Here is a 144,179-nt window from a genome sequence, read left to right as displayed (position 1 = left end):
TAAAACAAAATATACATTGTCTCACAGTTTCTGTGGGTCAGAATCCTGGGAGAGGCTTTGCTGGCTGGGTCAAGTTCAGAGTTTCCCAGGATGTTATATTCGGGGGCCTTATCTGGAGCTGAGGATCAATCCAAGTTCACATACCAATAGATGGTACTAGCTATTGGGAGATCCTGGTCTCAGCTGTCATAGTTGAGTTTAATGTCAACTCGCTATAAATTAGAATCATCTGAATAGGAATCCTCAATTAAAGAATTGTCCTTTTTGCCCTAATTAATATGGGGAGACCCACCCAAGTGTAGGTGGTAGTCCAGATCAAGAAGGACCAAAGAGGAAGGTGACCTCTTTTGCTTACTTGACCTTTCCTTTCTCATTCTTTCAATGACAGAAGAAGGCTCGCACTATTAGCTGAGAACCAGTGGCTCTCCGGAAGCCCTCCAGGCTTTCAGCTGCCAGACTGGGACTACTGAGCTACCCAGGTCCACAGACTAAGCCATTAGCAGGCTCTTAGCAGCCAGGAAAACCTCCCCATAGGGTTGCTAAGATGACATCTGTCATCCTGAGGGGCACTGCACTTCCCAGAGACAATAATCTAGAAGAGCAGAGGAAGCCACAAAACCATAATGGCCAAGTGCCTAACATTTTCCTCTACCGCTTTCTATTTTCTTTTAGATTTCTTTACTTTTATTTTCTGCATGTGGGTATTATGCGTGCATGCATATAAGTGTACTAGGTGACCTTCTAAACCTACTGAAGTTTTCTCTAACACCAAGCTTGGTATAAATGTAGCACTTCTCTGCTATGCATAACTGCAACAAAATCTGGCCAGCAAGATGTGAACATCAAACTATGATGGCTCATGGAAATGAAGATGCTGATGCCAGCAGTTCCCCATCTTAGCAGTTACCATGGAGACAAGTGGCATCAACAGCTGTTTAAAGGAGCTGCCTTTGAAATATCACATCTCATTAGCCACATGACATTAAACATATAGAGATCATGAAGTTATTTAAAATTTTTAATGAATAAAGTGATTAAGCTAGCAATAGTATAATTAAAAATTAATAAAGTAACTATTAAGATCTAACACTTTTTCTGGTTTTTTTCCTTGTGTGGTCACATCTAACTATTTTTAGGAACAATATTCAGTCTTTACACTTATTTGTAGGAGACGTGAGAGGGTACATCCATGCCACTGTGCAAGTGTGGAGGAAGAGGAGTTAGTTCTCCTCCGTCATGTGAGTCTGGGGGTCAAAATCAGATCAGGTGGTCAGGCATGGCGGCAGGTGCCTGCAACCACTGAGCCATCTCTCTGACCTTCGTGTTGCATTCCTTTTTTTTTTTTTTAGTTTTATTTATTTATTATGTATACAGTGTTCTGCTTGCATGTGTGCCTGCAAGCCAGAAGAGAACACCAGATCTCATTATAGATGGTTGTGAGCCACCATGTGGTTGCCAGGAATTGAACTCAGGATCTCTGGAAGGGTGGCCAGTGTTCTTAATCTCTGAGTCATCTCTCCAGCCCCCCACATTGAATTGGTAACAAACTACTATGAGCTACCTATGATTGTTCCCCTCTGCGCGATTGAGATCCAAGAGGTTAGCAATCTGCTAAGGGCCACACAGCTTGCATGTAGATAACCTGCGATCAGGGGCTCTTAGATAAGTAAGATCCATCCCTTTTATTTCTCCCCAGGCTCTCTTGATGATAACGTGTGATGCTGAGTGAAGTTGATTATTAACTATATCAAACCCTTACTAGACTTGACCCAAGGCACTCCAATGTCACACCCACAATGCTTTGCTTCTCCACAGCACTGATTACAGCCTGAGATTATAGTTCAGAGAGAACACGCCCCCCCCATCTGCCATGCTCTCCAGCACACATCAGTCAGTACCTAGAACACTGCCTCCCATGGGGCAGGTATCAGTTAATATTTGCTGAGTTAAAGGAAAAGAAATATCAAAAGAGGAAAAGCACTGAACAAGTGTTCATATAAACACCACAGTCTAAAATAAAGAAGCTGACAAGCCCAAGATGGAACTTCAAAAGTAAGTAAATGTGGCCAGGCATGGTGGTGCACCCCGTTAATCCCAGCACTCCTGAAGCAGAGGCAAGCAAATCTCTGTGGGTTCAAGGTCAGCCTGGTCTACATAATGACGCCCTGTCTCAAAAACCAAAGCAAAACAGAAATAACCTAGTGCTTTGGAGCACGATGTGCTTGTTTTCCCACGCATCCATTCACGAGCTCTCCAGACGAGCAGTTAGCAGAGATGCAGGACTGCAGGGATGACCACGTCCTTCCACGGCCCTCAAGTCTTCTGCCATCCTGTTCATGCTCATATGCCAGTTTAAAGTTTTGTATAATTCTTTTCTAGAGAATATTCATGGTTGCTTATTTAACCAAAGGAGGGTGTTTGGCAAGGTGAAGCTACCAGATGTGAGCCAAAGTTGGGCCAGTTAATGTCAGAATTTGCAGAACAACAGCCATGCTGATTTCCTCTGTCAGTCTCACCTGCAATCCCCTGTCCCATGCCACTGTAGAAGTAGGGCAGGAGTGCTGTAGGAAATCCTACAGCCAGTAGGCTTTAAGTTACCGGCCCACTCGAGTGTGGCCTCTTATACTATAAATGCCGATGTAAAGCATGCGTTCCCTCTCTTCCGGCTGCTGGATTCGGTTCCTGTTCCCTGTTTGTGCAGAGGACTGTAATCTGCGAGTCTACCCCTAAATAAATAACCCTTTATGATACTCAATTCTGACCTAGTGTGGGATTTCTTTTTAGCGTCCATCTTCACAAGAGAATGTACGCTAGACAAGCAAGAATACTTACTTCTGTCAGCACAGTTGACTCAACACAGGTAAGTGTCCCAACGGGTCCTAACAATCAGTAGCAGACTACTCAAGAGAAGAATCTAGAACATCTCACCATGAATATACTACTAAAACCTCCCAACATGGTTTTTCTTCAAAGTAAGTTTATTTTAAGCCTAGGGTAGAGTGTAGCTCAGTGGTAAAGTATTCACCTTTAATCCCAGTACTGAGGAGGCAGAGGCAGGTGGATCTCTGTGAGTTCGAGGCCAGCCTGGTGTACAGAGTGAGTTCCAGGACACCCAAAGTTACACAGAGAAAACCTGTTCTGAAAAACAAAAAACAAACAAATAAATGAAAGCTGACATTCCAGAAGCAGCAGTGAGTGGTGCAGAGAGAACAGACCCCCAGAAGAAGGAAGGCCATGCCTCCTCCTCAGTGCTCCTTCCATCAAGCTGATTCAAGCAGTACCAGACACTGGAAAAGAAAAAAGAAAGCACAGAAGTAACAGGACAGCAGAGATGGAGAGTGGAGAGAGTCTATTCAATGAAAACCCGAGAAGCACAAACACAGTCGAATGACCACAGTGGGATGAACAAGGGTGGCTTCCCCACCTCCGGACTGAGGACTGATTCCCTCTGTGTAAGCAGCACCAACAAACACAAAGGAAATAACACAATAATCTGCAGGAAAATGTGCAGATTTGGCAAACGGACAAGTCACAGAAAACACAAATGGCTCTTCAACACACACTATCTTCAACTCACTTTTAATATGGCCTATCAGATTATCACGTTGCTCTACCCAGCAGATGGCAAAGAGGCCGACAGTTGGCTACACCATGCTCAGTTTGGTGATGGTGCAAGGAAGCTCCCCTCTCATGCCATGCTAGCAGCGTGTATGGCACGGGGCCGATGCTGGGCTCTGGCCGTTATCTGTGAAGTGTGCAGCACCTCTACCCTCGACACGGCAGTCCCACCCATCTGTTCCCTCTTCCCAGCAAAATGAATGAAGGGTTCACAAACAGGACAGAAGATGAACTTCTTTTCCTGAGTTATTTTTGAACATGCAGAATTTACAAACTATAATTTTATGATATGTCTTGCAATTTTTATAAAAGAACTTAAAAAAAAAAAAACAACTAGCAGGAAACAGGGTCTCACCATGTAGCCCAGGCCAGTCTTGAACTTAATGAATCTCCTGCCTGAGCCTCCAGAGTAGTTGGGATTATAAGCCTGTGCCCACAGCACCCGGCAAATAAAAGCATTTAACTACTCTCCCTACTGTCCAGACAATACAAAGGAGAATCACTATTAAGGGGAGAATGGCCTCCAGTCTATCAACAGATTAGATCTCCAAGGACAAGACGAAATCGACAAGCTGGGAGCCAGTTCCCTAAATCCTCAGCAGGTTACAGATTTCTCTAAACAAGGACAGGCAAGAAACATTGTGTTCTGTGTCCCCCCATCTCCTACTGAAAAAAAAAAAGTTAAAACAGAATAACTACGTGAGGTGGTCTGAATAAGAATGACCTCATGGGTTCATATATTTGAACACTTAGTCATCAGGGAATGGCACTACTTGAGAAGGATTAGGAGGTGTAGCCTCATTGGAGTAGATGAGGTCTTATTAGAGGAAGTGTATCGCTGGGAATGGGCTTTGAGTTTTAAAAGCCCAAGTCAGGCCCACTGTCAGTCTCTCTCTCAACCTTCACATCAGGATGTAGAACTCTCAGCTACTTCTCCATCACCACACTTGCCTGCCGCCATGCTCCCCGCCATGATGATAATGGACTAAACCTCAGAAACTGCAAGCAAGCTCCCAATAAAATGCTTTCTTTTGTAAGAGCTGCCCTGGGTGTGCTGTCTCTTCACAGCAGCAGAACACTAAGACACTAAGGGCTGGAGAGATGACTCCTTTAGTAAAAAGGGCCTGACATCAGTCACCAGCAGGCACATAAAAGCCAGGGATAACCTCAAACATTTGTAACCCCAGTGCTCGGGGTGAGGTGCAAGTGAGACATACTGACCCCTGTTGCTCAGTTTTGCTGAACTGGTGAGCTCCAGATTCAATAAGAGACTGTGTTTCAAAAAATAAGGAGCAGGGGCAGGAAAAATGGCTCAGCAATTAAGAGTACTTGCCACTGGTACAGCGGGCCCAGATTCAGTTCCCAGCACCAACACAGTGGCTTACTACCACCCATACATAACTCTAGTTCCAGGAAATACAGCACCGTCTTCGAGCCTCTGCAGGAGCCACATGTAGTAACAGACATTCATATAGGCAAAACACTCATACATATAAAATGTGAACAAGTCTTAAAATTATAAATAAACAATAAAGTGGACAGCAGCCAAAGTGATACCTAATGCCATCTGGCCTCCAGATGCTTGCACACACATGTACACACACTATTTCACACACACATACAAGTACATATAACGCACATACACACAAAGAAGAAAGACAGAAGAGCTAAGAGACAGAGATAGAGGACAGTAGCACCATCACGTCACCAGGAGAGAAACTTTAAAAAGGAACACTCAATTATTTATGTACAGCTCTGACAGGTATGACAGAGAGGAAGACTCAGTGCTTAGCGAAGGGACAAAAGAGAGCTATAGTGTGATGGTCTGAGGCGAGGAATTCTCAACATGTTAACCTGTTAAGGGAACATCCCCAAATATCCTAATATCATCTAAATAGCCCTAATCCCTAAGTATCCTCTCCGTGATCCTCCTGGAGCACTCCCGCTGCCAGGGCACACATATGGCCAGACGCAGACACAGTGATGTGTGCAGCGGTGGTGTTTATAATGGCAACAAAAGGAGAAATGGGTGTTCTTCAATAGGACACTGGCAAATGAGAAACGAACAAGAGAATTCAATCATCAAAAGCAGGCAGAGTCAGGTGTGGTGGTTCATGCCTCTAATCCCAGCACTTGGGAGCAGAGGCAGGCAGATCTTTGAGAGTTCCAGAGCTATGAAGAGAAACCCTGTCTCAAAAAAAAAAAAGAAAAGAAAAAGAAATGAAAACCGGCCAGAGCTTGGCATCTCAGCTAAGGACTAAGAAAGGGGGACTGAGCCTTAGCAGTATGTAGCCAGCCAGAGGCACGTTGTGAGGGTCTGACTCAGAAAGTCAGAAAGAGAGAGGAAAAGTCCAGCATGTGTGAGGCCCTGCATCTGATCACCAGTAATACAGTATTTTTATGTGTTAATTTTTTGTTTTGTTTGTTTGTTCATTTGTTTTGAGATAGGTCTCACTATGCAGCTCTGGCTGTCCACATACTGACCCCAAAACTTATGATTATGCAGTTTTTCTATAAAAAGAATTCTAGAGCATGCACAAAAAGAGACCTGAAAGAAGAGAAATAATGGGCTAATGAGATAGCCCAGTAGGTAAAGGCACTTGTTACCCAGCCAGAGGACGTGAGTTCAATCCTCAGAGTCTACATAGAGGAAGGAAAGAAACAACTCCACAAGCTCTCCTCCAACCTCTGCACACGTGCTGTGACATGAATGTGTACCCACAGACACATACAGAAGCAATAAATAAATAAATGTAAAAAAAAGAATAAAAACAAAACAGAGAAATATGGGGAGGAGTTTGTGATTTTTACCCAAAAGCGAGAATTACTTTCTTTTTCTCTTGAAACAGGGTCTTCCCTAGACAGCTTTCAAGTTTCTAGGCCTAAATGATCCTCCTGCCTCAATCTCCCAAGTCACTTCAAATTAGAGGTGAAATCACCATTCCTTGCAAAGAAATACATTTTGTGGACAGAGGGTGCTGGGATGGACATGGAGCCCAGGTTCTTGCAATAGCCTCCCCAGCACTCTGACCTCATCCCTCTGAGAGTTACTTCTCTTTTTGTTTGTGTTTTGTTTTGTTTTCTGTTGCTTTTTTGAGACAGGGTTTCTCTCTATGTAGCACTGGCAGTCCTGGAACTTGCTTTGTAGACCAGGCTAGCCTCAAACTCACAGATATTCGCCTTCCTCTGCCTCTCAAGTGTTGGGATTAAAGATATATGCCACCTTGCCTAGCTCCTTTTTTGTTATTTTAAGCCAATATGTAAAAAAAAAAAAAACAAAGGTGTACATATTAATGGTGTACCATGCAACATTCCACCTGTCGAAACGGTGAAGGGTCTCACCATAGCTCACTATGTCTTGGAATGGTTTGTTTGGGATACTATCACACTCTCGCAAGAGAAAAATGCAGAAAAGAAACTGAATGAGAGATTTTCTTGGAATCATAAAGCAGCAAGAGAAAAACCACAGGTCTCTAGTGAGGAGGCTAAATGCCATTTCTTACCATGCATCACTAAGGTGAGCCAAAGGCTTTGAAAGCCGCCCTAACAAGCATGCAAAACACAGACAAGAATTATGGGTTAATTTAAGTTGTAAGAGCTAGTTAATAATAAACCTAAGCTAATAGGCCAAAAAGTTTATAATTGCTATAAGCCTCTGTATATTTCTTTGGGACTGAATGACTGCAGGACCGGGCGGGACAGAAATTCCATTTACAATCCAGCATCCAAAACAGTTTCTAGGTTGCTGACAGTGATGACCCAGCCTCACAGAATACTACAGCCTAGTAGAGTTAACAATTATCTTAAAGTTTTCAGAGTTCCCCAAAGATTACCAGCACTCCCCTAATCTGCAGGAAGTAGTCTAGAAAATTATGCCCACATTCCCCCAAAATGGGTTATGGATATTTATTATCATTTAAGGGGGAGTTAGTTACAAGTTGTTATGGATAATGGTCAGGAAAAAAGCTAAAGAAAGGATATTAGACTCAAGGATCTCTTTCTGAAAAGAAAAAGGGGGATACAATAATGATAGAGTAAAAGGGTAGATTATTGAATCTACTTTAATTCAAAAAACAACTATTAGTCTTAAATATTTTACATTGGCATGGATTTTAGTTTACTGATACAAAAAGTTAAAGTTAATTTTATACTATATGTATATTTCTACTCTTATTTAAGGTATTGTGTTTCTATAGCTCATTTAAAAATGTAATGTATAATTAAGAAATACAGACTAATAATCGCTCATAACTATCAAACTTATAGTCATGTTAATTAGGTTTTCAAGGACTTACAGAGATATATTTCAGATAGACAGGTAATCTTCAAACACTTCAAAGACCTATAGAATATGGCATTTAAAAGGTTTAATAACCTAAGGCTTTTTATGACAGTGAGACACATCTGCTCCTGGCAGCATCAATCTACTTCAACAAAGATAATGGGCATCGAAAAAAATTTCATGTGGAGTTTCTTGCCTTTATGGCAAAAGCTAGCCATGTGGGCGAAGAAACTGCCCTTGCCTCAATTGCTGACAGTTACATTCCAAACTAGACTAGCAGGACACAAAAAAAGCGACTGATGAACTAGATAGTCATAGGGGTTTTTTTTTAGTTATGATAAAAGATAAATTTATTTATGTGTATGCATGCATTATATGCGTGTATTATGTGTGCATGTGTATGTGTGTGGACATGTGTGTGTGGATGTGTGTGTACATATATGCATATGTATGTACACATGCACACATACTTATGCCTGTGCCAGAGTGTCCAGTAGATATCAGTGAACAACTTCTAACATTGAGTTCTCTCCCTCCACCATGTGGGATCAGGGGATTGAACTCAGGCTGTAAGGTTTTGCAGTAAGGACCTTTATCCACTGAGCCACTGAAATTACCAGCCCTTGAATTACTACTTAAATTCAATTTTTAAAATGCCCACTCTTTTCTCTCAGATATTTAAAGTTTAAAACCATTGCTTTCTAAAAGGAATCAGGGCTCACTTGTAGGGGCCGAACCAATATAACATATGCAAAAAAAGAAAAAAAAAATCATTGACATCTTGGGGTATACTGAAACCACTGACATCTTGGGATGTCCTGAAATCACTGACATCTTGGGGTATACTGAAATCACTGACATCTTGGGGTGTCCTGGGAGGAAGGAAATCATCAAAGATTTAGAGTGGTAACACTGGATGAACTTGGTAGTTAAACTGAAGCAACTTGAGACAATCTCAACAAAATAAATACAATGATGATAAATTACAAAACATTGTCTAAATACATACTGATAATAACAAAAGAATAAAAGTTCAGGAGGGGATGTCTTACCTACAGAATACTTGTTGACAAATGTAAAGAAAAAATAGAATTAGGAAGAAATAATCACCATTTTGCAACCTTAACATAGTTGCTAAGACATGCTAAATCCACTGAAGGATAGTTGTGGAAAGGCACACTCATGTACTATCAAAGTTTCGCCCCACAGATGAAGTTACCAACTGTACAGGGGAAGCCACGGTCAAGTGATCCTCTGCATCATTGGGCCGCCTGTCATTCTGGGCTTCCAGGCATGATGAAGACAGATATGAATCACTCCTGAAACCTCTTGCCAGTTCAGAACACTGAGAGGGGAGATGTGGGGCATTCATTCTACTGAAAAACTTGCCTGGCCTCTTAAAGAAAAATTCATTCATTCTCAAACTATCCAGCTTTCAAAGGACAAAAGTATATGCCAAGGTCCAGAAAGATCCAGACTGAGGGAGAGCGACAATCAATAAACAGCAACACTGAGAACAGAGCTAAGGGCATCTGACAGATTCTAAAGCCACAGATGAGGCGTGGTGATGCACACCTCTAATCCCAGCACTTTGGAAGCAGGGGGATATCTTTGAGTGAGTTCCACCCCAGGAAAAGCTTCATGGTGAGACTCTGTATCCAAAAAAAAAGGCCTCATAGTTACAAATGTAACTCAAACAAACAAAAAAGAGTCTGAGCAAAGAAATGGAAGGCATGTATTTTAAAATGTAAATTTTATAATTGTTTTATAATTGAAGAATGCAGGAGGCAAATTCTAAGGATGTTCTACATACAGAATGAAGGAGCCACAGGGAACCATCAGTGAACTTGAACACAAGTCCCTTATGCCACCATGAGTACAGAGGCTGAGGAAGAAGTGTGCTGTGGGACAATGGTCTGTGCCCTGTCACTTGTATTTTAAATAAACACTGATTGTCCAGTAGCCAAGCAGGAAGTACAGGCACGGCAACCAGGCAGGAAGTAGAGGAAGGGCAACGAGAATTCTGGAAAGAGGGAAGTTTCAGTCTGCAGTTGACACCCAGACACAGAGGAAGCGAGATGTGATGCCTCACCAAAAAAGGTACCAAGCCATGTGATTAACACAGACAAGTATTATGGGCTGATGTAAGTTATAAGAATTAATTACAGGGCTGGAGAGATGGCTCAGTGATTAAGAGCATTGCCTGCTCTTCCAAAGGTCCTGAGTTCAATTCCTCTGAGTTCAATTCCCAGCAACCACATGGTGGCTCACAACCATCTGTAATGAGGTCTGGTGCCCTCTTCTGGCCTGCAGGCATATACACAGACAGAATATTGTATACATAATAAATAAATAAATAAATAAATAAATAAATAAATAAATAAATATTTTTTTAAAAAGACATAACAAAAAAAGAATCAATTAATAAGAAGCCTGAGCTACTGGGCCAATCCATGTATAATTAATGTAGGCCTCCGTGTGTTTCTTTGGGACTGAACAGCTGCAGGACTGGGCAGGACAGAAACCTCAGTCAACAGAAGCGGGACAAGGAGGTGGGAAAGAGCAGCCTCAAGGACAGGTGACAGGTGGGACCAGACTTAGGCTCTAACACTTGACATCAAGAGCCCAGAAAGAGGAGACAAAGAGGGCAGAGCCCTTAAAAACTCAGAACACAGTAACTGAAAACATCCCCAGTTTGGCAAAAGAGATAAACCTATACATCAAAATGCCGAAACACAAGGCAAAAGCCCAAAGAGGTCCATGGCAAGATAGATCAGAGACAACTAAAACAGAAAAGACAAAAATGGAAGCAGCGAAGAAAAGCCCTGCTTTACCCACGGGGAAACACAATGCTTTAGTGGCAGCCGGTCAGCAGAAACTGCAGGCTGGAAGGAAGAAACACATTTCTCAAGAGCTGAAAGAAAAGGTCTGTCAAGCCAGAGCCCTCAGAGCTTGTGAAAATATCCCCTAGAACTCAAAGTCTCAGAAAAGGGAAAAACAAGAGAGCAGGCTGCCAGCACACCTGCCCTAAAAGAATGGGAAAGGCTCTGGGGAGGCCATAAATCTTGTAGTGTGCTTATGTAGCATGTGGGGGACCCATGCACCCAAAAAATAAATAAATAAAAAACCTGCAACAGAAAATTGCTCAGTGGGAAGGAAACACTGAGGAGCAGATGGGAAGAAGAAGAGACAGAAAACAAAGTATATTCACAATACACATATTCTCTAACCTCATGATTTCTAAATGGCATTTAATTCTTGAAGGAAAAAATTACAACCCCATCTGATGTGTTTCCAAATGTATGTATAGGTTTATAAATGGGGAAAGCAAAGAGAGGTGAAGTTCCAGCACCTCCTTGAGTAACAAAATAATGACACAAGGAAAGATAAATTATGTACAAAGGTTATACACACAGCAGCTACTAATAATGCTGTGCAATGAATCCATCAACAAAAACTCCCATACAGGCTGGTGAGTGTCTCAGATGGTTACAAACACTAACTGCTTCTCCAGAGGATCCAGGTTAGATTCCCAGCAACCATATGGTGGCTTACACCCTTCTGTAACTCTAGGACCAGGGGATTCATTGCCCTCCTCTGACCTCCGTAGGCTCTGCATACACAGTGCACAGATATTCATAGGCAAAACACCCATACACATAAAATTTAAAAGATCTTGAAGGACCAGGCAGCTTTAATCCCAGCACTCAGTACGCAGAAGCAGGAGGATCTTTGAGTCTGAGACCAGCCTGATATACATAGTGAGTTCCAGGCCAGCCAGGGCTACAAAGTGATACAAACAAACAAAAACCCAAATAGTTCATAGGAAAAGAAAATAGACGTAAGACAGAAATCCAAAAGCAAATATTTAAATTTAAAGAAATGGGAGAATCAAGCTCTAAACTGTCAGTTTATGTACATGGAAATGACCTAAAAAAACAGCGATTGACAAAGTGGATTTAAAAACATGTTTTAATAAACATCATGTTTTCTCTCATACATGGAAATTGAGTTTAAATTCTGTATATGAGTGTGTGTGTGTGTGTGTGTGTGCGCGCACGCGCACAAAGCATGAACAAGATCAGGAGAGAAGGAAGATCCCTTAAGGTTGGTACAGAAGCAAATGGCAAGGGTAATGGGCTATGTGTAGCAAGAAAGCAGAAAGGGAAGCAGCTGGTGGGGCAGGGAGCACACTGGGAAAGCGGGGAATGGCGCAAATAAAGCGTGGTGGCACATACCAGTGAAGGCGCTGGGGGAGACTGCCTGCTGACCTAAGCGGTTTAAAAAAGAAAAGAAAAAAGGGTATATAAGAAACTCAGTTTAACCATCCTCTGCTATGTTCTTTAAAAATAAATTAATTAATTAAATAAATTTAAAAAAAAAGAAACTCAGTTTAAACATCAGTCAGAGGCTGAATGGAAATAAAGAATGGTTAGTTATATCTTACGTTATTTATGAAGAAAGTGGGGTAGCTAAGTTGATAACAAAATAGACTTCAAAGAAAACTTCCAGATACCACATATCAGTGTGTGGGACACAGTCAAAGCAACACAGAGACATGCAATACAGTATGCTTGCATTAGAAAAGATGGCTTCTCAAACAGTAACCCCAGCCCTCACTTGAAGAACCTAGAAGAAAAAAAAAGAGCTAAATAAACCCAAAGCAAATAAAAGAAAATACTAAAATAAATAAATGAAATTGAAGAACAGAAAATCAATGAGCTAAAGTGTTCATTCTTTGAGTATCAATAAAATTGAAAAACCTCTAGAAGAGAAAAAAGATAAGGGCTACCGCTACAATAAAAACACATCCTAGAGCCAGGTGGTGGTGGCGCACGCCTTTAATCCCAGCACTTGGGAGGCAGAGGCAGGCGGATCTCTGTGAGTTCGAGACCAGCCTGGTCTACAAGAGCTAGTTCCAGGACAGGCTCCTAAACCACAGAGAAACCCTGTCTCGAAAAACCAAAAAAAAAAAAAAAAAAAGTAAATAATAATAAATAAAAATAAAAAAACCACATCCTAAGTCCTCTATACCAGAAGATAACACAGCAAGCCACTTGGCATGTCTCAATTTGATGACTTGGATAGTCCTGTAACTATATAAGACATTGAGAGTATAATTTAAATGCTCAAAAATAGGAACACTAACCTTAAATTCTTACAAATGACACATAAGGTAATTATGCCTTTCCCTAACAAATAAAATAACAACAAAGGCCGGGCGGTGGTGGCGCACGCCTTTAATCCCAGCACTTGGGAGGCAGAGGCAGGTGAATCTCTGTGAGTTCGAGACCAGCCTGGTCTACAAGAGCTAGTTCCAGGACAGGCTCCAAAACCACAGAGAAACCCTGTCTTGAAAAACAAAACAAAACAAACAAAAACAAAAAAAACAAAAAAAAACCAACAACAACAAATGATTTTGTTACTACATCAAGGTGCTTTGTATTCTGTGAAAAAAAAAAGTGTTCAGAAAACAAGAGTTTTATTAGAACACTAAACTCTTTTTTTAAACGTTTTTTGTTTTTATTTATTTATTTATTATGTGTACAACATTCTGCTTCCCACACACCAGAAGAGGGCGCCAGATCTCATTACAGATGGTTGTGAGCCACCATGTGGTTGCTGGGAATTGAACTCAGGACCTCTGGAAGAGCAGTCAATGCTCTTAACCTCGGAGCCATCTCTCCAGCCCAGAACACTAAACTCTTGAAACAGTTTAAACCCCATTCAAGAAATCTCTGAGCCAAGAGTTTCACTGAGAAATTCTACCACATTTAAGGGAGAATTCCCTGTCTGCTGACATGCCTTGAGACAACAGAAGAGAAGGGAGGATGCAATTCATTTTATGCAACTAGCGTCCCATGCTGCTAGAATTGGATACGAACCGTACAAAAATGAAAACATCCATTGACCTCACACATATGATACGGAACTACAAATCCCATAACAGAATATCAGCCAATGCAAGCAATACATAAAACAATTACATATCATAATGTAACAGGGTTTATTGTAGAAATGTAGAGTTGGGTCAGTATTTAAAAATCAATAAGTATAATCAACCATATAAACGTGTTAAACATGGTAATATATATGATCACCTCAACTAATGCCAGAAAAATCACTTGACAGACCACAAGGGTGCAGTTCAGGGTAAGGAATGCATTTGGTGTGAACAAAGTCCTGGTTGAACCCCCTACCCCCAACCCAGCACACACACTAATAAGACAGTACACTTGACAAAAATCCAACACCCATTCATGATAAACATTTTGAGAAAAAGAGCAATAAAGGGGCCTTTTCTCAATTTGATAAAGGACATTTATCTGAGAGCACACACCTCAAAGCGGAGTCTCTCAAAGGAGTTGAAAAGTTTATAGCTTAGGCTGAGCATGGCCCATGTGCCTGTAACCTCAGTATTCAACAGGCAGAGAAGAACAGGAGTTCAAGGCCAGCCTTGGCTTCATGAGCTTGAGGCTAGCCTGAGTTATATAAGAATCCATCTTTTAAAAAAAGAAATAAAGAGGCTGGAGAGATAGCTTAGTGGTTGAGAGCGTTGTTGCTCTTACTGAGGACCAGGGTTCTGATCCCAGCACCCAGTAGAGGCTCACAGCCATCTGTAACTCCAGTTCCAGGGCATCTGATGCCCTCTTCTGGCCGCCTAGGGTACTGTGTACATCCAGTGCATTTACATGTAGGCAAAACACCCATGCATGTAAAATAAAAATAAATACTTTTTTTAAAAAAGGAAAGAAAGAAAACAAAATGATTATAACATTTAGCCTGTGGTGGGGTATGCAGTTTCTTTTTTTTTTAAGATTTATTTATTATGTATACAACATTCCTCCATGTATGCCGACACACCAGAAGAGGGCACCAGATCTCATTACAGATGGTTGTGAGCCACCATGTGGTTGCTGGGAATTGAACTCACGACCTGTGGAAGAACAGCCAGTCCTCTTAACCACTGAGCCATCTCTCCAGCCCCCGGGTCTGCAGTTTCTGAGAGCCTAGGTAGGTGCAGCAATTCTTTAGCAAATAAGGGAGGAAGGGAAAGAACAGCAAACCACAAGGCACTGCAGAATTGCACACCCTCCAGGACAGCAAGAAATGTCGGATCATACCCATGTAGGCAGGGAAAAGGAAAAAGCAGAGCCATCATTCACTACTAATGGGACTGCGAAACGATACAGCCACATTGAAAATGTGCCCGGCCAGTCTTCAAATAATTAAAAAGAGTTCCCATCTGACCCAGGCCCTCCACTTCCAGGTAGAAACTCAGAAACGTGAGAATCCGTGTATACCTGAGAACATGAGCGCTGACCGTGGTAATATTAATGCCTGCCAACTGGTGATGGACGAACATGTGTTGTATCCACACGCAAGGGCTGGGGCTGCAGCTCAGGGGAAGACGTTAGACTATTACCTTTCCATACGAAGCAATGGCATGCTGCTATATGCTACAGCACGGGTAAACCCTGAAATTATTCAACCAAGTGAAGAAACCCGTCAGATGAGAACGCAAGCATGATTCCATTTATAGGAACTGTCCAGAGAAAAGAAATCTACAGGGATGGGACAATGAGTGGCTGAGCGGTGAGGGACGTGGACGCATCCATTTGGTGGGCTGCCATAGCAAAGTCCCTAATCCTAGGGGCTAGGGTTATGAAAATGCCTTTCTCTCAGCGCTAGAAGCCAGAAGTCTGACATGAAGGCTGCTGCTGGCTCCTTCTGCGAGCCATGAGGGAATTTCCAGGCCCCTTTTCATTGCTTGCATGTATGTAAGTCACATGTATACACACATACACACACAGAGAGAAGAAAAAGAAGAGAAGGGGGACCAGTGAGTGGGTACAACTACAGTCATTTTAATGCCTGTTTTCCTGTGAATAGCATCTTCTCCCTCACCACTTCATCATCTCACTGTACATGTCTGTGTCCACATTTGGACTGACTCATCCTGGCCAATTCCCACGCCCAAAGTAAAGTCTACTGAGAGAGAGAGACAGGCAGACAGACAGACAGACAGACAGACAGACGGACAGACGGACAGATGGACAGAACTGAGGAGATAATTCGGACAGTAAAATGCTCACTGTGCAAGCATGAAGACATGAGTTTGGTTCTCAAACCTCCACAAAAAGTCAAAAACATGGGGTTGGAGAGATGGCTCAGGGGTTGAGAGAACATATTGCTCTTGCCGAGGGCCCAGCAATGGTGGCTCGCAATCATAACTCCAGTCCCAGGGGGATCCGACGCCTTCTTCTGACCTCTGCAGGCACCAGGCATGCACATGGTATGCATATATACACACACAGGCGAAACATCTATCCACATAAAAGAAATTAAGTCTAAAACAGATTCTTTCTAATGTCAGGCACAGTGGCACATGTTTGTTATTTCTAGGGTTGGGGAGATGGAGACAGGAGGATTCCCAGCACTTACTAGTCAGTCAGCCTAGTCTAATCAAAAAGCCTCGGGCCAGGGAGAGACCTTGTCTAGGACAGTTGGGGTGGAGGGCAGGTAATAAGGTAGACAGCATTCAAGGAATGACACATGAGGTTGAACTCTAGTCTCTCTCTCTCTCTCTCTCTCTCTCTCTCTCTCTCTTTCTCTGTGTGTGTGTGTGTGTGTATTTACATATACATCCATATATGTATGCACATAAAGAAGAAGCCGCCGCCCTGAATGGACACAAAGCATAGTCATTCCAATGTCTGTTTTTCCCATGAGAGTGTGAGTACAGATGGAGGGGCTTTGATGACAGCAGGCAACATCCAGTGCTGTCCTCTTGAGCACCATCCAGCAGGCAACATCCAGTGCTGTCCTCTTGAGCACCATCCAGCAGGCAACATCCAGTGCTGTCCTCTTGAGCACCATCCAGCAGGCAACATCCAGTGCTGTCCTCTTGAGCACCATCCAGCAGGCAACATCCAGTGCTGTCCTCTTGAGCACCATCCAGCAGGCAACATCCAGTGCTGCCCTCTTGAGCACCATCCAGCAGAAGCAGTTTAGTAGAGGGAACTTAACACAGTGACTAATCTCAAGGTTGGGGAAGGGCTGAGAAGACCAGCAGCACGGTGAGCCAGCCCAGAGACTTGTCACAGCAGGATCCCTCTACCATCTGTATGTCCAGAGGGCAAAGTTAAAAGGCAAGAGGACCGGGTGTGACAGCCCATATATGAAGGAGGCAGAAGCAGGTTCTGGGCAGCCCGGCCTAAACAGTGAATGCCAGGCCAGCTGGGACTTAGTGAGACCCTGTTTCAAAGAAAAAGGGGGTGGGGAGATGATGCCAGGGTCCAACAGCTGCAGCTGGGACCACCCCAGCACCACTGTCCAAAGCAAATATTAGGAAAGAAGTGTTCTGGTCTCTCCCTCCCACTGCCTGGCCAAAGGCAGCTGACAAAGGAGGCTACAGAATGATGTTTGTGGGAAAGAGAGAGAGAGGGGTAGTCGGGAGGGAAGAGGATGGGAGGAAGAAAAAAAAGGAAGAGAGTGAGAGAGGACCAGAGAAAGTGAGGAGGAGAAGGGGAAAGGGAGAGTGGGGGAGAGAGAAACGGGTAGGAGGGAGACTCGGCGGGTGCAGAACTGGTGCATTGTCTATCTTCTCTGTGTCCCCAGGACCTGCCGCGGGGCTGAGCTGTTACGGAGGGAAGACGCTGGGCGCTGAGCTAACTGAAACTCTGTATGGAAACACCAGAACACAGCACTGCCAGACCTGGGGGATGAGAAGAACTTAGCCCACACGGAGGCAATGGGAACAATGCACAAGGACAGAGAATGCAATGTTACGGAAATAATGAGAAATGAAAGGTAAGAAGGCAGGGAACACTCCAAGCTGATGCCTCGAATGAGAAGAACAAGTTCTCCCCAGCACCTTCCAGCACCTCCGGAGATAATTACGAAATTTCCCCCTTTATTAGGACACTGTAGTAAACTAATAAGCATCCTAACATTAAGATATTCTGGCATTCCTACAATTTATGTTGTCCGGGCTTCTTACCCTTTGACAGCCTGATGAACCCATTTTGCTGTTTGTTATTCAGGATCCGGGTGTACACAGAGTATGGAAAGTTTGCCTGCGCCTTACTTTTGTGGGCTTCTGTTCTTCCTCCCACGGTTACGTTTTATTGTGAATGAGTTGCGATGCTTGAGTGTTTTCTTATGCTCTGACACATTTTAGTAGCAAAGGAGCCGTCATCCCCAGGCTCAGATGTGTAAGGATCAGGTGCCCGAGTCAGGGCTGTCCGTCACACTCCCGCTTCCTGACAATTTACTGTCCCTGTTGCATCTTATCCCAATCCTTCTCAAGACCATAAACCCCTGAGACACCGAGCTCACCATCCAGCTGGGCCTTTGGGGGCGGGGGGAGTACAAAAAAGGCCTGGCTTTGTCCCCACAAGCTCCTCCCCACACTCAGAAGTGTTGTCTGGCACGCCCAGCTCACAGTGCCTACCTTTCTAGCCTTGTGGTCCCCCGTCCTGGTTTGCCATCCTCTTTGTAACTAACTGTTCTCTCATCTGTCTCCTGACCCAGACATTAAGCTTAAGAGTATTTGTGTTTTATCTTTCACGTTCATCTCAGCACCTACCACATAGTGGAGAATTTATTATGTATTCATTAGCAGAATATCATAGAGTTTAAACTCCTAATACAAACCTTAAAAATCCAGACATTTTACTTCTTTTTATGTTGTTTTATGGTTGTTGTTTGTTTGTTTTTTGAGTTTTTTGTTGTTGGTGGTGGTGGTAGGTTTTGGGGTTTTGTGTGTGTGTGTGTGTGTGTGTGTGTGTGTGTGTGTGTGTGTGTGTGTGTTGTTTTGACACAGGGTTTTTCTGTGCTCTGGCTGTTCTCTAACTCACTCTGTAGACCCGGCTGGCCTCAAACTCACAGATTCGCCTGCTTCTACATTCAAGTGCTGGGATTAAAGATGTGTGCTACCAACACCCAGCATCAAACTTTTTTTTTTTTTTGAGTGCTGACATGATGCTACACATGGGAAATCCCAAGCCTGAGGATCTTGCATGGCACATCACAGTCAAAACACAGACGCCTTAAGAATGTAGAAAACTACCTTCAGACGGTAAATAAATGGTACACATGAAACATAAATGAATTTCAAGACTTTGTTTCTGCCGCCAAGATAACTCCTATATATGCAAATACTTCAACATCAAAAGCAGTGTATGTGTGTGTGCATGTGTGTATGTATGCATGTATGTATGTTTGTATGTATGTATATAACCCTGACCTTAGCAGCAAGAAAAGAGGAGGAAAAATCCAAGTGTGCTTTGGGGGGGTAGATAACATGGCGAGGGCCATCTGGAGAACAAGGTGTCAGAACTGGGGGACAGGTAGCATGGTGCAGGCCATCTGGAGAACAAGGTGTCAGAACTGGGGGGCGGACAGCATGGTGCAGGCCATCTGGAGAACAAGGTGTCAGAACTGGCTACATTAACACAGTCATCCCTTAGTCACCACAGGGGACCCTCCCTTCCTCACCTGTCCCACCACACACATGCCAAGATTCACAGATGCTCAAGTCCTCATGTAAAATTATGTCAGACTGCTGATCACCCCTGGCATAACGCAATGCTGTGGAAACATTATTCTGTTTAGGGAATAATGCCAAGGAAGAACAACTACACAGATAGGATGTCTTAGGGGTTTGTTGTTGTTGTTGATAATATTTGGGGGTGTTGTTTGTTTGTTTGTTTGGGTTTGGGTTTTGTCTTTCATCTACAGTTGGTTGAGCCTCTGAATGCAGAATCTATGGACACACAAGAGTACACTGCAGATACCACGACAAGGCAACACAGCTCTTTCCCAAAGCAGTTCCCACGCAGATCCCTAAGGGGACAGTGTAAGTTTCACTCAGCATCCTCTGTGGTACCTGGGAGTAGGAATCGATCTGAATGTCCATCCACAGTGATGGATACAGAGACCAGGCAATCCCAAAGCCACAGGGTGAGTGGGGAGTGACACCAGACATGGTGGGGAATGCTAGAAGAACTGGGAAAGAGTCTTCAGCATTATACCTGTAATCCTGGGCCTTGAATGCTGAGGCAGAAAGATTAAAGTCAAGGCATGCCTGGGAGACATACTTCAATTTCAGATCAACTTGAGCTATGAGCTACATAGTAAGATCTTGCGTGTGTGTGTGTGCATGAAAATAAATAAAAACATGTGCACATAAATATTACTTATTTTAAACCAGGTGGTGGTGGCGCACACCTTTAATCCCAGCACTCAGGAGGCAGAGGCAGACAGAGCTCTGTAAATTCGAGGCCAACCTGGTCTACAGAGCAAGCTCAAGGACAGCCAGGAGTTTGCAGAGAAAACCTGTCTCAACCCCCCCCCCCAAAAAAAAACTTATTTTAAGTATATAAGCAAGAAAAATGTATACATGAAACATGAAACACATTAGAATGTTGGCTGGAGTGGGAACAAGGATGGGCAGATGGATAAAATGAAATAAAATGAATGAGCATATGAATCAATAAATAAGGAACTAGCAAAACAAAAGGGGGGAACTGCTGAGACCAAGAATAGGATTCACTCAGTTCACCATGTCTGCAGTCTCAAATCCCGGTGGGACAGTCTATAACTAAACACCAGGAACAGTGAGACAGGAAGTCAAGCTGATATTAATCCCATCAGAGGTCAGATGACAAAGACTTCCTCCTATTCTGTAGGCTGACTCTTCACTCTGTTAATTCTTCTGCTGTGCAGGAACAGTTTACTTTTTGGTGGTAGCAGGTAGGTGTGTGTGTGTGTGTGTGTGTGTGTGTGTGTGTGTGTGTGTGTGTGTTTGAGAAAGGGTATGTATGTATGTAGCCCTGGCTATCCTAGAACTTGCTATGTAGACCAAGTTGGCCTTGAACTCGAAGAGATCTGTTTGCCTCTGCCTCCTATTAAAAGCATGTGTCACCAAGCCCAGCTAAACATTTTAATTTGACGCAATTGCATTTGTCAGCTCTTGGGCTGTTAGAGACCTGTTTAGAAAGTCTTGAAGGCCTGGATAATGGCGCACGCCTTTAATCCCAGCACTTGAGAGGCAAAGGCAGGTGGATGGATCTCTGTGAGTGGAGACCAGCCTGGTCTAAACAGCAAGTTTCAGGCCAGCCAGGACTACATAATGAGACCCTGTCTAAAATTAAAAAAAAAAAAAAAAGTTTACATTAGTGATTTTGGTCCATTCTGAGTTGACTTTTGTACAGAGTGATAGAAAGAGACCTAGTTTTACACTTCTAGACATGGATAGCTGGTATCTCAGTACTATAGGTCAAAGGATGTCTTTTCTACACTTCCAGAACATATATAATAGAAATGTAGCCTATATATTAGGTATAGAGAATGCCCAGAAGTATGAATAATCCAATCAGTAAGTGGGTAAACTAATTAAACAGACATTTTTGAATTCAAGAGAGTAAGTACACAACACCAATAAATACAGAGAAAATGTTCATCATCTTCCAAAACGCTTAGAACTTGTATTTTATTCATTATTATTGTGAGAAAGTGTTTGTATGATGGGGGCATATGTGTGCACAATCCACATATCAGAGGACAACTGTGGAGTTCATCTTCCCCTTCTTTGTGAGTTCTTGGGAATCAAACTCAGTCATCAGGCTTCTGCAGCAAGCCCCTTTACCTGCTGAGCCATCTTGTCTGGCCATGTTTACTAACTTTAGCCCTGAGAAAAATGCAAATAAAACCTATATTGAAATTTCATCTCATCCCAATAAGAACGACTATCATCAGAGAAACAAAAAGTAACCAACGTCAGCAAAGATGTGAGGGGAAGTGAGCCCACACAGACCGTTACTGAAGTGTAAGGTAGAGCACTTTGGAAATTAGCAAGGAGGTTCAGGAACTACAAGAGGACCCATCCATACTGCTCCTGGATCTACATTCATTACAGACATCTGTGTACCCAGATGTGAGCAGGGACACTATTCCCAGTGGCCAAATCATAGATGCAGCCTAGGGGCATCCATCAAATGTGGTATATACATACAACAGAGTACTAATTGGTTACTTTTTAAAAGGTGGTATGGGGGAGGAGAGTGAAATCCTATTGTTTGAAAGAAAATGTATGAAATTCAAGACCATCAGCTCAGCAATGGTGGAGAATACCTTTAATCCCAACACTCGGGAGACAGAAGCAGGCAGATCTCTGAGTTTGAGGCCAGCCTTATCTACAAAGCAACTTTCAGGACAGTCAGGGCTACACAGGGAAACCCTGACTCAAAAAACAAACAAACAAAAGAAAGAAAAAAAGAAGGAAAGAAGAATGAAGGGAGGGAGGGAAGGAGGGAGGGAGGGAAGGAAAGGTGAAGGAAGATCAGACATCATCATGTGCGGTAAAGCAGGCCCAATTTAGGATAACAAGTGTTTCATCCTTGCTCTCAAATTGGGTCGGGGGGGTAGGGGACACCTAAGTAGAAAGGAGGCTGTTGGAGAAGGGGACCAGGGTGAAGGGGGGATAAGAAAAAGTAATAGAATATGAACAAACAAATTATGTATTTTATATACATGAAAATGTCTCAATGAGAACTGCTATGTGAGTCAACAAGATAGCTTAGCAGGTGGAGGAATTTGCCAGCAAGCCTGAAACCTGAGCTCAATCTCTGGAACCCACATGGTCCAATAAGAGAACCAACTCCGATAGGAACCCTCTTATCTCTACACACATGCCATGACACAGATACACACACACACATACACACACAAATAAATGTAATTTAAAAATTCTTTGGAAAAAATTACTTTAGCTGGATTATAGTAGTGCACACCTTTAATCCAAGCACTTGGGAGGTAGAGGCAGGTGGATCTCTGTGAGTTCGAACCCAGCCTGGTCTACAGAGCTAGTTCTAGGACAATCAGGACTACACAAGAAAAAACCCTGCTCAAAAAAAAAAAAAAAAAAAAAAAAAAAAAAAAAAAAAACCTGACTTTAGCCTGTTGTAATGTCATCCACCTATAACCCAAGCACTCAGCAGAGGGAAGAGGGTCGCTGTAAATCTGAGGCAGAGGTGTGTGTGGTGGCGCACCCCTTTAGTACGAGCACTTTAATCCCAGAGGCAGAGGCAAGCTGGGTCTCTATGAGTTCAAAGTCAGCCTAGTTTCCAAAGCAAGTTCCAGGCCAGCCAGGCCTACATGTCAAGCTCCTGTCTCAAAAAAGAAATGGAGGGAGGGAAGGAGGAGAAAACCACTACTCTGTACAATTAATATACACTGATTTTTAAAATTATGATTAGACAATCTAAGCCCATACTTAAGTTAAATGACCTTAAGAAGCCTTTCACATTCAAACATCTAATTATAACATCTGCTGCAGACAGAACCCAGACAACCATCACAGACAATGTCAGCTTGGTGCTTTAAATCTACACCCTCAGCACAAAGTAAAAATCGGGTGTAAACAAGGGACAGAATGGGAAGGGTACTGCTTCCTGCTTCCTTTTAGCTGTTCTGTCAATTAACATCAAGCACCCACTGTAAGCCAGAGACACAGGGCGTGTAGCTAGGTATGTGACCTGGACCAGCAGACTGTTCTTCAGTGACAGGATCCTGAGAGAGAGGACGGGGGATAAAAGACAAGGAGACGGATAAGTTTGGAATTTGGAGGTCTTGCACAAGCTATGCCTATGCCAAGCAAGCTTAAGAAGGTACAACATCTTGTACGCTATTTCCAGAGGAAAACTGGGACAGAGTCAGCAGAAATGATCAAACAATGGAGCCAAGAGTGAAAGCTAATCAAACAATGTTGCGCAAGGGGCACACAAGGAACATTACAGACTGAGAACAAAGCAGCCTTGGGACAGGTAACCAAAGAGTTGAGGGCTCCAGGTCTGAAGCCACAGCTCCCCCAAGGCCCTGGCTCCAGGCCAGTACTGACTTTGCCAAGCATGTGCCTGGTTTTAGAGAAGGAATAGTGTTCTTCCTCTGTACATCAGGGCCTTGAGGGAAAGGTACCAAAGCCCCAATCCCAGGCTATTACTGGAGAATGTTTCTTCCATACATCAAGGCCACAGGGAAGCCCTCAGCTGATCAGTCCAGCCCTCAACAGGTATGGCTGCTCAGTCCTCAAGGATTCCCAATGTGGATGGCAATCAGATACGATGGGTCTAATACAACTAGAAGCAAAGAGGGGAGATGCCACATGACCAGAGACAGGTGCCAAAGTGTGGGTGAGTAGAGACCATGATGAAGGCTGGGGACAATCAAACTATGGCACAGACATGACCAAAGCTGCAGAATGCTGTGTTGGGTGAGGTTCTTAAAGAGACCATAGGTAAAAAAGGGAGAGATCGCTTTAAGTGCTGGCTCTTGTATGCTCCATACAACACATGCCACACTATAGAATCTCTTCCCAAGTCAAGAAATCATTTTTTAATCAGCTCATGTCTTGCTTTGCTTTTCTTAGGTGCTGGGGATCAAACACAGTTCCTCACACATGAGAGGTAAGTGTTCCAGCAGAGTTTCTCCCCAACGCAGGCACTAAGATTTACAAGTATTAGTGTTTACACCTAAAGAGTTACTAACGTTTTTCTCAGAGCGGGTGAAAAACACTTGATCGTCTGCCAGAATTCATTTCCAAGCATGTGGTCTCCATGTTTCTTTGAAGAAAATAGGAGCGAATTTTTGCAGAAAAGTTAACACAGTAGGGCCCAAGCCTGCTGTCCTTTAAAGGATCCTTAAAAGACGAAGTTGGTATCATCAAAGAAAAGAAACAACAGATGATGCCGAGAGTGTAGGAAAATGAGAAACCTTCCTTCTTCACTGTTGGTAGGAATGCTAGCTGGTGTGGTCACTGTGAAAACCTGAGCAGAGGCTTCCCCCCACCAAACAAACAAACAAACAAAAAACTCTAAAATCCAGGGGCTGGAAAAAAGGCTCAGCAGTTAAGAACACCGGTTGCTCCCCCAAAGGATCAGGGTTCAATACGCAAAGTCTACATGGTGGCTCACAACCACCAGTAATTCTAATTCTAGGGAACTCAACACTCTCATCTGGTCTCTGTGGGCACCAGGCACGCACATGGTGCGCATAGATATATGTACAGACAAAACACACTCATCAAATAAAAGCTCTTCTAAAACTAAAACCTACCATACAGCCCAGCTATACCTCCTGGGTATATACCCTAAGAACTCTCTATCCCACCACAAAGACACATGCGTGTCACAGCCATTCTAGTCACACCAACTAGGAAGTGGACCCAGCCTAGGGGACCCCAGCTGATGAACAGATAATGAAACTGTGGTACACATATGCAATGCGATTCTACTCTCTGTAAAGGAAAAGGCACTTATAAAACATGCAGGGAAGTGGATGGAACTAGAGAATATATTAATTGAGGTGATTCAGGCACAGAAAGGCAAACACTGTGTATCCTCTTTCATAGATGGACCCTAGGTTCTTGTTTTTATATACTTATCGGGAACAAGTGGAGGTTGGGTGAAATCCAGGAAAGTATAAAGGGGCCTGAAGGGGGGACGTGGCAAGAGTAAGGGAACTGAAATGGTATGAAAGTCAAAGAGAGATAAGGAAGCAGCATGGTTTAAACTAGGATGGGGTGCAGGGTGGAAATTTATTACACTGTATGCAATTTAAAAAATAAAGAAATAAAGGCACAGTAGACCCTTGCATGGTTTATGGAAACGTACAGTTCTCACCATCCTATCTGGTAAGAGCATAAGAGTTTTGTTTCAGAGGCTTTTGTTTTTTTGAGACAGGTCTGTCTATTTAGCTCAGGCTGGCCTGGAACTCACTATGTAGACCAGGCTGGCCTCAGACTCACAGAGATCCATCTAATTCTGCCTCGCGGTGATTAAAGGGGCATTCAACCACAACACTGGCAAGTTTTTGTAACCACTGGTTTATGTTGGATATGCAGCTTTCTTCTGGGCTAGAATATGTTGTGTTGACATGACCAATCCCCAGAAAAACCCTCCCTTAAAAATGAGTGTGGAGTGACTCTCGGCAGACACAACTTCACAGCCCCTTGCGGGGGAGCTAAGCACCTCTTCCATGGAGAGAAGACTCTTGGGAACTAGCCCCTGGTCTCCAGACATAGCTCCCCGTTTAAGGTTCCTTTGTGACCTTGTACTGAACTAAAGTACAACCACTCTGAGTCTTGTGAGCTATGGTGAATCACCAAATCTGCAGGTGGCCTTGGCTCACAGGAGAAATAAATTCAAGACAAAAGAACCAAGCATATTCTTCTGCCTTTCAAGTGGCTTCACATTACCTGGAAAAACAGAAGTATTATTTTTTAAACACTCAATCAATAATAAGCCTAGAAAACAGGAACCTGCGCCAGTGGCCAACTTAAATGCCTAAGGAATTCCAGCAATGTCAAGAGTACTCAGAACCAGACCATCAAGCAAACCACCAAACCACACCATGAGCTTGGGAGGAGGCTCAGGCCGTGGGAAATAGTACCAGCCAGGCTCCGAACGCATAGAAAGAGACAAGGATAGAATCCAATCACCCAGTCCCCAGGAAACAGCAGCTGAGCTTGCTGGGGTGTTAGAATCTTTCCCCATAGCTTGAGCCACCCACAGTTCAGACATCCCAAGTGCAATCCCACTCAACAGCATACGATAAGTCAGCAATTTTGAGATAAGGCTACAGCAAATGGAACAGGCAGGAAAGAAGAATCCTCACATTCAAACATAAGGCGCTGTCGCTTGAATTCTTCCCCAGACATCTTGGCTCTGTGTTCTCCACTCTGGTTCAAAACAGCACCAAGGCACAAGGAACAAGATTCCACATGAGTCCAGCGGGAAGCAGCCAAAATCCGAGAAGGAAAATGGGGTCAGCATGAAAGGAAGGCAAAGACAGCAATGCCGAGACTGGCCAGTTCACAAAGGTTACCAGAGTCACTGTCCCAAAATCTAAGAATATTCTCTTTGTTGTCAGAAAACCAGATGACAACGAGAGCCCTGCTTTACATACCTATATAATTTCAGGGGCTGCCAAGAAGATTTGTCTCGGCGAGTATAGTTAGCGGTTGCTGAGAAATTCAAAGTTCGAAGAAAAGCTGTTTTAAACATACAAGAAAATGAGCAGAATGTAGAGGAAGAGCTGACGGCATCAGGTGGGGTGTGTGTGTGTGTGTGTGTGTGTGTGTGTACACTAAGGTCATAGAACTAGTCAAGTCACACACAAATGTGTGGAGAATAAAGGAGCCCTGAGAGGCGAAAGCAATGACGTGGAAACACTATGTTAGCAATATAACCCTCTAAAAACCAGGACCCTTTTACAGCGTTTCAAAGAGGTCTCAGCCTGGCTTAAAATCTAAGCTGCTTCTATAATTAATAAATTAATGGCTTTTCATTAATGGGGTTTTAAAAAAACCTCAAAGATGAGACCTCAAACACTAAGAGTCACCACATTTTGCTTTGGGGTTTGCTTGAGGTTGATTTATCACATTAGGGAGGGAACCCAGGGTTTCCCAAGGTACTCTACCACTGAGCTATATCCCCACACACACTGTTGGTTTTTCTGTTCTATTTTTGTTTTGTTTGATTGTGTGTCTACATGTGTTCTGGGACTTTGTTTTGGATTTTGTTGATGTTGTTTTGAATTTGGGGGGCAGAAAAATCTATGTGGCACCTACTGGCCTTGAATTTACGGGGCTCAGGCAATCCCATGTCAGCCTCACCACCATACCCAGCACTGTAAGAGCAATGGCTCCCTTCGGACCCATCATCTGACTACTCAGTGGGTGTATCAAGGGTCCAACAAAGGACTCCTCACTGTCCCAGAGCTTCAGCTCGGGGGCTGGAGGGATGGCTCAGCAGTTAAGAATACTGGTTGCTCTTCCAGGGGACTAAGGTTCATTCCCAGCGCCCACATGGAGACTTGCAACCATCTGTACCTCCAGTCCAGTGGAGCCAACACCTTCTGCTGGCCTCCATGGGCACCAAGTTTGCATGAGATGCATAGACATACATGCAGGTAAAACAACAATATACATAAAATAAAACAAAAGTAATTTTTGGGAGGTTCTTTTTTAACTTTTTTATTGTTTTTATTGAACTATATTTTTCCCCACTCCCGTCCCTTCTTCTCCCCTCCCCTTCTACCCTCTCCCATGGTCCCCACGCTCCTAATTTACTCAGGAGATCTTGTCTTTTTCTACTTCCCATGTAGATTAGATCCATGTATGTCTCTCTTAGGGTCCTCTTTGTTGTTTAGGTTCTCTGGAATTGTTAATTGTAGGCTGGTTTTTCTTTGTTTTATGTCTAAAAGCCACTTATGAGTAGGTACATATGATTTTGTCTTTCTGGGTCTGGGTTACCTCACTCAATATTACGTTTTCTAGCTTCATCCATTTGCCTGCAAATTTCAAGATGTCACTATTTTTTTCTGCTGTGTAGTACTCCATTGTGTAAATGTACCACATTTTCCTTATCCATTCTTCAGTTGACAGGCATTTAGGTTGTTTCCAAGTTTTGGCTATGACAAACAGTGCTGCTATGAACATAGTTGAGCACATGTCCTTGTGGTACGATTAAGCATTCTTTGGGTATATCCCCAAAAGTGGTATTGATGGGTCTTAAGGAAAGTTGTTTCCTAATTTTCTGAGAAATAGCCACACTGACATCCAAAGGGGCTGTAAGCTTGCATTCCTACCAACAATTCAGAAGTGTTCCCTTTTCCCCACATCTTCTACAATATAAGTTGTCATCAGTGTTTTTGATCTTGGCCATTCTTACAGGTGTAAGATGGAATCTCAGAGTTGTTTTGATTTGCATTTCTCTGATGGCTAACAATGTTGAACATTTCCTTTAGTGTCTTTCAGCCATTTTAGACTCCTCTGTTGAGAGTTCTCTGTTCAGGTCTGTACCCCATTTTTTTATTGGATGATTTCTTCTTTTGATGACCAATTTCTTGAGTTCTTTTTATATTTTAGAGATCATCCCTCTGTCCTATATGGGGTTGGTGAAGATCTTTTCCCAAAACAAAAGTAATTAAAAAAAAAAAAGATGAGGGCCAGCGATAATAGGGCTTACTGGGTAAAAGTGCTTGTCACTAAGCCTGACCATCTGAGCTTGATCTCAAGGACATAAACGGTAGCAGGAGAGAGCTGACTCTCACAAGATGTTCTGTGACCTTCACACACGTCACACAAATAAATAAAATGTAACAAAAAGTATTTTTTTTAAAGAATGGAAATAAAGAACCTGGCTCAGCCAGGGCTATCAGAAAAGTGTATCTGGCATACTCCTGCTAGTGAAACTGCCATACCATGAAATTTATTGTTATTCAATAAATTCTGACACTGGGCAAAGACATAAGCATGTTCACCTATGTTTTGGCCACAACCACTGTTGAACTCTGACAGTATTAGGCCAGCAGTACTGGAGTCCCAACCCTGGAGGGCTTGGTTAGTGTGATAAGGGATGAGGATGGGTGGGGGCACTGACCGGGCATATTCACACTGAACAGTTAGACTCCTAGATTCATTAGTGCTCAACAGAAATCCATGTATGCATCCAACAGAGCAAGTATTGGAATGTTCATAGCATCATGTTTATAATCATCCAAAACTACAAACAACCACCATCAATCATGGTAAAAAAAAATGAATATTTATTTTACAGACGTGTTGCATATGTGTAGTAGGCCTTTTTCTTCTATGTACAGAGAATAACATGTCCTGGTAGCCATGGCAACATCTGAGCAAAATAGTACAGGAACAGCCAGGTCTATGGTAACAGTAATGGAAATCTTCAGATTCTGTTTGGATGGAGGAAGGGAAGGTCATGGACCCTCTCTGAGAAGTTCAGCTATCCCTCCTTCCTGCCCTCCTCCTGCTGCAATGATTGTCAAGTGGAAGCTAAGTTGAAATTGGGGATCTGTCAGGCAGCATCCATGAGGTTAGTGTGGTCCAAGTGCTTTGGTGGCACCTACACGCCTGTAAGTAACCCCTCACTATAAGGAAGCAAGACAAACTCACTGGTTCCCCAAGGGGACTTCTAGCAGAGTTACACTGTGGTCCATCGCTGGGGCCCTGTCTAGGGTGAATATATTTTTGAGTCTCTCTAGGAAAAGTCAATGCAGCAGTATAACAGCAATAAGAACAAACAAACCTCAATTTCTCTAAAGAACATGGGCAATCCCCCCAAAGGGTAATACTGGTGGGAAGCAGTCAGGCACAGAAGAACTCAGACGATCTGTTTCCATTAACACAAAATGGAAGAGCAGGCAAAACTCGACGACGTATTAGAAATCAAAACGGTGGGTACCCTTTGTGATGAGCTGCCTGAGGTCATAAGGAAGGAGTTTGTCACCTTGGAGCCAGAATAAAAAAAAAACCCTCGGCAGCTGAGAAGCAAGAATCCCCACACAAAGCCCGACACCTGTGGTAAAGGCTGCCAAAGGCTGAGGCCCGAATGCATAGGGCACTGGGTAGGGCATCACCTCCCCAGCCACCGCCGAAGGCTCTCAAACAAGATTTCACCTTGTTTATGTGAAGACATCTTGCCTTCCTGCATCCCAGTGGACTAGACTTTAACCTCATCAACTGTAATCCTGTCAGGTTCCCCCCAGGAACCACACAGTGATAGGACAGAAACTGCAAACCCATCAAAATCCTAGCTATGACTAAAAAACGGTGAGCAGGCTCTCTGCTCCCTGAAGCCACAGCCAGACCTGGTTGTGTCTCACTTTCCTATTTCTCATGCCTAAGCCCATATAAAGCATCTTTAATAAAATATCCAAGGCTAGTCCTGAAATTATTTTTTAGTATCAAAACCACAAATGCAGATGTGAACCTGAGTTCAGGTCTCTAACTCTAGAATTCCTCGGGCTGCTGAGATGCTGTGGGAAGCTGCACCTCCTTTACCCCGAAGTGATCATGGAATGAGGAAGACTCAGGGCACAGAGAAAGTCATTTCTGATTCAAGGGCTGGTTCTGGTTATTAAAATTCATTGATCTATACATTTATAGTTTGCATGCCTTTATGTTTGCATCCCAAAGAGCAGCTGTCACAAAATATATGGGTATGTAACCGTATATAGAGTAGAAAAATATATTTAACTTTCTAGTCTTGAGTCAGATAAAAATGGACTAGAACTCAATCCAGCCAGGTGTGGTGTACATGTACTTGAATCCCAGTATTTATGGATCTCCGCGAGGTTCACAACATAGTGAGGTTCTGCCTCAAAATAAAATAAAAACAAACAAAACCGCAATCAAACAAAAAGTGGGGGGGGGAGTGGAGACTAGCAATAAACAAGAATAAAGAACAGAAAAAATAAGACAGTAGCAGTAAGCCCAAAGTATCAACAGTCTAAATAAACACTGGGGGCTTAGAGCAGAGCCCAGGGAGATGGCTCAGTGAGTAAAGGCACCTGCAGCTAAGCCTGCTGACCCGAGTCACCTCCCTGGGACACACGTGACAGAGGCAGGCAACTAATTCTCACTAGCTGTCCTCCGGCTTCCACATGAGCATCCACAGTCACACAGTCTCACACACACACACACACACACACACACACACACACACCTACGCACACAAATATGTACACACACAAAAGAAATGAATAAAATATAAGGCAAAAGCTGCCTGTTGAAAAGTAAAAATATGTATCTGTCAAGACGGCTATGTCAAGAGAGGAAGGACATGAGAGTCACAAGAAGGTAAAAGGAACAATTTATGGAAAAGTTTGGTGAATTCCCCGCCCCCCAAAAAAAACCAATTAGTGCATAAGCTAGTTATTCCAACTTCTACATGTATTCATTTCTCAAAAGAACTGAAAACAGGGGCTGGAGAGATGGCTCAGTGGTTAAGAGCATTGCCTGCTCTTCCAAAGGTCCTGAGTTCAATTCCCAGCAACCACATGGTGTCTCACAACCATCTGTAATGAGGTCTGGTGCCATCTTCTGGCCTGCAGACATTTACACAGACAGAATAGTGTACACATAATAAATAAATAAATAAATAAATAAATAAATAAATAAATAAATAAGAAAATAGAAATTAAAAAAAAAAAAGAACTGAAAACAGATTCTTGAAGAGACTGTGCTCCCATGGTCACTGACAGTCCCTGAAATGTGAACACAGCATGTATCCACCGACAAGAGCAGAGAGATGACCAGAAGATGAGCGCCGTGGGCGTACACAGAGAACAGAACATTAACCTGCAAAAGGAAGGAAACCGCGACAGGCACGTGATACAACATGGAGTCCTTAGGAAATCATGTTAAAATAAAATACTGCTGTCCCTGAAAACCAGCTATCATGTGAAATACCGAAGCCTGGACACAGAGACAGAAAGAGTGACAATCCTGGGGTCTGGGGAGAGGTATGTGCTTCCAGTTTCATTTTCAAGACGGGTGGGCGACAATGTCATACGGGCAAAGCAGGTGCCTAAAAATAGGTTAAAGATCACAAACTCCCAGTTCACTACACCACAAAATGTATCTTTTTGCCTCCTTTCCCTTCACTGATATGGTAGCCTGGAGATCCCCAAATCTCCCAGCTACAAAATCTTTCAAAAATGGTAACACGTACACAAGTCGCACAGGCACACACACACACACACACACACTCTTGGAATTAGTTTAAATAAAGAAACATGGGGAAGCCGGGCGGTGGTGGCGCACGCCTTTAATCCCAGCACTCGGGAGGCAGAGGCAGAGGCAGGCGGATCTCTGGGAGTTCGAGGCCAGCCTGGTCTACAAGAGCTAGTTCCAGGACAGGCTCCAAAGCCAGAGAAACCCTGTCTCGGAAAAAAAAAAAAAAAAAGAAAGAAAAAAAAAAGAAACATGGGAAAACCCAAGACCAAGAATGCACACAAAATAAAGGTATTCTCAGAGATCATCAACACAGTTTATCATGACTGAACAAGATTTTAAAAAGTGTACTTAGAGGAAAAGGAAAATAGTCCTAAGAAGACGGTCTGTGACAGGAAACGGAATGGAGAATGTGGAGAGTGACAGACAGGTAGATAACGCAAGCCTTGGTGAACTGACTTACAAGACCAGAGCTGCAGCAATGCGAACCCAAGGGTTCAGGTGAAGAAAACACAGCTCAGGCCACAGGGTGAAACTGGACATCTTAGACCTGCTCAGCACAAGAGCCAAATGATTAAATAAAGGAATCATATTTTCAGCCCAAAAGGACCAGAGCTTGAACACAATAAATTCAAATAAATAGAAAGAAGCATAAAGTTTAATGACAGAAATTAGCAATGTAGGAAGATAAAAATCAATATCATTAATCAGTAAATCCAAAACTCAATTCTTTGAAGTGATCAAGAAAAGAAGCATTATACATAAGCCTGACCAGTAAAAAGAAGAAAAGGTGGGCATGATCAAAGTACATGATATACATGTGTGAAAATGTATGAAAGCCATTGTTTTACACAATTAACACATACTAGCAAGAGGAAGAACAAGAGAAGCCTCAAAGCATTAGCATTAATAAGAATAATAATATCATATATACATGAGTTTACCTTCTCAAAGTGAATAGGTACCAGATGCTAACATGTATTGATTATCAATAATACTAAAGGTTTCCTGAGACAATGAAGGGTATTAAAATGACTGAAGCAACAGGCCAACTGTGAATAATCAATGGTTATGGGCGGTATCAGCTTCCTAAAGCACCCAGTGGCAGCCCAGGCGGTCTACAGGCAGTTCGTGCCAGACTTCAAGGAACAGATCATTCTTCTGTTACAAAGAAAATGATAGAAGCAGGATGGCGGTGGCGCACGCCTTTAATCCCAGCACTTGGGAGGCAGAGGCAGGCGGATCTCTGTGAGTTTGAGACCAGCCTGGTCTACAAGAGCTAATTCCAGGACAGGCTCCAAAACCACAGAGAAACCCTGTCGAAAGAAAATGATAGGAAGTCCCCAGCCGGATCGGTGTGAACAGCACAAACATAATTACACGGCAGGAGGAACGTTCATAGCAATGCCACCTACCTACCCCTAAGGAAAATGTCAGCTTTCCGATCTAGCAAACAAGCCAAACACGCATTCAAGGTGGTGTTTTATTGTTGTTGGGGGGATGGTTGTTGGGTTTTTCTGTTTGTCTTCAGTTTTTTGTTTGGTTGTTATTATCATTTTTTTGAGACAGGGTCTTGCCATGTAGCCCAAGCTGGCCTCAAACTCATTCTTCTTGCCTCAGTCTGAAGTGCTGGGATTACAGGCATGAGCTACTATACATAGCTCCAAAGAGTCAGAATTACAGGGTTCTAGTGAGAATATCCAGCAAAATAATAATGCATTGGAGATTTTTTTTTTAAGAAGGAAATCTTACATGGTCATATCAATACATGCTGTACAAAAGCATGGGGTATGAATCAGGAATGAATAGAAAACACTTTAATACAATAGAGTACACTTACAGAAAAGACAGGGGGACACACTTCTCTAAAACCAAACAAGACAAAAAAAAATGCCCTATGATGCTTCTTAAGAAACAAGAACGTTATCCACCTGGCCCAACCACACACCAACTTTAAAACTAGCACTAAAACCGAAGCAGGCTTGAGAGAGGCCACCGTGCCAGCTCTAAAAATGCCCTCTTTGGTCAAGTGTGGTGGCTCACTCCTGGAGTCCCAGCGCTCAGGAAGTGGAAGGAGGGGGCACGTTCAAGTCCAGTCTGGGCCACATAGCAATTCCAAACCAGTCAGAACTTCCTAAGGAGACACTTTCTCGAAAACAAAAACAAATAACTGCAGTGTGAGACCTAGGCCATCCAGAGATAATTAGAGAGACCCTGCATCAAAATAATCAACAAACTTGATGACTTGAGTTAATCATGCAAAACTATTTCCCTTAGACTAGGGAATTAGAATTGACAAACCTCTGCCCCCACCCTCCATCTCCGTCTTAAAGGTTGAATAAACAGTGTTTGAAACCAGATAACCAAATCTTATGAAACCAAAAATTGATGAGAAGGGTTCGGTCGTGACTTCACTCAAAAACACTTTATCTCTTGCCTCCAGCCACCGCAGTTACTAATGGATACCCATGTCAACCAGTCCGACATAATTCATCCGATAGAGGGCAAGGAAGAGCACCTTCATGGGATTTTTTTTTCAAAGCGTATACTGCTTATTATATAAACTTGCGTCTTGGCTTATGAAGCTCCCACAAAAATCAAACCAATATATCCAGAGTCAAACTTGTTTAAAAAAATAAATAAGCATATAAAACTAATTTTGTTCCGTGGGTATTAAGAAAAAGAGACCGGCACTGTTGCGCTCGCGCCAGACTGCATACTGCGGGGACACGCACCAGCATCCACACAGTTCCCTGCGCTCCCAGGCGTCCTAGAGACCCGCAGCCCGAGCTCTAGGCAATCACCTGAGCAGGTCGCAGCGGCTCTATGGAAGCGCACTCGGGGACACCAGTGTCCCGCCGGCACGCACGCACTTGTCCCGGAGGCGGGGGACTCCCCAGGGCCACAGCTGTCCGAGCCACCTGGCCCCCGTGCCAGGATACTGCGCCAAAACGGAAGGGAGGGCCGGCCACCTGCGGTCCCCACCTGCAGCGCGATCCCGGCGCTGCCCGCCACCCGGGTACCCAGGACCGCAGCGCGTCTTTCCAGAGGGGCACCCCGCATCTTCGAGCTAGGACTCCTGCACCCGCGTCTTGCCCGCTAGACCTGAGACAAGGCAGTTCAGGAACAGAGGAGCGGGCGGCCCATACCCCAACTCACCCGCTGTGGTTCACTCGCACCGGACTCCCGAGCCACCGCAGCCCACAGCAGCAGCGGCTTTCCGCGCTCACGGATGCTACTGGGAAGGTCCCAGGGAGCCCGCCGGCGCATTCCTGATGGACCCCTCCAGGGGGAGCGCGCGTGCCGGCGCGAGGCTTCCTGGGAGATGTAGTCCACGAGCCTCGGCGGTCCTCGGTGGGGGGGTCTTTCCTGCAGCATCCCATGTGTTCTCACCGGCTCAACCTCCACTGATGGACCCTCGATGATGGAGCATCTCACCGAGGGGCGGAGGGCGGGCGGAGAGAGGAGAGAGAGAGAGAGAGAGAGAGAGAGAGAGAGAGAGAGAGAGAGAGAGAGAGAGAGAGACAGAGAGAGAGAGACAGAGAGAGAGAGAGAGAGACAGAGAGACAGAGAGGAGGGGGGGAGAGAGGGAAGGAGGGAAGGAGGCCCTCTCCACCCTTGAGACCATTGTTCTTAAAGCGGGGATTTGAACCAACACCATCAGCGTCTTATAGGAGCTTGATCAAAAGACAAAGTCTTAATCCCACAGTCTGTTAGGTTTTGGTTCGGGTCAGTTTTTGCGGAGCTGGGAATGGAAACTAAGGCCTCATACATGCTAGATAGGTGGTCTACCCCTGAGCAACATTCACAGCGCTATTTGGTTTTGTTTATTTATTGTATTTCTTTTTAAAAAAAAATCTGAGACTGGGATCCAATAATTTGCTTACTTAACTTACAAACCTTTGACATAGTTTTGAAGTAGACTGAAGTTTGAGAACTTGATTAGGCTTCCCTTGTTCCCTTCAAAGGACTCCATGACTCATTGGCATTGACTGCTCCCCACCACCCTCTCCCTCCCTGCCTCCCTCTCTCTCCCGCAGATACACTGCGGGGACCACTTATGTTCCAGTCCAAACCTCCCCCTCATTTTAGCCCTCCTCCCTCAACATATCTAGGATGTCTCTGAGACCCTGGAATTGAACAAGGTCAAGACCACATAGAGGATTGTCACTTCCCTCAGCCTGCTTCTCCCGAGGTGGACCCTGTGTCCATGAGCTGAAGACATCTTCTGTATTTATTAACATAAAAGTCATCTAAGACTGTTAAATATGCATGGGCAGATGGCAGGCTTGTGAGTCATACTTGAGGTAGTGAGAACAAAACCCAGCCAAGTCTTTTCGGATGCGGAGGGGAGCAGAGGAGAGGTCCTGGGACTAGGAAATGCTGTTGAAGGCGGGCTTTCTGTGTTGGGCTGGCCTTTGTTGATGTTTTGCTTTGTTTTTAGGATGAGAGCAACTCCAGCATGTTAAAAGTGTTTATGAAAAGAATCTCTTTGAAGGACAGGCTGAAACTCGCTCAAAGACCAGACTGTCCTTGAACTCACAGAGCTCAGTTTACCTCTGCTTCCCAAGAGCTGGGATTAAAGGCAGTGCACCTCCATGCCCAGCACACACAAAGTTTTTTTTAATGGAAATAAAATAAACAGGAAGGAGACAGATAGTGAAAAAGCTTAATCTGAGCACTCGCGAGGCAGAGGCAGGCAAATCTCTGTGAGTTTGAGGCCAGCCTGGTCTACAAGAGCTAGTTCCAGGACAGGCTCCAAAGCTACAGAGAAACCTGTCTTGAAAAAAAAAGTTCAGAACACACAGTCAAACATGGCTTCCTGGAAACCACAATCTCTCTGGTGGGCTCTGTAGTATACAGAGACTTGGCTACCAGCTACTGTGGGTGTACCAAAAAGTTCCACAAGAGCCAGGAATGGAGTATAACAAAGGTTTATGTATTTGGGGATAAACTCACAGTAAGGATAGCAAACTGCAGTCTGAGACCACACCCAAAATGAACCAGTATCTAAAAGGCTCTTGGCTGTGGGCTGGAGACAACCACGAACACCACACACTAAGTTGAGCCACACAGCAGCTGATACAGCAGTCGAAGATTTATCTCAGGCAATCAGGGAATGCTGCAGATGCTTAGTAAAGCCAGATCCAGACACAGAAAAACACTAGAAAAGGTATGATATGTTTTAAAATGTGTAGGTTTTTAAAAAATAAAAATGGATATAAACAGTCATAAAAATAGTTTATAAATAATAAGATAAAGTCTTTAAAGAGAAAATAATATAAAATGGTAAGTCATGTAAAGATGGAAAATATACAGAGAGTCTGGATCTTATATGGTGTCTTGTTGATTTTGAATCTTTTGAATACTAATAAACAGAAAACAATAACTGCTGAGAGACATTGAATTGTGGAAGAGACTGCTGAATTAAACCAACCTAGATATTTTTAAAATGTCTTAACTTCAGAATTAAAGTCAAAAATATGTTGCATTGGAGAAAAGGTTATGTTTTTGTTTCCGCAGAAAACGAAAGGTTTTGGATTCATTCAAGGTTTATAGAGATTTGATTTGATCAGGGAGACCCTCTAAAAATCGTGACTACAGACATGAAGAAACAAACCTAAAATCTATAAGACAAGTTATGTCTATTTTATCTGCTCAAACATAAAACAAAAACTCATCTTTGGCTGGCATGTGTACAGCACACAGTACACATAGATGTGTATGTTACCTGGGAAAGCTTGTGTGTTAACGCAGATATGTATGTTACCTGTGAAAGTTTGTGTGTTTTCAGAGCAATGGGACCAGACACCAATTAAAATGGGTGGCCCGGGTGATCCAGCCCTCAGAGTGCCTCTGCTACAGTTCCTCAGAGTTCTGCATCCAGAACAGTTTCAAGGCTTCTGGTTGAGATGATTCAGCCTCACAAATTACACCAGCCAGGACTGCATATAAGCCTCGCACAGAGACGGGACAACAAATGTTATGGCTTGCTCTCCCAGGACTTCACCATTATCCCAGTTTTCCCAGGGTCTTCTAAAGATGCCAATGCTCCCAAAACAGGAAGCAGTCTAGAGAACACAACACTTACATTCCCAAGAGGTGGGGTGAATGGTTTTTGGTCTTTTGGTCAGTTATGGATGTTTGTCATCACTTAGAGTTACTGGCTACAAATTGTGACTGGTCATGGTCAGAGAGAAAGCTAAACAAAGGAGATCAGATTCAGAGTTCTCTTTCTGAAGGGAAAAGGGGGGATATAGCATAGAAATGATGGGATAAAAGGGTGGATTGTTGAATCCACTTTGGAACAACCACTAGTCTCAAGTATTTTACATGGTATGGATCTTTTTCTATTGATACAAATTGAAGGTTATTTTTATTATACTGTATATATGTTCTTACTCTTGTTTAAGGTATTGTACCTATACAGCTTATTTAACAATGTAATATAAATTTCTAGACCTTGAAAGTTATTATTACAAACTATTTTGGACAATTAAGAAATATGGGTTATCAGTCATCTAACAATCAAATTTGTGGCCATGTTAGGTATGTTTTCAAGGACAAACAAATATATTTTAAAAAGACAGATGGTCTTCATATACTTAAAGGACCTACAGAATACTGCACTTAAGATGTTTTAATAACAAAAGACTTTTTGTGACAGTGAGACCTGGCTGTTCCTGGCAACACCAATCTACTTCATAAAAGGATAATGGACATCAAAGAACCTCCATATGGAGTTTGCTTTCTTTGTGTCAAAAGCTAGCCATTGAGGCAAGAAACTGTCCTTACCTCAACTGCTGACAATATGCTGTTCAAACTGGACAAGGAAGACACAAAAGAAAGTGACTATCAGCCGGGCAGTGGTGGCGCACACCTTTAATCCCAGCACTCGGGAGGCAGAGACAGGTGAATCTCTGTGAGTTCGAGACCAGCCTGGTCTACAAGAGCTAGTTCCAGGACAGGCTCCAAAATCACAGAGAAACCCTGTCTCGAAAAACCAAAAAAAAAAAAAAAAAAACTGACTATCAAACTTTGCCAAGATAGAGTAGGACAGTCCTTTAAAATTTCCAGCTTCAAAGAAAGTCTGTCAGATGGATACCCCAACATTACAAAGGAACAATGGGGTGACTGTCCAGGCAGTCAGATGTGTCTATCATTTCATAGTTTAGGAAGTTGCTTGCTTTTCACTTCCTGTTCACTCAGGTAATATTTTATCCTTCTAGGTGCTCTGATGAAGTTGAATACTAGATATAATTTTCTTAGTGATGATAGAAGGTAAATTAGGTACTCACCAAGGTAGTACTGATAACAGTATTTTTTCTGAACTTGCCAAATGCAAATAGTCTGGACATTGTAAACGTAATTCTTACCTAATAAGAGTTTCTATTGTATGTAGTTTTACTATGTTAAAGTTAAAACCCTTTCCTTTTTATTTTGACAAAAAGGGGGAAATGCTGCTAGGTATTTGATTACACTGTATAAAGATATGTCACTGTGATTGGCCTAATAAAAAGCTAAATGGACAATAGCTAGGCAGGAGGTGTAACAGGGACTTGTGGGCAGAGAGAGCTCTGGGAAAAAGAAAGATGGAGTCACCAGCCAGATGGAAAGGAAGCAAGATGGGCATTACAGAGAAAAGGTAACCGAGCCACATAAAAGAACGTAGATTAAAAGACATGGGTTAATTTAAGTTATAAGAGCTAATGAGATAAGACTAAGCTATAGGTCAAGCTTTTATAATTAATAAGTCTCCATGTCATTTTTTGTGTGTGTTTGAACTGGTGACCCAAAGGAAAAAAATCTATCCACACGAGGGCCTAAGGAGGAAGGATTTGTAATAAGCATAAGGAGAGATTCTACTGATAGAGGATGCAAAGTTCATGGGACCTCTTTCATAGGGAAGGGCTCTATTCACAGGGAGACAAAGCTCAGGATTAGGCCCTAAACAATGCTTAGGACTTTGAGGAACTCGAAAGCTGGCTCCATAGAAGAGCAAAAAGGTCACTGGGTGAAAGGCATCCTTTCCTTACCTTGAAGAAAACAGGCCTGAGTGTTTAGTAAGCCTGGCTCCTCCAAGGCTTTCTCTAAGCTGTGCCTTCTACACGTCACAGCCCTCCAAAGAACGACATACTCCAATCCATTTTCCCCAGTGTTTCTTGATCCTTCTACCGTTCTTTGGTGCTCATTCACCTTTCTCCCGCCCCTCTGTTCTCCTGAACGGCCCCTCTTCCCCTGACCTAGACTCCTACCCACTCCCCTCATAATAATTTGTTAGCATTGTTTAGGTCTTCCATTTCCATATATATATTGGTGTTTCGAGACAGGGTTTCTCTGTAGCTTTGGAGCCTGTCCTGGAACTGGTTCTGTAGACCAGACTAGCCTTGAACTTACAGAGATCCGCCGGTCTCTGCCTCGCAAGTGCTGGGATTAAAGGCGTGTGCCACCACCACCACCCAACCTCCTTAGATCTATTTTGAACATCCAGTGTCATCTTAGAAAACTGAACATCCCCTAGCACCGCCATGCATCACCCCCTCTGGAGCTCCGCTTCGTCAACCACACTGTCGTGTGGCTCAGTCACCACTCCTGTGTTCTTTTCTATGTTGTCTTTTATGTCTTTTATTATTATTAAATTTTTCATTTATTTTACATTCTGACTGCAGTCTCCTCTCCTCCTCCTGTTCCTCCCCCCTCCCCTCCCCTCTGCTCCCCCATCCACTCCTCCTCTGTGACACTCACTAGGCTCTGACCTTACTTAACTCCTGCAGCTTTTTCGCCTTCTGCATGAGGTTAGCCTTCTCTCAGACAAGCCTGCTGAGCTTTGCGTTAGCTGGATGAACTGTGCGCTCCTCTCATCTCAAATGTGGAGAACATGGGTCGCACATGTGCTGAATGAACAAACTGCACAAAAGCAAGGCTGACTCAACATTATAAAATCTGTGTTGTTCTCTTATAGAACATTAGAGAGAAAACTGTGCACCCCAAAACCATTTAATAAAATAATAATGTCAGTCCTGCTCCCCTCTCTCAACAGGGTTTCTCTGTGTAGCCCTGGCTGTCCTGGAACTCTCTCTTGTAGACCAGGGTAGCCTCAAACTCAGAGATCCTCCTGCCTCTGCCTCCTGAGTGCTGGGATGAAAGGTGTGCACCACCACACCTGGCACCTCACAAAAAAATTCTAACAAGCAATCTAGCTATCATAAACCTTTTGAAATTTGTATTATTTATTTATTTGTTGCATGGGTGGCTGTACCCTGTGTAAACGTGAAGGTCAAAGACAACCCACAGGTGTCAGTTCTCTCCTTTGGCCACGACACAGTCATGGAAGTCAGGTCCTCAAGCTCTGCAGCAAGAGCCTTTCCCTGACAAGCTCTCAACGGCCCATCCCACAAATCTTTTAGAAGCCAGGCATGGGGTACACCCCTAGAATGCCAGCACTTCGGAAGTGGGGCAAGCAGATCAGAAGTTCAAGGTCATTGTCACCTGAACCAGCAAGTTTGAGGCCAACCCAAGCTGCTCTCCTGCTAAGTCACGTGTTCTCGGCCCCGAGTTCTAGCAAATCAGTTGAAACCAGGGAGAGCACCACGAGTGCTAAAAATAGCTCCCACCAAGCAACCCACAGCCACTGACAGGCACTTAACACTTCCCAGCATCCCTTCTGTTGGTGTGTCCTGCTGGTTTGTCTGAAGCTTTCTCTCCAGTAATTTCCTCAAGATAATTCCTTTTTGTTTTGTGTCTTGGTGTATGTGGTTTTTTTTTGTATTTTTGAGACAGGTCTCTCCTTAGCTCTGGGGCTTGTCCTGGAACTAGCTCTTCTAGACCAGGCTGGCCTCGAACTCACAGAGATTCTCCTGCCTCTGCCTCCCGAGTGCTGGGATTAAAGGCATGCGCCACCACCACCCGGCTTCAAATAAATTCTTTTATGCTTAAGAGAACCAGAGATTATACTTGTTTCTACCAACCAAAATCACCTGGTGAGCGTACCAGGGCCCTCATGCACAAGAGAAATGTCAAACCTTCTCTAAGCAGCGGTAAATTGTTTAATTCTTGTATAACACAGCTGTCCTGCTTAGTTTTATGTTAACCTTACATGAACTAGAGATTATCCATCAGGAAAACCTGTGGGGCATTTCCTTGATTAATGATTGATGTGGGAGTGTGTGTGTGTATGTGTATGTGTTTGTATACATATATGCACACTGAAGATCACATTAAGATCTCTGGGGAAGGACTTCTGTCCACATGGGAATGAACTAAAACCTCAGAATAGTACTAGAATAGCAATGTAATTCAATCCAAAAATAAAATTTAAATCAAAGATGGCTCAAAATTATCTAGTTGCAAAATCTATGTATATACTACATACATGAATAAATGTATATATGCATGCATACACACACACACACATATATATATACGTTCTCATTGTAATCTTTAGTTTTTTTTTTTTTTAAATATTTATTTATTTATTTATTACATATACAATATTCTGTCTGTGTGTATGCCTGCAGGCCAGAAGAGGGCACCAGACCCCATTACAGATGGTTGTGAGCCACCATGTGGTTGCTGGGAATTGAACTCAGGACCTTTGGAAGAGCAGGAAATGCTTTTAACCTCTGAGCCATCTCTCCAGCCCATGTAATCTTTAGTTTTTAAAAGGACCAAGAAACTAGATATGGTGGCATAGGTCTGTATTAAGAGGTGAAGGCAGAAGGATTGCCAGGAGTTAAAGGCCAGACAGTCTACAGTATTAGATTTGGTCTTAAAGCACAAACAAATAAAACAACAAGAACAACAAAGAAAACAAACAAATAGCCAATCCAACCCCATTCCCCATTCCCCCGCAGCCCCCCACCCAAGAAACAAGTGCAGCAGATCAGATTTAGATGCAGGACTTTGCTGCCACCTAGTGGACGCATCTATTAGTGACCCATTTGTAAAATTCAGAGTCCCTGTGGCTAGAGGCTTTTAATTAAATAAAGCAAAATTCCTTGGAGTTTTGAGCAAGAACTTTTATATTACTTTATAATGGAAGCTAATAATATTCTAGGCCATGAACACATTTTAAGAGGTGATTTAATAACGGACTTCCTCTGAGACGTCATGTACCTGTTCAGGAGTCTGAGAGCACTGAAAACCACACTAGCGTTTAGTCCCCAGGAGAGAATCTCTGTGCCAGCATGTGGTGCAACTGTTTCTGTCATTTCTCACATTTTCTGGAAGTCACTTGCTCGCATTTCCTGCTTGCTCAGCTAACATTATATCCTTCTCGGGTCTCTGAGGAAGTTGAAGACTGGATAGTTATGGTTTTTCTTGTTTAGTAGACTCAGAAAAGAAATTTACCAAAGGAACGTAAAGTACACAAGGTTGAGAGACATAAAAATATAATTTTGAATTGGTAATGCAGGTTAGAATAGAAAGTGAATTAGGTACAAGACTTTGGATTCACGAAGATAGGATAGATAATAGAGTATTTTCTCTGAATTTTTCAAATACAAATAGACTAGACAATGTTGATGTGCTCATTGACTGTATATATTATATATACTTATTGTACTTATTGTATATAACTTTTCTTCTATTAGTTATAACCTTATAATTTTAGACAAAAAGGGGAAATGTAGTGATATATTGTGCTTTAACGAATAAAGCTTGCCTGGAGATCAGAGTGCAGAGTTAAGTCACAAGAGGCCAGGCAGTGGTGGTACACACCTTTAATCCCAGGACTTGGGAGACAGAGGTGGACGGACCTCTGTGAGTTCAAGGCCACCTTGGACTACACAGAACCAGTCTAAAAGAGAAACAGAGCTTACACAAAGTTGATCCTAGCACTTGGGATCCCACTCCTTTAATCCCAGCACTAGAGAGGTGGAGACAAGAGTGATATGGCTGGGCAGAGAGAGGAATACAAGGCCAGAACGACAGGAGCTCATTGCACTCTGAGGACAGGATCCCCCTTCAGTCTGAGCACTGGGAGAGGTAAAAGGTCTCTCTAGTGGCTGACCACACTGCTTCCCTGATCTCTCAGCTTTCACCCCTAATATCTGACTCTGGGTTTTTCTTACGAACAATTAGAATTAGTGCTACAATAGATGATTAACTAGAACTTTGGAGAACAGACACAATTTAATTTTTTATTTTAGAAGCTTTATTATTTTTTAGAAATACTACTAAAGAGCTGGGCGGTGGTGGCACACGCCTTTAACCCCAGCTCTCAGGAGGCAGAGGCAGGCGGATCTCTGTGAGTTCGAGGCCAGCTTGGTCTACAAGAGCTAGTTCCAGGACAGGAGCAAAAAAGCTACAGAGAAACCCTGTCTCAAAAGAGAAAAAGAGAAAAGAATAGAAAAAGAAAAAATACCTACACTCAAAAGAAAACAAAACCTGAAAGTAAATAAAAACACCACATCCAAAATTAAACAGACCTAAACCCAAAGTCTATACAACTCCATGGCCTTCTACATAGTCAGGACTGACCTTCAGAACAGGAACTGAATCCGTTTCCTGTATTCAGCCCTTCCTCATTCCCACAGACTAATCGTTCTTGCTCTTGTTCTCTTTTCTTTATGTTTTTACTGTACCTTCGTGTACATTTGTTTACATATAGTGTTGACTAGATTCAACATACTAAAAAGAACAGAGGTTTATTTCTTTCTAAGATTGTGAAATCTCAGTTAATGCTCTACCTTCTAAGTCTAACGATTTTTCTACAAACTTTTTAACTTCATTTTCTTTACAACCATTACGTTTACATCCCAATATATATTATATTATATATTCATTATATATTCTTCTGTTGATGGACAACTGGGTTGATTCTGATTCTTCGTTACAATGAATAAAGCAGCAATAAATATGGGGTGCAGATTTCTCTGTGGTAGGGTGTGGATTGGTCATACAGTAGCTTTGTTTTGTTTTGTTTTGTTTTGTTTTTTGACACAGGATCTCTCTATATAGCCCTGTCTGTCCTGGAACTCACACCTGTCTCTGCCTCTCAAGGATTAAAGGCATGAGCCACCACACCCAATGGTGATTGCACTTTAAATGTTTGAGAATCTCCAAACTAACTTCCACAATGGCTGCGTTACTCTGCACCCCACCCACAGCGAGGGAGGGATCCTTTCTCTCCACCTCCTCTCCAACGTTTGTTGTATGACTTATTGATAGCAGCCATTCTGACTGGGATGAGGTGGGATCTCAAAGGAGTTTTAATTTCCCTGATGGCTAGAGATATTGGACAGTGTTTAAAACAGTTATTGGCCCTTTTTTGGTTTTTTGAGACAGGGTTTCTTTGTGTAATCCTGGCTGTCCTGGAACTCACTCTGTAGACCAGGCTGGCCTCAAATTCAACCGAAATCCACCCGCCTCTGCCTCCCAAGTGCTGGAATTAAAGATATGCCCCACCATCACCCAGTAGCCATTTGCATTTTTTAAAAAAATTTTCTATTTAACTTTATTTTATGTGCATTGGTGTGAAGGTGTCAGGTCCCCTGGAACTAGATCTTCAGACAGTTGTGAGCTGCCATGTGGGTGCTGGGAATTGAACCCAGGTCCTCTGGAAGAGCAGTCAGTGCTCTTAACCACTGAGCCATCTCTCCAGCCCCGCCATTTGCATTTTTTTAAAAAAAAAATGTCTATTCAGTTCACTTGCTTGTCTGTTGATTGGCTGTTTTATTCCCTTGGTATTTGATTTCTGCAGTTTTTTGTGAGTTCTGTACATTAGCCCCTACCTGAAGTGTAACTGGTTAAGATTCCCGCCCCCTCTCTGGGCTGTCCGTCAACTCTGTTGTCAACGTTCCTTTGCTGTACGGGAGTGTTTTATTATTTTTTTCCCACAGAATTCATCTGTTGATACTGTGGTTTGTTCCTATGCTCTTGGTGTTTTACTTAAAAGGGTTTTGCCTAAAATCAAAAAAAAAAAAAGAAGAAGTTTTTGCCTACCCCAATACGTTGAGGCATAGCCCCACATTTTCTGTTTAAGATTTCTCTTTTTGGGGAATTTTTGTTTTTGTTTTTTAGGGTTTTGTTTGTTTGTTGTTGTTGTTGTTGGAGGGTTTTTTTGTTTTGTTTTGTTTTGTTTTTTAAGGCAGGGTTTCTCTGCATAATCCTGGCAGTCCTGGAGCTTGCTCCATAGACCAGGCTGGCCTCAAACTCACAGACATTCGCCTGTCTCTGCCTCCTGAGTGCTGGGATTAAAGGTGTGCACAACCACCACCCAGCTCGTGTTTTGGATTTTTAATTAAAGTGTTGATCTATTTTGAAATAATTTTTTAAATATTTTATTTATTTATTTATTATGTATATAGTGTTCTGTCTGTGTGTATGCCTGCAGGCCAGAAGAGGGCACCAGACCATTACGGATGGTTGGTAGCCACCTTGTGGTTGCTGGGAATTGAACTCAGGACCTTTGGAAGAGCAGGCAATGCTCTTAACCACTGAGCCATCTCTCCAGCCCCTGAAATAATTTTTTTTTTTTTTTTTGGAACTAGCTCATGTAGACCAGGCTGGTCTCGAACTCACAGAGATCCGCCTGCCTCTGCCTCGCAAGTGCTGGGATTAAAGGCGTGCGCCACCACCGCCCGGCCTCCCTGAAATAATTTTTGTACAAGGTGAAAGACATCAATCCAGCTTAGAGGTCCTCCAGGCAGAAATTCAGTTTTGACAGCACCAGGTGTCGGATAGGCAATCTATTTTCTCAAGTATATTTTTGCCTCCTTTGTCGATGTTAAGTATAACTTTGCTGTTTTACACAGGCCCTCTATTCTATGCCACTGGTCCTCCTGTCTGTTTTTCTACCAGCCCCATGCCGTCCTTATCACTATAACTTTATAGTATAATTTTTTTAAATTGGAATCTTTATTTATGTACACAGTGTATGCCTGAAGATCTCCATGTATTCCGGGAGAGAGCACCAGATCTCATTACAGATGTTTGTGAGCCACCATATGGTTGATGGTAATTGAACTCAGGACCTCCGGAAGAGCAGTCAGTGCTCTTAACCTCTGAGCCATCTCTCCAGCCCTATAGTATAATTTGAGGTCATGTTTTGCTCTTACCCCTTAGGATTGCTTTGGCTATTCAGGGTCTTTTGTGGATCCATAAGGATTATTGTATTGTTTTCTAAACCTATGAAATATGACATGGGAATTTTAATAGGTATTACATTAATTCCATAGATTATTTTTGGTAGACTAGACATTTTCACAGTATTTATTCTGCCTATCCAGAAACATGGAATATTATTATAGCATAGTGTATAGTATAGTATGGTATAGTATAAATATCCCTGTGCCTACTTAATTTCCACGCCCAACCCTCTACCACCTATAACCAACCCCTAATAGATGACCCTAACTGAAGATGGGCATTAAAAAGAAATCTCACACCAGTTCAAAATTGAATATAATAAAAGGTTACTTATTTAGGTTTAGGGGTAGACTCACAGATCACAGTCCTCTGCACAAATGGGGAAACAGGAACTGAATCCAGCAGCTGGAAGAGAGAGAGAGAAAGAGAGAGAGAGAGAGAGAGAGAGAGAGAGAGAGAGAGAGAGAGAGAGAGAGAGAGCTATACATCAGCATTTATAGTATAAGAGGCCACACCCAAGTGGGCGGGTAACTTAAAGGCTACTGGCTGAAGGGGTTCCTACTGCACCAAACCCCGAGGACAAACTTTGTTGGGAGAGGGGATGTCCTCTTCTAGAATTACTTCCAGCTGTGTCATGGGGTTGATATTATTTCTATCAGATCCTGTAAAAATTAAGATGATGGTTAAGTTTCAAGATTACTGTCTGGTACAACTGCAGATAGTTTCTGAGTAGTCAGTTGAATTTTTCTGAAGTTCTTATTTGAAGTTCTAGCCAGAACATTGTAAGAAGGTGCACCATCTCAGCTAGCCAAGTTGGAATCATCTTGAGCAGTTTGTAATCCAAAACAGACCTTAAAGTGGTGCTATCAGCATAATTGACATCATATCAACCAGGTGGAATTGCTGTAGTGGGCACCATCTTCTTCCTGGAAACTTCAAAGATTACTGCAGGATAAGATGTTGTTCATTGTGAAAACTTAAACATTATTCATATAGACATATATTCAATGAAAGGTACCATAGAGATAAAAATAGGTATGGGAGAGGTAAAATTTTTCCTCCATATTTTAAACTTTCCCTGCCAATTTGTTTAACCGTTTCATTCACTTTGGAGACTATCTTGTCAAGGTCTTGGATAGATTTCCTTAACTCGTGTGTCTACTTGTTTGATTCTTCTGTATGAACACTATGCTTTTGTTACTGTTTTGGTTTTTTGGGTTTTTTTTTTGGGGGGGGGGTGAGACAGGGTTTCTCTGTGTAGCCTTGGCTGTCCTGGAGCTTACTCTGTATATTAATTAGCCTGGCCTCAAACTCAGAGATCAACCTGCCTCTGCCTCCCAAGTACTGAACTTAAAGATGGGCACTACCACTACATGGCCACTAATTCTTTTGAACAGTAAATTATTTCTCAGACTTTTGGTTATCAGTGTAATTTTGGATTTCTTTATAGGGGAATTAGGTTGATTGGTGGCTGTGCTATATATTCCTTGTATTGGTTTGTCATGTTTTACATATCTATTGAAATGGGTTTTGTCTTGACTTCCTCTTCTTCCAAGCCAATTGGGAGTTCTAGTTTCTGCTCCTCTTAGAGTAATATCTGCAAGAAGTTTGTTTAAGAGGACTATTGAAACTTAACTATTTGGAATGAGTTGCTGAAGTGATCCTGTCTTGACTATGTGCCAACAGGACCAAGAGTGGGGCTTCACACTACACGCCAAGATGAGCAGATGGAGCCTACACCTTGGTCACCCCTGGATTCTATGAACCTGCTGGAGGCAGGATACCAAACTTCAGAACCAGAGAAACCAATATACTACAAGGGGCTGTGGTTAGAGCCAAAGGCCCAAAGTAACCTCTAAGACCACTGAAATATAGACAATGGGACCTGAAATGACGTTTAGCACCTCAAATATCAGAACCCCACTCCATATTGACCTCAGAGACTACTAGGACCAAACTTGATCTCTCTGGTGACCCTGGGCACAGTGGAGCAGAAGCTCAGCACCACACTGACCTCTGAGATCACTGAGCTGGAGACTCGGTCCAAAGAGGCTCTCCAGCCCTGGAAAAGGCAGAGACCTTGCCACCCTGACTCTCTGGTCCTACAGAAACACAATTCCACAATTCAGCTTCTTAATACAATGTGAATCAAAGATGGCTCAAATTTTGTCTCTTTATAAAACATTCCTGAGCAACATTTTCCACTTCACAGTGAGATACTGACTTCTCAATTTTATTTGAATTCCACCTTTGAAGTAACCATGGAAGTTGAGCATAGCCCTGTGATTGCTTTGGCAGATGCAGCGTGAGCAGAAGTTCTGACACGATGTGTGCTTTGATGTGCCACTCAACCCCAGATACGGTAGCATTGGAGCCCCTGTGGCGGTGGCATTATGTCCACTCTGTCCTTTTGGATGTCACAGTAAACAGAAACCCCTTGCCTTGACTGCTGACAGTATACTGTTCTAAGTGGACAAGGAGGACACAAAAAAGAGTGACTGCCAAACCTTGCCAAGACAAGGTAGGACAGTCCTTCAAAAATCCTGCTTTATAGAAAAGTCTGTAGGATATTCTAGGCCTGTAGGCTGAAGATGGATGTCCCAATGTTTCAGAGGAAACTTGGGTGACTGTCCAGGCAGCCATCTGTTTCTATTTCTCACATTTTTAGAAGTTGTTTGCTTGCACTTTGTGCTTACTCGGTTAATATTATTTACTTCTCTGAGGGAGCTGAAGACTAGATAGAAAGTTAAAGTTTTCCTTGCTTACCAGATTCAGATTCAGAAAAGAAATTCGCTAAAGATAGTTTTGGTAGTACAAGTTAGACTAAAAAGTGAATTAGGTAAAACTTTTTGGACTCATCAAATAGGATAAATAATTGAATATTTTCTCTGAATTTGCCAAATGTTTATGGACTAGACATTGCTGATGTATTATTGCCTATGTATGTTGTACTCATTGTATATAGTTTTTTATATTAGTTATAATCTTTTTTATTTTAGACAAAAAGGGGAAATGTGGTGATATTTTGTTTGTGCTATAACAAATAAAGCTTTCCTGAGGCTCAGAGTGTGAAGTAAGCCACTAGTTAGCCATAGAGACCAGGCAGTGGTGGCTTACATCATTAATCCAAGCACTCGGGAGACAGAGGCAGACAGACCTCTGTGAGTTCAAGGCCACCCTGGGCTACACTATATTGATCCAGTCTCAAAGAGAAACAGAGCCAGGTGGTGATGGCTCACAGCTTTAATCCCAATATTTGGGAGTCAAATGCCTTCAATCCCAACACTAGGAAAGTAGAGGTAGGAAGGATTATGGCTGGCCAGAGAGAGGAATGTAAGGTGAGAGGAAACAGGAGCTCGAGGCATTCAGTCTGAGGACTTGTAGACACAGGATACTTGATTCAGTCTGAAGATTTCATAGAGGTAAGACCTAGTGGCTGGCTGCTCTGCTTCTTTGATATTTTAGCTTTCAACCCCTAATATTTGACTCTGGGTTTTTATTATTAAGAGCAATTAGAAATCATGTTACATCCACATTTCCAAGAGGTGGAGTGAATGGTTTTTGGTCATTCAGAAGGTTCTGGATATTTGTCATTATTTAGGTGGTTTGGTTACAATTTGTTATTGGTAATTGTTAGTGAAAAAAAAAGCTGAACAAAGGAGATTAGACTCAGGGATCTCATTCTGAAAAGAAAGAGGGGGGATAAAGAAATGATAGAATAAAAGGGTAGGTTATTGGATCTACTTTTAAACTAAAAAGCAACTACTTGTCTTAAATATTTTACATTGGTGTGAATTTTTGTATATTGAAACAAATTTAAGGTTATTTATTTTTTATTATTTGGGGGCTTTTGAGACAAGGTTTCTCTGTAGCTTTGGTACCTGTCCCAGAGATCCACCTGCCTCTGCCTCCCAAGTGCTGGGATTAAAGGCGTGTGCCACCACCGCCTGGCCCCTTAAGGTTATTTTTGTTATACTGTACATATGTTTCTATACTTATTTAAAGTATTTTTGTATATTGATATAAATTTAAGGTTATTTTAGTTAGAACATGCTGTACATATATTTATACTCTTATTTAAGGTATTATACCTATGCAGCTTATTTAATAATGTAAATTTTGAGTCCCTGAACATCATTTTTTTGTTTTGTTTTCCTTTCTTTCTTTATTTATTTATTTTTATTCTTTTTTAATTAAAATTTCCACCTGCTCCCCGTTTCCCATTTCCCTCCCCCTCCTCCCACATATTGCCCCCTTCCCCCACTCCCCTCCCCCTATCCCCACTCCTCTTCTCCTTCCCCCACTCCATTCCCCCTCCCTCTCGATACTGAAGAGCAGTCCAAATTCTCTGCCCTGCGGGAAGACCAAGGTCCTCCCCTGAACATCATTTTTAAAAATTATTTAGGATAATAAAATGTAAATGGAGACTGCTCATTCATTTTCCAGCTACCCAGACCCAAATAATCACACCAAAACTATATTAATTACAATACTATTTGGTCAATGTCTCAGGCATCTTTCTAACCAGCTCTTAAATTAACCCGTTTCTATCAATCTATGTATCATCACAAGACTGTGGCCTACCAGTAGGCATCTTTCTCCTTCGGGAGCTACATGGAGTCTGACTAAGTTTGCCTTCTTTCTTCTTCTATCTCTGCTTGCATTTGCCACCTTGCTATATTCTGCCCTGTCATAGGCCAAAGCAGCTTCTTTATTAACCAAAGGTAATAAAACATATTCATAGTATACAGTGGGGAATCCCATAGCAATAAGAAATGCAAGTTAGTAGTCACCTATAACAATCAAACTTGTAATCATGCTAGGTATGCTTTGAAGGTCAAACAGAGATGTTTTAGATAGATAGGTGTTCTTCAAACACTTCAGAGGGCTACAGAACATGTAATTTAAGATGTGCTAATAACATAAGACTTTTCATGACAATGAGTTACATCTCCTGCTGGTGGCACCAAACTACTTCTGTGATGTAGGAAGTCCTTCTGTATATGTATTGCTTTTATTGGTTAATAAATAAAGAATCTGCATTGGCCTGTGATAGGGAAGAGTAGAGCTAGACAGGAAAACTAAACCGAATTCTTGGAGAAAGAAGGTGGTGTCAGGAGATATCATGTTGCCAACAGGAACAGATGTACTGGAACCTTGCTGGTAAGTCACAGTCACGTGGCAATACACAAATTAAAAGAAATGTGTTAAATTTAGATGTAAAAGTTAGTCAATAAGAAGCTAGAACTAATGGGCTAAGCAATGATTTAATTAATACAGTTTCTGTGTGGCTATTTTGAGTCTGGGCAACCGGGAACAAACAAGCAGACTCCAACAACAAATTGGCACTCCAACGTGTGCTAACTAAATCCACATAAAACCTGAGGGGACTTGGAAAGGAATTCTAGACACTGAAAAACAAAGTTAGCCACATTTCTTCTTTTGGATGGGCTCTGCTTGCTGATGAAATGCTGTAGTTCCTTTAAGAGAAATTTTCCCGACTCAGTGGGTAAAAAAAATATTTGCAGTTTCAAAATGGCAGCTTCCTGGGCCATGTTGCCAGCACTAACTCTGGCTCTTTCATGAGGCTGAGAACTTGAATGGGGTTTGTGGCCAAACACTTGGATGGGTTTTGTGGGCAGTGTGCTGCACGTTACTTGTTGGCAGCATGGCAAACTGGTAACCAGAGTTGAGGTGATAAGCGTGACTCCTACCCAGCAGTCTCAGAGGCAGTGAATGGATTTCCACCATGTTGGTCTGGATGGAGCAAGCAGGCAGAGCCTTGTTTACCCTAGCAACACTGCCACTTAGGTTAGGTTTTAAAGAAGCACTTAGCCTTTTAAGAAGCCGTCCTGGTCAGAAAAGGATTATAGATACATTCATTATAAGGACATATTCATACATAAAAGACCTCTAAATGAGATGCAGTGTATTTTTAAAATGTACATAGGTTTTGGAGAGAGAAGAAAAAGAGTACAGAGTAATAAGAAGAAGTAAATAATTTTTAAAAAGTCTTTAAAGAGACAGAGTACAGACAGTCATAGATTAAAAGGAACAAAGAAAAATAAGCCATGTAAAGATGGAATATATACAGAGAGTCCGGATTGTGTATATTATTGAGTTTTCTTTCAATTTTTTTGACTGTGAAGAGACATGTCATTATATGAGCTGTAAAGCTAAACCAACATATATGTTTTAAAGGTTTCTTGGCTTAAAATTTTGAGTCTAAGAATAATTTGCTTTGGAAAAGAGGTTCTTTTTTTGTTCCCACAGAAGATGAAAACCTGAGCCAGGCAGTGGTGGTGCACACCTTTAATCCCAGCACTCAGGAGACAGAGGCAGGTGGATCTCTGTGATTTTGAGACCAGTCTGGTCTACAAGAGCTAGTTCTAGGACAGGCACCAAAGCTACAGAGAAACCTTGACTTGAAAAAGCAAAAACAAAACAAAGAAGATGATGAAAACCTGTGGATTAATTCTAAATTAATGTGGTTTGATGAACCAGGACCCCCTGAAAGGTTGCCATGAACACCCCCAAAAATTACTTCTCCCAACAAAAGGCAGGAAGCAGGTTGGAAAGAACTATGCCCAAATTCCTAAATATTGTTTATAAATGTTTGTTTACATTTAAAGGAGGATATACTATAGAGACTTGCATTGGTATGGATTTTGGTTTATTGATACAAAATTTAAGATCAATTTTGATATATATATATATATATGTCTGCTATTGATTAAGGTATTGTTTTGTGTAGCTCATTGAAAACTGTAATGTATAATTAAGAAATACAAATTAGGGGCTGGAGAGATGGCTCAGTGGTAAAGAGCACTGGCTGCTCTTCCAGAGGTCCTGAGTTCAATTCCCAGCAACCACATGGTGGCTCACAACCATCTGTAATGAGATATGGCGCCCTCTTCTGGCATGCGGGCATACATGGAGGCAGAATGTTGTATACATAATAAATAATTAAATCTCTTTAAAAGAAAAAAGAAATACAAGTTAATAGAGAGTTGTCTATAATAGTCAAGCTTGTAGTCATGTTAGTTAGGTTTTCTAGATGTACAGAGATATATTTCAGATTTATAGTTATTCTTCAAACCTTTCAAAGACTACAGAATACGGCATTTAAAATGTTTTAAGAACTTAGAACTTTTCATGACAATGAGACTCATCTGTTCCTGGCAGCATCAATCTACTTCAAGAGGAAGATGGGCATCAAAAAGGCTCCTTATGGAGTTTGCTAGCCATTTGGACAAGAAACTGCTCTGCCTGAACTGCTTAATGGTATGTTGTATGAACTGGACATGCAGGACCCACAGAAAAATTGACTGCTGAACTTGTCTAAAGGTGAGACCATCCTTTGTGGTTCCTGCTTCATGAAAGAGTCTGCCAGACATTCTACAGGACACAGAAGAAAGCAACTGATGGACTTTGCCATTACAAGGCAGGACAGAACTTCAAATTTCCTGCTTCATGGAAAAGTATGGATACCTGAAGGCTGAAGATTGGATGCCTCCATGTTACAGAAGAACTTTGGGTGACTGTCGTGGCAGCGAGATATCTCTGTCAATTCTAGAGTTTTGGAAGTCGCTTACAATGCACTTCCTGTTAACTTAGGTGATATTATATCCTTCTGGAATCTTTGATGGAGTTGAATAATAAATATTTATAGTTATAGCTTTCCTTAGTTTTGATAAAAGATAAAGTAGAAATAAATATTGCAACTGTAATTCTTGCTTGATACCTGTTTTGCTATATGTAATTTTACTATGTTAAAGTTAAAATCTTCCTTTTTATTTAAACAGAAAAAGGGAGATAAGGTAGAAAGTCCTTCTGTATATGTGTTGCTTTTATTGGTTAATGAATAAAGAAGCTGGCTTGGCTAGCTATGCGGGGGAAAACTAAACTGAATGCTGAGAGAAAGAAGGTATAATAAGGAGATGCCATGTAGCTGCAGCTGGGAACAGACACACTAGAACCTTGCTGGTATGATACAGCCACATGCCAATACACAGATTAATAGAAATGTGTTAAATTAAGACGTAAGAGTTAGCCAATAAGAAGCTAGAGCTAATGGGCCAAGGAGTTGTCGGGGTCCATGGCCTCAACATAGAAACTATTTTTCCCTAACTCAACTGGTAAGGAGGTGTGAGAAATAATGAGATACAGTTCACACAGCCATATCAGAAGGGCATCTCAGGGTTCATCCATTCCTTAAGATCTACACATGTTTATTATTTAAACACCTTTTATCCCTCCAGTAAACCAAGGTGGATACTCATTAATATTCTCTTTCTGGAGGACCCCAGGACTACCGAAAATACCTGTACCTTAAGTCACCAGCTTTGGAATCAACACCTCTCCCCAGGCTATCTACATAATAACAAAAGAGAAGGAGCCACACATCCTGAGTCTTTGTTTGGAAGGATTGCAGCTGCCTTGGAAATTAAGCATGGCCATAGAGCCTGACTGTAAATATTTTGTATGAAATATGGGCCTACAAGCAGTGATTTAATTAATACAGTTTCTGTGTGGCTATTTTGAGTCTGGGCAGCCAAGAATTAATAAGCCATCTCCAACAACACTTCTTAGAAGATGGTGGGTATTGTAGAACCTTCATATGAAGCTTGCTTTCTTTGGGACAAAAGTTAGCCATTGAGCAAGAAACTTCCCTTGCCTCAACTGTGGACAGTATACTGTTTAAATTAGACAAACAGGACACAAAAGAAAGTGATTGCTCAACTTTGCCAAGACAAGGCAGAACAGTCCTTCAAAATTCCTGCATCACAGAAAAGTCTGTCAGATATTCTATGCCAGTAGGTCAAAGATTGATGCCAAAGTTGCAGAAGAACCTTGGGTGACTGTCCAGGCAGCCAGTTGTTTCTGTCATTTCTATAGTTTTAGCAGTTACTTGCCCTGTATTTCCTGTTTACTCAAGTAATATTATATCCATCTTGGGTCTCTGATGGAGTTGAAGACTAGATAGTTATACTCACATCTTTTCTTGTTACCAAGTTCAGAAAATCACAAAAGAGTTGTAAAGTGGCCGGGCGGTGGTGGTGCACGCCTTTAATCCCAGCACTTGGGAGGCAGAGGCAGGTGAATCTCTGTGAGTTCGAGACCAGCCTGGTCTACAAGAGCTAGTTCCAGGACAGGCTCCAAAGCCACAGAGAAACCCTGTCTCGAAAAACCAAAAAAAAAAAAAAAAAAAAAAAAAAAGAGAGTTGTAAAGTGTATAAGGTTGAAAGACTTAATTGTTTCTCTAAAACAATGTTTTAAGGTCTAAAAAGATAGTTTTAAGATGGTAATACAAGTTATAATAAAAAATGGTTTGTGTATAAAACTTTAAATTCATCAAGATAAGATATTTAAGAGTATTTTCTCTGAATATTCCAAATACAAATGGACTAGACACTGTGAATGTAATTCTTACTTGATAATTGTTTTTATTGCATATAGATTCATTTGTTAAAGTTAATACCTATCCTCTCTATTTAGATAATACCTGATAATTGCTCTTATTGTAAATAGCTTTACTATGTTAGAGTTAAAACCTTTCCTTTTTATTTAGACAAAAGGGCAAAATACTTTGGAATAATCATTTTGTACACTGTGAAAATGTGTCACTCTGGTTGGATTAATAGAAAGCTGGACAGCTGCCAGTTGGTGGCACACACCTTTAATCCCAGCACTTGGGAGGCAAAGACAGGCCAGCCTAGTCTAGAGAGCTAATTTCAGGTCAGGCTCCAAAGCTACAGAGAAACCCTGTTTTGAAAAACAAACAAGCCGGGCGGTGGTGGCGCACGCCTTTAATCCCAGCACTTGGGAGGCAGAGGCAGGCGGATCTCTGTGAGTTCGAGACTGTCCTGGTCTACAAGAGCTAGTTCCAGGACAGGCTCCAAAGCCACAGAGAAACCCTGTCTCGAAAAAAACAAAAAAAAAAAAAAAAAGAAAAGAAAAAGAAAAACAAACAAACAAGAAGCTGGACAGTCACTAGCTAGGCAGGATTTTCAGGGCAGAGAGGATGCTGGGAAGACGTTGGAGATACCAGGAGATACAAAACACGCAGCATGGGCAATACAGAGATGAGATAATAAAGCCATGAGGCAGAATGTAAATTAATAGAAACAAACCTAAGCTATCAACTGAGCTTTCATAATTAATAATAAGTCTCTGTGTCATTATTGTCATTATTGGGGAGTTGATAGTTCTGATGAAAAATCTGCCTAAAGATGACTTCATTGAAACCACTACAATAGATAGTCTTTAAAAAATAAATCCAGCTGGGTGGTGGTGGCACACATCTTTAATCCCAGCACTCAGGAGGCAGAGGCAGGTGGGTCTCTGTGAGTTTGAGGCCAGCCTGGTCTACAAGAGCTAGTTCCAGGATAAGTTGCAAAGCTACAAAGAAACCCTGTCTCGAAAAAAAAAAAATCCAAACTTCAAATTGCCTCTGATCCCAATCAATTTTCATGAAGGGTGTGGGAAAGCAAGACTGGACAGCAGCTTGCCACTAGATGATCTCACATGCTCCTGTGCCTAGTTAAGGCTTATGCCCTCTGGAGTCCTGACCCGGGTCCAGGCATCAATCCACTGCATAGCTATTTCCTTGTAGCAGACACTGAATTCAGTATGAAAATATGCATCCAATATTTTTTTATTTTTATCTCAAGTCCTTGAAATCTAACTTGTCATTGTTAGCTCTCTGGCACTTCTACACAGAGGCTAAAGAAAGATTGGAGACAAAGAGTCCTTGGTACTTATTACACGACATTATTCCTGGGGAGATGAGACCATCTACCGATGTTCTGCTGAGCCCAGTTAGGCAACCAAAGCAATGACACAACCGAAGTCCAACGTGGTGAAGCAATGAGTTGACTGAGGTTACTTGTAGGAACAATTGTGACTCAGAAGCAGCTGCTGTTGGTTTAGAGTGCACAGAAAGACAATTTGTGTTTTACAACTTAAGAGCTATCTTAATTGCATCATGCATACAACAAGTGCTGAATAGCTGCATGTGGCTAGTGGCTGCCCTACAGAACAAGGCAGGTCTGAAGAAGACTTGGTTGGACACTGGAGCATTGTGTTGGGGATCATACTAATTGGATTCAGTGAACAATGGCAAGTATTCTAAGTATGTTGGCACGAGCATGCATGACAGTCGATAGCTGTGCAGCCACTCTGGTTCAATACCAGAGTATTGAAGAGAACAGCTTAAAGGGAGCAAGGATTTGTGTAGCTCATGGTCTCATGCTTTCTCTGCCTCATGCCCTTGGACAGAACACCATGGTGTGTGAGACGGTTTCCTCAATAGCAGACAGACAGCAGACAGGAGCATGTAGGAAACCAGGCCAGATACAGCCCCAAAGACAGGACCTCAGTGATCCACTGCCTCCAACCACACCCTACCTCCTACCTTTCATTACTACTAAAAAAATTTCATTCCATAAAATGATAAGCCCATCAAGGGATTGATCTGTTTGTGAAGTCAAAGCTCTCATACTTGTCGTCTCTGGAAACATTCTCAGATCCCCTGGGCATGATCAAACTGACAATCAAAATTAACCAAAAAATGTTTTCACCCAAGAAATGTCTGTACAATCCCAAATATGTAGGAATGTAAAATAGGCACTTAAAACAAATGTTTACTGGCAGAAGCAGAATTGTACCATTTATTTAAGATGAAAGCAAGTCTGCACACTAAGGTTTGCCTGTTGGCTAAATATTTGGTACTATAAGATACAAAGCATTGTCAGTGTCTGTCAGAGTTGAATGATATTTTGATTTTGTAAAGGTCACTGCTGACAGTGTTGCTTTACCTAAACGTTTGGGGCCATTTCAGAGTTTTTGGGACTATCTCTGGTCATATCCCAAGAAAAGTTTAATAACTTTTAATGAAGTGCAATTTGGAAAATCAAACATAAAATTTGAAAATCAAACCTTCTAACAGTGCTATCCAAGCATATCCTAATTTGACACTTCTATGCTGAGGAATGGGGGTAGGAAATATTGGACATTTTCCACAGTGAAAGCATTGTGTTTCAATAACATCAGAAAACTTAAGGGCTGGAGAGATAGCTCAGAGGTTAAGAACACTGGCTGCTCTCCCAGAGGACCTGAGTTCAATTCCCAGCAACTACATGGTGGCTCACAAGTATTTGTAATGAGATCTGGTGCCCTCTTCTGGTATGTGTACATATAATAAATTAAAAAAAAAAAAAACTTGATAAGTACAACAAAGAACACTGCAATTTATAACATATAGTAGTCTCAACTCTGATCTAAGGTGTTTGAGCATCATTTACTGGTGTGCTATGGAGGGACAGTACTCGTAGTCCTAAGTGCACCATGTGTGTTCAAAAGCAAGGCTGCACAGAAGTTGTGGGATTCATCAAGGCAAGTGCTGATGGAAATATCATAGGGACTTATCACACCTTTGATTTTTAGTTTTATTTTTAACTGATTTGTTTATTTATAAGTGGACCTATGGGGGGTACACATGCCTCTGTGTATGTGTGTGTACGTGTGTGCATGTGTGTGTGTGTGTGTGTAGAGGCCAGAGCATCAAGTGTCCTCTACCACTGTTTACCTATCCTTCTGAGCCAGGGCCTCTTCCTGAATCTGGAAGCAAGCAAGCCCCAGCCATCCTCCTGTCTCTGCCTATCTCAGAGCTGGGGTGACAGGTGTGCACTGGACACACAGCCTATTATTTAGTTTCTGGGACCCAAACTTCAGTTCTCATGATTACACAGCAGATGTTTTTGCTGGGTCATCCCCCCGATCCCCGTTTTAAAGTTTTAGTCATTGTACATCCAGAAACCTTTCGCTGTAGCCCTCACATTCAGTTAAGGGACCCCATTTGTGTCACATTTTAAGAAGCTGGGGGTTAACGTTCACCTATGCTTATCTTCCCCAGAGAGGAGTCTTCCAAAGCAGATGCAAGTCGTCTAGAGTGGCCATAACTAGAGCCAGACCTCCAGAAGTCACAGCTCCACCAGCAGTCGTGGGTGTGTGGTTCTGCGGCTGGGTAATTTTCTCCAAGTGGTTGTGGCGTGCTGAGAACAGCCACACTGCCCTCTGCTGGTTGCCAAAGGAGGGGCTGCTTGGCTGACAACTCAAAGTAGCACAAGTAGGGGAAGATCTGCCAACTGTCACTCAAGAGACTAAATTCTTGACATTCCTACTAGTTTAGCTTACTTACATAAATAATCAAGTGTGATTATGACAAAAACTAACCACAGGATTACCATTCTCAATGATACAGTATTAAATGCTAATAGAGGTCAGAACACAAACCTTTAGCCACAGATTCTTTGGGAGAGGAGATCCCTAGGTCTGTCTCAGAAAGAAAGGCTGAAGTTCCATGATTCCCTTCCTGCTCCCAGAGATCTAATGTCGTGGCTCTTAAAGTTTCCTCCACTTCTCAACAACACCACAGGCTGTTGACCAAGCCTTCAAACAAGAGCGTTTGGGCAGGCAGTTCAGATCCAAACTATGACGCCCTCAGAAAGCACCTGAAGCATCTGGGATGCTAAGTATTGCTCATCTTCTGCACTTGATCAAAGGCATCTGTGCCTGAGTACGAGATAGAGGGGTATTAGCTAGGGGTGGAAAGTGTCAGCCCCCAGACAAAGTTTTCACCTCAAAAGGAGTAAGGAAGTTTATTCGGGAGCCAAATTCAACTGATCATGGCTCAGGAATACAGATTCTGCTTTTTTCCAAATACAATGTTGCATTGTAGAAGTGGTTACATGAGATTTTTATTAGTTACAAAGCAAAGTTATAAATCAAAGTATTTATCTACCTATAGGTGGGTTAGAGCAAATCAGGAAAGCTCTGTTATAGGTTTTAATTATACCTGATAACATTCTTAGCTTTTGATTGACAGAAGCTGGTGGTCTGTTAAGGATACATTTCAAGGTCTTGGTAGTTATAGGTTGAAATCAGACACAGGAACGGGAAATGAATGGCTTTCAAAAGGACTAAAAATATCTCAATATATTTTGGTTCTTTTTTTTTTTTTTTTTTTTTTTTATTTTCGAGACAGGGTTTCTCCGCAGTTTTTGGTTCCTGTCCTGGAACTAGCTCTTGTAGATCAGGCTGGCCTCGAACTCACAGAGGTCCGCCTGCCTCTGCCTCCCGAGTGCTAGGATTAAAGGCGTGCGCCACCACCGCCCGGCTATTTTGGTTCTTGTATGCAACATCCTAACTGCTCCAAAATTTTAAAGCTAATCATTTGGCCTTAAAGAATTTATAACACAGGTGTAGTCTTCCTTCCTTTCCTCCCTTCTTCACTTCATTCCTTCCCTTCCCTACTGGAACATCAGTTAAAATCTTGTCTCTACCTCTTATCACCTTTGTGATCCTAGGTCATTATGAAGAACTCCCGACCATCCTCTCTAAACAGGAGGCTCAGATAGCAGGGTCTCTCATGGGGTGGTGGTGGTAGCAGTGGTGGGGTGTGTGTAAAGGATAAGTGAGGTCTTGATTGTAGAGTACTAGGCACATAGAGACCACATCACAAGCACTCAGTAAATAAAGACGGTTATGATTAGCTGATTGCTGTATCTTTAGTTGTCTCAGAGATGCTATAAATAATATAATAATGTATTCAAGAGACTAATAGAATGAAGCAGTTTTTAATATATAGTTTTTGCAGAAAGGGATGCCACCAAAGAGAAAGGCAAAAATTGCTGGTGCAATGCTTTGGTACAGAACAGTGGTTCTTAAGGTCCTTCAATCTGGAGAAATTTCTGTCCTTGTCTTCATTTGGCTGGGACTTGCCCCTTTCCCAAATTTCCCACTTTATTGGTTTAGGACACAAAGCCTTATCTAAAAAATAGTTTGGAGCTTGAGAAAGCACATCCCTCCCGCTTATGACCATGGGCTCAACTAAAGCAGCAGAATAATTTTCTGCAACAAGCTGGCATCTCACACTGAAAATGGACGGTAATAATCTATTTCTGACAGAGAATAAAGCAACTCCAGAATTTCTGGTAGAAGGGACTCAAAGGGATCAATCTTACTGGGAAATATTCCCTCAACATTGATGTATGTTAAGTCAGAATGAGTAAGGGTTTGTACTAGACCCAGAACCCTTTCCTCAACCCCTTTGGCATTTCGCTCATTCAAAGGATTTTTCCCACTTATCCTTCTGTGGATCCTCCTGCACTGATCAACCAAGCAGCCCACAAATACAAAGCAGTCCCTGCCAAGATCGGAAGTCCAGAAGGGAAAGGAATGAGATAAGCACTACACATTCTCAGAGAAAAGAGTGATGCTCTAACCGCGACCCTTCGCAAGTGTTGGCTGTGCTCCTAAGTGCTATGCCATTCCTTCAGCACCCTGTTTTGTTTTGATCATTTTGAGACAATTTCTATTTCTGGCCTGAAATTCCCCAAGTAAACTAAGCTGGCCTCAAACTCAGGAGATCCACCTGCTTCTGCCTTCCAAATGCTGGCATTAAAAGCTTAACACGAACATTAAAAGCTTAGGCATGAACTGAGGTTGTGGGTAGCTCAGAGTGCAATGGTGAGTGTTCCTTCCTTCGATCTCTGCACAGGTGACTCTTTCCACCATTACCTCATCAAGGACAGTCACAGCCTCTGCTCTTCTTTCCTGCTCTTGTCCAGAATTTCTAGAGACGGTTTTTGTTTTCTTTTGAACCCGGAAGAGGTGCGACCTTTAAACTCCAGCTTCACTTCTAGTTAGCTGTGACCTTGGATGTGCTGTGTCTCTCGCCCTGTTTCCTCCACACCAAGAACAAGCCAAAAGACTGTTATTAACCTGGAGGACTTAGTACAGTATCTATGCACGGTATATTTTTAAGAATTTAGCTCTGGGGATGTTTTATGTCTTAACAAACAGGCCCGAAAACAAAACTGGCAAATGTATTAATCCTCTCTTAACAATATGATTAAGACTCCAGGCTTTTAGTTCCTGTTTTACACACCGAATAATCAGGCAAGTTGCATCTTCTGAACTTGTTTCTCCTTCTGCCTTATCTAGACTTCACTGATTCAACACAAAAATCAGCGAATATATGCTTCGTGAATTCCTGGTTCCTTCCTGACAGGACCTACAGCTATAGTGATCATCCACTCGGCACTAAAGATGAAGAAGCTTTAAGGGTTGAAGGAAGTCAGTAGCTTGATAGGAAGTTAGCATTCGAATAAGAACAGAAAAGGTTCATTGTCGAGGCTTTTGGGTTGCTGGTCCTTTCCGTTTTGAGCTTCTGTAGGGATCTCATACTGAAAATAAGCCTACTACTCCTTCTCTTTCCTTCCCGAGGTCACTTTGAGGGACGGAGACTCAGGAGCTACGCAAGCAAAGATGACTGTCCTGCTGGTTCGCCTGCGAGTCCGGAAGACCTGGCGGGGCAATGCTAGCCAGTTCGCGCCATTTAGCAAAATTCCGTGGAAAGGCGGCGGAGCAGTGCTGGCTCCGGCTTCGTGAAGACACACCACCATCCCGAGCCACCCGCGGGAAGGACTCGCGGACGCGAGGACGCCGGGTCACGTGGACTCGGCGGGCGCGCTCCCCGGCCCCGCGGGAGGAGGTGCGCGGGAGGGGGCGGGGCCGGGGCCTCCCGTGAAGCCCCGCGCGCGGAAGGACCGGAACTCCGGGCGGGTGGCTTGTTGATAACATGGCGACAGCAGCTGCCCGGGCATCCCGAGGAGGCGGCAGCGCCCACACCCGGAAGAAGGGGCTGTTTTCGGGCTAGTGCGGCGGCTCCTGCGGACCCGGAAGTCCCAGCCAGCTGCTGAATGAGGGGAGCAGGGTCCTCCCCGCGACAGTCCCCCCGCGCCCTCCGCCCCGACCCGGGCCCCGCCATGTCCTTCTTCCGGCGGAAAGGTAGCCGAGGGGTCGCCGGCCGGGGGCGAGCCGGGCGGCGGTGGGGCGGCCGACCTGCAAGGGTTTTGTCAGGGCGGCTGCGAGGCTCTCGGTGAGCCTCTCGGCCTCGGCGCCGACACCCGCGGTGCGGTGCGGTGCGCTGCCCAGAACTCTGCAGGGTAGAAGGTGGCCTCCTCCAGCGAGGTCGGAGGGGGCATTGTCGCTCTGGGCCGAAAGTGCTCGCTCAAACCCGTAGAAGTTAACATTTGTTTGCTAAAGAATGGCTTTTCTGGTGTGTTTGGTGTCCAGAGGTTTGGATGTGTGTGTTGTCTGTGTGCACACGCGCACTATGGATCAGGATCAGGGAAATCCTTTTACTTGTAGGAAGTCTGACTTTTTCGAATATCGAGGGACTTATACCTGAAACTACGTGAAACTGTTGTTTGTTCGACCAGAGCTTTTTTTCCAGTTTCCTCTTTTGGGGGCGGGAGTGGAGAGCGGAAGGGGGCCCGCTGTTATTCCTAAAATAAAATTTCTTACTACAGAAGTTCCGTATTCAGAAGACTACTGCTTTTGCTGATTTAGCAAGTTTACAAATTATTGGAATCGTTGCCGTTTTTATAAATGACTACTTTGGTTTCTGGTGTTCAGTTGTAAAAGCTTGCTCCGTTTTAAAGTAGAGGCAGGGTGATTTTGATCCTGGAGAAGGTTGTTGCATTTCATTAAAAATACATACACAAATGGAACAATCAAATCTCTTTAGATCGGATGATGGTTCTTTCTGTCCCCTCTTGTTGCTTCAGAGAAGATGTAACAGAATATATTTTTTTCTTTTTTGAAAACACATTACGCTAAATCAGACTTGTGTTCACGTGACAACTTTTTCATAAACTCTGTAACCTGGAACAGCCAGTTAACCCACTTCTCTCCCCGCTGAGAATCATAGGACTGAGTGAGGCCGACTGTTAGCGCTAGCTGGTAAAATGGCAGGACGCCTCATCAGTACAGTACCTAATGTTAATGATGCCTCCGGAGTCATTAACTGGACCTGGTTTGGCAGTGGTGGGCGCTTACTTTTTAAGGGGGAAGATACATTCTAAGTATGGGATTAATTTCATGTTGCACGACAGTAGAGTGTTGTCTGTTTATTCAACACACACTGCCAAGTGTCCAGTCGACCAGACACTGTGCTAGGAGTCATTGAATAGTCGTCTGGACCTAGTAGTCTCTGTACCTATGGAGCTCATTGTCGCTGTTGGCAGACAATAAATAAGCAAAAAAATAAAATAAAATAGTTGCATGTATATCCTTTACAAACTGAATTTTGTGTAATGAGAGTAATTTATGGAGAGGAACCATTTTGGATGGGTGTTAGAGGAAGAACTCAGGATATAACCTTGAAACATAAGCTAGTGGATCAGTGCTAAGATGTAACTTTAGAGAGGTCAGGAAAGACACTGTAGGCACCAGGAATGAAGCGCTGGTGCCCTTCAGGAAAGGCAAGCCAGCTTCTGTGACTGAGGCATAGAGAGATAGGTGGGTCAACGCCAAATTATTGAGTTTTATTCCAAATGCAGAGAGCATATATTGTAGAACTTGGAGAGGGATAATGTGACAATAAAGAGTGATCTGATTATTTGTGTGGCGGCTCAGCAGGTAAAGGCCCTTGCTCTGCAGCCTGAGCATCTGAGTTTGTGCCCCAGGACCCACAGTGGTGGAGGGGAAAGAGTGGCTCCCATAAGCTGTCCTCTGACCTCCATACATTTGAGGTGACATGTCCACACCCACAAAATAAATAAAAGTACTTTTTAAAAAAATCACTCCAGATGAGTTTCGGAGACTGGATGTGGCAGGTGAAGCTAGAAACAGCTTCTTGGATCGTTGGGGTTGAGGCAGTCCAGCTTTGTAGCCATGGCCTTAGTATTTACTGGTTAGATCAGGGTGCCCTGCCTCTGTCGTATTGGGATTGCAGGCTTGTATCCCCACGTGTCTTCCGAAAACTCTCTTATAAAGACCCTCCTCGTTTTATTTTTCTTTCTTTTTTTTTCCTGAATATTTTTTAGATATTTATTTATTTATTTATTTATTTATTTATTTATTTATTATGTATACACCAGACCTCATTACAGATGGTTGTAAGCCACTATGTGGTTGCTGGGAATTGAACTCAGAACCTTTGGAAGAGCAGGCAGTGCTCTTAACCACTGAGCCATCTCTCCAGCCCCCTTATTTTTCTTTCTTGATAGAGATTTACTATATTACATTTCATTTAAAATGATAAATCTCAAAGCTAGAAAAGGAGACAGGGGGTGACTCAGCCCTCCAGAGCCTGTGCTACTGCACAGAGGAACTCACATGGTAGCTTACAGCCATCTGTAACTTCAGGTCCAGGGAATCCTGTACCCTCCTCTGGCCTCCTTGGGCATTAGGCATGCACATGGTATACTTACATAGATATGCAAGTAAAACACACAGCAACAACCAAATAAGAAGAAAACTAAAAATTGCCTTAGTGTTTTCTCATTTTCTTATTTTTACCTCTCTATTGTGTTAAGTTTTTCTTTTATATCTAAGTCTTTTGGTTTTTCAAGACAGGGTTTCTCTGTGGCTTTGGAGCCTGTCCTGGAACTAGCTCTTGTAGACCAGGCTGGTCTCGAAATTCACCTGCCTCTGCCTCCCAAGTGCTGGGATTAAAGGCGTGCGCCACCGCCGCCCGGCTAAGTCTTTTGAGAGATGCTTTTTGTAATTTTTCTGTCATGGCTTTCATCTTTTATTTTTGAGGGGTTTTCATATTAATATCTTGATATCTGGCCGTTACTGGCCCTTAAATGTATGACAGTCCTTTCTTAGTCTTCTGAGTATGGGATTGGGATTGTAGGGCTGTAATAGAGCCTGGCCTGTCTGTCTCTTCTGGTATGCACGCTCTAGAATGGGTGGAGTTACAAGATTCTCATTTGTCTTTGAAAATATCTTAAAGAGCCGGGCGGTGGTGGTGCACTCCTTTAATCCCAGCACTTGGGAGGCAGAGGCAGGCGGATCTCTGTGAGTTCGAAGCCAGCCTGGTCTACAGTTCCAGGGCTGCATAGAGAAACCCTGTCTCCAAAAGCAAAAAGTCTGTCATGATGGTCCCTTTATTTCTACTTTGACATAGAAAGTGTTCCACAGGAATTGGCACTGACTTTTTTTTTTTTTTTTTGATTTTTTGAGACAGGGTTTCTCCGTAGCTTTTGGTTCCTGTCCTAGAACTAGCTCTTGTAGACCAGGCTGGCCTCGAACTCACAGAGATCCGCCTGCCTCTGCCTCCCTAGTGCTGGGATTAAAGGCGTGCACCACCACCACCTGACAGCACTGACTTTTTTATTTTATTTGTATGGGTGTTTTGTCTGTGTGTATGTATGTGTGTGCACGTGTGTGTACCTGTGCCTGAGGAGACTAGAAGAGAGCATCTAATCCTCTAAAACTGAAGTTACAGATGGTTATGAGCCACCATATGGGTGATGGGAATTTATTATAACTACTTGATTCTTTTTTTTTTAATATTTATTTATTTATTTATTATGTATACAATATTCTTTCTGCGTGTATGCCTGAAGGCCAGAAGAGGGCACCAGACCTCATTGCAGATGGTTGTGAGCCACCATGTGGTTGCTGGGAATTGAACTCAGGACCTTTGGAAGAGCAGGCAATGCTCTTAACCACTGAGCCATCTCTCCAGCCCCTGATTCTTTTATAAATATATCTCTGTTTAATTAGTTTTAAACGAGTAATAAACTAGTTTTCCTAGTAATAAAACTTATTTCTTAATTTTTACTTGCATACATTGATGTTGATAATTATTCAAGTAGGTATCTTCCTGTGCAAATATGCAAGAATATCACCAGGCTGAGATAACAAATGCAAAGTGGTTAGAACAGCTGCCCTACTGTAGCCATGCTTTTCCTTATTCTCATCCTTTTTTAACTGTGCCAGCTTTCTCTTTTAGAAATGTTGTTGATAGGCACAGTTGCACACTGGGAAGGCAAAATAGAGCTCCCAAAACATAAACCATCACACCTGGCCACTTGGCACTGTGCTTTCAGCCAGTTGAATAGATCATGGCTCCAAAACCCAAAAGACACAAGCAGAAAGGAGAATGCCTTCTTCAGTGACCTCAACCTTCAAGGGCTAATAAAGATCCTATGGCCATTTGCTGGACCTAAGAAGAGCAGCAAATTTCAGCCCACTCCAGTACACTCAGAAACTGCATTTGAGATGGAGCTTTTTTCTTCTTTCAGAAATTTGTTATTAAAATTCTTTAAATTACGTGTGTGTGTGTGCGTGCACGTGCGTGTGTGCGTATGTGTCTGTATGTGCACACAGGAATACAGGTGCCCTGAGTCAGAAGAGTGTCATATCCTCTGGAGTTAGTCAGTTGCAAGCCACTCGACACTTGTGGCAGGATCCAAACTTGGGTCTGCTACGAGAGTAGTATGTGCTCTTGGGGGTTTTGTTGTTGTTGTTGTTGCTTTTTTTGTTTTGTTTTTTGTTTTTCGAGACAGGATTTCTCTGTGTAGTCCAAGCTGTCCTGGAACTGAGACCCATCTGTCTGCCTGAGTGATGGGTGAAAGGCGCGTGCCACCACACCTAGCAGTGGTTTGTGCCCTTCACTACAGAGCCATCTTTTCAGCCTGCTGTTTTAAATACCGTTCTCTGCCCCAAGAGCAGATGTTTGTTTGTTTTCCCTCTAAATCATTTCAAATTTTGTTTTATTCACCAATTGTGCTCCGTCTTATTTGGAATTTTTATTTATATATATTTTACTATTGTGTGTGTGCACAAGTGTCATTGGGCATGTAAGACCGGAGTACAACTTTGTGGGGTCAGCCCTCTTATCCCAACTGACTGGGTTCTGAAGATAAATTCAGGTTAATCCAGCTTATGTGGCCAACTTTTCATGGGCTAAGCCCTCACTCTAGTCCCTGAAATTTATTTCTGTATTTCAAAGACAAGATACAGTCCATTAGTTTTTTTTTTTTTTTTGGTTTTGCATATATATGTATACACACACATGAATGTTTTGTGTACACGTATGTATGTGCACCATGTGTGTATTCTGTTATGGATAACTGTGAGCCATATTGTGGATGCTGGAAACTAAACCTGGGTCCTCTGGAAGTGTAGCACAGGCTCTTGACCACTAAGCCATCTCAACTGCACAGCGCACCACCAGTTACTGACTGTAACACAGATGTGTCTGTGTGTTTAATAGTGCAAGCAGAGACCTTTGAGGTCAGCAGAACTTAAAGTAGTTACAATTTGGGACTTGTGGGATGGTGCAGCACTTTGCCCTGCTGGCAACTTGACCTCAGTGCCTGAAACTCATGGTGAAAGGAGAAAGGACTCTCAGACATTGTACTCTGATCTCCATACACGTGTATACTGATAGACGCACGCACAGTTCAATAAATAAATAAAACTTTGAGGGGCTGGAGAGATGGCTCAGTGGTTAAGAGCATTGCCTGCTCTTCCAAAGGTCCTGAGTTCAATTCCCAGCAACCACATGGTGGCTCACAACCATCTGTAAAGAGGTCTGGCGCCCTCTTCTGGCCTTCAGGCATACACAAGACAGAATATTGTATAATAAATAAACAAATAAATATTTAAAATAATAAAAAAATAAAACTTTGAGATGACAAAAACCGTGTATGGATGTTTGACCTGCATGTATGTTTGTGCTTCATGTTCATGCTGTGCTCTTGGAGGCTGGAAGAGAGTGTTGATCCCCTAGAACTGGAGTTCCAGTCAGTGTGAGCCACCATGGAAGTGTTGAAAATCAAACCTGGGTCCTCTGGAAGAGCAGCCAGTGCTCTTAGCCATGGAGCCATCTCTTCAACCCCAAATAAAAAATTTTGAAAATGTCTATACTCTGGCCCTTTTTCAGGATAAGTTTGTGAACCTTTAATATAGATAAAGATGTATAGATACAGATAGAGAATAAGAGGTAGGAGATGTGGAATTTTTTTTTCATGCTAGATAAACAGTTATCCAATAAGGAAGGTGATAGCAAAATACTTGTGCTTTCTCAGTCTTTATAAAAATCAGCTCCCTCTTGACAGTCAAGCTGAAATTCAAATAACATCTCAGAGGACTTCCTTAGCCACCCAGCCTAAATGGAGGCGCCTGCCTCAGCCAGTGTTAGCTATCAAAAGTGGTGACACATGGCTGAATTTAGGTTAAGTTCTGGGGTAACTCATAAAGGACTGCTGACTGGTGAGGTGCTGAGTAGGGAAGAGAGACAGTTTAGGATGGACTGAAGTTTTACCCTGAGAAAGTCCATGTGAAAAACCTGATGATAAGTAGACATGAGCCAAGTTGGAGCTAGGTTTCAGGTAATTTAAGTAAACCTGTCAGATAAAAGTGGACCAGTTAGCTGCAGCAGTCTAGATTAGATAAGGAGCAAAGCTGAGGATGTAAAATTGAAGTTAGAAATATACAGGTGATGTTAATGGCATTGGTCCTGTTTCCTGACAGTTATGACGTAAGAATATTAACCACTTTTCTATTCGTATGTTTTACCTTTTCACAAACCCACAGCAACAGCAAGCAGTGGACTGGAACCTCTGAGATCCACTTCTCAAAATATATGATAAAAACAAGGATGATTAGAAATCTGTGGTGTAAACCTTTAATTCCAGCCCTTGGGAGGCAGAGGCAGGTGGATCTGAGTTCAAGGCCAGCCTTGTCGGCTGACCGAGTTCCTTATACACCCAAGGCTGCACAGACAAACCCTCCCTCTAAATAAATAAATAAATAAATAAATAAATGGCTTAAGTCAGTGCTAGCTGGGTGGTGGTGGCACCTGCTTTTTATCCCAGCAGAGGCAGAGGTGGAAGGATCTTGGAGTTCAAGGCCAGCCTGGTCTACAGAGCGAGTTCTAGGACAGGCTCCAAAGCTACACAGAAATAGTGTCTCACCCCAACCCCCAACCAAAAAAGGTCAGTGCTAATTCTTAGGGGACATTTCTATGTAAAAATATAAATAAGGACAGTCATGACAGATTTTAAGGTATTATTTAAAAGGAAAATGAGAATCTTGTAATTCTATTCACTCCAGAGCACAGGTTTTTCCATTTCTTGTTAGATAAATGTGACCACAGTGCGCTGTGGGTGGGGCATGCATGCAGTTCCAGCACTTGGAAGGCTGAGGCAGGAGGACTGCTGTAAGATACCAGTCACTCCATCACAAGTCCTTGTTTTATGTTCCTGACAGCAGTGAGTAGTACCAGCCAGCACCGTATCTTTTCTTTGTTGATGCCTACTTGCTTGGAAGTAGACTTGCTGAAGGCAAGGGTACTTCTCTGATGCGGGAGAGTTGGGCACATGTTAGGAGATTCTCTGACAGCCAGCTATTTTTTGCTACTGGCTTTTCAACTTTAATATTTCAAATATAGAGACGCGGCACATTCTGAGATTTCTTACTTTGATAAGCCACTCAAGATGAATTCAAAGAAATTTAGTGTTTAAAGCAAACACAAGAAAAGCAAAAAAATAACCTCATGTCAGGTCTTATAATAGAATCCACACTTGCCTAGAGCATTTGCAGCTTTCTTGCTTGCTGTTATAAGCTTCTTTGCTATAGAATTTTTACTGTTTTGTGTAATAAAGGAAAGATGATGTAATCATTTTTGAGACAACTTGTTAGATTTTAGGCTTAGGAATTGAGGTTTGTACCCAAAGCTAGAGAGGGCATACAAAAGAATTAAGATGCTATATATAACCAAAGAGGGTTTTCTTTACTGCACTTGAAGGCAGGCATAGTGGGTGATTCGTGGCACAACATCCTAAATTCATTTCAGATGCCTTTTACAAGTGTTTCATTTTTCATCAGCAACCCTCTAAGTGAGTTTTATTAATGACCTGATTTTACTACTTGAGGAAATTAATATTCAGTTAAATAAAATAACTTGTCCAAGATTACATGGCTGAAAAGTAGCAAGAGGCAGAACTTGAATGTAGCTGTTTTGAAAGTTGGCTCTTGAGAAACCCTCCCAGGGATTTTGATCAAGTGCTTGTTCAAAGGTTTCTTTCTCAGAGAATTCTTTTCTGAGAACTGACCCACCCCCAGGGCACATAGTTCATTGTTTTGGAATTTAGAATACTCATCTGTTAGATTCAAGGCACTCTGATGGTGACAGTTTATAGAATGGATCTCTTTGACTGCAGAAGTTGGTCATGATGCCTTTTTGTGTTCTAGTGAAAGGTAAAGAGCAAGAGAAGACCTCAGATGTCAAGTCCATCAAAGGTGAGTGAGTTCTCCTTTGTATTCACAGCGATGGGCTTTGGGGTTATGAATGCTCTGATTCTCTTCTCTTCTTGTGACAGTAGTCATTCTTCATTATTATAATTATTCATGATTATGACTTGATTTCTCTTTAGCATGTATATTCTAACAAGGCTTTACTAGCATTTGCTGGCTGCTCTAAAGTGAACCAGTTCCTTATTAATCATACGTTTGATTGTTCCCTTACAGTCATTAGTTGGCGCTGTTCAGTAAAACACGGACTGAGCCGTGACAGCTAGAGAGACTTCCATTTACAAGGCTGGTTTTCTGTCTGTTCACAAATGTGGATGAGTAGTTTCCACTGTATTGGGTCAGTGGCCTTCATTTAAGCTTATTTACAGTTCTTTGTGGGTGTTAATACACTGTTCTTTTTTTTTTTTTTTTTTTTTTTTGGTTTTTCGAGACAGGGTTTCTCTGTGGTTTTGGAGCCTGTCCTGGAACTAGCTCTTGTAGACCAGGCTGGCCTCGAACTCACAGAGATCCGCCTGCCTCTGCCTCCCGAGTCACTGTTCTTATTTATAGGTTTAAGTATGGTTTTTTCTTTTTATGATATGTGGCTGGCATTGAGTGTTTACCATCTGCTTAGTTTGCCAGAGAGTTTAATTATACCATTTACAAGGTTTGCAGCGTTAGAGAAAAACATGCCCCTACAGCCTTACTGAAGCTTATTACTGATATTTTAAAGTGAGTTGGAGACTGTATTAGTTTAAACTATTTTCTTTAAGCCAGATGTGACTGGCATTTGGTTAAGGTAAAAGGTCTTAGGAGGTTTGTGAAGCAGGTCTGACTGTGGTAGAGGAAGGGACCACTACTAGCAAGCCATCAGAACTGCCGCCTTTACCCAGAGCTGACACTAGAAATCTAACTTTGGAAAGTCAAGGAGCTTTCTTCAGATTCATTTGTACAGTGAGGAGATTGCCATCATTTTGTTTTCCAGTGGGTTTTTAATTCTCTAATTGAAATTTAAAAACTTCATGCTAGGTCGGTAAAGTGAAACATACAAAAGCATTAAAAGAGGCAGTCCTAGAAGTCTGACCAAAGAGGGCCCTCGAGAGGCTGGTTGGCAGGAGAGAACTGATTCCTGGAAGTTATTCTCTTATTTCCACAAACACTCCCTGCTACACATGCTCTCAAACTTGTTTGCATGTATGCATGTGCACACATATGCATATACCCAGACAAACATGGGGATAAAAGTAAAGTTGCAGTGTGGTTACCAGGTCCTGCTTTGATTTACAATAGCAAATAGAGCAAAAATAATAATGGCCTCCATTTATAGATCACTTTTATTCTTTTTGGATTTGGTTTTTAAAGATAGGGTTTCTCTGTGTTGCAGCATGGCTGTCATGGAACTAACTTTGTAGACCAGGCTGCCTCCAGACTCACAGGGATCCTCCTCCCTCTGCCTTTTGAGTGCTGAGGTTAAAGGTGTATGCCACCATGCCTGGCCAGCGCTTTTATTCTTGGCATTAAAAAAAGTTGGCTGTAACAGATCACAAAAGACTGGGATATTGCCTTTATTGAGTCATATATTGGTGGGAGAGAGAAAAAATTGTCAAATAATTTTTCCGGGTGGTTTGAACTAGTGATGGTAATAAAGAGATCAGGAAAAAATTGAAAGTCCAACAGGTTAAATGAATTGAAGGTGTTATTGGTTAGATCTGGAATGTGAGGGACACGGATGTAAGGTTTATCACTTGCTACCTTTCTGGCTTGCCTCACAGAACCAAGCTAGGGAATTACATGTTCAGTTGTGGTATATTGCATGGAAGCATTTTTGAGTCATTGCTTTTTATATGTTTCACACACAGTAATTCTAGGGTCTGAGGTTTTAACCAAAGATACACGAGACTCTAGATGACCTAGGTTGGAATCCTGTCTGTTGAAATGGCCCTTCCCAAGTTCATAGACCTAGGACAAAGTATTTAACTTTTCTACATGTTTGCCTTTACCTCTAAAATGGAGGAAAACCAGTCTTGAAGAATTGTCCAGAGAGACCAAAACGTAAGTAAACCCACAAACCAAACAGTGGAGTGCCTGGTCTGTCCCAGGTGGTGCAATGGTAGTGGTCACTGCCTAGTGTTAAATAGTGAGCTGAAGTGAAGGATTGCAAGGAGCCCAGAAAATTTGAGGTCAGCAAACTTTAGGGAAGACTTCATGGAAAGGATGCAGTCTGTATACACCCTGAAGAATAAGAGGATTTAGATGAAAGAGAAGATTGTTTATTTTGTCCCTGCAAGCCTTTAAGTTTTTTGAAAATATATTTATTCAAATAAATATATGTATTCAAATATGTATATTTATATAAGGGCCATCAGATAAGTAAAGGGAAATTTTTTTTTTTTTTTTTTTTTTTTTTTTTTTTTTTTTTTGGTTTTTCGAGACAGGGTTTCTCTGTGGCTTTGGAGCCTGTCCTGGAACTAGCTCTGTAGACCAGGCTGGTCTCGAACTCACAGAGATCCGCCTGCCTCTGCCTCCCAAGTACTGGGATTAAAGGCGTGCGCCACCATCGCCCGGCTAAAGGGAAATTTTTACAGAAAGATTGAAATGAGGCTATACAGAGCCATAAAGAGCAGGAAAGAGGCCTCGTCACTGAGTTGCTGCCCAGGACTCAGCTGACTATCCTTCCAGACCCCTCACTTCCTGATGCTCCAAGGCTCCCTGTCTGTCCGTCCCTGCCGCCAGCCCTCTTCTCCTGCAGCCATCTTACACAGGCCATTTCCACCAAGGAGAAGGAATTATATCAAATGCTTGTTCTCCAGAGCTTCCAAAGTTGATGACCAGCTTCCTGATGGCACTGAAGATTATATCCATGTAAGAATTCTACTGGCAGGAAGACACTGATGACTGCTATCCCAGGGATTACTGATAATTATGATAAAAAGAAACTAGTGAGGCATTTAAGAAGAATTTGCCTTTGTTGCCCTTGTGCTATAATTGAGCATCTAGAATATGGAGAAGTACTTCAGCCCCAGAGCGAGCATACAGCAGCTCCTGATAGAGACTGAGCTGGCTAAGGATGATTACCTGAAGCTGCATGGGTTTTAAGTGCTTATGGCTCCCTGAAGCTTAAGTGAGGATTTTTTTTTCCAGTAAGTAGATTTTCCCTTCTGTCCCTGTCTCTGTGAGTTCAAGGCCAGCCTGGTCTACAAGAGCTAATTCCAGGACAGGCTAGAAAAACTACAGAGAAACCCTGTCTCAAAAAAAAAAGAGAAAGAAAGAAAGAAAAGAAAAGCTAGAACAGAGTCTAGATCAAAGGATAGATAGGAGATCAGGCCAGGGAAATATATTTTTAGGAAGAGGAGTCAGTGAAGGAGGCCATTTCTGACAGTGGACATTTAAGAGATGGATTTTAGAATGAGAAGGATGAACAGACTCGAAAGGAAATTAGGGAGTGTAGTACCATGGAGTTCAGAGAAAGAGGCTGTCGGGAAAGAACAGAGGTGATAGGAGGCTTGAGTTGTAGCAGAGTGGTGAAGAGGAGTAGGAAAACCATGTTTCCCCAGCATGGATATGTATGTACCACGTATATAGAGGCCAGAAGAGGGCATGGAACTAGAGTTACAGGTGGCTGTGAACCACCATGTGGGTGCTGGGGATGGAGCCCTGGCCCTCGTTAAAAGCAATGAATGCTAGCTGTTTCATCACTTCCCTCTCCAGCCCCTAAGAAAAAACCACACAAATGAATTCATAGCATTTTTGTTATCATGGATATCTAATGAAGATATATTTAGAAAGGAGATAGTCACATAGAATTTTTTATGTATCTATTGTCTGTATGAAAAAACTAACCGGCAGGCATGGTGAAATGGCTCAGTGGGTAAAAGTGCTTGCCATGAAAGCCTGGAGACCTTGGGTTTGATCCCCTGCAACCCACATAAAGGTGGAGGAGAGAACCAATTCTACAGAGTTGTCCTCTGCATTCCACATGTGCACTGTGGCATGTGTACTCATACATACATCATGTGCGCATACACTTATAAAAGTTTTTTTCTTAATCTATAAATTGGCTGTGTTAATGCACACCCGTAATTACTGAACTCTGGAGGCTGAAGCAGGAGGATTATGAGTTTGTGTAGAGCCCAGCCCAACATAGTCAGACCATGTCTCAAAAATAACTAAAACCCTAAACTATTGTTTATAAACTTGCTGAAATGGTTTTACTTCAATTAAACATGAAAATAAAAACTAGGGCAACCTCCTATTAAAGTTGAACAAATAGTTGTTTTTTGTTGTTGTTGTTGTTGTATTTTGTTTTTTCTTTGTTTTGTTTTTCGAGACAGGGTTTCTCTGTAGCTTTTGGAGCCTGTCCTGGACCAGGCTGGCCTCGAACTCATAGAGATCTGCCTGCCTCTGCCTCCCGAGTGCTGGTATTAAAGGCGTGCGCCACCACCGCCTAGCTGACAAATAGAATTTTAGCTCAGCTTTAACAACAACTTTAAGTGTCAATCAGCAGTATTGGGTTAATATTTCCTGCTACTGCATTGGTAACTTTTTTGGGAACTGAGCTCTTATTCTTTAGAGATAAGTGTGATTCTCAACTTTAGCAGTTGAGCTCTCTCTCCAGCCCATAATTTAGAATGCTGAAGTCAAAAGGATGATACTGTTTCTTCAGACTATTAAAGAAATATTTTCTGAACAAAACAATTTGTGGTCTTGAGGATCAAACCCAGGATCTGCTTGACAAATGCTAAGCAAGCAGTTCTGCCACCGAACTGCGTCTCCATTGGCATTGTAAATTTTAAGTGTTTATTCTTATTATTAGTTTTTTGAGAGAGGGTCTTATTATGTAACCTTGGCTTGCCAGGAACTTACTGTATTGACCAGGCTGGCCTTCAACTCGAGAGAGATTTCCCCTTATTCTTTTAAAGGATGGGACTGCCCTGCTTAATAGTTTTATTTTTAAGTAGCTTGAGCTTCAGTTTGCTGCTCAATTTAAAAAGTAAAGTATTGTGATAAACACTTTTCTAGATTTTTTTATTTCTCTCAAGAATTTATTCTAAATTCAGTTTTTTGTTTGTGAAGCAAGCAAAGATTAAGAAAAGGAAAAGGTTCACCTTTCAAAATGCTTTCTATGTTTTTACACTTTTCTCTTTGGGGAGACAGGTTTTGCCACTTTGCCCAAACTAACCTGGAACCTGACTTGACTTCCTGGCTCCCTGCTGGGGTGTTGGTTGTATAACACCACACTAAGCTTGGCTTTTGTGCGTAAGTCAAAGTTTTCAGAGAAAGAGCTTCTAAGTCATAGTTTTATTAATAGAGTGTTTTCTTTACGCTTTGCTTCTGTTTTATAGAATTATCTTCTAAATATTTATTAGAGGTGGGCTATGAAGCCCTGTCTGTCTTGGAACTTTCTCTGTAGACCAGGCTGGCCCTCAACTGACAGAGATCTATCTGCGGCCTCCTATTTGCTGGAATTAAAGGCATGTGGCAACATGTCTGACTTATTTAATTTTTTTTTTTAATGTAAAAGGGTGTTTGGTCTGCATGTATATTGTCTGTACATCATGTGTGTTCTCACAGAGGCCAGAAGAGGGCACCATATCCCTGGAACTGGAGTTGTAGGTGTTTGTCAGCCTCCATGTGGGTGCTGGGCTTGTACCTGAGTGCTCCGGAGAGCAGCCAGTGCTCTTAGCTGAGTGCTCCGGAGAGCAACCAGTGCTCTTAGCTGCTGAGCTATCTCTTCAGCCCCTTAACTGTTTTCTGAGTGTTGCTTAAGTATTAGAAAGTTTAGTTTTTTTGTTTGTTTTTTTAATTTTCTTAAAGCCTGCTTATGGGTTTCAAATCATCAAATTGTGTTTAACTTTACACATTTTTTTTTTTAAATTTATAGCTTCAGTAGCCGTACATTCCCCACAGAAGAGCACTAAAAACCATGCCTTGCTGGAAGCTGCAGGACCAAGTCATGTTGCAATCAATGCCATTTCTGCCAACATGGACTCCTTTTCAAGCAGCAGAACAGCAACGCTTAAGAAGCAGCCAAGCCACATGGAGGCTGCTCATTTTGGGGACCTAGGTAAGTGACTGCCACTTCTCATTAACGCCTAATAAAGGGCAAACGTAATAAAACATGTGAGATTCCAGTCGAAAGATATTGAACTTCATGATTGGAAGAGACTTTGAAAAAAAATAGATTAAAAAAAATAAGTGCGAGTGTAATGAGGTGGTGCTCTATTGTGTTCATGTAAATATAAGGAATGTCCAGTAGAACACTGAAGAGATGCATTTGACCACTTAATAAAAATGCACAGAAAATATTACTGACTTTAATAGTACTTTGATACAAATCAAAATCATGAGTTAAAATATGAATATACTCAGAGTTTGCTAATATGAATGTTAAGTGGGGTTGAAGGAAATGGTTACTCCTAGTTAGCAATGGTGTAAAGGAGTAAAAAAGGTTATTTTGGAAATAGTCTTTTTGGAAGTATTGTCTGATTCCAATGTTAGAAAAGTTTGTCTTTAGATAGGAAATTGTTACCAAAATAGCTAATTTATTTGCTTCTGTCTTTTAGGCAGATCCTGTCTGGACTATCAAACTCAAGAGACCAAATCCAGTCTTTCAAAGACCCTTGAACAGGTCTTACGTGACTCTGTTGTCCTCCCATATTTCCTCCAGTTTATGGAGCTTCGGAGAATGGAGCACCTGGTGAAATTTTGGTTAGAGGCTGAAAGTTTTCACTCTACAACTTGGTCCCGAATAAGAGCACACAGTCTGAACACAGTGAAACAGAGTTCATTGGCTGAGCCTGTCTCTCCATCTAAAAAGCCCGAGACAACGTCAGCATCTTTTGTAACTGAGTCTCTGGACAAGAGGTTGGGGGATTCTAGTTCAGCCCCACTGCTCGTGACTCCACCAGAAGGAATTGACCTGAGTGGTAGAACTCAGAACACTCAGAATCACTTGCTGCTTTCCCAGGAATGTCACAGTGCCCCTTCTCTCCATCTTGAAATGGCCAGAACAGGAGCTCCTCAAATCTCCACAGACTCCCGAGAATCCTCCCCCAGACTTACAGTAGCCAGTAGAAATAGCCCCTCTTCTCCACTGCGAGAACTGTCAGGAAAACTCATGAAAAGTAAGTATGTGACGCCTGTGCCTCATCACAGTGCGGGACTTCAAACGAGGAGGGCGGGTCAGCATAGACTCTTTCTGCCTCCGGTTTACACCCGTAGGAGGGCTCAGAGGAGGGAGGAGCCGCTGTGGAAGGAGATGCTGAGTGGGGACAGTGCAGCAGGGCACTGTGCTGCTTACTTTCACATTTGTCCAAGTAGATGGTCTCCTTTGGTCTCAGTCCTCATTTATCACTGCTAACTGCACCTTACAGGTTTATTTTTTTCATTTTCTTTTTTAGATTGCTGGTAGGTATCATTTATTGAGTTCTGTATTAAGTATATTTGGATTTCACTTAATTGTCATGATAGCTGTGTTAAGTAGATATTAATATTCCGTTTACCCTTGAGACTATTGTGGTTTAGAATGTTTCTTCCTGGGTTGTCTAGTAAGTGATGAGCTAGAATTAAACAGGCATTTTGAAAATAACACTTTTTTCTTTCTTGTTCTGTTAATTCAGAAATTGTACCACATTCTCATTATTTTAATTACTGCTCTTTGGAATTCTTATTATCCAGACTTTATCTTTTTTATCTTCTCTCTCTCTCAAAGGCTGGGTGACTTCTTCAAATGCTGGTAGCTCTCTACAAAGATAGGTCTGGCTTGCTAATGAATTAATTTTAGTGTGTCAGTTCATCTTGCAAAGTTTCTGGATTTCTGTAAGATGTTGTGTGTAAATGTGTGTGATTGTAGGCTTGCATGTAGAGGTCAGAAGAGAGTTTTCAAGTGTGCTTCCTTCCATAGTAGGCTCCAGGGATTGGCTCTCAGGTTCATGGGACAAATGTTTTTACCCACTGAACCATTTGTCAGCCCCTGAATTTATTTCTTGAAAAAAAAAATTTTTTTTTGGTAATTTCTTCTTTCCTTCACTCTCATTTTGATCTTATTTTTATCTTCTCGAATTTGTTAGATGTAGTTATCTGATATTCCCATCTATAGTTCTAGTGGATCTGAGTCAGAGTGGTTTGTTTCGTCAGACTCACACTCTTGGTGTGGAATGTAGATTTTTTTCAGGTAGTGGGTATGTGAATGTACATTTTGTGAAGTTTTCCCACAGTTTTCTAACTGAGCTCAACCAGCCACCTGTTTTGTGAGCCTGTGCGTGTGGACAGTGTTTAGACCCTGTAACTAGAGTTACTCTTCTGTTGTGTTAAAACACTGGCCAGAGGCAGCTTAGGGAAGGAAAGGGTTTATATCCTCTTACACTTCCAGACCACGCTCCATCATTAAGGGAAGTCAGGGCAGGAGTTCAAAGCAAGAACCTGAAGGTGGGAGCCATGGAGGTATCTCATAGAGATCTTCATTTGACAGTCTATCGCTTCTGTGAGCAGCATTGTCTACCCATTCTGTTATGTCCAAACTCCTTTATATTTTAAATTACCTTTTAAAAGTCATACGTTTCCATAAAGTTTTTGATCCCTCTCCTCGCATTCTTAAGACTAATGTTTTCTATTTCCTTTCTTCATTAGTGTCTGTCAGAGATTAAACATAGAACCTCAGATTGAGCTATATCCCTTAATCTGTACTTTATTTGGAAGATGATAAATTTGATTTCAAGATCTTAGTTTATGTTGTCAAGGGGAGAAATAAAGTAATTTTTTTAGCTGACTTTGATAATGATAATTAATTTTCCTAGTATATATGTGTCTTCATAGCTACCTCCCTGGCTTCCTGGTTGGCTTTCCTGATAGCTCTGTCTGTTGTGGTTCTTACGGTTTGGCCCCACTTCCACTGACTAGTTGCTTCATTGTGTTAAGCCTGCTTTATCATCCAGCATCCTCAGCTAGGTGTTACTGACCTTCCTGACCTGGTTTTTATAGACGTGTGTATATAATCTGTACACCCATTCTGTGAGTTACGTTTGTGTGTGAGCCACCATTTGGGTGCTGGCATTGAACCAGGTCCTCTGGAAGAACAGTTGGTACTCCTAACTACTAAGCCATCTTTTCAGCTCCATGACCTCAGGTTGTTTGTGTTTTTTGTTCATAAAGACATTGTTAGTAATTTAAAATAATAGAAAAAATTTGGTTACTTCGTGTGGTAAATTCATTATTTCAGTAACTAATTATGGTAAATTTATTCTTGTACTTATTATACATCTCATTCTGTTTTGTTTTTTTTTCCAAGACAAGATTTCTCTGTAGCTTTGGTGCCTGTCCTGAAATTAGTTCTTGTAGACCAGGCTGGCCTTGAACTCACAGAGATCTGCCTACTTCTGCCTCCCAAGGGCTGGGATTAAAAGTGTGCGCCACCATGGCCCTGTTACATCTCATTTTAAAGATACAATAATAGATGGCATAGTCACAGGCTAACTATTCAGGGAAATTTTTATCCAATTTATGAAATATCTGAAGAATTTTCTATTACATAAGCTTTTATATTTTAATTAATTTTAAATTACTTCATATGCCCTGAATTTCAAGAATTCTTAAAATTTAGTGATCTAAAGTCTTATTCTTTAAAAATTTTTTTAAAGATTTATTATTTTATTTTACATGTATAAATGTTTTGCCTTTATGCATGTATGTGCACAAAATGTGTGCCTGTTGGGTCCCCTGAATGGGAGGCTATGGATGGTTGTGAACATGTGGTACTGATAGTTGAACCCAGGTCCTCAGCAAAAGGGACAGAGGTTCTTAACATCTTAGTTCTCTCTCCAGTCCCTGAAATATATCATTTTCAGACAAACAAACAACTGAAACATCACCAACAAAAAAACCCTTGTATTATCTTAGTTATAAGAAATAATAAAGTTCTAGATATATTTATTTGTATGGTCTCATGGAGTCACTATTTAAGTTCTGTTGTGGTTGGTTGAAGATCAGTTTTGAGCTGAAAGACAAGGTCTTTTTATTTTGAATGTGTATGTGTTTTGTCTGCAAGTATGCCTATGCACTGCTATGTGCAGTGTCCTCGGGCCCGAAGGTCCTGGAACTGGAGTTATAGCCAGTTGTGAACCTCCATGTAGGTTCTGGAAATCAAACCTGGGTCCTTGGGAAAAGTAACTAGTGCTCTTAACTAAGAAGTCCATCTCTTCAGCCCCTTAAATATTTTAAAAACTAATTAAGGAAATGCTAAATTGAGTAACTTAGTGCTTAAGGATCCTCCTGATGCCTGAAGGAAAGTTCCTTTTTTCCAATTTTTGATGCATCACATACCTTAAAAGGTACATTTTAAAAAAACAAAACAGGATATTTTAAGGAAATTTTTCTGTTCCTTTTTCTTTTTTTAAGTCATATTGCATTCATGTGTCTGTGTATGTGTGTGCACACATGCATGTGCACAAGTAAAGGTGCCCTACATGTGTAAGGTCAGAGAACAACTGCTACTATATGGGTCCCTGGTGAGCCATCTTTCAGGTCCCCTTTATTATTTATTTAGTTGGTTCGTTTTATTGTTGTATTCTCTTGTTCTTTTTATTATAGAGTATTAAAATTAGTACAATCTAAGTTTGTATTGTTTTGTTGGTTTTGGTTGATTGATATTTTATTAATGTTATCTATCTATATTGCCCAGACTGGCCCCAAATTCCCTGGATAAGCTCTTAGTGTGATCATCCTGCTTCACCTTCTGAAGTAGATGGGACTATAGATGGTCTTAACTATATATAGCTTTTCTGACATATTCATTTATTTCCTCCCCAACCCCTGGAACAGAGTCTTGCTTTGTAGCTTTGACTGTTCTAGAACTTACTATGTAGACCAGGCTGGCCTAGAACTCAGAGATCTGCCTGCCTCTGCATCCTAAGTACTGGGATTAAGGGTGTGTGCTGCTGTCTGGCTTCATTGATATTAAAAAAACGTTTTATTACTTCTTTGAGAAATTTTTGTGTTTATATTCAACATCCTAAACTCTGCTCAGACCCACACTCCCTTCTCTACCTACCCAACTTTGTATCATGTCAAGACTTGTACTACCCAAATAGTCTTAGGTATGTGATCTTCCACTAGCGTGTGGATGATTTAGCAGTGACTAGTTATATTCTTAGAGAAAACTGACTTCCCATATCCCAGCAAGTATCAGTTCCTCAGCTAGGGGTCACATGGGACTTTGTGTCCCACTTTGGAGACAGGGTCTCACTGTGTAGCTTTGGCTGTCCTAGAACTCAACTCTGTAAACCAGGCTGGCCTCAAACTCTTAGAGGTCCACCTGCCTCTGCCTCTTCCGTGCTGGGATTAAAGGCGTGCTCCACCATACCTGCCTTAACAACTCTCCTCTTAATGCTAGAATTTGAGCTGGCTTGGACTTGCACAGGTTTTGTATATGCTATCATAATTGTTGTGCGTTCATGTGTGTAGCTACCCTGCTGTGTTCAGAAGATACTGTTTGCCTGTAGTTGTCTATTGCCTCTGACTCTTAAACTCTTTCTTCCACAATGATCCCTACCTAAGTTTTGAGATGAGGGAGTATGGTATGCATGTTGCATTTAAAACTAAACATTCCACAGTCTCTTATTCTCTTTCTCGGCCAGTTGTGAGTCTCTGATGAAGACTGAGTGATGCACTAATTTATGGATATAAAAACAAGTCATTAGATGTCAGTTACTGTGTCCATTTAGTAGTAGGTTCACCTCTGGGGCCTATGACTTGTGTAGCTATAGGTTCTTGGCCCAATAATGGTGCTAGATATGGGTTTTATATTATGGAGCGGGCCTTAAATCTAATCCAAGAGTGGTTGGTTATACCTGTGATTGTCCTGCCACTGGTGCACCAGTGGGCATGCCTTGCCAAGCCATCCATTGTTGCAGCCAGTGAGTTCATAGCTGGATGAGATTGATGACTGTTTTCCCCCTAGTCCTATGCATAGTGCCTTCTGTAGCTGTGAAGCCTAGTCAGTGGGAATGAGGTTTCCAGGTATCTATCTACATGTTCTATGATTTAAATATATGGTGTCTTCAACAATAGCATCCGTTTTTGGTTTTGTGTTTTTGAGACAGGATTTTTCTGTTGTAGCTCTGGCTGCCCTGGAACTCACCCTGTAGACTAGGCTGGCCTTGAATTCAGAGACCCTCCTGCCTCTGCCTCTGCCTCTCTAGGTATGTGCTGCAACCACCCAGCAGCAATAGAGTCTTATTGTCAAGTTTTAGAAGTAACTAAGAGATTAACAAGGGCAATAACTTCTTTTTTTTTTGAAATATTTATTTATTATGTATACAATATTCTGTCTGTGTGTATGCCTGCTGGCCAGAAGAGGGCACCAGACCCTATGACAGATGGTTGTGAGCCACCATGTGGTTGCTGGGAATTGAACTCAGGACCTTTGGTAGAGCAGGCAATGCTCTTAACCTCTGAGCCATCTCTCCAGCCCAAGGGCAATAACTTCTAATGTTTAGTAGAGTCTGTGGACCCTAACTTGCCAATAACTCCAAAAGAGATAGCCAGTTCCTGGCACTGGACTTTTTGTTAGTCTCTGGTGTTATCTAGTAGGGTATCGTTACCTCATTAAAGGGTAACTCATTTTTAACATCTTATTTTATTTATGTGTGTATTTTAAGGAAACTTATGCCAGTAGTAGTTTTCCATATGACTTTTTCAAAAGGTCTTTAGTGGAACTTGTCCCTTCCTATTCCCTTCTCTGCCCTATCCTTCCTACCTCACCTCAGTTTAACCCTTCCTGTTACCACAGTTCCTTTTTAACCTGGTATAACAGAATATTCTATCTCTTCTCCCTTAAAAGCACCCCTCCCCTGCGAACCCTTAGTAACTTTCTGACATATGGGTATTCCAAGTGAAACAAATATATCTGAAGATTCAAAGCTACAGCCATGAGAGAAAACATGCATGAGCTGTTTGTCTTTCTGGGTCTGGGTCACCTTACCGAGAATGATCGTTTTCTTCCCCATCCATTTACCTGCAAATTTCACTTTTCTTAATTCTGAATACTATTCCCTTCTGCAGGTGTGCCAAATTTTCCTTATCTGTTTGGCAGTTGATAGACATTTAGGATGTTCACTGCAGATCTACAGAACATTCCACCCAAATTTAAAGAATACGTATTCTTCCAAGTTTTAGAGGTTTAGCCGCCCATGGAGCTTTCTCCAAAATAAACCACATAGTAGGACACAAAACAAGTTTCAACAAATATTGGAAAATTGAAATCACATCCTGCATTCTGTCTGGCCACTGTAAAATATGGCTTCTTTTCAGCAATAGAAATGATAAAAAGTATACAAAGTGAACAGCACCTCTGAACCAGAGTAGAGTGAAAAGAGATAAGTTTCCAGTTCCTAGAACTGGACTTCAGAAATGAAAACACGGCATATCAACATATGCATAATGAAGGCTGTGCTAAGGGGAAAGCTTATAGCACCATGTATGTACATAAAAATATTTGGGAGATACTTTTCTACTAATTTAATGGTGCACAGGAAGGTGTTAGAAAAACAAGAGCCATCAACAGCCCAAACAAGCAGACAGGAAGAAATCAAAATCAGGGCTGAGAGAGAAGGCTCGGCTCACCACCAGGATTAGGTCTGAAGTTAGTGAAGGAAATACAAAGAATCTATGAGACAACTGGGTCTTTAAAAGGTTGGCATGCCCTTACCTTAATTAGACAAAAGAGAGGATCTAAGTTTGTAAAATTAGATGAAAAAGAAGATATAGCAAACACTGTAGAAATTCAGAGAACCCTAGAGACATACTTTAAAAATCTGTATTACCAGCCATGTGGTGGTGGTGCATGCTTTTAATCTCAGCACGGCGGGGGGTGGGAGGGGAGGCAGGCAAATCTCTGAATTGAAGGACAACCTGGTCTACAAGTGCCAGTTCCAGGACAGGCTTCAAAACTAAAACTACAGAGAAATCCTGTCTCAAAAAACAATAAAGACAAAACTCGATTCCCCTCAACTGGAGACTCTAAAATAAATGGGTAACTCTCTAGAGATATTTTTGACCTAAAGTTCAATCATGATGAAGCAAATGATTTGCTTTCATCCTATAACAAGTAATGCAGCAGTCACAAACTGAGGAAGAGATGATCCCTGTTGACCTCAGTTTCATAGAGTTTGGTTCATGGTTCCTTGGTTCCATGTTTAAATGTCTCAAACATTTTCTATAAATGTAGATTTCTACAGACTGTTTTGAGCTTCTACAGTGGTGTTAGTGTGCACATATTTCAAGCTGAGACTCCAGAGAAGAGGCAGAAAGTAACAGAGATCATTATTACTAAGGAACTTAGTAGCTCATACAGACAAGGAAAAAAGAGCTGACACAAGGTTTTCCTGTTCTGTGAGCAGGGCAGTTTTCCATGGAAGTTGACCTGTAATAGCACCACACAGCAAACAGCCCCCTGCTCTTAGGAACACAGTCCTTCTCAGTGGTTTGAAGTTGTCCTTTTCTTCTCTTGTAGGTATAGAACAAGATGCAGTGAATACTTTTACCAAATATATATCTCCAGATGCTGCTAAACCAATACCAATTACAGAAGCCATGAGAAATGATATCATAGGTAAGCAGTCATGGGGGAAAGAACTGACTGGTTTCATTACTGACTAGGATTTTTTTCTTTAACATTATTATTGAGTTTTGTTTCTTTGTTTTCAGACAGGGTCTTACTATATAGCCATGGCTGGCCTGGAAAAAAAGGCTGGCCTCAAAGAGATCCATCTGCCTCTGCCTCCTGAGTGTTGGGATAAAGGCATATGCCCCCACACGCAGCCAAAAAAAATTATTTACAATTTTTATGTGTATATATGTGTGCTTACATGAATATATGTCTATCACATGAGTGCAAGAGCCCATGAAGATCAGAAGAGGGCATCAGGCCCTTGGAACTGAAATAACTGACAGTTGTGTGTGGCCCTGTGGGTGCTGGGTACCAGACCAGGTCTTCTGCCAGAACAGCAAGTGCTCTTAAAGTGCTGAACCATCTCTCCAACCCCAAGGAGATTGTGTGTGTGTGTGCACATACATGAAATATAACAGTTCTCTCCCTAGTTTGTTTTCTTCCTTCCTTCCTTCCTTCCTTCCTTCCTTCCTTCCTTCCTTCCTTCCTTCCTTCCTTTCTTTCTTTTTTTTCTAGACAGGAGTTCTCTGTGTATCCCTGGCTATCCTAGAACTTGCTCTCAAATTCACAGTGGTCCACCTGCCTCTGCCTTCCAAGTACTGGGGTTAAAGGCGTGTGCTACTACCACCCAGCTCCTAGTCTGTTTTCAAAGTGCCTTTTAAAAAAATTTAATATTTATTTTATATGTATGTGTGTGTGCTTGAATATTAACCATGTGCATGCAGGAGCCCACAGAGGTCAGAAGAGGGGCATTTGGTCCCCTGTAACTGTAGTTACAGGTGGTTGTGAGCTTTCGTGTGGGTACTGGGAAGGTCTTCTGTAAGAGCAGTAAATACTCTTAATTGTACTATCTCTCCAGCCCCCTCCCTCCGTACTTTTATTTTTTTTTTTTTTAAGAGTTGTTTGTTTATTATGTATACAGCATGCTGCCTGCATGTATGCCTGAAGTCCAGAAGAGGGCACCAGTTCTTAATAAGAATCTCGGGGGCTTGCGAGATGGCTCACAGTTAAGATCACTGACTGCCTTTCCAGAGGACGTGGGTTCAGTTCCCAGCACCCAGCTCACAACTATCTGTAACTTCTGTTCCTGAGGATCTGCTACCCTCACACAGACCTGCAGAGAATAAAAATATCAGTGCACATAAAGTAAAATAAGTAATTTATTAGAATAAAAAGAATCTCACAGATAAATACAATTTTGTAAATGAGGAAGCTTGAGAGTAGAGAAGTTAGGACATCACAGGGTTTGTGTGTAACTAGTTTTGTTTAGAGACAGGATCTCACTATGTAGGACTAGCTGACCTAGAACTTGCTATGTATACCTGAATATACTCAGATTCTACCTGCCTTTACCTTCTGAGGGCTGGAATTAAAGGTGTGAACCCCTATTTTCTTGGTGACAGTGTGTTCATTCTGTTAACATTAGCCTTATTTTATGACCTCAAATCCCTGCCGAAATCAGAGTCATAGAGGCAAACATTTAAAAAATGTATTTCCATCATAATATATATATGTGCATAGACAAAACTATGTCAGCAGCTATATTTCTCTATGGCTCAAAGTTTTACAATGGGGAGAAGAGGCACTGGAGAAAGACTAAGAGTACTTCATGGTGGGCGGTGGTGGCGCATGCCTTTAAACCCAGCACTCGAGAGGCAGAGGTGGGTGGCTCTCTGTGAGAGAGAATTCCAGGAAATGCTTACATTTTCTAATGTGTACTTAAGGGTATTTAGAAAGGATTCAGGTCCATAGTGAATGAAGGCTGTGTACAGGACAAATTAGAGAAGGAACATGGAGCTCATCTTTCTCCATATACGCACCAGTCTCTGTGGTCATTAATGTGAAACTCCACTTTCTCAGGCCCATACTTAGGTTTTATAGAGGTTTCATTGAGTGGGCATAGCTGAACATGATTTTTGGTCATGAGTCATCACCCTGCCTTCAATACCCCTCACTGAAAATCCTTACCCTCTCGTAGGCCATGGTCATAGGTCCCAGTCATTCTGGTGACCAGGCCCCTTTCTGAAACTCACTAGGGGTTCCTAACTACTGGCTGTCTCATAAACATATGATGAAGACTCTCATAACACCAGAGACTCCAAGAGCTGACTGCTAGGAAATTGGCCAAAGACCAAACACGTATCCCAGTATCACAGCTTAGTATTGTCTGGGAGAGTGGTAGATAAAGGGATCAGGATGTGACCCTTGAGGTTCTTGATGCCTCTTTAAAGACAGGAACAGAGCAGAACTGGCTATTACGGTTGCTTCAGGGTTTTTCTAGGGATATTTAACAGCCAGCTAAATAGTTTATGAATATACTATAATTTATTTAGACAGTTCTCTTCATAACTCTAACTTCTAAACTTTTAAATCTTATAAATAGTATTGCTGATTAAAGATAATTTAGTTTATCCAGAGGCAGGGACAGGTGGATCTCTGTAAATTTGAGGCCACCCTGTTCTACAAAGAATTGCAGAGACCAACTAGGGCTACATAGTGCCTGTCTCCAAAAAAGAGCTAATGTAGAAACTGCCAGATTACCCTGTAGAAGATACACTGGTGTATCCTGCTATTAGCAGTGGTACCAGTTTTCCTCGGCCCTAGTTAGCTTAATCATATACTATTAAATAATGTGTGAGTGTATTGGCCGAAGCAGTTTTATGCTGATTTTCTTTCTGCTTCATTTGATAACTCACAAGTTTATGTATCTTCATAATAGCCATTTTGTTTTTGTTATCATTTGTTGTTTAAATAGAAGAAAACTGGTGGTGGCTGGATAATGACAAGAGTGCCACCCACCTCTCCTTTGAAGTCATCTGTTGTGCCTTGGTTCAGTTTTTATTTGGGATGGGATGTGGGCCATTAATTACTGGTAATTTTTTACTTGTCATATATATATCCTGACTTATTTTCCTTTTTTTTTTTTTTTTTTTTTGAGACAGGATTTCTCTGTGTAACAACTCTGACTGTCTTGGAACTCACTTTGTAGGCCAGACCAGACTGGCCTTGAACTCAGAGAGGTCTGCCTGCCATGTGTCCTGACTTTAAAAAAATGATTTATAGCTGGGCAGTGGTGGTACACACCTTTAATCCCAGTACACAAGAGGCAGAGGCAGGAGAATCTCTGAGTTCAAGGCCAGCCTGGTCTGTTGTTTCAGGACAGCTAAGGCTACACAGAAAAACCCTGTCCCAAAAAAAAACCAAAACAAAAAAATTATTTTAAATTGTGTATGTACATATTTCTGTGTGTAGGTGTGAGCACGTGAGTTCAGGCATCTGTGGAGTTCAGAAGAGGGTGTCATATGCCCTGAAGCTGGAATTATAGGTGGTTGTGATCTGCCTCACATGGGTGCTGGGAACCAAACTTGAGTCCTCTGGAAGAGCAGAGGACTAACCACTGATCCATCTCTTACCCTATTCCCATTTGTTTTAATTGCCTTTTCATCTTATTTTTGGAGCAATGTGTTTTGGAGCATTGCTTGTCTTGTTCAGTATTTTGATCTGTTTTCCATATGGATACCTCAAAAGGTTTTTCCTGTTCTAAGATGTTACCTATACTATATTCTCATTCTTTTTATTTAGATATTTATTTAGATCTTTATTTGGGGGGTAGTGTATATACCGTGGTGGAAGCTGTACGACAACCTATAGGAATTTGTTCTCTTTTTCCATCACATGGGTTTTAGGTGTTGAACTTGGGTCATCAGGTTTGACAGCAAGTGCTACTGACCCATCTTGCCACCCCTTTTAGTTCTATTGGAAATGTCATGTGTATGCCCTAACTATTATTTCCAATTTGGTTTAAAGTGGGTATAGCTTGAATTTAGTAGAAATTCAATTGCTATTTCTTTCACAGCAAAGATTTGTGGAGAAGATGGACAGGTGGATCCCAACTGTTTCGTTCTGGCACAGGCTGTAGTCTTTAGTGCAATGGAGCAAGAGTAAGTTCATATTCTCACATTAGCATTCCTGGGAAATCTGGCTCCTGGTTAGAAAATGGACTTCACTCACTAAAAACAATGCACTTTTGAAGATTCAAGTCACTTGGATAAAGCCATTTGGGGTGATTGAGGCTGTAGTATATGACTGATAATCTGTTAATTTAATAATGCATGTCTTCAGATGGGCATCTGATTTGTTCATGATTTCAGTTTATGCTCTATAAACAATAATAAACTGTCTCCAGACTTTTTAAGATTATTTGCTGTGTGCCTGTAAAAATTTATATATTCATTCTTCGTGTTTTTTACGAGTTTTGTACAGAGCCACAAGTATGCCTGCTTTAAAGGAAGTTACAGCTCAATTAAAGAAACAGTTCATGTTCTTTGGTTACCTTAATATGAAGTAGCATGTATGAACTATCAGGAGAAAGCCACAAACTCATTGAGCAAGGGAGATGGCTTACAGCTGAAAGTAATCAGGAATAACATCTTGGGAAATAAGGCAGCCTTGACCCAGGTTTTTAAGATTTTGTAGGAATAAAGCCACGTGGTGGTGGCATACACCTTTAATCCCAGCACTTGGGAGGAAGAGGTAGACAGATCTCTGTGTGTCCAAGGCTAGCCTGGTCTACAGAGCTAGTTCTAGGACAGCTAGGACTACACAGAGAAACCCTGTCTCAAAAAATAAAAAGAAAACATTTAATAGGAATAGTTTTGGAAAGAGTGTTTTTTTTTTTGTTTGTTTGTTTTTTGTTTTGTTTTGTTTTGTTTTGTTTAGTTATGCTCTTTCCTTGGTCTTTCCCTCACTCTCTTTTTGTCCACATGCAGGCACTTTAGTGAGTTTCTGCGAAGTCACCATTTCTGTAAATATCAGATTGAAGTGCTCACCAGTGGGACTGTTTACCTGGCTGACATCCTCTTCTGTGAGTCAGCCCTCTTTTATTTCTCTGAGGTAAATTTTGCATTTTCTTTTATATTCTGTTAGAACATTCCAGCCCCATGCTGGGGATCTGTTTAAACAAAATGACATAGAAGAGATAAGTCATTTCCAAATGGTTGTTTTAGGTTGTGCTTTAGGCAAGAATGCTTTAATGGCATATTCATCAGGTTAAAGAGAAAACTCAGTGTAAAATAACTCTAGTTTTAAAAAAGCACTTTAGTTACACTATAAGAGAATACATTATAAAAAAAATTTTTTTGAACTGTTTTAAAGCCATAGAATTGAAAACTAGGAATATAACTCAGCAGAGTTCTTGCCTAGCATGCATGAAGCTCTGGGTTCAGTCTCTAACACCACACAAAACTAAGTGTGGTGCTGCAGACCTGTAATTCCAGCATTCATGAGGTGGAGGCAGGAGGATCAGAAATTCAAGGTTATCCATCCTTTGCTACATAATGACTTCGAGGACACCCTGGTCTACTTGAGCCTCTACCTCAAAAATAAATAAATAGGAGCTGGGGAGATAGCTGAGTAATAAAGTGCTTGCTGAATAAGCATGAGCACCTGAGTTCGGATCCATAGAACCCAAGCGGAAAAGCTGGGCATGGCCATACATTTATATGCTCAGCATTGGGAAGTGGAGACATGAGGCTTCTTGGCACCTGATGACTAGCTAGTCTACTCGGTTGGTGAGCTTTGGGCTACGAGACCATGTCTCAAAAAATAAGATGGGGTGCAATAAGGAACACATCTGATGTCAGCCTCTGCCTTCATACGCTCAAACATGAACACAGGTACTCCCAACATACATACACACACTAAGCGTGAATAAATAGCTGGGCATTGGTGGTACATGCCTTTAATCCCAACATTCAGGAGGCAGAGGAAGGTGAATCTCTGTGAGTTCGAGGCCAGCCTGGTCTACAGAGCAAGTTTCAGGACTGACAGCTACTGAGAAACCCTATCTCAAAAAACCAAAAATAAATAAGGCCATAGAGTTGTCTACTTTATTCCATTGCGGTAATTACAGATTACATTTCAGAAGAAAGAAAGGTTTTCCTATGTTCATCATTTTTACTTTTGCTACTTGATAGAATTTTTCAGTATATAATATTTGAAGCAAACTGTTAATCTCTATAAGACATATATGGTATTTTTCAATATTTATTCCTCTTATTGAAATCTTTTGTTGTTTAAAGATTTATTTATTTATTTATTTATTTATTTATTTATTGTGTATAGTGTTCTTTCTACATGTCTGCACACCAGAAGAGGGCACCAGATCTCATTATGGATGGTTGTGAGCCACCATGTGGTTGCTAGGAATTGAACTCAGGACAGTGCTCTTAACCACAGAGCCATCTCTCCAGCCCCTTATAGAAGTCTTTTTAAAAAATTATTAGCATATAATCATACATGATAATGAACTTCTTTATGACCTATTTATAGATGTACATAATATATTTTGATTATATTCACATAAATACTTTGTCGTTCCCCCCCCATTTCCGTCCTGTTCTCAACTGCCCCTCTTCTATTTGTTTTATGGGGTTTTTGTTGTGTGTGTGTTTTGGGGTGTGTGTCTTGTGTCCGTCCGTCCAAGTGAGTTTCATTAGGGTTGTTTACAGTAGCACGGACACTTACATTGACTTTACCTCTAAAGAACATGACTCTCCATCCCTCATCTGTCATTAACTTCATGTAATTTTGGGGGAACTATGTAGCCCCATGACCCCTTCTCCCTTCCACAACAAGGTTGTTGATGGGCCTAGTCTGTGGCGATCTTTGCAGGTAATCACAGCTGCTGATTACCTGAGTTCAGCAGGGGAACAGCCACACTGTGCCTGGGATTCAGTGTTCCACGTTACTTGTTCCCTTCCTCCAGCTCTAACATTGTTTCTGACTCCTCTTCCATGATTTTCCTCAAACCTTGGAGGGAGGGATACAGATGTCCCATTTACAGTTGCATATTCAACAGTCACTTACGGGACCTCTGTCACCACCACTGATCACTACAAAAAGAAGCTTTTCAGCCTGACATGGTGCTGCATACCTTTAATCCCAGCACTGGGAAACTGAGGCAGGTGGATCTCTCTGAGTTTGAGGCTATCTTGATCTACATAGTGAGTTCTAGGCCAGCCAGAGCTACATAGTGAGATCCTGTCTTAAAAAAAAAAAAGTCTCCCATCAAAACTATAGCACTATTCTATGTGTTTAAACATGTTATTTAGAAAGCATCTTGACAGTTGACAATCACATCATATTAACTTTGCAAAGCAACAGTAGTATCATACTCCCTAGGGCTTCTGACCTTCTTAGCCATGAGCTTTTTTGCCTGTGTTTAAACTACCAAATGTAGATTATTTCCTTTGAAGTGGGTTTCAGATATAATCAGAAAACAAATTGATTACCTCCATGACAGACTTGCTACACTATTGTACTAGTGAGCACAGCTTGCCTGACTGGTGAGGAGTGTTGAACACATAGTCCTTAGCCAGGTAAGATTGTAACAGTTCTCCCCTGTACACTGTACAGAGCCTTCCTACTTAGAAGCCTTTATTCCATTTCCAGCTAGATTTCTCTTTGTCATGTGATCAGTGTGATTTCTTCAGCAAATGGGGTCTTACCGTCTAGTTCTGGTGGGCGAACAGCTGCAGTGGCAATTGCCTGATACTATTTTGAGGGTCTTGGGGCCTCCCTGCTCAACAGCTTGTAGGAAGATAGCACTTTCTGGCACTTAAATTTGGTTTAATATCCTGTGGCTTCTGGGAGCAGCGTTATCCGCCTACAGCAGGTAAGGCTTGCAGCTTTATATAACGTTTATTAGGCTTTATCAGATGAAATGTTTTTGTTGTAAAACAAATGGCTATTTTAAAGATTCCTGTGGTAGGTTCTGGTTTAGCTGGCAGGAGGCCATAGGTTCACGGTCCCCAGCATCACTTGGCAGAACAACTCCCAGTTTCACAATACCACGACCTACATGTTTGAATTGGGCCTTTTGCAAGAGTGCATTGAACATACAGTTGACTTGCTTTACATTTTTTCCCTTTCTGACCATGCTTGAGATCAGTATTTGTTCAGATTATCTTTCTGAATGTTCATATGTCCTGATGGAATGGTAGCCATGATTAGGTATAAAAGAATTACTTTGGCTAATTCACTGTCATTACTGGTAAGGAAGTATGAGTCCAAATTTGATTTTTTTTTTTTTTAAACTCCAGTGAACTGAAATTTGTATCTCATTGTCCGTGGTATGGGTTTTTGTTGTTGTTAATTTTACTCCCCCAAAAGAATATTTAAAACTTGTCTACTATATGCTTCTAAAACTTGTTTCTGTGTTGCTGACGGGTGTGGAATGAAGGAGGTCTTTTTTACTTTATTACTAACTGCATGTAAGTTAAAAGTGGTGAGGAAACTGTTTCTTGTCTTACTATTTTGTGTTTTTCTTCCTAGTACATGGAAAAAGAAGATGCAGTGAATATCTTACAGTTCTGGTTAGCAGCAGATAATTTCCAATCTCAGCTTGCTGCCAAGAAGGGCCAGTATGATGGACAGGAAGCACAGAATGATGCCATGATTTTGTATGACAAGTAAGTTTGTTTGTCTGTGTGTTTTGAGCAGAACTATGCACTGTGGTAATAATGTTGAATCCTGTCAAAGGATTTCCCAGCACACTGCATAAAAGTTGATTTGGATGTGTCGGATGCAGAACTTTCCAGTCAGAGAACAAAAGTCCCTGCTGAGGAAATTGAGGATTTTTATATAGTAAGCAGGACTTGGGTGGGGGGGGGGTGTTCTTAGAAAAAAGCTATGTTGCTCTGGGTTTGATTAAGAAATCCTGTCTCGGGGCTGGATGGCTCAGCCACTAAGAGCACTGCTGCTCTTCAAGAGGATTGGAGTTCTATACCAGCACCCACTTTCCAACTCATAAGCACCTCTCACTTCAGATACAGGGAACTCCGTGCCTTCTTTTTGACCTCTTCATGCACCAAGCTTGCACATGACACACAGACATACATACAGACAAGATACTCAAACACATAAAATAATATTAATAATAAAATATATATAGAACATCACCTTAAAAAGGAAGAAAGAAGCTCTACCTCAAAGGAGAAAGTAGATAAGTCATCAACAAAGACTCTTAGCATCACTCTGTGGCCTCCACACACATATGCAACACATGCGTGCTCTCTTGCACGTGACCATGTGTGCATACATACATACATATGTGAAAAGAGAAAAAAACAATTGAATTTTGTCAGGCAACAAAAGCTTGAAAGCAAATTTCACACAAACGCATTGATGGAGAAGTGTGACACTTAGAAGAAACTGAGATAGAGGCAGCGTGTGTAGAGCCTCTGTGGACCAGCAGCTAGGCTCCATCATTCCCAGCATCAGAAAAAGGAAAGAAAACTTGAGTTTGGGTATTAAAAATGTTGTTTCTAGAACATAATAGAAATACACTAAACTAATTGGAACAGATTGGAAAGGGTGTGACTTTATCATAGGTTCTACTACATTGATAATAAATGCTAGTTTATTGGGTTTTTTTTTCCAGTAGTTTTATGACTTTTGTCTTTAGTGGTAGGAATTGAACCCATGACCTTGTATATGCTAAGCATGCCTCTACCTCTGGGCTACACCAGCCAGTTTCTCATTTGTTTTCATCAAAGACAAGAAATTGGGGGAAAAAATCATTTTATAAGTAAACTAAAACATCTGCTTGGGAAAGTGAGAGAACTGGCCAGCCCCATCGCCATGTTGTCCCTTACATTCATCTTTATTTTTTTCTTTTAATCACTGCCTGGCCCATTAGTTCCAGCCTCTTATTGGCTAATTCTTACACATTGATCTAACCCATTTCTAATATTCTGTGTAGCACCATGAGCTGGCTTACCAGGAAAGATCTTAACCTGCGTCTGTCTGGAGTGGAGAATCATGGCAACTGCCTGACTTGGCTTTCTTTCTCCCAGAATTCTGTTCAGTCTACTCTGCCTACCTAATTTTCTGTCCTATTAAAGGGCCAAGGCAATTTCTTTATTTAACCAATGAAATCAACACAAAACAGAAGACTCTCCCCCATCATTTCCCCTTTTTCTGTTTAAACAAAAAAGAAAGGCTTTCACTTTAACATAGTAAGATTACATATAACAAAACAGTTATCAAGCAAGAATTACAGTTACAATATTCATATCTATTTTATCTTTTATCATAACTAAGGAAAACTATAACTGTCTATTCATTATTCAACTCCATCAGAGACTCCAGAAGAATATAATATTACCTAAGTAAACAAGAAATAAGAAACTTCAAACTCTAGAAATGACAGAGACATCTCGCTGCCTGGACAGTCACCCAAAGTTCTTTTGTACCGTTAGGGCATCCGTCTTCGGCCTTCAGGCCCATAATGTCTACCAGACATTTCCATGAAGCAGGAAAATTCAAAGACAGTTCAGTCACTTTCTGCTGTATCCTGCAGAATGTCTCGCAGACTCTTTCATGAATCAGGAACCCTGAAAGACCATCTCACCTTTTGGCAAGTTCAGCAGTCCTCTTTCTGCGGGTTCTTTGTGTCCAGTTTATGCATCAGTCCAGGCAAGAGCAGTTTCTTGCCCAAATAGCTATCAAGCTCCATAAGGATCCTCTTCGATGCCCATCTTCCTCTTTAAGTAGCTGGTGCTGCCAGCAGCAGACGTGTCTCATTGTCATGAAAAGCCCTAAGTTATTAAAACATTTAAAATGCCATATTCTGCAGTCTTTGAAAGATATGAAGAATGCCTATCTAACTGAAATATATCTCTATATATCTAGAAAATCTAACTAACATGACTACAAGCTTGACTATTATTGATGATTATCCGTTAGCCACCTATATTTCCTAATTATACATTACATTTTTTTTTTAATTTTTTTTTATTTATTTATTATGTATACAATATTCTGTCTGTGTGTATGCCTACAGGCCAGAAGAGGGCACCAGACCCCATTACAGATGGTTGTGAGCCACCATGTGGTTGCTGGGAATTGAACTCAGGACCTTTGGGAGAGCAGGCAGTGCTCTTAACCTCTGAGCCATCTCTCCAGCCCTATACATTACATTTTTAAATGAACTACACAATCACAATACCTTAATCAAGATCAGAAATACATATACATATAACAAAATTGACCTTAAAATCCATACCAATGCAAATTATTCATATCTATATCATATCCCCCTTTAAATGTAAAAGAACATTTATAAACAATATTTGGGAACATGGCACAGTTTTTTTTCTCCAAACTGCTTCCTGCTGAATGGGGGCGCTGTTATTTAGATCTTTCATGGGATAACCTGTCTGCCAGGTTCATCTCAGTTGGCACTTGAGTGAAGTAATTTTTTGAGAGTGTTCACAGCAACCTTTCAGGAGGGCGTGGTCTATCATACCATATTGGGATAGAAGCAATCCACAGAGTCTCATCCTCTGTGAAAACAAAAGAAGACCCTCTCCAAAGCATCACCATATCCTTAGACCCAAATTTTGAAGTCATAATACCCTTATGAAATCCATTCTGGTTCTGCTTGGCAGCCCATATAATGAAATGTCTCTCTGTACTTAGCTCCTTTACAGTCAAAAATTTTAAAGAAAACACAATAATACAAAGAATCCAGACTCTCTGTGAATTTTCCATTTTTACGTGGCTTATTTTTCTTTATTTCTTTTAATCTATAACTATCTGTACTCTGTCTCTTTAAAGACTTTACCCCCCTTTTTTTTAAGGGCATTAACTTTATTTTCTCTATATATTTTTTTTCTCTCTCAAGCCTACATACACTCATCCAACATTGTGATCCATTTAGTGGTCTGAATCTGTCCTATTGTGAATCTGTAATTTTTTTTTTTTTTTTACTATCCAGGAGCAGTTCTTAAAATGCTAAGCTCTTAAAAACTGTTTGCACCATGTAGGGTTAATTCGGTACTGCCTGTTTACTGCCAGTCTAAACCTTAACTGCGCTGTTATTACGGTAATTACGATCATTCCTGCCTGAGGTCAGCACAGTTCAGCATGGAGCAGCTGCTCCTGCCTCACATCCATTTGGTGCCCCTGAGCTGTGCACAGTTCCAGGCACACAGCAAGTCCACACTGGAGCCACAGTCAGCAGTTTAATTCTGAGACTGAGCGTGTAGCACAGAAACTCTTTTCATCCAAATTATAGCCAAATCTGACACGCAGAGCACTGCATAGTCTGAAAACATCTCTCTGTATGGCAGCAGGAATCCGCCATGCTCTTCAGCCTGCCTAAGCCTGATTCTGCCATCTGCCCAGGTGCAGGCGGGGAGTGCTGAGCCAAGGGCTGGTCTCAGCTACTTTCCTCCCCATCCAGAGCGGGAACACAAACATCCAGTCCCATAAAAGCCATTGAAATGGTTTAAAGCCAGAGTTCACACTGGCAGCACAGCCCCAGGAAGCCGCATTTTAAAGCAAGCAGCTTTTTTCCTGCTGAGGCTGAGTCAGGAAAATTTTTCTGCAGCACACTCTAGCAAACAGCAAAAAGCTGTGGTAAACTCTGTTTTTTCTGTGTTTAAAATTAAGCTCTCTCAGGTTTTATGTGAAGTTAGTTACCACGTCTAGACGCCACTCTGTTGTATGAGGGCGAGCGGCTGGCTGCTTCCCACCACCCAGCTAGCTTTACCCGAAATAATTACACGGAAACTGTATTCTTTTTTTTTTTTTAAATATTTATTTATTTATTTATTATATATACAATATTCTGTCTGTGTGTATGCCTACAGGCCAGAAGAGGGCACCAGACCCCATTATAGATGGTTGTGAGCCACCATGTGGTTGCTGGGAATTGAACTCAGGACCTTTGGAAGAGCAGGCAATGCTCTTAACCTCTGAGCCATCGCTCCAGCCCGGAAACTGTATTCTTTTAATCACTGCCTGGCCCATTAGTTCCAGCCTCTTATTGGCTAATTCTTACATATTGATCTAACCCATTTCTAATATTCTGTGTAGCACCACGAGCTGGCTTACCAGGAAAGATCTTAACCTGCATCCGTCTGGAGTGGGAGAATCATGGTGACTGCCACATTCATCTTTTCTTGTGAGGAAATTGTTTGTATCCACAGACAGTTGAAAAAAGTGACTTGAGGATTAGAGAGCTTTACGGGCCTGGGGACTGGACCAGTGACTCACCAATGAAGAGCTCTTGTTTGTTCCTTGCTTTTCAAAGGGCTCAGCTTCTATTACCAGCAGCCCCTCAGGCAGCTCATAACTCTATGAAACTCCATCCCTAGGGGATTTGACACTGTATTCTGACTCCATAGACACCTGTACACATTTTGCACATTCATACAGACAACACACACATGAAAAGAATTAAATATAAAAGCAGGAACCCTGTGGTGTTAGAATGAAAGGGCCAGGCATATCTAGACCATTGGTTACTAAACATGGAACTATGGGTTTGTGTTAAGTTGTCTGTGTAATAATCATTTAGGAGGGGCTAGCAAGATGTCTCAGTGGTTAAAAGTACTGGATGCTCTTCCAGAGGACCTGATTTCAATTTCCAGCACCCATATTTCAATTCAAAACCACCTATAACTCTAGTTCCAGGGAATCCAAAGCTACTAGGCACCCACATGGTACACAGACACACTTGTAGACAAAACACCCAAATATATAAAATAAATAGAATCATTCTTAAAACGATTCACCTAAGAGCTTGTTAAAAATTCACTTCCATGGGGCTGGAAAGATAGATTAGAAGTTAGGGGCACTGGCTGCTCTTCCAGAGGACCTGGATTCAGTTCCCAGCCCCCACATGGTGGTTCACAATTGTCTGTGACTCCAGTTTTAGGTGGTCTGACACCCTCATACAGACATACATGCAGGCAAATCCCCAGTGCACATTAAATAAATAAATCTTTTTTTAAAAAATTCACTTTCAGTCCTGTGTATTAGATTCTGATTCAGCAGGATTGAGAGACTCAGAAATGCTTACTCTTGAAAACATTTGATAATTCTGAGGGATTTTTCTGTTTTGAAGGTAAGGAACTAAGTCACATGAAGGACATTGTTTCTCAAAGTCACAGAGCAAGGTAGTGGCAGAACTTTAGTAGAGATCTAATTCTTCATGTTCAGCCGAGTACTCCCTGCTATGGGGAGTTAGGGGAAGGTAGTAGGCGAGGAAGTGATGCTGTTGGATGGGAAGAATGCACAGTAGAAGTTTGGTTGAGGGTGCCTGGAAGCTGAACTCATGGGAGAGTATTTGTCGTTGCTTACAGCACGGGAGAGGTGCTTTCTGCTATGGAAATGCTGGTGAAAAGAGAACAGTTTCTGAATGCTGGAGCAGAATAGTGGCCAGGGCCCCACTCAGGCCTGGCTGGAGCTCAGGAACCGCACAGAGCAGATGCAGTACCACGCATCCCATTGCTCTCCGGGAGTCACTCTCCGGAGACTAGTGTCCTACAGCTGATGTTGTGTTAGTTGGTTGTCAGGTTGGACTTTGTAGTTTCCTGCTTGTTTCCTCTTTCTTATATGCATCATCATCCCTCTGTGTTTGTTTCATAGATGGAGACAGACACCCCTGGACTATTCAAAAGTTTTCTTTTCCCCCTGCTTGCACTGCTTTTTTGTATCCATAATCAAAGCACTAAATATCAGTTGCACTACATTCCATTATGTTCTCATTAACTACTCTTTCCTTTCTTTTCTAAATTATCAGCAGGTCCTTTGAGTTAACTCCTGTTAAATCCATCCACTTCATCTTTAGTACTGTTTGTTTTGGGGTTCCCACGTGTTTATTGTTATTTTGTAGGTATAGTGGTATGCTCTTACTTTATGTACAAGTCTTTTTTTCAGGGAAAATGATAGGGTCTTGGGAAAATTTCTTACATAAACTCCTTTTTAAATTTTAAACAGAAAACAGGTGCCTATTAAGTATGTGTAGCTGGTTGATTTCTTTGCCTCCGTATAACCTGACTCACAACTAAAATAGCAAAATTTATTCTGGCTATAAATGGCTGGGCACCTAAAGGTGTTTGGAAGGGAAGTGAGAGGAAGCAGGTTTCCTAGAGTGTCGGGGTCTGGTGCCCCAACATAAACTATCTTTCTCTCTGGACCAGCGTGGAGGCGTGGAAATAATTGAGACACAGTTCACACAGCAATATCAGAAGGGAGTCTCGGGGTTCATCCAAATCCTGAAGGTCACCTGTATTTATTTTCCAAATATTTTTTATCCCCCAAGATTAACTGAGGGGAAAGTTCATTAGCATCCTGTTTCTGGGGTAGTAAGACTAAAGTCACATCCGCAGCTCTGTCACTAGTTTGGGATTGACACCTCTTCTCAGGCTATCTTCATAATTACAAAGAAAGGATCAGCACAACACCAGCATATCCTGAACTCCGGAGACAGCCAGTCTGAAGATGCTTTTGGCACCTCTGTTGCTATTGTGGCTTGAGAGGCTGGCTGCTGATGCAGAAATGTGTGACCTGTATAATATTACCACACACTAGAGGAAGTGAGAATAATAAGGTTGCACAGTGGCACTTTGCTTAGCTGGTTCTGTAGTTTCAGATGAGGGTGCCGGAGTATGGACCGCTGTTTACACTTGTGTACAGTTTGGTTTTACTTTGGATCTCTGTCTGCCATAGGTACTTTTCCCTCCAAGCCACACACCCTCTTGGATTTGATGATGTTGTCCGATTAGAAATTGAGTCCAATATCTGCAGGGAAGGTGGGCCGCTTCCTAACTGTTTCACGACTCCATTACGTCAGGCCTGGACAACGATGGAGAAGGTAACTAGATCTTCAAATAGTAAACTACAAGAGTTTTACTTGTGGAGCTTGAAAATGCATTGTATAGCACAACAGTGGAAAACTGAAGTGGTATAGCATAGTGATTAAGAGCAGTGATTAAGAGATTTGCACCTTGACTTGGTATGTATTAACCTCACTTGTGTAGGCTGAGTGGCCCAGGCAGTCACTGAACATCACATTGAAACACTAATTTTGTGGTTTTTGATCATTTTTTAGATATCACTAACAGCTTAATAATAATGTCAGTATTTATAAACAACTTATTTAATGATTTAGGACATATTTGTAGGAATTGTACTGAGTCCAGGGCAAATTTATGAATTTACGTCACTGAAACATTTCATGCTTATCCAGGTGGAAAGGGATTGATTAAGCACTATTATAAAATGCCAGACACACACACACACACTTGGACTTAGATGCTAGGGAGGTAGCTCAGTCAAATTTGAGTTAGGATCCTCAGTGATTTCTTAAAAAAACAGGTGTGGAGAGGTAGCTTCTTGTAATCCTAGCACTGAGGACCTAGAAACAGGAGGATCCAGCCAATCAGTGAGCTCCACGTTCAGTGAGAGACGCTGTCTTCAAAGATAAGGTAGAGAAGTGTTTGAGGAAGATACCTAAAATCAGTCTTTGGTTTTCACTTACATGCACATACACACATAAAAAAACTAAATTTAAAAGAATTAGTATAAAAGCAAGGTATAACAAAGCTAATGTAATAAAGTATCAATAACGAACCAAGATAGTAACTTTTTTTGATTTGAAAGGAAAATCCAAGTCTGGGGGATGGGGTATAAAAAATGTAAACTTAATGAGAAGTAAAATACAAAGAAACAATGTAGTTGGGCATACAACCTTCAATCTCAGATAGGTAGGAATTAGTGTTCACAGCTAGGAGATTTGGGGTGGCTTGGTTGGTAATGTGCTTGCCTTATAAGCACAGGAACTTGAGTTTGATTCCTGGAAGTCAAACAGAAATGCTGAGTAGAGTGGCATACATCTGTAACATTCCTGTGCTCACCGGCCAGCCAGTGCAGACTAAATTAGCGACCTCCAGACCAGTGAGAGACCATCTCAAAGGAGCAGACCAAGTTCCTGAGGATGACACACATAAACTGACATATTACACAAAAGAGAAGGACAGGTAGGATATTTTAGAGGTCAGTTCCCAGAACACATGGTGTAAACAGAGTACTAACACTTGAAAGTAGTCCTCTTACCTCTACATGTGGGACATGGACACCTACTTACACATATGCGTGCATGTGTGCAACAGTAAATAAAATTAAATTGAAAAAAGAAAAGTGAAAATTCAGTGACAGCTTGAGCAACTGAGGGAAATCCTGTCTCAAAAAATAAAAGTGATTGTGTCTAACTCAGTGGTAGTGTGCTTGACTGTCATGTGAGAGATCTTGGGTTCCATCCTCAGCACTTTTGGGAGAAGGAGGACAAAATAGCTCTTAATAAATGTTGATTGGTAAGGAATTTGTACTAGGGTTTTTTGTTTTGTTTTTGTTTTTTCAGCGGTATGGGGGCATTGGAGACCCTTCAAGACAGAATTTGATTATGTGGCCCAGGTTAGCTGTGAACTCATGATCTTCTGCCTCCACCTTCCAAGTGCTGGTTATAGACATGAGCCACCGTGCCTCCACTACGCTGCCCTAATATTAAGAGTAGCTGACTAGCAGGTAGTTAAAGGATATGAAGACATGAGTGATGCATTCAGCAAACACTTTTGAGTATTTCTACACTGGTTGTTGTTGTTGGTAAACCAATGGGGCTTTTGACCTTTGAAACTTAGGTCTATGAGAAGACATTCCATTAGACAGACATATCCACAGTTGTGCTAAGTGCTGTGAAAGCCGTCTGTAGTGGAAAATAAAAATGATAAATATGAGTACTTACTCAGTATATTCAACCCATTAATAATTCCTAATGACTGTAAAAACATGCTCCAATTAGCATTTATTCAACAACTATCCTTAGTTACTTGGAAACAGATAAAAAAAAAAAACTAGCATTGGGAAGCTTGTACAGATAATTTGATGTGTTGCAAGTGATATACAATGATAACATCCTTTTGATATTCACCATATATTTGAAGGTTAGAATTTAACTTAGCGGTCATATTCCTTGTAATTTTTTGTTTACTAGTTCGGGGAGTTATTTTGGTTTGGTTTGGTTTGGTTTTTTGAGACAGGGTTTCTCTGTGTAACAGCTCTGGTTGTCCTGAAACTTACTTGGTAGACCAGCCTTGCTTCTAACTCACTGAGATCTGCCTGCCTCTGCCTCCCGAGTACTAGGATTAAAGGCATTCACCTCTGCCTCCTGGCCCCTTTGTAATTCTTTAAAGGATTTTTTAGTTTTAGTTTTCATGTCTGTGTATAAGTTTGGATACCTGGGTGAAGGTGCCCATGGAGGTCAGAGGTGTTCTGTCCTCTTGGAGCTTAAGTTACTGACATGACTGTTAATGATAGACTTGTAGATAAAGCTTTTAAAGTTAAGTACTAGATGTGTTTGATTTTCATTTTTAAAATGCTGTTCCTCTTTCAGGTGTTTTTGCCTGGTTTTCTGTCCAGCAATCTTTATTACAAATATTTGAATGACCTCATCCATTCAGTTCGAGGAGATGAATTTCTTGGAGGAAACATTTCACTGGCTGCTCACGGCTCTGCCTGCCTTCCTGAAGAGTCTCACTCAGGTGGTTCCGATGGCTCCTCTGCTCAGGTATCAGCTAATGTTAGTCTTTCCGTGGGAAGGAAGGCATACAGAGCCTTTCCTTCGAATGCCAGCAGCCGATCCCATTGATATGTTTAAAGTAGTAGACACAAGAAAGTAAAATCAACTTGCTTGTAAATTCTAGTCAAACTGCCAGTTGTGATTAGGCTTATGTAATACTGTGAGTATCATGCTCTTTCACTAAAGCTTCCGTCTGCTTGGCAACATGGCTTTTCATTTAATAACCAAGTGTGTTTGTATTCATGCACAGCAGTGTGCCTGACGTGTGCAGAGGCCAGAGGTCAGCCTTGGATATTAATCCTCGGGCCTTATTCACCTTGGTTTTGGGACAGAATCTTTTACTGGCTCAGGACTTGTTATTAGGTTAGGCTAACTGGCCAGCAAGGTCCAGGAACCTGCCTGTCTGCACCTCCCCAGATGCCATGACCTGCATGGCTTTCAGATTGACCTGACTGTGTTGACATTGACAGTAACATATACAGAAAAACTGGGATCGGGTAGGCATACACTCTGATGGAGGTGCATTAGCAGCCCTGAAATTCAGTGTATTTGTTATATAAAGCTGAATTTAAATAGGGGGCTTTTTGGGGGAGCTGTCTCAGGCTGCAGTCATCCAGGAAGAAGCAGCAATGGTTGATATTTTCTGCAGCACCTGTCAATATCTGTACTTAGACCAAGGGAAGGCCTTGCCAATCCCATGGTTCTGAGGCACTGGGGTCCTTGATATGACTATGCTCATGTCAACAATACACATTCACACAGGATTTCCACTCAGAACTTCATCTGTCCCTCACATCCCAGGGGCTGGGATTCTAGGCATTTCACCATTCCCAGACTCTGTGCAGGTCCTGTTGCTGTGGATCTTAGGTTTTCATGCTTGCATGGCAAGCACTTTACTATCTCTTCAGCCCAGTAAGAAGTATTTTGAACTATGTTTAGTTCAAAACTGAAGAGCTCTTTTACAATTATTTGAGAAATTTTTTTTTTCTTTTTTTTTTTTTTTTTTTTTTTTGGTTTTTCGAGACAAGGTTTCTCTGTGGTTTTGGAGCCTGTCCTGGAACTAGCTCTTGTAGACCAGGCTGGTCTCGAACTCACAGAGATCCGCCTGCCTCTGCCTCCCGAGTGCTGGGATTAAAGGCGTGCGCCACCACCGCCCGGCTTTCTTCTTTCCTTTTTTTTTTTTCTTTTTCTTTTTTTTTTTTTTTTTTGAGAAATTTTAATAACTAAATTTAGGATACTTTTTGTTACTTCTGTTGAAAATGTTATATTTCCGATGTGTGTGTGAGTGCAGATCCACACGTGTCACAGTGAGTGTGGGAACCAGAGGATAGTCTGCAGTAGTCAGTTCTCTCCTTCCGCTCTGCGTTCCAGGTGGAGAATGCACGTGCTCCTTCGGGCTTGCTCTTCTTGCAAGCACTCTTACTGCTCAGCTGTCTCGTCGGCTTGAACAAAGGTCTCTTACGGTTTTCTGGTTGGTTGGTTGGTTGGTTGGTTTTGGTTTTTTGAGACAGAGTTTCTCTGTAGCTATGGAGCCAGTCCTGGAACTCGCTCTGTAGACCAGGCTGGCCTTGAACTCACAGAAATTCACCTGCCTCTATCTCCTGAGTGCTGGGATTAAAGACTTATGCCACCACTACCCAGCTCTTACGGTTTTTTCTTACCAATTTTGAGTTTGTTTTGGACTAGAATACTGTTATATCTTCCTTTTTGTTTGTGTATTGAGCTGTTTATTTTTTTTTTAATGTTAGATAGCATACCTTACCTGATTCCCCTAAAATCATAGGAAGTAGCATATGTCCAAGACAGCAAATCAAAAGACACTAAGAAGTTAACTGAGGGTCAGAAGGTAAGTTCATTCAGAAGATGTACTTGTCATGCAACCCGAGTTCAAGTCACACAACACACATAAAGGTGGAAGGAAAGAACATATTCCACAAAATTCTTTGGCCTTCATATGCACATGGTGGCACATGTTGCCCACCCCCACATCATGCAAACATGGACATGAACAATAATTTTTTTTTAAATATTTATTTATTATGTATACAATATTCTGTCTGTGTGTATGCCTGCAGGCCAGAAGAGGGCACCAGACCTCATTACAGATGGTTGTGAGCCACCACGTGGTAGCTGGGAACTGAACTCAGGACCTTTGGAAGAGCAGGCAATGCTCTTAACTGCTGAGCCATCTCTCCAGCCCGAACAATAATTTCTTAAATTAACTGATTTTTAAAATTTCTTTACTCTGTGAAATTTCACCATATATATTAATCAAAGTTCTACCCATTATCTTCCCATTCCTTAATGCCTTGTAAAGCTGTGTCTTTTACATTTTTATTTTTTGAGACAGTGTTACTATGTTGTAGTAAGGAGGCTGCTTGTTGGTTACCGGCCGCTTAACCCCGAAATAATCACACAGAAACTGTATTAATTAAACACTGCTTGGTCCATTAGCTCTAGCTTCTTATTGGCTAACGCTTACATCTTAATTTAATCCCTTTCTATTGATCTGTGTATCACCACATGGTTGTGGCTTACCCAGTAAAGTTCCATCCAGCAGAGGCTAGGCTTCTCTCTGACTCCGCCCTTCTTTCTTACAACATTCAATCCAGTCTTCTCTGCCTAACGCTGCTCCTCCCCGCCCTGCTCTGCTATAGGCTCAAAGTAGTTCTTTATTCATTAATGTAATCACGGCATACGAGGGAAATCCCACATCACTACGTAGCCCTGGTTTTCCAGGACTTGAATGTGTAGACCAGGTTGACCTCAAACTCTCAGATCCACTTACTGCCTCCTGAGTGCTGGGAGTAAAGGCATTCACCACCACACCCAGCTCCATTCTTATCGCCTTTTCCTCCCCTCCCAGATAATTTTGTAAGCAAGTGTATTTGTATGTGTGTGTGCAGGGGCTAGAGATCAGCTGTGGATGTTATTCCTCAGACATTACTATGTGAGTGTCGAGGAAACTGCTCATTGGTTAAGAGCACTCGCTGCTCTTGTAGAGAACCAGCTTGATTGCCAACACACACATCAGAAAGTTTAAAACTGGCTGTAAGTCCAGCTCCAGAGGCTCTGATGCCCTCTTCTGGCCTCTGTGGGCACTCTCAACACACATACGTATGAATGAATGAATGAATTAATGAATGAATTAATTAAATATTTTTAAGAAAGTGATGGGACATGGTGACACATACTAACTTTAATCCCAGCACATAGGAGGCAGAGGCAGGCAATCTGTGAGTTCCAGGACAGCCAGGGCTACATAGTGAGATCCTGTCTTTCTTTTTTGTTGTTGTTTTGTGTTGTTTTTTTGTTTTGTTTTGTTTTGAGACAGTTTCTGGGTAACAGCCCTGGCTGTCCTGGAACTTGCTTTGTAGACCTGGCTGGCCTCAAACTCACAGAGATCCACCTACCTCTGCTCACCCCCACCCCCCCACCTCTCCCCAACCTGCCAAGTGCTAGAATTAAAAGCTTGTATTCTACCTGGCATGAGAGCCTGTCTTTTGTTTTGTTTTGTTTTTCGAGACAGGGGTACTCTGTAGTTTTAGAGCCAGTTCTGGAACTAGCTCTTGTAGTCCAGGCTGGCCTCAAACTCACAGAGATCGCCTGCCTCTGCCTCCAGACTGCTGAGATTAAAGGCATATACCACCACCGCCCAGCTAAAGATGTGTTGCATTTGCTTTGGGTTTTGTTGTTGTTGTTGTTATTTTGTTTTTGTTTGTTTGGGTTTTTTTTTTATTGTTGTTGTTTCAAGACAGGGTTATTATATGTAACAGCCCTAACTGTCTGGGAACTAGCTCTTGTAGAACAGGACTCAAACTCAAAGAGATCTGCCTGCTTCCACCTCCCAAGTGCTGGGATTAGAGGTGTGTACCATAACTGCCCAAGAGCTTGTCTTAAACAAACACACTTGGAGAAATGGCTCTATGGTTAAGAGCACTGACTGCTCTTCCAGAGGATCCACATTGAGTTCACAGCACCTGCATGGTGGCTCACAACAGTCTATAACTCCAGTTCCGGGGTCTCTAACACCCTCTTCTGGCCTCCAAGGATACTAGGCAGGCATGTGGTACATAGAGTACATACATGCAGACATTTACGTTTAAATACAAGTCATTGCCAAATCTAAAGTAATGAAGACTTGCAAATTACCATTTTCCTCTAGAATTTAAGTTTTTGGCACATTTTAAAGTTAGTTTTATATATGGTGTAAGATAAATGGTTAACTTCGTTCTCTTATTTGTAGAAAATAATGACTGTAAATTATTATGATGATGATAAGCTCTTACTATTTAGCTATGGCTGGCCTAGAACTTGATGTGTAGACCAAGCTGGCCTTGAACTCAAAGATCACTTGCCAGTGCACGACCACACCCAGTACCTAACTTCATTCTCTTTCCACTAGACATCCACACACCTCAGCAACATTCCTCAAATACAAAAGAGAAGAACAAAAAACCCTGGTTTTTTTTGGCACTGTATTGTTTTAATTAATATTCTTTTCAAAAATCAGTTGACTGAACTTGAGGAGTGGCTCAGTGGTTAGGAGCACTGGCTGCTATCCTGAAGAACCAGGGGTTCAATTCCTAGCACCCACATAGTGACTCTCACAGCCATCTGTAACTCTAGTTCCATGACATCCTATGCCCTCTTCTGATTTTCTTGGGCACTGCATGCACTTGGTACATTGACATACATACCAGCAAAACATAAATTAAAAACAAATTTTAAAAAATGAGTTGATCGAGTCTAGTCTATTAAATGTCTGTGCTTGCGTCAATCCCACTGTTGCTGTTGTTTATGTATGTGGAGATGGGAGATGTGTTTGGACATGAATAGCTTGCTTGTGGAAGTCAGGACAGCTTGTGGAAGTTGTTTCTGTCTTTCTCCCGTATCAGTCCTGAGGCTTGAACTTAGGTTGTCAGGCTTGGCAGCAACTGATCCATCTCACTTGCATTGTTCTATTGGCTTTAATTCTCTGGCTTTGGTAAGTTAGGATATATGCATCTTCTTTTATCTGTGGTGAGTTTGGAGTAGTTTGGTTTGGGATTTTTTGAGACATGGTCTCCCTGTGTAGCACATCGTGACCTCAAACTCTCCATTTTAGTCCTTGGCCCCTGAGGGCCACCACACCTGACCTGTTTGGGTTTTGTTGTGTTCTGTTTATTTTCAAGATTGTTCTGTCTGCCCTGAGTCTTCCCATTCCGTATGAATTTAGAGATTGGCTTTTTCATTTTGATCAGGACTGCATGAAATTGGTAGATACTACTGGAGTATTAGCATTATAATGATACGTTTTCTAGTCTGTGAAGATAGAATGTTTCCACTTATGTCCTTAGTTTCTTTCAGCATTATTTTATATTACATTTCCTTGCTTTTTTAGTCCTACATTTTTCTTAATTTATTTACGTATTTATTTTGTTTTATGTGCGTTGGTGCTTTGTCTGTATATATGTCTGTGTGAGGGTGCTAGATCATTTGGAACAAACACTTAACAAACAATTGTGAGCTGTCCTGTGGGAATTAAACCTGGGTCCTCTGGAAGAGCAGCCAGCTCTTAACCCCTGGGCCACCTTTCTAGCCCTAGACTTTTCATTTTGATGCTGTTAGAACATAGTTTTTTAATTTTCTTTTTCTAGTTTTTCATTTAAAGTGCATAGAAAAACAATGATTTTTGGTATTGGTCTCATACTTTTAGCTCTTTTAAGTTCATTTGTTAGCTCTAAATGTTCTTGCATAGCTTTGGGATTTTCTGTTATCTAGAAACTAGTAGTTTGCTTTCTGCCCACTTGGGTTGCAATTGATTTTTTTTCTTGCCTTAACTGCTCTGCCTGGGGTTTCTGCTGTAGTGTGGACTAGAAGCCAGAAGAACAGGCATAGTTACTTTCCTCCTGACCTCAGAAAATTTTTCAGCTTTCTTTCCTTTCCTGTGCTATTAAGTCTAGATTCATGGGTTCTAGGTTTTGTTCATTTTGTTTTTAATAGATGTTCTATTTAAGCTTGAAGAAATTCATTGCTAAATGTGATTTATATTTTTCTTTAATTGCAAGTGGATATATTAGATATTTAAAAATGGGGGGTTATACTAAGGTAACTGTATATAAGTTTGAGAGTTTGATTCTCTTGATGTAGTGTATTAAGTTTCTCATGATTTTCAGATGTCGTGTGTTCCTAGGACAAATCCTACTTGCTTATGTGGCTGGATTTATTTTTATTGAGGATTTTAGAGCCGTAATTCATGAAATACTGCCTACACTCCATAGATAAATGTTGGTCTTGGTTTTCTGGTCTTACAGTTGGAGTATGTTAGTTGCTTGTCTTTCTCATTGCTGTACCATATCTAACAAAAGTAACTTAAAGAAGGAGTGGTTTATCTTGGCTCTTGGTTCTTGAGTACTTCTGTCAGCTCAATGCAGTTGGGCACACTGCTAGCAGTGCCTTCTAGATGCCACAGCAGTGACATATTCCTCTAATATACTCCAGTGCTCCTTTCTTAGCATATTTTGAGGCCTTTTTTCTCAGCATATGACCTATTCAGTTATTTTATTTAATCCATCTCTTCGTTACAGATTAGGTTTACTCTTCCCATTTGGCATTTTAAGCACTGCTCCAGTGACTGATGTTAACTATAAGTCATTTTGCACACGTGTGAGCTTATCCATAACAGCTCTGTGTGCAGGGTGTCACCTGTGTGACAGGGTTTCTCTGTAGAACAGGTTTTGTTGTCCTGGAGCTCACTCCGTAGACCAGGCTGGCCTCAACCTCACAGATTTCCGCTTGCCTCAGCCTCAGGAGTACTGGGATTAAAGGCATGCACCACCATCTGGCTATTTTACCATTTCTAAGATTTGGAGTTCTGAGTCAACTCAATAGCTCTATATTTCAGAAAAATGCGCCACTTCTGACCTGCTTAGTGTTTTCTTTTTTTTTTCTCTCTTTTCCATTTTTTATTTTGAAATTAGAATGCTGGAGAGAAACTGACTATACTTAATAGTTACTGTAGATGTGGTTCTTTTTCTTCTTTTTGTCATATAACCTCACTGAAAGTTGAAAGCATTCATTTTCCCTTTAAAAGTTGGATATTGGGGGCTGGAGAGATGGCTCAGTGGTTAAGAGCTTTGCCTGCTCTTCCAAAGGCCCCGAGTTCAATCCCAGCAACCACATGGTGGCTCACAACCATCTGTAATGAGATTTGGTGCCTTCTTCTGGCCTGCAGGGATATATGCAGGCAGAACACTGAATACATAATAAATAAATAAGTGTTTTTTTTTAAAAAAAAAAAAAAAAAAAACCTTAAGCCGGACAGTGGTGGTGCACGCCTTTAATCCCAGCACTCGGGAGGCAGAGGCAGGCGAATCTCTGTGAGTTCGAGACCAGCCTGGTCTACAAGAGCTAGTTCCAGGAGAGGCTCCAAAACCACAGAGAAACCCTGTCTCGAAAAAAACCAAAAAAAAAAAAAAAAAAAAAAAAAACCTTAAGAAATAATAAAAATTAAGTTTAAAAAAAAATAAAGCCGGGTGGCGGTGGCGCATGCCTTTAATCCCAGCATTCAGGAGGCAGAGGCAGGCAGATCTCTGTGAGTTCGAGGCCAGCCTGGTCTACAAGAGCTAGTTCCAGGACAGGCACCAAAGCTACAGAGAAACTCTGTCTCGGAAAACCAAAATAAATAAATAAATAAATAAACAAATAAACAAATAAATAAAAGTTGGACATCATGTTTATTAGGTAATGTACAAATGCCTGAATGACTAAGTTTTACGTATTGGAAAAATAATGTCTGAGGATAGCATGCACTGCAGCATAGGTCATTAGAAAGACAGTTTGGTATACAAATGCTGGTTGTGTATTTTGGTCTTGTGCTTTCCTCTTTTCATTGTAGCTGTAGGATGTGTTTCAGAACCGTTGCCATTACATTCCTCGGTGAAGGAGCTGGTGATAAACGTGTTTGAAACCACTTTATACTAGTCTTTCATCTTCCAAACTCAGAACTTTTTTTTTTAAATATACTACTACTAATTTTTAATTTCTGTTGTAGTCCAGTGTGAAAAAAGCCAGTATTAAAATTCTGAAAAATTTTGATGAAGCAATAATTGTGGATGCTGCAAGTCTGGATCCAGAATCTTTATATCAACGGACATATGCAGGGTAAGCTTAACTTGTGTAGAAGTTAGCATATTTTAAAAATTAAAAAAAATTTAAATGCACAGCATTTTTATATATCATGTAATATAGTGATTATAAGGAAGCCAAGCATTGTGGCCCATCTTTAATTCCAGCACTCAAGAGACAGAGACAGATCTTTGTGAATTCCAGGCCAGCAAATCTGGAGACCCGAGTTCATTCAGCTCCTGGAACCATGGTGGAAGGAGAGAATCAACTCCTCAAAGTTTCCTTTCTCCTCCACATGCATGTTGTGGCACATATATAGCTGCATTTACACATGTGGCAGGTACATGCATAACATCAAATTACAAAACAAAGGTTTTTTGTTTTTTTCGAGACAGGGTTTCTCTGTAGCTTTGGAGCCTGTCCTGGAACTAGCTCTGTAAACCAGGCTGGCCTCGAGCTCACAGAGATCCACCTGTCTTTGCCTCCCAAGTTCTGGGATTAAAGGCGTGCGCCAACACTGCCTGGCTTGTTTGTTCGTTTGTTTTGTTTTTTGAGGGGGGATTTTTTTTTTGTTTTTTTGGGGGGTGGGTTGTTTGTTTGTTTTTCGAGACAGGGTTTCTCTGTAGCTTTGGGGCCTGTCCTGGAACTAGCTCTTGCAGACCAGGTTGGCCTCGAGCTCATAGAGATTCACCTGGCACAAAACAAATTTTAAAGGAAGACTCTAGGGGTTTCTTGAGTTTTCAAGTCTGTCCACTTCTTGGCATGCTACTTAACCTTTTAGTGTCTCATATTTAATACTGCAGCTCACTAAAGTGCATAAAGGAAGTCATACATGAAAAACACTTAAAACAGTGTCTACCATCTAGGAAGCATGTGGAATACATCACTCCCATCTTCTCTCCACAGTTACATGCTGTGTTCCAGGCTGCCTGCTCTATACATTCCATTGGATTCACATTTTACCTAATTTATTTAGTCACTTGTTTTGAGACAGGGTCTCACTATGTAGTCTTGACTGGCTTGGGATTCAGTACATATACCAGGCTCACAGCGATCCGTCTGCCTCAGCTTCCCGAGTGCTGGGATTAAAGGCATGTGCCACCATGTAAGGCCATTTTAGCTATTTTAAAGTCTGGATCTTAAAAACAAAAATACACATAAAGTGAAAAGATGCTGAAGTTGCTTGTTGTTTGTTATGTAGCTATTAGGAATGTACTTAGTGGGGTTTGAGCCTAGAACAGAAAGACAACAGGATATTTCACTTACTGACATTTACTAGATACACATAAAGTAACTTCTTTTTTTTTATTTTTTTTATTTTTTTTTAGTAACTTCTTTCTTAAATGTGGTTTGATGACTACTTAAACCTATGTAGATTTGATTACCTTTTCTATGTGTGTGAATACCCTACCCTCAGTGTGGTTTGATGGATACATAAACTTGATCACTTACCCTGTACTTGATCTTAACAGTTTGTGAAAGGGATTTCACCATGCCTTAATGCTTTTGTCACAAATCAACAGTGGCATTTGGATGGCTGAGAAGTCTAGAAAAAAGCTTCGAGGAAAACAAAAAGTTTAATCACATGTCTTTGAAAGTACACAATGGCTGTGTCAGCTTTATAGTAATCTTTTTTTAAGTGTGTGTGTGGTTATGTGATATGTATATGTGGGTACACATGTCGTGGTGCAGATGTGGAGGCCAGAGAACCCACTTTGTTGAGTTGGTTCTCTGTTTTCACCACCCTCTGGGTGTGAACTCTGGTTTCCAGGCTGCTGCTGAAAGAGCCTCTACCCACTGAGCCATCTTGCCTGCCCGGCTTTTGAGAAATGTTTAATGATCGGAGTGACCTTTTGAAAATGGCAGACACAAGGCTTGCTGTGCAAGTATGTGGATTGGACCTGAGTCCGACCTCCATCACCTACGTAAAAACACAGGCGTGGGTTTGTATTTTCAAACTGGGGAAGCAGAAGGATCCTTGGGGGCTCATTGGCCGTCCAGTCTAATTGAATCAAAAAGCTCTTGGTTCAGTTCAGTTTTGAGGCCTGACTCAAAAAGTAAGATGGATGGGAGCAATGAGATGGCTCATAGGTAAAGGCACTTGCTGCCAAACCTGACACCTGAGTTTAATCCGAGACCCACGTGGTAGAAGAAGACTAACTCCTGCAAGTTATCCTTTGACCTCCACGCAAGTGCTATGGTGTATGAGCTTCCCCTGCAACTGCATAAATAAATACTTTAAATATAAATTTAAAACAATATAAATACTGTGAAGAATAATTGAAGAAGACACCTGAAATCAACCTCTGGCCTACACATACACACATACACACACACTCATGCAAACACATACACACAAACAAGTATACACACATACATTGTAAAAAAGAAAATGGTAGACAAAGTCCAAATAAGTTTTCTTGAAGATGAAATCTACTCTTAGAGAATTGTTCTGCTTAGAACCTCACATAAGAAAGTCAATTGGTGCTAGTGCACATCTTTAATCCTAGCACTTGGGAGGCAGATACCTGTGAGTTCAAGGTCAGCCTGGTCTACAGACTGAGTTCCAGGACAGCCAGAGCTACACGGAAAATCCCTGTCTCAAAAAACAAAAAAGAGAGTTTTTGATGGTTCATGTCTTTTATTACAGCAGAGGCAGGAAGATTTCTTTCTATAGCAAGTTCTAAGACAGCCAGGGCTACATAGAGACCCTGTCTCAAAAAAAAAAAAAAAAAAAAAAAAAAAAAGGAGACTACCACCAGTCAGTTACAAAATGTTTCATTTACATATATATATTAAAATACTAAATGGGTCAGAAAAGAAGTGATGATTTTTTTTTCACTTTCATCGTTAAAGATTTCATTGTTTTAGTTTTATTGTTTTATCACCTATGAAGTTTTTTCAAGGCAAATAAATTTGTGTGTGTTGGTATGCTGACACACATACATGCCATATAATATAAAAACTCCTAGAAAGAATGTCTGTAAAATAAGACCCCCTTCCCAGAATAAAATAATACATAGATACCAGAACACATGCTTCACTTCTCTTCTCTTAACTTGTAGTTACAAATAGGTTTTTTGTTTTTCGTTTTTTTAATTAAAAGAATGAGCTTGGGCTAAAGAGGTGGCTCAGCAGTTAAGAGCACTGAATACTCTTCCAAAGGACCCGAATTCAGTTCCCAGCACCCACATAGTAGCTAACCACTGTCTGTAACTCCAAGATCCGACACTGTCATACAGACAGACATCCACATACAGACAAAATACCAATGCAAATAAAATTTTACAAAAGAGGTTGTTGGCAGTAAGTTCACGTAAGTTTAGTGTCCCCTTTAATTACTCATAAAGGATGCTTTTCTTCCCTTCCTGCTCAGGCAGTCACTGTTACACTGTTGTACATTTTCTGCTACTCACTTTTGTGTAATTGATATTACACGTTGTCCTGTTTTTAGTGATTTCATTCATGAGTTTAGGGGAGAGTTTTGGTTGGGTGTCTTAGTTTTCTTGTCTTCTGTACTGAGGACTGAATTCAGGCCCTTCTGTGCTAGCATGCACTGTACACTACAGAACTACAGTTTCATCCCAAAGTTGTCATATATTTTGATCATGTAAAGCAAATCAGACTTTTTTTGGTTTCTTCTTTTGCAAAATTGTCTTGACTAGACTTGTGTCTATTCTCTGTATGAAATTCAGAACTTGGATTACCTACTGTTATGTTTCATAAACCTTTTGGGGGGGTTTAAAAGGAATTCCATTGAATTAGAGAATGTCTCCATGAAAAGAGGTTCTGTTTCAAATAAACCTCACTTTGAATAACTTGAATTGCTATAAATTGTATTTCCAGCTATTGAACTATAGATGAGCTACTTAAACTTGGTTTTGAATTTTAGAAATTACATTCTTCTTTTTATCCTGTTTAGGAAGATGTCCTTTGGAAGAGTCAGTGACTTGGGGCAGTTCATCCGGGAATCTGAGCCTGAGCCTGACGTAAAGAAATCTAAAGGTTGTATGTAGTAGTTTTTATTCTTTATAGTAAGCTTTTGCTCACATTAGATACTAAATATGTATATGTAAGTGAAGGATTTTTTAAGGTTTAAAGTGATTTTTAACTACCAGATTTTTTTAACTCTCTGCGTATGGGAACTTTGTGTAAATACCTCCACAAAATCTCTTCCTTTGAGTAAAAAGTTACTGAACTTGACTTTGCTACTACAGAAGGTACAGCAGGAAGGGATCCATTGTTTTTCCTTTTTATTTAAAGGTATACATCCAGTCTATGTTGGCCTTGTGTCTTATCCTGTGACCCTTTAGTTTATTAAATTTCCTCAGTTTCTGAAAATTATTATGAAATATGCAAGGAAAATAATAAGTTGAAATCCAAATCCTTTATATAACAGTCAGTAGAAGAATGACTTGGTCAAGACTTAAGCTTTAGTGTTGCATGAATAAAAACCGACAGACAGATATTGGGGTTTAAACTGAAGATGAGGAAAGCAAAGCAGTCAACCACTAGAGAGTTCTTACCTCTACCAAGACTGAGCGAACCTGTGCTCAGTGTGACTGCAGACTGAGACCCTGAGCTCCTGTTTGTTCCCATCTTTATTCCTCTCTAGGGCTGGGATTAAAGGCATGCACCATCACTGCCCGACCTCTGTGGCTAACTAGTGTGGCTGCTAAGATTAAAGGTGTGTGCCACCACTGCCTGGCCTATATGACTGACCAGTGTGGCTAACTTTGCACTCTGATCTTCAGGCAAGCTTTATTTATTAAAGCACAAATAAAATATCACTATAATTCAGACTAAAGTCTTGTTTCTTTTTTCATTGCGTGTATGTGGTATATAGACGTGTTTACTCACTTGCACTGGCGTGGGACTGTTTTCCTTAATCACACCTTTTATTTTTGAAACAGAGTCTCTAACAAAACCTGAAATTTGCCTTTCAGCTAGACTGACTGACCAATCAAACCCCACCCCCCATCTTGTCTCCATCAACTCACATGCCAGCAGTGAGGTTACAGACGTACAGCTGCACCCAACTTTTTATGTGGGTTCTGGGATTCTGAACATAGCAAGCACTTAAGCACTTTGCCCACTGAACCGTCTCCTTAGCTCCTCTTTTTTTCTTTCTTTCTTACTTTTTTTTTTTGGCAACAGAGTCTCACTGAATAGTCCTAGCTGGCCTGGATTTCACATACATCTGTCTTCTTCTGTCTCCTTAGTATTGAGATTAAAGGCATACATGCACACCTAACTCTTCTTTTTTTTTTTTTTTTTTTTTTAAATAAAAATGCATTCTTTGTTACTGATTCCAGTTTCAAATCATTGGTTCACCCAAGAAATTTTTGGAAACAAATGTGGATCCATTCAGATGACATCTAGAACTTGTCAGATACTAACTTTGCAAAAGAAAATGCCCAGCTTTATATATTTAAAATAGGAGCTGGAAGCCGGGCGGTGGTGGCGCACACCTTTAATCCCAGCACTTGGGAGGCAGAGGCAGGTGGATCTCTGTGAGTTCGAGACCAGCCTGGTCTACAGAGCTAGTTCCAGGACAGGCTCCAAAACCACAGAGAAACCCTGTCTCAAAAAACCAAAAAAAAATAAAAAATAAAAAAATAAAATAGGAGCTGTTGTTATTCTTTTGGGTTTAATAGCACTGTTTTCTTTTGTGCTTTATATGTTTTTAAATGCAAATATATATGTGCATTGATATATGTATGTATGTATGTATGTATGTATGTATGTATGTATGTATGTATTCTTTTTAATGTAGGGTGTGTGTGTGATGTTTAGATGTGTGAGTATGAGTATCTCCACCTCCTCTGCATAGGAGTACTAGGATTGCATGCACACACTACCACGCCTGGTTTTCACCTGGGTGCTGGTGATCGAACCCAGTTTCTCACTTTTGCACAAGTGCTTTACTCCCTGAGCCTTAATACAATTATATTTTGATAAAGAATTTCACTACTATTTTCATGAATGATCTACTTTTTTAAGGAAAAATGCAAAAGTTATTGAAGTAATATAAGAACAAAGAGAGCTTGCTTTCTAGTTGACTTTATTTACCTATATAATCGATTTATTTCCTGTTTCATCAGAGCTGTCTAAGGTGTTTGGGTGAAGAGTATAGAGAGTAAAGAAAATGTGAAAAAAAATTTTTTTTTTTTTTAGTGCTGGTACATGCTAAGCAGTGTTCTACAAAGCTGCACCCATAGCCAGTAAATGGCTTTTGAGTTCTCTGTTTCTGTTCATCCTAATTATTCAATCTCCTCACGCCATTCATTCTAAAAAATGACATCTTGTGCTTATGACATCTTGGTGCCTAGGAGAAAACAGGTGCTGTTTTCTCTACAACTCACATGACAGTGGAGGAGACAGTAAACAGATAAACGTCACTTATGCATATGTTAAATACTTAGTTATGAGTGTAAAAGGCAGGATAATGAATTGTCAGAGAAATGGGAAGTAGCATTTGAAAGGTAATATTCAGAAAGGTTAGGCTAGGCTCAAGGTGGCCCAAGGTTCCAGGAAGAGAGGTGTATCGGTCCAGCAGTGTCTGGAGGGAGTAGAGGACTGAATTGAAACACAGCAAATGAGCAAGAGCCAAGACCAGTGTGTCCAGAGTAGATGGTAGTAAGGAGCACTGCGGACATTAGAGGGCTCATGGTACATTGGATTAGAGAGGTGATGTGACGTGACTTGTTGAAGGAAGTGTTTTGGCAGCCATTTGTGCTGAACACAGCAGTTTAGGGAAGTAAAGAGGCTTTTAGTCAGTGTCTTAAGTCAGGAATGGTGCTCATGAGCTAGGCTCAGAGTAGAAAAGCAGTTTGGTTTGTGTTCTATTAGAGGAATAGGCAACAGGATTACATTTCTGCCAGCAATTCCTTCCATTAAGATGATTATGGGTTTTTGTTTGTTTTAATTTAAGGTTTATTTTATGTATATGAGGCTTTTTTTTTTTTTTTTTTTTTTTGCCTGCAAGTTTTATGTGCATGCCTGATGCCCATGGTGGGCAGAAGAGGGGCTCGGATCTTTTGAGATTGGGGTTACAGATGATTGGGAGCTACCATATGATGCTAGGAACTGCACTTGGGTCCTCTGCAAAAGCAACAAGTGCTCTTAACCCCTGGTCTAACTCTCAAGCCTGTTACTTCAACTCTTTTTTTTGTTTTGTTTTGTTTTGTTTGTTTTTTTGCTTTTTCGAGACAGGGTTTCTCTGTGGTTTTGGAGCCTGTCCTGGAGCTAGCTCTTGTAGACCAGGCTGGCCTCGAACTCACAGAGATCCGCCTGCCTCTGCCTCCCGAGTGCTGGGATTAAAGGCGTGCGCCACCACCACCCGGCCAACTCTTTTTTTGTTGTTGTTGTTTTTGTTTTTTTGTTTTTCGAGACTCTTAATAAGACACATTCCATGAAATCATGGCTAGTAGTTTATACTGTTTGATCAAGCATGTCTGTAGACACTGCTGTGTCCTTTCTGTTTGATCAAGCATGTCTGTGGACACTGCTGTGTCCTTTGGTTGTCAAGATGGCTCTTTAAATCACATGGGTTTTGGTGATCCAGGAGCATAGAGATTGATCGTTACGTTCAGAAAATACCTCAGCCATCCTGCGTGCCAAGCACTATGCCGAATGTCATAATAGCTATAAACAAAAGGGTGTGGTCTGTTGGTTTTTCTCTGGCTTGGCTCCTTTCTTCGGCTTCTTACCTGTTAAACATATCAGGTTAATTCCAGCATTATCTGCCCTCTAGATTTTTTTTTTTTTTTTTTTTTTTTTGGTTTTTCGAGACAGGGTTTCTCTGTGGCTTTGGAGCCTGTCCTGGAACTAGCTCTGTAGACCAGGCTGGTCTCGAACTCACAGAGATCCACCTGCCTCTGCCTCCTGAGTGCTGGGATTAAAGGTGTGCACCACCATCACCCGGCTTGCCATTTCTTGTAAACTGGAAATTATACGTTTTGGCAGAAAATATTTGTCTGTAGTATTGTTCAAAGATTCTTCGTGGCGGTGTGTGGCACACTTCTTTAATTCAAGCATTTGGGAGGCTGACGCAGGCAGAGCTCTGTGAGTTTGAGGCCAAAAATTGAGACCCCCGCCTAATATTGAAGTTATATATTAAAATACCGCCTAAAAAGAGCTACAGAACATTTAATAGCAGTTGAGCATACAAAATAAAGGGGCATGAGATTTTACTTTTCATTTCCCCCTTATCCTCTACTGTGAAACACGAATTAAGGACTGAACTAGAGAATGCATCATGGTCAAGTGTCAGGTCCAGACGTTACTGCTTTGTCATGCTTGTCATCCACCCTGTTCCTTCCTACCTGGATAAAATCTTTCCTCCTTGCTGGAACCTAGGATCGCCCCTTCTGGTCGCTATGGTGTTGCTCTCTCACAAGCCCAGCTCTAAAATTGAGCTATGCCTTGCAGTTCTAAAGTGTCTTCCTTCAGAGGAACTTCTGTGGTTGCTGCCCTGCTGTGGTCTGTGTGCAGTGCTTTGTTCCTCATTTCAGTATTCTTTCTCAGACTGCCTGCCCACAGGAGCCACCAGCCTACTGTTGTATAGCTTTTCCTCTTGTGCAATTGCAACATTAGCACTGTGAACTCAGGGATGGTGTATCTTTATTTGGCAATATATTCTGTTTCTAAAATACCTACCAGATAATAGTCAACATTTGTTGATAAATTAATTTTTAAATTTCATTATGTGATTATGTGAGTGATAAAACTATGAGCTATATTTCAGAACAAAGTCATTTTTAAATTTGGTTGCCTTTTGCATAGACATGTAAATTTTGTTAGTTTTTTTCTTTTTTTCAAGACTGGGTTTCTCTGTGAAACAGTTCTGGAACTCGCTTTGTAGGCCAGACTGGCCTTGAACTCACAGAGATCCGGCCTGCCTCTTCCCTGCTGAGCTGTGATTAAAGGCACGTGCCACCCCCACCTGACTAGTTTTCTTATCTATGCATACATAACCATTTGGTCTGCAGATACTCAAAAGATACTGCTCTGGCCCTAAACAGTGAGAACTTACTAGAGTTTTCAAGCTACTGTAGTTCTTAGATGATCCACAAACGAAGAAACTGGGGCCTCAAGAGGTTTGTGGCTTAGATTAAACTGTTCGACTGTAATGAAATAGTCTGGCAAAGGCAACTAAAGGGAGAAAGGGCTTATACTGTCTCACAGTCAAGGGTACACTCCATCATGGCATGGAACAGGAGGAGGCAGGAGGAGCTCGTAGCAGCTGGTCACATCAGATCCACAGCCGGAGCAGAGAATGGTAAATGCATGCGGGTGCTCAGTTCCCATCCCTCATCTATAGACTCCAAAACTCGAACCAGAGAATGGTGTCGCCCGCAGTGTCAAGATTGACAGTTAACACTAACATCACACATAGCAACTCCAGGGGTTTGACTCAGTTATCCTTTGACGAGAGTTTTGAGTTCAACTCCCTTGCTCTGCCTGCCTTGCTAAGGACAACTGACTGAATTTTTGTCCTTTACTGAACTATAACTCTGATTTGACTTTTGAAACCCTGGTAATAGAGCACAAAGATAAAGATTAAGTTTTAAGAAAGATCCGGATGCTGGCAAGATGACTCAGTGGGTAAAGATTCTTGCTGTGCCAGCCTGGCAACCTGAGTTCAGTCCCCAGAACCTATACCAGCTTCTCTGATTTCCACATTTGGGTCATAGCGCATTCTTGCCCCTCTCCCCCAGTAATAATAATAAGTATATATTTTAATTAAAAAATGCTTGTGAGGCCGGGCGGTGGTGGCGCACGCCTTTAATCCCAGCACTCGGGAGGCAGAGGCAGGCGGATCTCTGTGAGTTCGAGACCAGCCTCCTGGTCTACAAGAGCTAGTTCCAGGACAGAAACCAAAAAGCTACAGAGAAACCCTGTCTCGAAAATTAAAAAAAAAAAAATGCTTGTGAATATCTTAGATGTTTCTGAAAATATGAGAACTTTTATTTCAGGACAAACAGAGTAAGTTATATTTCATAAAATAGAAAGGGACTGGGTAGATGGTTCAATAGTTAAGAAAACTTTCTATCTTGCAAGGGAACTCAAGTTCACTTCTCAGCACTCAAGGGCAAGTGACTTACAACCATGCATAATTTCAACTCCATGGGAGACAGAAGCAGGCAGATCTCTGAGTTTGAAGCCATCCTGATCTATAGGTCAAGTCTGGAACAGCCAGGGCTACACAGAGAAACCCTGTCTTAAAACAACAACTGGGTGGTAGTGGTACACTCCTTTAATTCCAGTACTCTGGAGGCAGAAGCAGGTTGATATCTGAGTTTGAGGTTAGTCTGGTCTAGAGTGAGTTCCTGGACAGCCAGGGTTACACCAAAGAAACTGTGTGTCTCAAAAAACAAACATAAAAATCATAAATCTTAATAGCAAGGAATTCAAAAATATGTGAGCTTTGTCCCTCCAGTGGCACCCCTCTTTGTCTCTGTCTTTGGGAGAGCCCTTCTGTGCCTCAGTCTGGAGACTGAACTCTGAACTCTATGGTTCATGGTTTCAGAGCTAACTGCTGGCCAGAAGTATTTTTCCAGCAGTAAAATTTGAAAGAAATTGTGCTGAAGAGAGATAGATATCAAGAAGACTGTCAGTCTGTAGGAGTAGTACTAAAAAGGGAATTTGAAGTGAGATAAGATGTTAGCAGGAATTAGAAAGAAGAGTCCAGACTGAAGGTTGGAAGTCAGGCAGTTGCAGGAGAGTAGTGCAGTAGTGAGCACATAATTCAGCAGCCGGGTGAGATTTTAGTGCTAGCACCTTATTGACTCTGCTTTGCAATAACTGATGATCAGATTAGTATTTAACACCTCAAACGGAGGGCTGGAGAGATGACCTGGTGGGTAAGAGTGCTTGTTGCTCTTTCAGGAGACTGGAATCTAGTTTCTAGGATCCACATAAGGTGGCCCAAAACCACCTATAACTCCAGCTTCAGGGGATCCAGTGCTTGCTCTAGCTTCTATGGGATCCTACACCCACATGCAGAGCAGACACATAGCAACAAATAAGTAAATTTTTTGTTGTTGTTTTGTTTTTTGAGACAGTGTCTTTATTATGTAGTTCTGACTGTCTTGGAACTTACTATGTAGACCAGGCCAGTTGTAACTGACAGAGCTCCACCTGCCTCTGTCTCTGAGTGCTCAGATTAAAGGCATGTGCCTCCACTGCCAGGCAATTTTCTTTCTTCTTTCTTTTCTTTTTTTCTTTATTTCAGGAAAATCTTCAATAATAAAAATTATTGAAGGAAAAAGATCTGGATTTTGTATTTTTCGTGAATGGTATATCTAGGCTCATTTTAGCTACTGAATTAATTAGGATCTTGCCTGAAGAATTAATCTGTGGCTAGAGAGATGACTCAGGGAGTAGAGGCATTTGTGGCCAAACTTGACAACCTTAATTCAGTTCCTAGGACACCCATGGTGAAAGGAAAGAACCTATTCTTCTAAGTTGTCGTCTGAGTTCTACAGTTAGGAATTCCCACCAGCTCCCACCAACCCCCAATAAATAAATAATGTCTTGAAGGTGTGTGTGTTTTAAAGAAAAGAAATACTGCTCTTGCCTGTTGTTGCACGCCTTTAATCCCAACACTTAGGAGGCAGAGACAGGCAGATCTGTGTATTCAAAGCCAGCCTGGTCTACAAAGTGAGTTCCAGGACTACACAGAGAAATTTGAAGGAATATTTCAAACTGAAGAGAAAAACAAATTCATCCATCAGTCTCCTGATGTGTTGATAGATTCTTATACCAAACCATTATATTGATTAAGGATTTGTTTTCAATGATAGCTACAAGTCTAACATTAACCACCTTTATCTGCTGAAAAGAGTAGAAGAAAAATCCAGAATCCTGAAAGAGCTATTTAGAAGCATTTTAAGTCACGATTTTCACAAAGTTATTGTAAACATTGTGTTATAGAAATGATATGAACTGTTTTTATTAATGTCTTTAATAGGAAACTAGGAAAGAATATCCATGTCTAAGAGATAATCTCCAAAATCATTTGTAACGTAAAATCACATTAAAATCCATATTCATTTCGGCTTTGCTCACCAGGATTCATGTTCTCACAAGCTATGAAGAAGTGGGTGCAAGGAAATACTGATGAGGTGAGTCTTACAGAAGCAGGGAGCCTAGCCTTGTCTGAGGAAGGCTGCACGTTCTCTTCCTGCGGTTCCTTGTTACACAGATGACACGTCAGTGCCCTCTTATTCTGGTTGTAACAAGGAAGGCTCCACTTAGCATTTAATAATTGCCTAGTGGTAACAGTAAAAGTATCTTCAGAGACTGTGACCACTGACACCGCCACCAGGTCACTAATGTAAAGACAAAAGTGGAGGTGTTTTCTTCGGCAGTTTCAGTTGTGGTTTTTGCAGGAATCGTGTGGAATAGTTAAGTACATTGAGAGATTAGAGTGGACAAAGAAAAGTGTTCTATTTTGACCTCAAACATAGAAAGTAATCACGATGTTGGCTACTCAGTAATTGACTCTGTAAGACCGTGAGGGACATGTTAATATATTACAGCCAGCGGTGCCCAGATTCTTTGATATATAGGGAAGGTGCTTTACCCAAATGATAAGCATGTTTGGAAGACTGATTATATGTATCTTGATTCTCCTAATGAAGGGTCTTTATCAACAATGTGAATAACTTCTTTCAGGCTCAAGAGGAACTAGCTTGGAAGATTGCCAAAATGATAGTGAGTGATGTTATGCAGCAGGCACACTGTGATCAACCATTGGAGAAATCTACGAAGGTAAGGGTGACTTGCATTCTGACTTAGCCTTTCATTGCTGGGGTTTGTTGTTGTTATTGTTTGTTTGTTTGAGACAGGGTCTTAATGTAGCCCAGGCTAGGCTCAAAGTCTTCTGACTGATGTCCACCTAGAACTTCTGATCTTCCCACTTCTGCATACCAACTGCTAGAATTATAGGCTGTGCCATCAAAACTGGTTTGTATGGTGCTGGGAGCAACCCTTGGGCTTTGCGAATATTACAGAAGCACTCTACCAAATGAACTGTTTCTCTGCCCCTGGCCTGGCTTTTGTAAAGTAAATAAATAAACACACACAGGCACATATTATCATTGTTTAATGATAATTTTAAAAAAGAGGAGCTGGAATTAGGACTCTGTGGTTAAGAGTGCATACTGCTCTTGCTTGGGTGGGTCCTGAATTTGGTTCCCCAAATCCACAACCACCTGTGACACCAAGTATGATGCCTGCGGATCTCCTCAGATACCTGCACTCATAACACATATGCATATATACATAAATATGATATTAGGATACTTCTGTATCTGCCTCTGAAGCATTAGCTGCTATAGGAATTACCTTTCATCATAAGGAACTGCAAGACTGATGAACTAAACAAAATATATTTCCAGATAGTGGACAGTATGTGATCTTCAAAAGCAGTAGAATTGAAGTGATTCCCTAGCCCACTGTTGGCAGTTGGCTTCTCAAGTAGAGAAGGCAAGTCTGAACAGAGCCAGGAGATTGGATGAACTTAAAAATGAAAAGGAACATTTAGAGAGGAAAAGCTTGATGTGGTTATTTATAGCAGTTATGAAACAAGGCATCAGAAAAGAAGATGCTGTCCAGAAAAAAAGAGCTATGGAGATACTTGGGAGGGCCCTCAAGTCATTGACCAGATACCAGTCTTCATGGATGTACATGAAAATGCTTATCTCGGGGCTAGAGAGATGGTTCAGAGGTTAAAGAGCACTGACTGGTCTTCCAGAGGTCCTGAGTTCCATTCCCAGCCACCACATGGTGGCTCACAACCATCTGTAATGAGATCTGGTGCCCTCTTCTGGCATGCAGGCATACATGGAGGCAGAATGTTGTATACACAATAAATAAATAAATCAAAAAAAACAAAAACAAAAACGCTTATCTCTAGGGAACAAACCCCCAAAAGTTAGATGTTGACTGATATTCAAAAGATGGGGCTAGGAATAGTTGGTGTTTCTTCTGGCCACAGTAATAAACAAAGAATACTGAGCATTGGGAGTTATGTCTTACTGTTGGAGTTAAGTGAAGCCTAATATATGTCAACAAAGTTTAAAAGCAGTTTGGAAGGATCAGATGACATACAATTGTATGCCCAAACAAAAGTTGCCAGGCAATGGTGGTGCATACCTTTAATCCCAGCACTCAGGAGGCAGAGGCAGGTGAATCCCTGTGAGTTCGAGGCCAGCCTGGTCTACAAGAGCTAGTTCCAGGACAGGTAGGACTGTTACACAGGGAAACCCTGTCTGGAAAAACAAACAAACAAAAAAAACAAAAGTTAACCCTCTTTAAAGGAACATAGCATAAAGGTAGAAAGAGAGAATTGACTGACAAAATTGTCCTGACCATCACAGCCCATTGTAGCTTGTGCACCCACCCATACACATCATGCCTGCACACACACACACAAAATAATATTGAATAATAATATTGAAAATAATGATCATAATGATCATGGGAAGCCTTCTCTGAAGAGTGGGTTTGGGGTTGGATGAGAGGGAAGGTGGAAGGAATGGGAGGAGGGGAGGAAGTGGAAACTGGATTTGGCATGTAAAATGAGAAAAGATAGGGTTTTTTAAAATTAATTAATTAATTAAAAAAATAAGCAAAATGTAAAAAGAAAATAATAATGAACAAAATTTAAGAGGAATGTTAAGGCAAACAGTATAGTAGGGAGAAATAGAAGAAGGATTTAAAAACCAAAGTTCCTGAAATAAATATTAGAGGTGGAAAATGACATTGAATGAAGTCAGTTGCCATTTAGGAACCACAAGAAAACATTGACTCCTACATGAAGAAAAACAGAAAAAAACTGGAAATATTTTTTTAAAAAATGAGTGAAGTGCTATTAAACAATGTGTGCCAGCTAACAAACATTTGAGGCACAAGTTGGAATACAGGAAAAAAACATAACTAATGATTAAAATTTTTCAAAATTTGATGAAAACTAAATCTGTGTATACAGATTTAGCAAAAATTCTAATTGGTCTTAATAATAAAAACCCAGTCAGATATTAGGGGGTGAAAGCTGAGAGATCAGAGAAGAGAGCAGCCAGCCACTGGACTTGGTGAGTTCTTACCTCTACCAATGCTCACATCAAAGAGACGATCCTACCACTACGAATCCTCAGACTGCTGCTGTCTCTACAAAGCCTCAGACTGTATCTGAACCCCTGTCTCCTCCCGCCTTATATTCCTCTCTCTGCCCAGCCATAGCATTCCTGTTTCCACCTCCCTAGTGCTGAGATTAAAGGCGTGGGATCCCAAGTGCTGGGATAAAGGTGTGTGCCACCACTGCCTGGCCTCTCTGGCTCTAGTGGCTTAGAATAGCTGCAGATGTTTTTTGGCTTTTGGTTTTTCTCTCTCTCTCTCTCTCTCTCTCTCTCTCTCTCTCTCTCTCTCTCTCTCTCTCTTTCCGAGACAGGGTTTCTTTGTGGCTTTGGAGCCTGTCCTGGAACTAGCTCTTGTAGACCAGGCTGGCCTCGAACTCACAGAGATCCGCCTGCCTCTGCCTCCCGAGTGCACCACCACCGCCTGGCTATGCTGAAGATGTTATTACATACAGGTAAGAACAGCAATCATTTCGTCAAATGTTAAGCAGTCCAGAAGATGTCTAAGTAGAAGTCAAACAATGAAGGTGGCTTTTGGTGAGGAAGTTAAATAAGGGGATTTCTTTTTTTTTTTCTTCTTCAAGCCAAATAAAACCTGAGCGCGTTCATTTCCTCTGACCAAATAATTAAAATCAATTTAAGAAGATTTTTTCAAGCCAGGTGTGGTGGTAGAACTTAGCTCTCAGGAGCTGTGAAGGATCATAAATTTAAAACCAGCCTGTACTATATAGGGAGTTCAAAGAATGCCTAGCCGCATAATACTCTAAAAGATAAAATAAGACAGACAACCCAACTAGACTTTTTTTTTTTTAATTAAAAAAACATTGTCACTTTTTGGATGATTTTTTTTTCTTAAAATTTTAAAATTTATTTTGTGTGTGTTTGTGTGTTCACATGTTCATTGGTTTGCATGTAGAGGTCATAGTTTGACATCAGGCGTCTTCCCCAATTATTCTCCACCTTATCTTTTGAGACAGGCTGTCTCATTGACCCTGGATTCTTCCGCACTAGCTGTTCTGCAAGCCCCAGGGATCCTCCTGCCTCTGCCTTTCCTTCGCATGCCACTGTGCAAGGCTTCCCTGGGTGCTGGGGTCTGAACCTTGGTCCTCGTGCTTGTCCAAGCACTTTACCCCGAGCCATCTCCCCAGCCCCACCATATACAGTTTTTATATGCACAGGAATCATCTGCCAGGATATATCATATCCTCAGTCATAAAACAGATTTCAGCCGGGCGGTGGTGGCGCACGCCTTTAATCCCAGCACACGGGAGGCAGAGGCAGGCGGATCTCTGTGAGTTCGAGACCAGCCTGGTCTACAAGAGCTAGTTCCAGGACAGGCTCCAGAACCACAGAGAAACCCTGTCTCGAAAAACCAAAAAAAAAAAAAAAAAAAAAAAAAAGATTTCATTATTGTAAATGAGTGAAACCTACAGTCTGTTTTCTGACATAAATATATGTATTTATTAAAGAGCCCCCCATCCAAGTACTTGATCTAGGTCCAGCATTGACCTTGCCCTGCCTGTTGTTAGCTGTCCTTTTGTCGACACTGGTTCATACTCTCTTGTAGAGTACAGCCTCTTTTCTGTGTAAGTGTACCAGGCTTTTTTTTTTAGGCTACCAGCCAGCTCCCAAATCATGACACACTATTAGTTTGAATGCTCTGCCTAGCTCAGGCTTGTTTCTGGCTGGCTCTTTTAACTTAAATTAACCTGTTTCTCTTTATCTACCTTTTGTCTTGGGGCTTTTTACTTTTTTTTTTTTTTTTCTGTATATCTTATTTTGACTGCTTCTTGTGTCTGGCAAAGATGCCTGGCTTCATGCCCTGGGCACCTCCCTCATTCTCTCCTCCTCCTTCCCTCCTCCTGAGCCTGGGTCTCTCCTCCTATTCTCTCTGCCCACTGCCCACCTGTCCTTTCTCTGCCTAGCTGTTGGCCATTCAGCTCTTTATTAGACTAGTCAGGTGCCTTAGCCAGGTAAGGTAAAATATGCAACATATCTTTACATAATTAAACAAATGCAGCATAAACAAAAGTAACACACCTTTACAGTTAAATATTCTATAGCATAAACAAATTAATACATCTTTGCCCAGTTAAAATAATATTCCACAACTATAAAGATGATAATTTTTGTCAAACATTAAACAGTCAAGTGCCTTATCTACCAAGTACACAGGGGGACACATTTAGGCCAAAGAGAATTAAAAGAATTACTGGGGCACTCAAAATTTTCAACATAAATCAATTGGTGGAGGACTATGTGAGTCAATGCCTCCCTTGCCAGGCTACTAACCCAAAAAGGAAAAAGCCCTCTCAAAGCAAAAAGGAAAGTAAAGGTAAAGTTGTATAAAGAAGTACAAGATTGTTATTTTGTGATTCTCCATCATTACGTTGATGATCAGATATTGGAAAATAAGGAAATGTTTAGAAATCATTTTGGAACTAGATGTTTAAAAAATTCAGGATCTTTATTTGAGCATTGTGTGTTCATATTTTATTCCCATGTAATTTTCATCTTTATGATAAATGGGGGGTATGATAAATGGGGGGGGGGGAGAAAAGAAGAGAGGAGAGAGAGAGGAGAGAGAAGGGAGAAAGAGAGGACTGAGCTTAGTAGGTCCGTTCAGGGCCTCCTGAATGCTGAGCCCTTCCATCCAGCCTTTGAATGCATTTTTAGGTGGAATGTGCAACCTTTTGCAAGAGAGCTTTCTTCCTTCAGTGATAGATCAGAGATGCTGGACAAGAAAAACTCAGATCCCCTTCTGATTCTCATTCTGTGGCCACGAGTGTGAGCAGCGAGGAGCCCGCACAGATCACTTGGGCTGTTTAGCCTGCTCTGCCACCTCTCTGGTTTGAATCTTCAGTGTCCATTTGTCCCTGGAGTGTACTTGAGCACTATCTCCTGTCGCTACTGACTTGTGAAATGTGTGTTCCATCTTGAAAATGGCAGTGTGTGTTCTACCCAGTGCTGTGTAAAGGAGAGAATGACCCTCATACGTTAGTCTATCTTGGGAACCTAGCAGATCAAAGAAAGTTCTTTCGTTTCTTGTAAGTCTCATGGATTAAGTTATGTAGGGTTTTTGTCAGCTAGAGGCAATGTTTTAGTCAGTACCTGCATATTTGTCTTTACCCTCTCAAATGAGTGCACTAGGGTTAAGTCCCACAAGTAGAATTACCTTGTCAAAAAAATGAGAATATTGAGCTGGAGAGATGGCTGAGTATTTAAGAGCACTAACTGCTCTTTCAGAGAACCTGGGTTCAGTTCAAAATTGTCTGTAACTCCAGTTCCAGGGGATCCAACACCTTCACACAGACATACATGTAGGCAAAATAAAACACCAGTGCACATAGGCTGGGCTGTGGTGGCGCACGCCTTTAATCCCAGCACTCGGGAGGCAGAGGCAGGATCTTTGCAAGTTCGAGGCCAGCCTGGTCTACAAGAGCTAGTTCCAGGACAGGCTCCAAAGCTACAGAGAAACCCTGTCTCAAAAAACAACAACAAAAAAAAACCCACCAGTGCACATAAATGAATTTTTCTTTCTTTTTTTCTTTGGTTTGGTTTTGGTTTTTGATGATAGGGTTTCTCTGTAAACCCTAGCTGAAATAAGTAAATTAAAAAAAAAATATTGACAAACTGTAGAGATGGCTCAATTGATGAAGTGTTTGATCCCTAGAACCCACATTAAAAAGCCAGGTGCCGTAGCGTTTCTGTATGATCCTGGTGCTCACAAATGGATTCGTAGAGTTCACTGCCTATCCTGCGTAGTCTAATGGCTGAGCTCCAGCCAGTTAGAATGCCTGTCCTTGAACAATGGCACCCAGTTTCCCAAGTGCATATCCATACACATGAGCTCACACAGAGAACAGTGAAGAGTTTCATTTTGATAACCATTGCCCAAACAGAAAAATAAGAGCAAGTTCTTAGCTTCTTTAAGCTCCTGTTAACTTAGGGATAGCTGAGGATAGTCAATCCTTTGCCTCACAAACAAGTGCTCGGCTGTGCCCTAAGGCATACCTAGGGAGCACTTCTTTATCTGTGTTGATAATGCGCTATTCCCTACAGGAATGTACCTTACCTTCTTCTTTTTGTTTTTCTTTTTTCCCCAGCTGTGACTCAAAACCAGAGATAAGAAAATATGATTTTGAAAGAACTTTTCCCTTTGGTTGGATTCCTCAACACAGCCAATGAAAACGGAGCACTGCAATTCTTTCCACTGCTAGATCACTGTTGTGTCCAAGAAAGAATGCGAGACAGTCCAAGATCTGTTGTTAAATGTAGACATAGATGCCCATGATGGTAGCAGTGAGTCACAAGATGCAAAGTGGTATCGGTGACATTACTAGACAATTAGTTTGCCAGTAGCTGTAACCCACTATGAGAGAGTTACCCACTGGAATAGCCTGGGACCACATCCTGTGTGAGGCAGAAAGTGTGAGTTGGCGTGTGGGCCACATGCTTGCAGCAGCCTCCATCCTTAGCAGTGTCAGAAAGCACGAGAAAAGGTGCTTGTTTTTGTCCTCCTGAAATTCACAGGTGAGTCAGTTCAACCGGAGCCTGCAGCTCCAAGTGGCGATGTGGGCCAGCAGCTTGTGGAGCAGGTGACGATCCCTTGTGTAGTCTTCCTTCACAGAGGCATTAATTTAGAAAGAGCAACAAGTCATGGGTCAGGCCTTGTGATGTCATCCTTCTCTTTGGTGACAGACACAATTTTCACATTTCATTCACTCCTGTGATGTTATATCCTTAAAGCTAGTCTCTCCTCTGCTAGCAAAAGGGCAAATTTAGTTTACTTTGAACATCAAGACCCATTCCTCCATAGGAATGCCATGCTCCCGATACTTCATTCCCTCTTCGGAATACACGTGGGAAAAAATAACTATGACTCCAGTTTTTCCCATGTGGTACTTGGAACACATTCTCAGATTTGATTTTATTTTTTTAATAAGGCGGGGAAAGAAGCACTCGCTTTTGAGTGTCTCCACAATTCTTCACTGTGAGTGGCAAATATGCAGTTGCCTTTCCCTTTCTGTCTTCAGACAGTCGGAAGGAAACTCACTCGCTGCCCTTCTGCTTAGTTGGCTTTGCACCTGTAGCACGGTCGTTGGTGGGGCCACCCAGTTGGCAAGCACACTCCCCTGGCCATATGGTGCCAGTGCTTCCTGTATGTGACAGTTTAAAGAGAAAGGAAGTTTTCTTAGGTGTTACTGCTTTTGCTCAAAGTTTGCAAAAGAATATATTTATGTGTGTGTATATATATATATAATTATTAATCACCTCTGTCCTTGGGAAAGTCTTGAATGAATAGAGAATTTATTTCATTGCAATATTGATTGTATAGAGGCACACTGTTTATCAACAGAAGAAACAAAAAGGCTGTGTATAAGTTTTTGGTACTGTGTACCACCTCTGTTATTCTGAAGTATTCATGTACCTAAACTATATTCTATTTAATTGTGTTTGATTTTAAATATATATATATATATGAATTATATTTAAAATGGTGTCAACTTCCTGCTTTTAGGGCATTTATGGCTCTTCTTTTGAAATATATTGACCCTTCCTAATATTTCCATTCACTTTATAAAACCCCAGAATATGATCCACTACTGGACATAGTCTTGTCTTTGTATGTAGACATAGATGAGAGGTGTTTTTTTTTTTTCAATATATGTGCTATGGTGGCTCATTTTGTTCTTTTAGCCAAATATTTCTGTCCATTTCACATTGCTTCAAACTTAAGTGAAAAGCAATATAAAGATCATAGAGTAAAATGTGATTCTGGGTGACTCCTCCCGCCTCTGCATGTATTAAACATTTCTGTAATACTCTAGGCTATTTTAACTAGTGCTTTTTGTTAAAATACTTTCTAGTGATCTCTTTGTCTGCATTTTGTGTATTCGAGCTAGAGATGTCAGTATTTATAAGCTATGTCTAAGGGGAAATGAGCAAAATTGAGATTGATTTTGTTTTCTGCTCTGCCTGCTGTGAGGTATAGAAGCAGAGTGACCCAAAGCGATTACACCAACTGTATGTTAGGTCCTTGACCTCATTTTAAAATTAGCATAAAATTGACCTAACATTGAGCACCCACCGTGTTCTATGCAGTGTCTATCCACAAAAAGATGCCCTGGCAGGGATTTTAGGTCTAAAGCATTTGAACTTCGCTCTTACCATGCCATTGATGTCAGCAGGTTGTTAAAGTCACCTTACCAATGCGAGCGTGACAACATTGTGATTTGGCTTGTCTTCATCATTCCTATAGGAGATGATGAACATGAAAGCAGGTGTCAGCCATGTCCAGTGAAGAGCAGTGGAGCAGGAAACAGCCTTTTCTGCTTGAGTTCCAGTACCCAGTAAGGCTTTTTGAGATGTAAACTGTTTACACTACTAGAACTTTTGACTAGTTCCACAGATACTTTATGAGAAGGAGGACTCTGAACTGTAGAGAATCACAGACTTCATCGCTGTTGTTTTTTGTTTTCTGAGACAAGGTTTCACTGTGTAGTCCAGGCTTTAGCCTCCCCAAATCTGGGGATTACAGGTACAGCCTCCATACCAGGCTTCTTTGCTGGTTTATTTCAGTGTCAACAACTGAGCCCCTGATGTAGCAGCCGATATCTCTAAAGGCCCTGTGGAGACTCTGCCTGGCTCAGCACCCTCAGTGGCTTTCTATCCTCACCCTCGTCACTCTTCTCCTCATTGGCTGTTTAAGCCAGGGATGACCTGACTGGAATGCCCAAAGATGGTTCTGTATTTTATGGCTTTTGATGGAGACACCTGGGAAGATGGCCTGGGTGATGACTTAGATGGCTACTTCCCAAGGCAGGAGTTGGCTCTGGTGAACAAGCCTGAGAGCCAGGAGGCCTTGGTAAACCTGGAGGTGCCCTGGTTTCTTCATCCAGTCCTGTATCCTTGCCTTGGTCTTCATTCATCCTTGGGCTATACTTAAAATGCATCTGGATTTTTTTTTTAATGTTTATCGAAGTGACTTGTTACTACATGCAACAGAAAGGATTTTGACTAAAGGACTACCATAGTGTTCTAAATTATAATAACATGTGTTCAGCACACTGCTAATTACTATGACATTTTAGAGCAGAATTTTTCTGTAGTAAGCCTTCCTTGCTCATCTTGTGTATACTGTTGAAATGGAATCCTAACCTGGAACTGAGGCACTTGATCTTTTTAGTAAGATGTTACTCGGGCCTTAGAAAGGCTCCTGACCTATTGCAGGATGGCCACCATCGGAGCTCATGCATCCTAGGCCAGGGCCTCTTCATGTTTCCCCATTCTCTGCCTAAGAATAAGCTTGATTCCCCACTCTTAGCTGTAACCAAGCCAGAAATAGAAGGCATTTCAACTAGTGTGTGCCCAGTACACACTTGAAAGTAGGAGAAACAGCAGCTCATGAGACCTGTAGGTGTTGAGCACATCTGTATACCAGGCTACCCCTTTGGCCTGTGGTTGGAGCCATAAAGCAGTAAGTAAACGACTTGAAGTAAGCGGCCCAAACTTGAAGGGGTCACATTAATAGCTGTGCTGCCCTTTGAGTCCTTTCCAGGTGGGCACTGAGGGACTGCCTCTTTGCTTGGGTAGGGGTGGGAGTTGCTTTGAGTAGGAGGAATAGTGCTGTGCCCTGGACAGGCGGGAAAGGCCGCAGAGGGTGTTTACGGTGCTGGTGTCTGTTTAGGGAAGGCCTCCCTGGGAACACAGGAAGCTCAGTATTCATGACTTGGCAACTTGTGCATGTAACCTTGGTTCACTACACGGTGACCTGCTCTGACACACTAAGGATGCTGTAGAACTTAAACAGGGTGCATAGTGATTGACACCTGAGGAACCAGAGACTGGGGTAAGAGAGCGCAAAGAAATCTCTGGGCTAAAGAGCTGTTTCCCAAGGATGAATGAGAGATGAGGATTTAGCCTTGTTTCTGCTTTCAGGGTTTTTTTTAATATTTATTTATTTATTTATTTATTTATTTATTTATTTATTTATTATGTATACAGTGTTCTGTCTGTGTATATGCCTGCAGGCCAGAAGAGGGCACCAGACCTCATTCCAGATAGAACCACCATGTGGTTGCTGGGAATCGAACTCAGGACCTTTGGAAGAGCAGGCAATGCTCTTAACCACTGAGCCATCTCTCCAGCCCCTGGTTTCAGGTTTTGAAGGCCAACTTTTTTTGGGGGGGGGGGTTGGTTTTTCGAGACAGGGTTTCTCTGTAGCTTTGGAGCCTGTCCTGGAACTAGCTCTGTAGACCAGGCTGGCCTCGAACTCACAGAGATCCGCCTGCCTCTGCATCCCAAGTGCTGGGATTAAAGGCGTGCACCACCACCGCCCGGTTTCGAAGGCCACTAAACGTGCCTTCAGGCTGGTCCCTAACCCAAACCCACCTCTGCCTAAATCTTAGTAGGAACCCCACCCCCGGTCGTGAAAGAGGCACTGACCACCCTGTGTGTTGGCAGCTATAATCCCAGAACACAGGAGGCTAAGATGGAAGAATCACAAGTTTGAGGCCAGCTTTAATGAAATTCAGTCTCAAAAGTGAAAGCAGGTGCTGGAGGTACTGCCCAGCAGTTAACTGCTCTTGTTATGTCCAGTGGCTCACAGCCACCAGCTCCAGGGGGTCCCTCACGTCCAGCCTTTATGTGCGCCTTCATTCACACACACATATCCACATACAGGCATACATATGTCCACATAATGTAAGTGAAAAGAGTTTGTAACTGAAAGAAATGCCTGGCTGCGACCTGGTCCTGCCCATTATAGCTCTAAATGGTAGCCACCAAAGCTCAACTGGCATACCCAGATTTTTGTTTTGTTTTGTTTTGTCAAAGAGCAGCTTTTGTTCCTCCTAATTAGCAACTAGTTTGGTGAGTGCTTATCTGTAGATACTGTTTTTAGTTCAGTGAGAGAGGAGAAAATAGAATGAACTTCCAGAACCCTTAGAGCTCAGATTCTACTAAGAAGGAACCAGAAGTTGAAAGTTGCATCTAAAACATGCTGGGCTAGGGTGTTTTTCCCCCCCAGTGGTAAAATGCATATTTAGCATATATGGGACTCCAGGTTTCATCCTTAGCACTAATAAATAAAATATGTACTAGTATTTTTGACTTGGGTACCTAGAGCCCTATTGGGAGTCACCACTCTCCCATACCTTTCCAGTGTCACCATTCCACAAGGACCAGCACCAGACCATTCCATTCCATTTACTTGCTGAAGGACTCTATGTTTGGGCACCTGGTCACATGTTGAACAGGGTATAAACAACTTTATGTCTGACCAGCAAGGCCATTTCTGTACAGGATGACGAATACAGTGTAGGATTGGCCTTGACCTCAAGGATCCTTGGAGAACTTTGGGACACACCAACTCTTAGAATCTAGAAACATGAAGACTAAGTTTATCACACACACACACACACACACACACGATATAAAATCATGGCCTTGGAAAAACCTAGCTGGGAATCAAACTACTCCATGAAATGGTGGGCTTTGTGAATCTTCTTTATTCCTAATAATAGCCAGCATAATTGACCACTTAGATGTGCTAAGCACTGTCTCAGCTCTTTGACAATCTTATAAGGTAAGTACTGTTTTCTTTCTTACATTATAAATGAGACTACAGCTGGAAGGGTAGAGTAATCTCCAGGATTGCACAGCCAGGGGCAAACCAGTTAGCCCCCTTTCTACTGCTGTGATGGGTGCTGGCACTCATCACTGACTAGTATAGTAGATGTCAAAGGTTTAAGAAAAACTTAAGCTGGGTGTGGCAGTACACATCTATAATCCTAGCTTTTAGGAGATAGAAACAGGAAGATCTAGGTCATCCTCAGCTGTATAGCATGGACAGCCTGAGCTGTGCAGTTCCTGTCTTAAGAAAAGGAAGGAAAAGGATTCCAACCTTACAGCACTAGGTTTTTGTTTGTTTGTTTTTGATTGTTTTGAGGTGGTCTCGAGCACATCAGGCTGGCTTCCTATTTCCTGTGTGGAAGCGGATGACTTGGAACTCTGTAATCTCCTACCTCCCGGGACAGCACTACAGGCATGTAAAAACACTAGTTTATGGGGTGCTGATAATCAAACTCAGGACTTAGGACATGTTAGGCAAGGATTCTCCCATCAGAGCTGTGTGCCCAGCCTGAAAAGCACTGTTCTGAGCTTTCATGTGCACTTGAATCCCCAGGAAGACTTGTTAGCTCTCAGGCTGCCTCTTCTGACGAACCTCTAAGAGTTCTGACTTAGCAGGACTGGGTGAGACTGTAGAATTTTCATTCTCATCAGATCTCGGCTGCTGCTACTGTTGCTGCTAGGAATAGTTTTGAGAATCACTACCCAAAAAGTTTCCCTGATGCCGGGGAAATGATTATTTTCATTCTGTGTTTCTAGAAGTGCCACGCTATGCAGAAATGTAATTTAATTCCTGCTTTTGACTCCCTGAGAATGGTACCTATCATCTTTCACTAACGTCCAGATGTTTATCAGATCCGAGAACATCCAAACATCACTCCTCAGTCTTTATGTCCTGTTTGTCTCTCAGCTCCTTGATTCTGGCTGCCTTCTAAGGTCCTGCCCATGCTTCCTGGCCTGTTCTCCTTTGCTGGCCGTCTTTCCATAGACAGCCGGTGTCTCGTTCTCCAGTTCTTTATCCTTAGGGCTATTCTATTCCCAGCAGTTCCCTGGGCAGAAATCCTGCAGTCTAGAAAACAAGTATTGTCAATTCAGTGCCAAGTGTTTTGAAAGAGGGAGGAGCCTGTTGGGGTAGGTTAGGTGTATTTCTCCATCTCTTCCCTTAGTCATTCTCTAGAATTTGCCCATTCTGCACCTTGCTCTTTTATTTGATGCCATTTTTCTCACAGTCCTGATTCTCTCAGACAATTCTCAAGCCCGCTTACCGGACCAGGGCTCAGTTTCAGCATGCTCCATGAACATTGCTCCTGGCTAGTGAGATATCCACATTCAGGTCCTTGCTGCTTGGAGGCTGACCTCGTTGCTATCTGGCCAGCTCCAAGCTCCTGGGGAACAGCAGGAATGTCTCTCTTGCCCCTTCCCCAGAAAGTTTTTGGTACACTATTCCCAGCTTTTTCACAGCTTTATGTACATCTCAAGAAACATCACAGTCTATGGCTGCCCGACGATCTGGTCCCCACCTCCACCACGCCCCTGTAACTAAGCTTGCCGGTTCCTGAAACTTCCGCCTCTGCTGACTCCACATGTTTTTAACCCGCACTAGCCTCAGAAAGGCAAGATTTGTATAGTTTGGGGTTTCTCCTACAGGAATGAATCGAGAGGGGTATTGTGTTTTTGTTTTTCTTTTTCATATTGTTTTTATTTTGTTTTGTTTGTGAAGGCAGGGTAGAGTCCAGGGAAACATCCCCTCCATACTACATTTGCAAACCATCCTTTCAAAGAGCTATTTCAAAAGCAATAAGCAAGTGGTTCTGTGGTGAGGATGACAAACACGCCCTCAGGGTAGGTCAAGGGTGAGGAGGAGAGTTCTACTGGTCCAGACTCCATGGAAGAATGTCAGGCATGTGTCTTTAAAGTGCTGTATCTGAAAACAACTTAGATACAAGCCAAGGAGATCTACTTCAAGAAACTAGCTGCAGATATGAAGACATTGGTGCATAAGATGCTTATGGAGAATTTGAAGAGAATTGTTATTTAATTTGAGAATGGGGGGAAAGCAATATTTTGTATTATTGTATTATATATATTGTTATTTTAAAATAAGCATGTATAATTAAATAAATTAGATATTATAAATAGACACCTGACTATTTGATTGCTATTCCTAAAAGTTTAAGCACTCAAATTGATACATTTAATTTTTTTATAGATTTATTTATTTATTATGTATACAACATTTCTTCCATGTATCCCTGCCCGCCAGAAGAGGGCACCAGATCTCATTATAGATGACTGTGAGCCACCATGTGGTTGCTGGGAATTGAACTCAGGACCTCTGGAAGAGCAGTCAGTGCTCTTAACCTATAAGCCATCTCTCCAGCCCAATACATTTAATTTTTAAAAAATTCCCCAAACTTACCAAACATCTTTATTTCAAGTTGTAACATTCATTTTTCATAATACTGGGTAAGTAGGCCGGGTGTAGTGACACACACTGTTAAACCCAGCACTTGGGAGTCAGAGGCAGACCAGTTCTCTGAGTTCGAGGTCAGCCTGGTCTATTCATTGAGTTCCAGTACAGCCGGGGCCACATACTGAAACTCTGTCTGGAAACAACAACAAAATATTAGGTAAGTTAATAAAGTAATAGCTAACATGAGAAAAGATGTTTGAAACTGTGTGGAAACCAGAAGACACTTGCTAAAGAGCGGGCCTGAGTTTCTGTTTACCGGCAGCAGCACGGTTTCAGGGAGCCTTAAACTGACACCACCCAGGGAGGGCCAGTGCCTGACATCCCAAACACTAGGAAAGATTCAGTAAGATCACCATATGTACCTGAGGCCAGGACCCCTAGACAAACGTCAGCCAATCAGGGTCCTGAGCCCTGGAAATGCTCTCACCCCAACCTCTACTGTGATAAAAATCCCTACCCCAACTGGGACTGGGCATTCTCTACTTTGAACCATTGAATGAGAGTCCAAGCTTAAACTTGCATAAAGGCTCTTTGTTTTTACATATGAGTGCAGTCTCCACGGTGGTTTTGGGGGACCCCACAATCTGGGCATCCAGATTTCAGAGATAGAGATGACTGATTCTGGATTGTGCTTTCTTTTTTAAAAAACAAGCTTTAGTTGAAGCCAAATAATTCATACTCAGAGTGTGGTGTTACAGTTATAATGTATAACCTAGCTTATATTTAATGTGTATCTTATATGTATTCTGTTATTGTGATAGTATGTTTTGCTGGGCTGGTTATGGTTTCTGGTGAAGCCACTCAAATGTGTAAACAAGGAGCCGTGGAGGAAAATGTTCTTTTCTAAAAGCATTTGCCCACAAGGGTATATTTAACATATTTCTCTGTTACTGATGATCCCTCTCTCCCTCCCTCCCTTCCCCTTTCCCCCCCCCACCCCGTTTGTTTGTTTTGTGACAGGGTTTCTCTGTGTTGCCCTGGGTGTCCTGGAACTCACTCTGTAGACCAGGCTGGCCTCAAACTCAGAGATCCACCTGCCTCTGCCTCCCAAGTACTGGGATTAAAGGCATGCTCTATTATTAAAAAAAGAAAAATCAGGGCTGGAGAGATGGCTCAGAGGTTAAGAGCACTGTCTGCTCTTCCAGAGGTCCTGAGTTCAATTCCCAGCAACCACATGGTGGCTCACAACCATCTACAGTGAGATCTGGTGCCCTCTTCTGGCCTGCAAGCATACATGGAAAGAATGTTGTATACGTAATAAATAAATCTTTAAAAAAAAAATCAGTTACAAGCTCCATATTATTTTTAGAAAACAGAAATTGGGTTTCATCTTATTTTTATATATATATTTTAATTAAAAAAATTAATTAGCCTACACAGCATTAGGTTTGATTACAGGCTTTTTAAATAAAATTTTTGTTGATTCTCCTCTCCCCCTTCTCTCTTCTCCCCCCCCCAACTTAATTATTTTATTATTTTTTAGCATTTTAAGGCAAGAATCTCATTCTGGCTCCTAGGCTGGCCCTGAACTCTACAGACTTATGTGTAAGTCTTGCCTCAATCTCTCCAGCAGGCGTGACTACAGGAGGTGCATACTACCACTTTCTGACTCAGAAAAACATTTTCAATGAAAGATGTCCACGTTCCTTATTGATACTGAAGATAGACACCATCTCTAAACCTTAAACTAAATATCTTCTCTTTTTAATTCTCATAGCTGCTGTTGTGACACTGGGCAAGTGAGACCTTGGCAGGTCGGGTGAGGACAGAATATGCCCTGCAGAGAGAGCTTGAGTGGAGTTTATTGAGTTTTATTGGGAGAGTAGCCGGGAGGGTGGGTAGGGAGAGACAGGGGGGGCAGGGAAGGGGAGATGGGAGTGAGCGGAGCTTGTCTCTTAAAGGGACCTTTGCACCTGCGTACAGTCAGTACGTGTACTTGCCATATGCAGAGAGGTGCCATGTTCCCAAGGGACAGGCCAAGATATGCCTGGATACTAACAGCTACTGCCTTTGTAAAAAGTGATCGTTACACTTGAAAATGTTTCCCATGTGTGTGTTGCTCACCTGTAATCCAGCACTTAATAGGCACAGGTGAGTAAAGATTTAAGACCAGGCCGGGCAGTGGTGGTGCAAACCTTTAATCCTAGCACTCGGGAGGCAGAGGCAGGTGGATTGCTTTGAGTTCGAAGCCAGCCTGGTCTACAATAGCTAGCTCCAAAGCTACAGAGAAACCCTGTCTCAAAAAAAAAAAAAAAAAAGGGAAAAGAAAGAAAAGAGAGAAAAGGGTCTTTGTCCAAAAGAAAGAAGTGCTGGTGTTGAGCCCAGCAGGTCAGAGAACATCTTTTGTGGATTTTTAGCATCCCTCAGACCCTCCCTGGAGATCTGTGAGGTTCTGGCTTTTCATAGTACGCTATCATGGATTGTTTTGTCTCATCCCTCAAATGCATGTTTTTCAACATGTGGACAAAAGAAAAAAACACAGCACTTCTGCATGCCGCAGTATTGCCCTCTGTCCAGGGAGCGCTCTGGGTGATGACTTGGCCACTGTTTTCACGGAAGCTACATACAAGGACAACTGACAAGCCAGCTGTTCAAGCTGGGTGTTTAAAAGGTATTTTCTGGAGAACCTGCCACATCAGGGGAAACTACAGTGACATTATTGCCATCGTGAAATTTTTAGTTTTCAAGTAAAAATAATCACTTTGGAAAACTATAGTTTTTTTTTATAACTTTGAGATATTTCTGGTAAGATCTGGTTTACAAATTTGATGTTTAAATTATATTAAATTTAAATATAATAAAATTTGGAAGGTCTGCATAACCAGCATACCAGAATCTTCAAAGTGCAAAGGAGAGTGTGGAAAATATATTGGTTTGGTTCAAGGTCTCCTCAATAGATCTGGGGAGAGGCTGAAATTTGTATTAGTTAGGTTCAGGGTTCCCCAGTAGATTAGGGTAGTGTGTGGGAAGTGTACTGGGTTAGTTCAAGGTCCTGCCTTGTAACTAACGTCAGGAAATCAATGCTAGATAAACTACAGTACACTGTCAAAGAGTAGCCATGATACATGGGAGGAAGTTATGAAGGAGCAGA

The 144,179-nt window shown here is 41.6% G+C and overlaps 2 protein-coding genes across 7 annotated transcripts in view; one reads left to right on the top strand and one right to left on the bottom strand.

Moving 5' to 3' along the window:
• The window catches only part of Specc1 (sperm antigen with calponin homology and coiled-coil domains 1), a 267,349-nt gene extending 231,647 nt beyond the window's left edge, over positions 1-35,702 (bottom strand). For 2 of the 5 annotated variants that reach the window (XM_057773387.1, XM_057773395.1), the window contains exon 1: positions 35,601-35,698. The gene's annotated coding sequence lies outside the window, so the exon portion shown is untranslated. Of the gene's footprint in view, positions 1-26,578; positions 26,596-35,600 lie in introns of those variants that run through there. The other 3 variants (XM_057773390.1, XM_057773388.1, XM_057773392.1) reach the window with 3 other exon arrangements.
• A 28,448-nt stretch (positions 35,703-64,150) lies between these two features.
• Positions 64,151-140,668, top strand: Akap10 (A-kinase anchoring protein 10). Of its 2 annotated transcripts, XM_057774550.1 has the most exons (15): positions 64,151-64,385; positions 72,597-72,644; positions 78,517-78,699; positions 79,199-79,759; positions 87,142-87,240; positions 91,154-91,238; positions 92,067-92,190; positions 95,632-95,768; positions 102,823-102,967; positions 105,542-105,715; positions 113,763-113,872; positions 117,759-117,841; positions 125,915-125,967; positions 126,521-126,616; positions 133,089-140,668. In XM_057774550.1, the coding sequence occupies exons 1-15, from the start codon at positions 64,298-64,300 to the stop codon at positions 133,092-133,094; spliced, it is 1,992 nt and encodes a 663-aa protein (XP_057630533.1). In that variant the 5' UTR covers positions 64,151-64,297; the 3' UTR covers positions 133,095-140,668. The 2 variants fall into 2 exon arrangements, with proteins under 2 accessions (XP_057630533.1, XP_057630534.1); XM_057774551.1 differs by lacking the exons at positions 125,915-125,967; positions 126,521-126,616; positions 133,089-140,668 and adding an exon at positions 118,452-118,616.
• Positions 140,669-144,179: the final 3,511 nt, after the last annotated feature.

The sequence above is a fragment of the Chionomys nivalis genome, chromosome 7 (assembly GCF_950005125.1).
Source record: "Chionomys nivalis chromosome 7, mChiNiv1.1, whole genome shotgun sequence".
NCBI lineage: Eukaryota > Metazoa > Chordata > Mammalia > Rodentia > Cricetidae > Chionomys > Chionomys nivalis.
The sequence above is the reverse complement of the archived record's forward strand: the minus strand, read 5'-3'. Positions and strand labels throughout refer to the sequence as shown.

Bases quoted from the DNA above. Each gene is read 5' to 3' on its own strand.
- Akap10 (XM_057774550.1), top strand. From the start codon at position 64,298: ATGAGGGGAGCAGGGTCCTCCCCGCGACAGTCCCCCCGCGCCCTCCGC. The intron at 64,386-72,596 runs GTAGCCGAGGGG...TTTGTGTTCTAG, and splicing joins GTCCTTCTTCCGGCGGAAAG to TGAAAGGTAAAGAGCAAGAG. The intron at 72,645-78,516 runs GTGAGTGAGTTC...TTAAATTTATAG, and splicing joins AGATGTCAAGTCCATCAAAG to CTTCAGTAGCCGTACATTCC.